This window comes from Peromyscus maniculatus, chromosome 11 (genome assembly GCF_049852395.1).
Source record: "Peromyscus maniculatus bairdii isolate BWxNUB_F1_BW_parent chromosome 11, HU_Pman_BW_mat_3.1, whole genome shotgun sequence".
NCBI lineage: Eukaryota > Metazoa > Chordata > Mammalia > Rodentia > Cricetidae > Peromyscus > Peromyscus maniculatus.
Window position 1 is genome coordinate 46,640,619 of NC_134862.1, and position 144,179 is coordinate 46,784,797.

A 144,179-nucleotide genomic window follows, 5' to 3' on the forward strand; every position below is an offset into this window, starting at 1 on the left:
ATGCTGAGACTCCCATCTCAAAAAAACAAACCAAGACACACGCCCCCCAAAAAAAGCCCTGAACAAAGTCAAGAAACTATACTGGAAAAGTATTCACTGTCTAGTAGGTTAGTAGGTGTCTGTTATATTTTCAGTTCTTCCACTGTGCCCTGCCTAAATGTCCCTGGTGCCAAGGCTTCAGTATTTAAGAACCTTACATTAGAGCCGGGCATAGTGGTTACACACTTTTAGTTTCCAGTGCTTGGGAGGCAGAGGCAGGTGGATCTCTGAGTTCGAGGCCAGGCCGGTCTACATTTTCAGAACAGCCCAGGCTATGTAGAGACCCCATCTTGCGAACAAACTAACAAACAAAAACAGAGCCATATGTTAGTGACCCTGTTCAATCTGCCCAGCTTTCTCTTGCTTGTTTTCTTACAGGCCACCTTCTAGGATAGAGACTAAGCCAGACGCCCCAAAGGCACAGCCAAGGCACCCATGGTTTCCTGCCAGCTGTTTACCTCTATGCCTCTGCCTTCTCATCTGGCTCTGGACTCCTACTCTGCTCTCCAGATCCTCTCCTTGGCCACTTTTGTCCCTCTTGGGCTGCCTTAGGTGCCCTCCAAAGGGCTTGTACTACATCCTGGACAAGCTGCTGTCTCTCCGTTTTAATTTTTGTTGGACGAATGCAGTATTGCTCAGGAGCTGGCTTGCCATCTATGGGAATTAACATGGTCTGGTGCCAATGTCGTGAACCTCGCTGTGAGCACAGGATTGTTCGAGAGCCACACTACCAAGCAAGCCTAAGCACAGGACTTCAGAGTCTGAGCTTGGTGCCATGCTCAGATGCTGCGTCTCTACGGGATGCTGAGAGGATGTTGATGTTGAGAAATAAATGGACCCCGGGGGACTTAGCAGGTGTTCAGTCAAGACTGCTCTTGCCGCTGTCTCCACACACTTAGCACAGGGATTACCGCACGGTAATTCTATCTGTGTGATGAATGAGTGAATCAGCGAATTAATACACGGATCAAGCCTAGTCACACCTACTCAACTGGAATGATTTGAGTGTGAACTAACTCTAAAAAAGTGCTCCCTCCTAGTGAGATGAAGGAATACTATGTGGCTCTAATTTTTATCTTCTATATTGTTTTACAATTGTGTGTTTGTGTGTGTGAAAGTTTTATCTTAGCATCCATTTGAATGACACTCGCTTGTCTAAGCTGAAACAAAAATAGAGTGAAGAATTTTTTTTGTTTTATTTCTAGTCATCTCTCAGCTACAACTAAGTATGAATGTTTTGAAAGGCATGTCATCTCAAATGGGAACTAAGGCAATTGTTTTCATTGCAGATAGGTGATGCGATTTGAATCTAGTGTAAACAGCAATATTATTGTACCCAGGCATCTTCCCACCCTTAATTTCCGTGCCCAACAGATGCAGACTTTTTTCCCTCGGAGCTGAGTAAGAATCAATTAAAGTACATAATAATGTGTTAACTAGCTAATACAGCAGTTAACATTAAGGGGCATTTCAAACCTCGGCGTTTTGAGCAACAGAGCTGTTCTTTCATTTGCTCCGTAAGATCTATAATTGAAAGAATACCGAGAGAGACGCCTTTCATCAGCTCCGTGAGTTACATTTCCTGCTTTGATAACTGTACAAGGAGAATCTAAGGCACTTCAAGCTACCCAATTACATTTGATTAGCGAGTCAAAATAATGTAAGAGCTTTTCATCACCCAAAGGAAAACTTTTGAAGAATTCTGTTACCAACGCTTCTGCACAAACACTAATCTATATCATTATTTTTTTACAAGGGAAATGTAATATTTAGTAAGTTTTTTTTAATTAGGCCTCTTATTCATCACAACTTTAGATCAAACAAGCAAGCCTGTGAAAAGATGCGTGTGGCAATGAAGCTTGGGTAGATTTCAGAGTCGACAGGATACGGTGGTCAAAATAAAACATGCCTTACATACTCAACTGCAGAGAGGCAGCCTGAGAACAGGATCTGCACTCAAAAACCCTGGAGCAGAATCAGCCGCTACCCCTAAACCTGTGTGAGCATGTACGTCATCATCCACTAGCAAATAAAGGTGAAGATATCTAAATTTAAATAAAAGAAAATCAGCAGTGCTTGTTAAAAAATCCTTAAAAAGCTGGGCCATGGTGGTGCATGCCTTTAATCTCAGCACTCAGAAGGCAGAGGCAGTCAGATCTCTCTGAGTTTGAGGCCAGCCTGGTCTACAGAGCTGGTTCTAGGACAGCCAAGGTTATACACACACACACACACACACACACACACACACACACACACACACACACACAAAAAGTGTCTCAAAAAACCAAAAAAGACATCATTAAAAACATTGTTCCGAAGATAGTTTTTCCCACTAAGGACAGGATACTTGCCTAATAAAAACAAGGGGTGTGGCTCAATAACACCACACCTGCGTTCATGGGACCTTGGGAGGGAGAGAAGGAGAGACAGACAGACAGACAGACAGACAGACAGACAGTGGTGGGAGAGCGAGGAGGGAAGGAGGGGAGAAAGAGCCGGCAGGAACTTTCCATGTACATACAGCAGGCTGGCTTGAACCTAATCCGAGCTCCTGCCGTTGACTTCCTAGTGTTGGGATTACAGGCTGCATCACCGACCCCAGGGTCTCCTTCCCATTGTGTGCATGCTTAGCCAACATGTATCTGCTATCTAAGACATTTCATTTCCATAAAATATGTTCAATTTAGCCTTTAATCCCAGCACTCAGGAGGAAGACAGAACTCTGGAGTTCAAGGCCAGCCTGGTCTACACAGTTCCAGGTTAGCCAGGTGTATAGTAAAATCTCTGTCTCAAAAAAAAAAAAAAAAAAAAAAAGTTTTCAACATCATCTGTTCTATTGCTCTGGGGTAAGAAATGCAATTCCTGGCAGGTGGTCCTGCTGTGGCCTTAGAAGCCAACACAAGGCCTGTTTCTTTTATGCAGTTACACCGGACTGTCCTCTGTCTCTACCACGTCCTCCTGCACAGTGAGGGGCAGGCTTTGGACAGCAGGTGAATTACTCCTGTAAAGGCAAAGCCTTGAGCACACTCAGAAGCTGGATCAAGTTTGGGGCAAGGTTAATCCTCAGTGAAGTGCAGTCCAGGGGCATCCCCGAATCTCCATGGCAATGCGCTCTGAGATAAACAGCGCCACAAGGCCCTGTGGACTTCAGACTTCTGATGTTTCTCCACAAGGTTTTGGCTCTTCCTTTAGACTACACCACACATGAAAAAATGGGGCCTGGGAAGTAGCATAGTGTCAGAGTGCTTACCTAGCCCCTAGGAGGCCCTGAGTTCAAACCCCCACACCATTGTCATTAAAAAAAAAAAAATCACAGAATTGGTCATGTAGGTAAATCACATGGCATCTGAAAACATTCCCTAGGAAGGTAAAAATAAGGAAACAGGTGGCTAATCTGTTGGCCTGGATGGAAACATGGCTCAGAGACCAGCATCGAAATACATGTCATGTACAGAAACCGGAAGGCTTTTTGAAAACAAAACGAAACAAATATTTGTAAGGAAATACTTTCTTTTCCTTTTATAGTTAGCATACAAAGTAATGGGTTTTCATGCACACATGTATACTGTCTTCTTCTACATCCATGCTCTGGAGAGGGGAATTCCAAGTCACTTTCCTATGAGTGTCACAGACCCCATCTATAGCCACCATGCTAGGTCTGAGGCCTGGTTCTCTCTCTCTCTCTGGCCCATCAGTGGAAACGCATGCGAACAGTGGATCCAGTGGAAGAATTGGAAGAAAGTTCTATCTACTGCAAAGAGATACTGCAAATTTGAGGTCTACTCAACTGTCTCTCTTGTCTCACCCATCAGCCTCCTGAGAGTGCCTTCCTCCACACTCCACCTGAAAGGTGACAGGCCACAGAGCCAAGGGCAGGGGTAAGAAATCATTAGGTCCACCACCCTGCATTGCAAGTCCCTGGGGCCCTAAGGCAGGAAAGACAAAGAATAATGGAAGCTGAGGAGGAAGAGAGAAGAATCTGAACGGCTAAGAAGAGTGGAGAAGATAAGGCGAATGACAGGCTAGGCTAGACTCCCAAGCAGCCAGCAGGGCTCCCAAGCCCCCGGCTGCCCAGGCTCCATCTGGTAGGAGATGGCCTAGAATTAGGTTTTAATATCCGACACTGGAGAAGCAGCCAAATGTTGGAGGAGGGTGATGGACTGTCTGCCCTTGTGTTTGGCTGTGGGTGGTATTCTCGGGTTAGAGATGGATGTCCCTCCCACAAAGAAGAGTAGTTTAAACGCCCAATTCCCATGCAGCCATTCTGCAAATAGATGTTGAGCTCCTGTGTGATCGACTTCCCAAGCTGCAGAAGCACAAGTCGGAGCAAAGCCATTCTTTAGTCACCCCGGGAAATAAAAGGATCTATTTCTCTTCATGGGTTCAGGGGGCAAAGTCCTTCAACAGTGCGTGAAGAGGTGTCAGGCATGAGGCATGTGTGCTGCATTTGCTCGCCTGCTACCCATAGATGCTGGGTGCACACAGGATTCCAACACAGGGAATCTCACCTCCCTAGCCTGAGGAACTCATCCTAACAGGCAGGCAATCCACGGATCTGCCAGTGAAGTATGTGCCCTTCTGGGCGAGTGCAAGCCTTAGAGCAAGCAAGGACGCTAATTGTCATCAGCCAGCAGGCCTGGAACCCCTTCTAAGCAGACAAGCTGACAAAACCACCCCTGACTATTCTGTTAGGAAACGGTACCGGCCCTGGGAGGCTGGAGAGGGCAGGGAAAGCCCACCCAGGTATTCGTGAGTGGGAAGGAAGGACCACCACCCTGCTGGCACACATCTGGTACCCTCTCTGTGTCTCCAGGTGTGGGCCAGTTTACAAGCAAAGCTGTTTCCAGAACAGGCCTCTGCTCCCCATGCAGACACTTGTCTGTTCTGGACCAAGCTTAGTGTATGGGTCTATGTTCAATTTCCTACAAGCTCCTTTAATTGAAAGAAAAAAAAAATCTTTAAGAAGCAATGAATTTCCATATGCCTGCGTCAAGTTAGGAAAAGGTACCCTATGCAGTGAAGAGTCCCAAGTCTGAGGCCTATGGGCACAGGTGTGGGTGGTGACAGCGACCAAGCCCTCTATGGTTTATGAACGACTCCCATTCTTCCAGTACCTCCAAAATGACTCAGCTGGCCATGTTAACTTTAAAGACCAATTATGTGATGAAAAGGACTGACTTATTTTTAAAAAACAAACAAGAGAACATCTTTGGCCCGAGAGGACATTCATTGGTTAAGACAGGGTTGTCCCTATGAGCCCCAGTTTTCCTATGAACTCCTGATCCTCCTGCCTCAGGCTCCCAGGTGCTGGCTATACAAGTACGGGCCACCATGTTCAGCTTGTAATTTTTTTTTACTAAACAATTAACTCTACACAATTATCACTACAGACTAGTAATCTCAGAAGTGCGATGAGGAACAGAGAGATGTCTCCTCGAGAATAAAGACTTTTTAAGTGTGAACTGGGACCCCAGACTTTTCTATTTCTCTTGGAACAAAAAGATGGCGCCAGGACTGGCAGGAGACTGGAACCGCAGGCCAGGCTGAGATCCCAGCACTCGGGAGGTAGAGACAAGAGGACTAGGGGTTTTATGGCTAGCCTAAGTTATACAATGTTCAAGTCTGAGGCCAACCTGAGCTACACGAGTCCTTGTCTCAAGAAACTATAACAAGGTGGGCGCTGGTGGCGCACGCCTTTAATCCCAGCAGTTGGGAGGCAGAGGCAGATGGATCTCAGTGAGTTCGAGGCCAGCCTGATCTAAATTGAGTTCCAGGACAGCAAGGACTACACAGAGAAATTGTTTTAATCTTGAAAAATTAAAACAAACAAACAAACAAAAAACCCAAAAAACTGAAAGATGGTTTTGTGTGCTGAACTCATGTCACGGAAGAAGCTCTGTCAGCTCTGCACTCAGCCTACAGTGAGGATGGACCCGATCAAAACCACTGCTCTCCATCACCCGACTCCAGGACCCGATCAAAACCATTGCTCTCCATCACCCGACTCCAGGACCCAATCAAAACCATCACTCTCCACCGCCTGACCTCAGGACCCAATCAAAGCCATTGCTCTCCACCACCCGACTCCAGGACCCGATCAAAACCATTGCTCTCCATCACCCGACTCCAGGACCCAATCAAAACCACCGCTCTCCACCACCTGACCTCGGGCAAACCTTACTGTTCCCATCACCCTCGGACACACACCTGCCCTGGCTTGTTAACACTTAGATTTCTCAGCTGTGCACCACCCTACGGCTCTCTCCCCAGACTCAAGTAGATTACATGCAGACTGAGAGGAACAGAGTTTGTTGGCAGTGTAAACAAAGCCAGTGTAAGGTAGGATATGTTGGCTTCAGAACAAGGAGTTTTTTCTTTTTCTATTATCTTTTTTTTTTTAATGTACATTGGTGTTTTACTTGCATGTACCTCTGGGACTGCGGTTATAGACAGATGTGAGCAACCGTTTTCAGAAAATGGAAGGATCTCCCATGCTCATGGATAGGCAGGATTAACATAGTAAAAATGGCAATCTTACCAAAAGCAGTCTACAGATTCAATGCAATCAATCCCCATCAGAATCCCAACACAATTGTTCACAGACTTGGAAAGAAAAATACTCAACTTCATATGAGAAAACAAAAGACCCAGGATAGCTAAAAGAATCCTGTATAATAAAGCAACCTCTGGAGGCATCGCTATCCCTGACCTCAAGCTCTACTATATAGAGCTATAGTAATACAAACAGCTTGTTACTGGTATAAAAACCGACATACGGGCCAATGGGATCGAATTGAAGACCCTGACATTAATCCATGCACATATGAACACCTGATTTTTGACAAAGGAGCCAAAACTATACAAATGGAAAAAAGAAAGTGTCTTCAACAAATAACTGGATGTCAATATGTAAAAGATTACAAATAGGCTGGGCGTTGGTGGCGCACGCCTTTAATCCCAGCACTTGGGAGGCAGAGCCAGGCGGATCTCTGTGAGTTCGAGGCCAGCCTGGGCTACCAAGTGAGCTCCAGGAAAGGCGCAAAGCTACTCAGAGAAACCCTGTCTCGAAAAACAAAAACAAAAAAAAAAAAAAAAAAAAAGATTACAAATAGATCCATATCTGTCACCATGCACAAAACTCAAGTCCAAGTGGATCAAAGACCTCAACATAAATCTAGTTACACTAAACTTAATAGAAGAGAAAGTAGGAAGTACTCTTGAATGCATTGGCACTGGAGACCACTTCCTAAATATAACACCAGCAGCACAGACACTAAGCACAACAATTAATAAGTGGGACCTCTTGAAACTGAGAAGCTTTTGCAGGGCAAAAGACATGGTCAATAAGACAAAAAGAGCCTACAGAATGGGAAAAGATTTTCACCAACCCCACATCTGACAGAGGACTGATCTCCAAAGTATATAAAGAACTCAAGAAACTAGACATCAAAATACTGAACAATCCAATTAAAAAATGCGCTGAAGAGCTAAACAGAGAATTCTCAAAAGAAGAATCACAAATGGCTGAAAGACATTTAAAGAAATGCTCAACATCCTTAATCAAAAGGACTCTGAGATACCACCTTACACCTGTCAGAATGGCTATGATAAAAAACACTAATAGCAGTCAATGTTGGAGAGGATGCGGAGCAAAGGGAACACTCCTCCACTGTTGGTGGGAGTGCAAACTTGTACAACCACTGTGGAAATCAGTATGGTGGTTACTTAGAAAATTGGCAATCAATCTACCTCAAGACCCAGCCATACCACTCTTGGGTATATACCCAAGGAATCTCAATCATACCACAAGGACACATGCTCAACTATGTTCATAGCAGCATTATTTGTAATAGCCAGAACCTGGAAACAACCTAAATGCCTGTCAGCTGAAGAATGGATTAAGAAAATGTGGTACATATACACAATGGAGTACTACTCAGCAGAAAAAAAACAATGACAGCATGAAATTTGCAGGCAAATGGTTGGAACTAGAAAAAAATCATACTGAGTGAAGTAACCCAAACCCAGAAGGACAAACATGGTATGTACTCACTCATAAGTGGATTCTAGATATAAAGCAAAGAACAATCAGACTGCAACCCACAGAACCAGGAAGGCTACATAGCAGGAGGGTCCCTAGGATGACTGTGGCTTATAATAAGTTTTGGTTTTACTAAATTACTGGGCAAGCCTCAATGAAACATTTCAATTAGGATAAGAATTTATCCTGTATCAAGCTGATAATAGAAAAATAAATTTAAAAAGTGAAAAAAAAGAATGAAAGAGTAACCCCCCCCCAAATGTACATTGGTGTTTTGCTTGTATCTCTGTGTGAGGGTGTCAGATCCTATGGGACAGGAGTTACAGATAGTTGTGAGCCACCATGTGGGTGCTGGGAATTGAACCCGGGTCCTCTGAAAGAGCAGCCAGTGCTCCTAACCGCTGAGCCATCCCTCCAGCTCCCAGGACTTTTTTCTTCAATGAGAAATGGGCTGTGTTGCCATGGTTATGGCTAGTTTGCTGTGCTGTGCAGACACCAAGTTCAACAAGCTAGGGAGGTTAAATGGAGCTTTGCAGCTTACAGATGTATACCTACTAAACAATTTCATATTTCTGTTTTGGTGGGGGGGTTGTTTTGTTTTGTTTGAGACAGGGTTTCTCTGTGTAGCCCTGGCTGTCCTGGAATTCACACTGTAGACCAGGCTGGCCTTGAACTCACAGATACACCTGCACCACCACACATTGGCCTTAACTCTATTTTTAAAGTCTTGAAGAACCATGAAGGGAAAAAGATGAGAGTGGGGTGGAGAGGGGAGTTTACTAATGGGGGGGGGGGTAGAGGAATTCTTTGCGGTGATAGAACTGTTCACGTGCCTGCACCCCAAGAATAATACATCCTAGGGAAGGAGTGGGAAATTATATTTTAATGGAAACGAGTTACTAGTGTATGGAAGCTTCAAGGTGCCTTTTGTTTTTGTGAGACAAGGTTTAGCCATGTAAGCAAGCTGGCCTAGAACTCACTGTCCTCCTGCCTCTGTCTCCTTAGCACTGGGGTTACACATGTGAACCCTGACAGTCTGTGATGCTTTCTTGGCATCCCTGAAGAAGACAGGTGTAGGGCTGGAGATGGCTCAACATCTTTCATCAAAACAGACTACCAGTGTAGTCTGGGGACCCACATGGTGGAAGAAGAACCGCCTCGAAGCTGTTGACATGCGCGTGTGTGTGTGCGCCCCCCCCCCCCCACATACACACACAAACAAAATAACTTTAAAATGGAAAAAACACATCAGTCAAGAATATTCCTCCCAGGTGGGCGGTGGTGATGCACACCTTTTTTTATTTTTCGAGACAGGGTTTCTCTGTGTAGCTTTGCACCTTTCCTGGAACTCACTTGGTAGCCCAGGCTGGCCTCGAACTCACAGAGATCCACCTGCCTCTGCCTCCCAAGTGCTGGGATTAAAGGTGTGCGCCACCACCGCCTGGCGATGCACACCTTTAATGCCAGCACTTGGGAAGCAGAGCCAGGCGGATCTCTGTGAGTTCCAGGATAGGCTCCAAAAGCTACCCAGAGAAACCCTGTCTGGGGTGGGGGGATTCCTCCCCACTGTTAAGATGGGGAATGCTCAGATGCCCACCAATGAACTAACCGAAGCACAGACTACCCATGGCCAAGAAGCAGATGCAGATAACAGGGTCCTCATATCACAAGACTTACTTGTAACTGACTATATTTACCCCCGCCCCCATCATCAGCAAGAGCACAGGATTGTTTCAGATCCTGGAAGCTGAATACCAAAGGGGACCCCAAAAGCAGGGTGCCAGACTGACTGGCTTACCCACTCTCCAGATTTACAAAGACGGAACTGTCCACCTCTAGTGAAGGAAATCAGTCTCCCGATTGCCTTGTAAATCTACATATGATCTAATTATCTTATTGTGGCTTTTTGTTGTTGTTGTTTATGAGCAACTAACAGTAGAGGGTTTAACTTAATTTGCTTTGAGAAATCTGGTTGGAGAAGAAGATTACAAGTTCCTTTCTTTCTAAGAAATCTCTTTCTAAGATGAACTGCGTTGTACCCAGAGAAGTGAAGCAAAGGTAGGCGAAGAGGCCAAGAGTGCCCAGGTTCGGGAAACTGCCTGAGGGAGCCTCAGGAGTGGGACTAGACCAGATACTCCTGATCTCAGTTACTAACTGCCAGGCAAAGGCAGGAGTCGGTGGGAGGGGGAATGTGGGAAGATGCTCATATTCATTCATGTCTCTGTGTGTGTGTGTGTGTGTGTGTGTGTGTGTGTGTGTGTGTGTGTGTGTGTGTGTGTGAGAGAGAGAGAGAGAGACAGAGAGAGAGACAGAGAGAGACAGAGAGAGAGACAGAGAGAGAGACAGAGAGAGACAGAGAGAGACAGAGAACAAGAACTAACTTTAATAAAGAATTAGGGCCGGGTGGTGGTGGCACACGCCTTTAATCCCAGCACTCGGGAGGCAGAGCCAGGAGGATCTCTGTGAGTTCAAGGCCAGCCTGGTCAACAGAATGAGATCCAGGACAGGCACCAAAGCTACACAGAGAAACCCTGTCTCGAAAAACAAACAAACAAAAAGAATTAGGGATTCTCAATCCATGATTAAGAGTGCTGCCTGCTCTTTGCAGAGGACCCAAGTTCCATTCCCAGAATCCACCTCAGGTGGTTCACAACCATCTATTTCTTTACCTCTAGACCCATTCTGACCTGACCTAAGTGCCACTGTACACAAATGCTCACATCCTCACATATACACACACATTAACTAAAAATAAAATGAATCTTTAAAGTTTTAAAATTGGGGCAGATCCAGTACAAGTGTATTGGTTAGTAAAGATGCACTGTGGTCTAGTATGGTGGCATAGAGCCTTAACCTCAGCATTTGGGAGGCAGAGGCAGGTGAATCTTTGAGGCTGAAGCCAGCCTGGTCTACAGGGTTACATAGTGAAACATCCATCTCAAAAAAAAAAAAAAGGCAAAAAAATTAATGTTAAAAATAAATGTGACTCTGCTTAGATATTCTGTAACGGATCAGAGAAAGAGAAATCTTGCCCCCGCCTTGGCTGTTTTGATTTAGAGAAAAACCACACTTAAGAGCTGGCTTCGACATGACTGAATTCCTTTGACACAAACTCCCCAAGTCTCTGAGACCTATTTTCCACAGAAATGCTAGTTACGAGTTTCAGTCAGGATTAATTTAGACTTTTTTCTTATTCCTACATGTATCAGAATCATTCATGGAGGGGAAGTTCTTCTATATCCATTCCCAGAATCCTCTGAGGACATCTGGTCTCATTAAAAGATCAAATAGATACTCCAGATTCGTTAGTTGTTTAACAAAGTGGGAATTATTTTCTCACTGTACTCACATTTGTGAGATAGATATTCAAGTCACAGGCGATGTACAACAGAGGCAAACGGGGCCTCTTTCTCCTTCCTTCACCAGGACACCTCTTTTCGGGAGGTTAAGTTCATCCTGAACATAGGCCGGTTTGAAACAAGTTCAGAGGGGTATGTCTCCTGTCTGTGGCTGACATGTGACCTGGGTGTCCATCCTGCTTTCTCCTTCTACCCATCTTCTCTGGCAGGAGGAACACACACCGCACATGCCTCGTCCCAAGCTGAGAGCACAGAGCAGAACCGGGACCGGCCTTCTGGCCTGCGCAGTTGCGTCCGCGGGGCCTGAGTGCCTGGGGTGAGTGCTTAGTGAGGTTGCACAAGGGCCCAGAAGCACTAGCTGGTGGATCTACCCGAAATGGCTCCCCAGTGGCTGAAAAGAATTATTGAGGCTTTCTAAAGTGACTCATTCTCTCTCCGGGGTCATCCGGGCCCAGGGAAAACCTGTCTTGCCGATTATTAGTGATGTAATGGTGGTGGTGATGGACTTCTGATAACCCAGAGATCCATCCGCTTTAGCTTTACGGGCAAAGGTCTGTGGTCTGGGAGTCAGAGGTCACCGAGCTTGTGTGCATGTGTCTGACTTGTCTGTCTGCTCGTCTGTCTGTGTGTGTGTGTGTGTGTGTGTGTGTGTGTGTGTGTGTGTGTGTACACTAGGGAAGGACACACAGTCTACTTCTCTGACCCTGAGTCTCGGTTCTGCCTTCACTAGGGGTAAACACTCTCTGGGAAGACAGTCCAGCTGATAAAGCATTTGCTTCTGGCTCCCCAGAACCCACGTACAAAGCTGAGTGGACGCGAGGGAGACAGCCAGACTGCCATGCCTGTGCAGAGGGAGAGAGGGAAGAAACAGAAAGTCTGGTCAGCCAGACTCACTGCTTTTGCACTGGATTCCAGAAGCTGGAGAGTGGAGAACGATGGAAGACACCAGACCACAAACCCTGGCCACCACACATGCAGGCACATGTGGACAAGCACACATGCGAACACAAATACCCACATGCACAGCCGTGCACAGCCATGCACACACACCAACAGAGACAGACAGTGGGTACCAACCGCCTGATTCTCACCAGCTTTGGCTCTGAAAACCTAGGCTACATCTCTAGGCAGTGGGGACTGTGCTTTTTTGGCACACGTGCTTTTTCAAAAGTGACAAGTGGCCGACTATTAATTTTTCCACTCAGATGCCATTGTTCAGGATGGAGACCAAAGTTGTTCTTTGTATGAGAATGAAAAACCCAACCAGCTGAGGTGTTCGTGTGTCCCCTCGATCCTTTCCCTTCCCAGTTGTGCTCTCTGGGACTCACTTTTATCATCTTTCTGTGTGTTGATTTCCACACCGCTGCTCTGAAAACTAATTCCCTTCTAACATGTACCTCATAGATATGAAGCAAAGTCAAAACTACCCACTGGCCCTTCTCTCCCCTGAACAAAATCTGCCTTCTCTCCTTCTGACATGGGAGGAAGTATAACTTGTCCTGTGCATGTGATCAAGGGGTCGTTTACAAAATTGCCTTATTATCCTATTATTTTCCAGGAGCTTTCTGTCCTGGAGTGGTAGGGGTGTAAGCAATCTGTCCCCTAAGTGTCTCACTTGATGGGCAATTTGCTGTGACATTAACAAGAAAACAACACATGTTTAAAGGTGACCATTCATCTTCCCAAATGAGACTTAAAAGTCACAACTTGAACAAAAAGAGAGAAGAAGTAGACTACGGGCTTTAGGCACGCCTTCTAGCCCAAGCCAGGAAGAAGCCATTTTGAGATGGTGGTGACAGGTAGGTGACAGCCAGTGGACAGACCACAAAACCTTCCCTGGAGCAATACTTCTCGAACTGCGGGTCATGAGTGATTAGTGGGTCATCAAATCAATTTAGTGGGTCATGACCAGAATAAAATGTAAAACAAAACATGAAATAATGAGGCTGAAGCAGAATAGAAAGTCCTAGAGTGAGTGTGGGAAATGTAGGTCACAGAATATCATATGAAACCTCGCTTTAGGGATGAATGTGTGTATGGGGTGTATGTGTGTGTGGGTGTGGGGTGATGTGTTGGGGGGGTGATATGTCCCAATGTATAATGTATTTCCTACTCTGTGTGTGTGTGTATGTGTGTGTGTGTGTGTGTGTGTGTGTGTGTGTGTGTGTGTGTAATGTGTTTAGTATACCATGTCCCAGTGTATAATGTATTTCCTACTCTGTGTGTGTGTGTGTGTGTGTGTGTGTGTGTGTGTGTGTGTGTGTGTGTGTGTGTGTGTGATGTGTGTTTGGTATACCATGTCCCAGTGTATAATGTATTTCCTACTGTGGGTCATTCTTTACAACTTTTGAAACGACATCCCTTGGAGGTGTCTCAGTGCCTGTTTCTATGGACTTGCTCTGGTTTTTTGACAAAGTAAATTTATGTTTAAGCAGAAAGGAAATTCTCTTCTCGCAGCTCTGCTTAAGCCATCCTGAAGTTACTGAAGCTCTACTTTCTGTTCCCTGAAAAACACTTAAGCTGACTGGGTCCAGGTTTTCTGCCCCCTGGGGGATCGCTCCATCCCTTCATAGGTACCCCGGTGTCTGTGCATTTTTACTTTCTCTTTTCAATGTTTCCTATGATGATGGCCTGCCAGGCACATTAAACAATAGCGTAAAGATGTCGACACCCGTCCCAAACCAAGACATTGCCATTTCAGGCACAGTTAAGCCCGTGCCATTGGAAGGAATCACACTCCAGAATTTAGCTGCAAGGGAAAGGCATTTGAAAAATGACTACTTTCCCAGCATTCTTGAAGTCTAACCTGTGGCGAAACCCCATTCACTCACTAACATTTTCTTTTGCGGATACACGTAATCATTATTCCGTTGTTGATTTTTAAAACATACATCTCGCTGGCTGTCTTCGTAAAAGAAATTTGTTGTTCTTATTGTTTTGTGTTGAGACATGGTCTCATTCTGTAACCAGGCTGGCCTAGAACTCACTGCAAGCCTGTCTTAACCTTCTGAGTGTTGGGATAACAAGCATGCTTCGACACCAGGTTGGTTTTGTTTTATTTTTTAAGATTTATTTATTTATTATGCATATAGTGTTCTGCCTGCATATTTGCCTGTCCTGAGGGCCAGAGGAGGGCACCAGATCTCATTACACGTGGTTGTGAGCCACCATGTGGTTGCTGGGAATTGAACTCAGGACCTCTGGAAGAACAGCCAGTTATCTTAATCCCTGAGCTCCTGTTTTGGTTTTTTTTTTTTAAGGAATTACATACAAGAATTATATGCAAAAATATTAGAAACTTTAGGAAGGATTATCTTTATATCTCATTCAACTTTATAGTCATCTCATACAACTAACTTGCTACGTGGTTATGGGTGTTGCTCTGACTATTCATTACAATGCAATCGTACCATCCTGTAATACTTGATTGACACTGTTTCCCAGTGACATATTAAGAATGTAAGACTGAGCCAGGTGGTCGTGGTGCACGCCTTTAATCCCAGCACTAGGGAGTCGGATCTCTGTGAGTTCAAGGCCAGCCTGGTCTCCAAAGCAGTTCTAGGAAAGGCGCAAAGCTACACAGAGTATCCCTGTCTCAAAAAGCCAAAAAAAAAAAAAAAAAAGAATGTTAAGACTGAACATAGGATTGTTATATAAAGACTGAGCCTCCCATCAAACAGCTATAAAATTGTACAGAACAGACCCCCATACTGTGCCTTCAGTGTCAGACCTGCAACGATCAGCGCCTTTCACATACATTTCTTTCCTTACAGAACCACCTCAACACAAGCACCATCATATCTCCAGCCCTGGCCCATCGCGCATGCACGGTTTTACAGGTGAGAGCAGCAAAGCCTGGAAACGCCGATCCCTGCCTGCGACAGACACAGCTCTAAACCCAGAAGACGTCATTCAGCCCAGGTCCACCGCACCGCTCCCTGGGTGATGTACATCACTTCACCTCCCAGTTGCAGCCAAAACCACTTTGATTTTTAAGTAGCTCATCTGTCCTCTTAGGGACATGGCTATGAATATAAAAGCACCCAGGAAAGTAGGCTGCTTGGGTTTTGCTTTTTAAATAAAGGATGCTCTATCATAAAGTGGTTCTCTACACTACTTACTCTGAAAGCACCTGGTCTTATCACGTAGCCCGATGCTTTCTGTTTGCTCTCTGCAGCCTGGTCACCACCTTCAGCCACCTTCTCTGTGCAGCAATAAAGGGCAGGATGCAGCGTCACTGCACGCTGGTGGCATTTTATTAACCTCTTTATAGATCTAGTCAGGTAATTTTCTCCCCACACACATACCTGCTGGTGCTTTAAGAAGACGTCCATGAAAAACAGTATTTTCCCTGAGCACGTGGCTTTTTGATTCCCCATCCCTCTGTCGGGCACAGCGCATTTGAATGATAAGCCTTGCCTAAAAGTCTGCTTCACGCTAGGTTATCAGATGCCTAGTCACCTCTCCCACCATGACAGCAAAAGCCCAATGTTGATTTTTATAAAGAAACGGCCTTAGAAATCAAAGTTAGGATTTGCTTAAATCGGGAATGGAACGATCAGTTAGAAAATGTGGCTTGGTCAGCACTCAGATTCCGAACTCCTGAATAACTTTCCTGCATTAATTCAGTTTTAAGTTCCAGGAAATAAGATAATTATGTAGTTAAACATAGATCCTTATGCAAACAAGTGCTGTGTTTACAACTTACCAATCCATTTACTAAAACCACAGACATATGAGAGGAACCCCATAGACAGGCGCGCGCCATTGGCTGACTCCCCATGCAATAGCAGTCCGTATCCTACTGGAATCCGCTCTGAAAACAATGGTTTTACTACCCCCGTGTCAGGGCAAACAAATAGTAAATGCCTACTCGACTACTAACCAGTGGCATCATTTGCACTTTGCAGGACCTGAACAGTTAAATATTGGCATTTGTTCCCCTTTGAAAAGAAACCTTCAAGATGATAGCATTATTATATTATTTGTGACTTGGTCACTTTAAAAAAAAAACACAGTCGCTGTTTGATGTTGCATTCTTGGGGAAACAAACCATCTGAGTTAAGAGCAATGGATACATTCTGCTACATGGAAACAAAACAGTACTTAGGGTCATGTTAGACACCATCTCCCAGTTAGGAACTACACAGAGCGAAAGCCCTATTAAGTCAAGCTATACCCACCCTGCAGGTCGCAAACCTCTTTCTTCTCTAAGTCATATAAACAAAAGGAAAACCTACTCTAAGCGCCAAGAACATAAGTAACAAGTCAGGAACCTAGTCAGATCTCTGTTGAGAGGAGGCTAGGTCACGAGATGGCATACCTTCAGGTCTCTGAAGAAGACGCTACTCCTGGCCCACTCAACAATGGAGAAGAGGGTCTGGTCCGCCATTTTGCACATGAGCCCAAATGTGTTCAGCTTGTCATGCTTGCCTCGGCTTGCCTGCTCCTGCTGTAAGTAAGCTGAGATTTTCACTTGAATTTGAGTCTCATCTGGCTCACACTTCAAAAGTTCCAGTATCAGGTGCGGGATGCTGGCTGGGGAGCTTATCTGGTAACCATCCATGTAGGAGTAGCCCATCATTGACTCAGGCGAGCTGGTGTAGGGATCTGGATACTCAGACTTGATGGCCCGGCTAGGAAAGTGACCATATGGTTGGTAACCTTGCAGGCTGCCATGAGGTGGCATTGTCATGCTAATGGGGGAGGTGACAAAGGGACTCCTGTCATAGTCTGTGGGAGGCAAGGCAGCATGGTTCAGAGGTAGGCCTTTGGAGGCGGAATGGATGTTCTGAATAGCAGAGGAGATGGTCAGGTCCGAGGGCATCACTTGCATCACCTGAGTCATGGCTTCCAGCTTAAGTCCATTGGCTCGAATGAGGGCTTTCTTCTGCTGCTTTAGGGCCCTGTCTCTCTTGTACATGGGCCCAAACTTATTTCTGCCTCCTCGCATGCGGTCCGCTCTCACGGCTGTTGATAGAGGAGGAAGGAAGGGTGTACAAGAGGGGAGTTCGTTAGTAGCACTCTGCAAGATCTCTAGGCATCCCAAAATATTGATAGTCACAGGAGGAAGTGTGTGTGTGTGTGTGTGTGTGTGTGTGTATGTGTGTGTGACTTCATTGTGAGAGCCCACAGATATTCCATGCAAAAGAAATGTCTTCCTTATGAATTCTTTCCTTCAAGTGGGCTTTGTTATCAAAAACATATTTGGAGTACCCAAGAAAGTATCAGCCCTTCGCCGACTAAAAAGTTTCACAACAGATATTTCAGATTCGTGGGGGGAGGGTTCCTTTCTGGCTGAGTCAGTTTCTGGTACACCAGCTATGTCACGGTTTCTCAGGGAAATGAAAATTGTATGCCTGCTGCCTCTAGGCATTCCAAAATATTGATAGTCACAGGAGGAAGTGAAGTGTGTGTGTATGTATGTGTGTGTGTGTGTGTGTGTGTGTCTGTCTACAATTTTTCTGTCTGTCTGCAATTTTTCTTTTCTTCCTTCCTTCCTTTCTTTAAAGAAAAAGAGAATCAACTCATTTCTGGATTAAGTACTTTTTCTCCCAACGTCTTCCTCATTCCGGATGAGTTTTGGATACTTTTGTTACAAAGGTTATTTAGGCTCTTCTTGGAAAACCCACTCCCCTGGACTTGAGCACACATGAGAAAACCACCAGCCATGCTTTGAATTGAAGTGGGATTGGATATAATTAAAACAAAGTCCAAAGACTCTGCTGTGCCATAGCGGTGTGGAGGTGGAGCCATGCCTCATCCATTAGTTAGCAGAGCTCTCCAAGTCCACCAACTGTGGTAATTAGACAGAACCCAGCAACCTCTGACAGCTTGGGACATGTTGAGATTGCTGGAGGTCAAGTTGTTGAGCTTTTTAATCTTAGGATTAGTATTCACATTAAAAATTTATTGTGAGTTCTAAGTATCCATAGTTCTATACTGGATCATAACAGTTTTCCATTTAGATAAACTTATCAAATATTCTATTGTTCTATTGACTACTGTTGAAGTATAAGTGTGGTGATGGGCAACTCACACACAATTAGCACAGTGAAATGTTGAGGTTAAAAACACACAATCTCTTTTCTTTCATTAAGAATCAAGTGACATTGTGTAGAGTCACATCACTTAAGTTTCAGCATTTCATCATCTGCTCTTGCCTTGTCCTTAGCATTTGCCACTATTTGGCAACTAAAGGGACCAATGATAGATTTAATAAGCATCAATTATTTCCTTTCTCAATCTCCTCCTAAAAGTAGTCCCTATGCTAACCAAAGTGGCTGCTTCTAGTTGAACAAATTTGTTAGCAATTTGACAGATTTACCCCCAAACACAACTCATTAAATTTTTTTCGGCACATCTACCCAAGAATGAGTTCTACATCACAGAAAACCTCCAAATAAAAGTAGCGTGTGTCTCCTTGACCGAATGGAGTACATTCTAGCACATTGCTGGGTCCCCCACCATGCTGTGTTATTTGCAGTCTGTTTAATCTGTGGAAGGCCAGCAGGTCAAAGGCTGGAAAATAGCAGCGCGCCATAACAGTCATGAAGTACAAATTATTTACAGCAGTCACATATTAACTTCACCGGCTGCCAAGCGGAATGCCGCAGCTCTCTTTCAACAGTTTGGTGGGACTTTTTAAGGACCATTCTCCCAGGCTCATCAACCCAGTGCTCCTGATTTGAGTTCATTGCTGTGCATGTGCTTTGCTTTCTGGTTGTTGAATTTTATAGATTCAGTCATTACCTTTTTCTTTAAAAAAAAAAAAAAAAAAAAGATGTCTACTTTGATGCTTTTAAAAACTGAAAGTCTGTGCAAGAAATTCCTTTTCACAATGAAAAACTAACTTTTCTCAAGAACCGTGAAACGAATAACAACTATAGCAAGCACACTAATTTTCTTTAAAAAAAAAAATTACTAGCGCGTCTTGATTTAAAAAATTAAGGGTTATTTCATTTTGTTTTTCACATTCTATACAGATTAATTGCATTTGTTCTCAGTAGAGTTGCTACAGTCTTGCTGACCATTTCCATATCAAATGTATCATATTCCAAACTAAAAAGGAGAGCAGGACAATTTTCATATCCCCTTATTTCCCCTAGTAGATGGTACCGTGTTTAAATGACAGGTTATTCTACAGACAAAACATGAAAGTATTGTCCATCATCGTCAACAGTGTTAAAGGGCTAAAAAAAGACCGTCCCATGCTACACGCAGTGCTTTAAAGTCCATGTCCCAGGAGACTTCATTGGCAGCCTTACCTTCTAGCTTCATTCCAACACTTAGACATTTTTGGAACCGACAGTAAGGACAACGTTTTCTCTGTGTTTTGTCAATTTGGCAGTTCTGGTTTTCTATACATGTGTACCTTTTATTGTTTTGGACTGTTCGCTTAAAAAAACCCTACAAGACAGAGAAAACAGTGAGGCATGTTACAGTCTAACCTGTTTCCTCTATTGTTTCTCTCTGAGGAAATCACACAGTAAATGCTTTCATCGTGCCACTGAACCCTTCCTTATGTGGTCCTGTGGTTTATTCACATTTCAGTAAGACCAGCCTCCGCAACACTGCCAGGCCTCAGGGAAGACTTTTCTGGCCTCGGAGTTATACTCCTGAAGAATTACATCAATTTCATACCATTTCGTTCCGAGAGTCAGAAAAAAAACAAAAAACACTCTATATTGACCAATGATTTTTTTTTTAAAATCTGGTTTCCTATGAACATTAATGTTCCAAACAGAGGTAAGCCATAGAGCCCTACATTGTTTTTGGGGAGTCTCGTGCAATTTCAGTCACAAACCATTGTAAAATGCCTGTGTTAGAAGTGAATAGCAAAATACCTCAGATCTTTCACAAATGTCAACACTCGACAGTTAAAAGGAAAAGAACTTCAAGAGCAAAATGGGGAAATGCTCCTAATGCCACTGGAACCCATTCAAGGGTGGGAACTGTGTTTTAAAAATTCAGCTAACAGGAAAGATACGCGTTCACACGCAGGGACACGTGCACAACCCACAACACTCACGCCTGCCTTCCACTCAAGGAGCCTAGTGGGAAGTAAAGTGTGTGGCTTTCATAGTCACCTCTGCTAAGATGGCACCCTATTCTGAGGGACCGCACACAGAAGCAATCTTATTTTGCTGTGGAAAATGGAGGCGGGTTTCCTGGCAATGGTTTAAATAAATGCAGGGAAGTTTTCTACTTTACAGAATGTGGGGGGGGGGGATAAAGAAAATTGAATTTATGGGGACCATAAAAAAAATGACACAAACCCTTAAGGTCTTGAAAAGATTAGTAATAAAGAATATTGACCATACTCAAATTCCCTGCATTTAAATAAGTCACATGATACACTTAACAAAATTGTTCAATTAGAAAACTACAATCTGGTTTCTTGGTACCTTGATATAAATTCCAAAAGAAAAAAAATGTTTAAATTATTTTTGGAATCTATCAGGATAAAATCATGCAGCTGGGAATTCAGATCTTCATGTACTCTGTATTAAAGAAAATGTTCCAACATGCAACCCAGATGACCCTCAAGTTAAAATGTTCTTGGGATATACTTTGTCACGTTTCCTTTCAAGAAGGATGATATATATATATATATATATATATATATATATATATATATATATATATATTCAAGCAAAATCAATATTTAGGACTGTTAGAAATGAAGCCCTCCTACAGATACATCCCTGCACCAACAATAAACTCTTTTCAAGCCATGAGACTGGCTGAGTTTTCTAAAGAGCATAGGTATCTTTGCCTTTTGAACTGCATCAGACATATTTTAAGTTACTAGTCTCCCAATGACACTTTCCCTCTCATTTTTTAGTGGAAAAAAGAAAGCAGCTTAAGTTTAGCTTTGAAGGGTAATTCAACGGTTCGTTTTTTGGTCTGACCATTCTATTTTTTAGGGAGCACTGAGAGAGCAAACCTTGCAGCTTTCACAGGTAAGGAGACCATAATGGTACCCGGATACTTTATCGCCACACACAGGACATAGCTCTTCGAGATCTTCATCATAGGAGTAATTCACCATTTTAAATTGAGACACTGAAACAAAAAGAGAAATGTGCACACGTGCCCCATTAATTTCCAATGTAGGTTTTGAAGCTGAATAAAAGGCATTTTGGTGGTTGGTGCCCAAATATCACCAGGTAAAATACAAAATAATAATTACCCAACTGGTATCGGAGAAAACTAGTTTTACGTAATGAAAGGAAAACATCTTTGGGCATCAGTGAACATGTACTTCATATTTTTAAATTTAAAAGTAATTCCAACTTTTTTGGTTAACATTTTAAACTGACCACTGCTCAACAAAAGCCAACGGATCAGAATAGAAACATGAACCATATAAAGTAACAACCTAAAATTTCTTTTAAACCTCTAACTTTCCAAAATGTCACCTTTGCCTAAGGGGAGCAAGATCAGGCTGTAAAGTGACTGGCACACTATTGAAGTGGCTCGCTTTCAGTCCACCACACTGTGAGGCTAGCAACACTAATTTACACACGCTACTTGGAGAGCAATGAGGCTTCCTTCAGAAACCTGCTTCTCAGAAGCAACCCCCCCACCCCACCCCTTAACAACAGCCTGTGGCTCCCAGACTGGGTTCAAGTCTGTTAGATTAATCAAAACATTCAGTTCCGTATTGACTGTAGTTCTGTTCTGGCCACTTTCATCTCCTCACGTTTGAAAATGTCCTGTGAAAATAAAAACAAGGAAGAGGAGAGGACACCCGGAAGGGGGACCGAAACAGACGGGAGAAAAGACACACACAGAGGGCTGAGCAGAATTCTAGAGCTTTGGAATGGGCTTCACAAGCTTCCCATAAGCATTGCAAAGTATAAACACGTCCGGAGACTGCCCGGTTGAACAGAAATCAGAGACTGGCATCCTGGCTCACTGTGGGGAACACTATGGCTCGGGACTAACCCGCAAACGCCTTAGTCTTAACTGTGCACGTGAACGTCAGTGGCCAGCAGACCCCCAAGGAACTATCAGACGAGACTGTAAACTCACTTCGGTCAAGCCCCCACCCCTACTCCCAAGTGGCTGGCAAGCGGAGCAGGGGTGGCCCGACCTCCAGGCAAGGGGGCAGGTCTGTACAACCAGCCACCGCCCCTGCTCCCCACACCCTCTTTAAACCCTACGTGCACCCGGCCGGCTCTGGGGCCCCTTGCTCAACTCTCCTCTCCCCAAAGGCGCACAAACTCCAAAGAGAGTTTGCTTTAAGTTAATCAGTGGCATTGCAAGGGGCGGGGCGGGGGAGGGGTACCCACAGCCTGGCAGAGGTGTCCTCAGATTTGTTTACTAAAAAGGCAATGGAGAAATACCTCCTACCCCATAGCCAAATCACTATGCCTCTTTATCACCAGGTAATAGCCTTATTCTTTTAAAATAAAGTTAGGGTTTTTTTTCCCCCTGAGTCAAGATGGAGTATCTCTTCCCCCACCGCAGAGAGGTAGGCTGTAGCTTCTACTGACCCGGGAGTAAGCAACAGTTTGCAAAGATCTCGGGAAGGGGCACCAACAAAGGCGGTCCCTAGACTCAAGAACTTAGAAGTAAGGGATGCTGAGTGCGCCTCTCTCCAGCCGAGCCATCCTGAATTCCAGCTCTCCATGCGAGGCAGCGCCACTCTAGGGAACCAGGAGCTGAGGGCAAGCTGTGGGTTGGGGATGTTTGTTTATGAGGCTCTGAAAACTCATGACTTCTCTTTGCAGGTACAATTCTGAGCTGAGGGGGACCTGTGCTTTATTAAATGTATGTTCTCCTCTGTCTCCCAACAAAGTAAACTGTAACTTCACATTTAAGAGTATCGGGTTGACAACCACTTATACCCTCTGTGCCCATCTGGGAGACGCCACATGGAAAAGACCGAGGCCCTTCTTCTGCGAAATACAGGGTCTGAGTAGGAAGAGGTGCATCTGGGAGTACAGGGAGTCGTTTTGTTTTTGTTTGTTACCCACAGGGACACCCCCCGGGGGGGGGACCTGAATTAAGAGTTGAACCAAATCCACCCTGGCGAAGAAATGCCCGGGAGCCTGAAAAAAGGAGAGGGAACAATCGGGTCTTGTGAAGCTAGGTCCTCAGAGAAATCCGCTGAAGTTGGATGCCCCACGCTGCCTGAGAATCCAGTAACGGATTCTTTCTGGGTTCCCGCACTGTCAAAGTATGGGTGAGCTACCGGGTGAGTGAACCTACCCGCGCCGCCGGTGTGCTCAGCTCAGGCTGCAAACCACCGCTGAAGCCGCACCAGGCTTTTCCCACGCTGCTTTCGAACCCAGGGCCAAGCAACCTATGACCAGATCTGCTAGCCTCCCAGCACAAAGGAAAGCTAATGTCTTGGCTTGGCGGCTGGAGGCACGAAGGGCCCTCTCAACTTAAAAAATAAAAAAAAAGCTACCAAGGCATCTCTCTCCAGTCTTCCGTACACCCCGTATTTCGCTCCATTGCGCTGCTTTTCCCGCGTCTGGGACCGACCGGCTACCCCAAATGTCTGCTTCAGGGCAGGAAGTAGCAAAAACTGGGTCCTCCTGCCGGGAGGAAATTTAGCAGGGCTGGAGGCCAGAGCGCAGGAAACAGGCCTGGGGCACTTCTCAGAAATCCCAGGTGCACCTCTTTGGGGCAGCGAGGCTCTCTTAGCAGCCGACACATAAACTTAGTCTGAGGACTTCGGCCAAAGAACTTCTACAGCCCTACCCAGGGGCTTGGAGAGACCCCAAGATCGCCCAGGGTAACTGGGCCACCCACGTGCCTGCCACCCCTTTTCTCTGTGCGGCAAGACAGCCTTAGATTTCCCAGGCAGAGCGCGAGCGCGGGGCACGCAGCCTACCCGGCACTGCAGAGTGCAGCAGCCCTGGGCACGGCTCTCAACGCCTCTCTCTCTCTGACCGTTTCAAGTTCGCTCAAAAGGGCGGCAGGAAGCTTTGGGGATCACAAGCCCGCTGACCTGAACATCCTGAACTCTGGTAGGGGCGAAGATGGAAGAACTTTTCCTAGCATTGTTCCCACCCTGGCCCGTAGCGAAGAATAAAGTTCTGAAGAGTTTGGAGTGAAGAAAATACAGCAAATGAGATTTGATCTTTTTTTCTGGTATCAATCAAAAGCAGGGTCACCAATGGGAGATCTATAATCACAGCTCGGGGACAGACAGGGCAGTGAGCTAACCCTGAGCACCCCAACCCCGCATTCAGCACTATCCTGACCCGGAATGGAGTTGAGGTGCTTTTTAAATTATGCCAGCGGTTTTGGAGTTGCCCAAATCCTAGCCGACTGCTGGGTCGGGCTAGGCTTCTGGGGTCCTCATATGATTCTAACACCAACTAACTGCCTTCCTGTGATCTTCTCCTGTATATACTTGGCTTTCCTAGTAGTCTTTTCCCTCTACACGGGAGCACTAAATTGCGCGACAGTTCGAACAACCTAGAGCCGGGATGACCATTCCTCAGGAAGATTATTCCATGGTACCCTTAGCCTTAAGATGCCCCAGCTCCAGTGGGCTCTGAGCTCGAAGTCTCTCTACTTAATTAGAAGTGGCCAATTAGACATTGATGAGAAAGCACCGTCCGCCTAGTTCAAGTGCCATTAACTTTTATGCTCGCTCCTAAGGAGGCCGAGGCCCGTGCACTGCCCGGCAGCTTGTAGCAGGCTGAGAATTGCCAGCCAGGCTGCTCTGGTGTCCATGCCGCAGAGGCTGAAGCCCGCAGGGTTAGCCCGAGGCTGGAAAAGCCAGGAGCGGGAGCGCTGCACCGCAATCCCTTACCTTGCATGTTTTCCGGCATCTGCCCCTGTTCCCCATGCGATCGGGCCAGTCCTGGGGCTTCCGTCTCCACTTTGGGCAGCATGACAAGGCGGCTGCGGGCGGGAATGGGGAGTCGGTGTCGGTCCGGAAGCCCAGCACCTGGACACGGGCAGCACAGATTCAACTCCGGCGGAAAGAGAGAAGGGGTGACCAGCGTGCCCGCTCACCCACCCACTCGCCGGAGCTGCCGGGCAGGACTTCGGAGCCCTGTCCGCTCCCGCAGCTTCAGAGCTGTCCCTGAGCCGCGCGCGGGAGATCCCCGCTACCAAGCCACACTAAGAAGACCGCGTCCTGCCTGCTGGGGTTCCGCTCCGCAGAGGCGGAGGCAGCGACCGCCGGGGCGCTGCTGCCCGGGACAGCGATCTGTGCGCGCCGCGCTCCGGAGGGCAGCAGAGGCGGCCGCCAGCTGCTACTACTGCAGCGGCTGAACGGCTCCAGGACTCCTTCCCCTCCCTGCACCCGCCCTCTGGCTCAGGATCGGCAGGGGTCTCTCTCTCTCTTTCTCTCGCCTCACTTCTCTTCCCTCCTCTAACTGTCCTCTCCTCTCCCCTCCGCCCCTTCCCCCCTATCTCCTTCAGCTCCCTCTCTCGTGCTATCACAAGTGTGGACTTCAGAAGTTCCAACCTCCCACTACTCTCGGGTGAGAGCAACCCTTCCTGGCCCCGAGGGTGACAGTGCCGGGAGGAAAGGGGAAGACCAGCTGGAGAAGGGAGGTAAGGGGAATGCGGGGGTGGGTGTTGAGGGGGGGGGCGGGTGAGAGGTGAAGACAGTGAATGGGGACCCAGGTTCCGGACTCAGGTTGGACACTAGCCGCTAGCCAATAAGGAAGCGCTGGCCTGGGTGCCTGCCCCAACCTCTTCACCCCGCCTTAATCTACTCCCACTCCACCCTGGCCTGGGGCGGGAGAAGTGGGTGGGGGATGTAAATGCAACTCCGTTTCTCAGCTATGGAGAAGCGACCTGTGTCTGAGCTGAGCGGCCAAGGATCTGAAGGCTGAGAGGCCATTTCCAAGGGCCGAGGGAAGGCAAGGAGAAGGGCTGGGATGTTTAAGTGTAGGTGGTCCTTGCGTTGAGTGTGGGGAAGAGGAGACCCGAGAGGAGTGATGTGACCACTTAAAACACCTAGAAGAATCAAAGGATGTTCGATTCATAAGTGGAGGGTAGCCGGCCCCGCTATTAAGGAAGGACCCTGCACGCAGAAATCTGAGAGGCACACCATGGGTGGCTGGGCCCTAAAGAACCCAAGGGCTGAGGCTCACTTTAGGGACAACTGAAGTCACTGCGATTTCTCTCACTTGCATGGAATTTAAGTAAATGACAGACACTCCTGGTTCCCCACGCTGCTCTCGGGCCCAGCTCCCGCTTAGGAAAAACACTTCTCTTGGGTCCCAAGATTATCTTGGTGACTTTCTGGCTGCAGTGAGAGCTGTGTTTCCACGCAGGATGGAGAGATCAACCCCTGCTTTAGAGTCCCTTTGGTGGGGCGGATCCACAGACGCCCCGAGGCTCAGCATTTTACAAAGAAGTTTTAAAGAACCATCTGTTACACAAGCTCTTAGGCCACCAGTCCAGCCACATCTTCAAAGTTTTCAGATCTCATCCCAACAAGATGAAAAACATTCTCCCCAGCCTCCTACATGCATGCAAAAAGCTCCATACCCAGGGTCTGCCGTGCAACTGGGTAATTATCAGAGTCCACCCACAAGGGGGTGAATTTGAATCTCAAAAGATCTGGATTTCTATTTAAATGGCATAGAGATCACATAAACTGCCCAGTCTAGTATTTAATGAATATAAAATTATTCCAATCATTGCTCACACTTCTCTATGAAGTGGGCTATCCACTGATGGCTAGCAATTCAATTATGTTCACTCTCCAAACTGATCTATCTTTTTGCTTTAAAACATTATATATATATATATATATATATATATTCAGAATCCAAATGATTTAATTTTCAGTTTCCATAGCATCTTTAGGGGTCTTAGAAAACCAATGTGGCCTAAGCAAGTCCCTTCTAGCCACAACAATTGAAGGGGCCTCCAATTAGCTTGTATGGGGGAGTGGGCTGAATTTGCCTATATTAGTGATCATTAAGCTCAAGTTTTCCCGTTAGTATCAAGTCACAATGTCAATACATTTTCAGTATTGCCCGTTATTTAAGACATCACTTTGAATTACAAACACATATTCTTACATAGTTCAGAAAGGGAGCAAATCTCCATGTTCAAGTCATTACTCACAGCCTGCTTTACTTTGGAGTTCAGGCAAACTTAAGAAATCAGTTTTATTTCCAAGCTTTAAAAACAGCCTCCACTCACTGCAATTCTAAGAGTTCATAGTGGCCTTCATTCTTGATCTTCCTACCCACCAGCCAAGAAAGGATGCTGGACTCCAGCTTCTTAGTCTGCACCTTGGTGGCACCAGAGGAGGCTCCCAGAGGTGAAGGAAACCGAAATAATCTCTGGCAGGCCCTTGTGATTTTATTGTGGGGAAAAAAAGACCTAGCCAGAACCAGAACCAGAGGCTGCCCCACGAGGTGAACTTTGTGAGTAAGCTGGTAGCACCAGCTTCTGCCCAGTTAGTGGTTTCCCTATCCAGCTCCATTTGTCCTCCCAACACTCCTTCGAAGACAGAGTGATGGGTTCTAAAGGTCAAATGGGACTTTCATATCTTCCCACAGATAGACAGATAGTCCAAGAAAAAGCCTCACAAATGAGGGAGGTGGTCAAGATGGGGAGTAGGTGTGCAAGACAACGTTGAAAAGAATCGGCCTCTGACAGTTCAGCAGGGCCTGTCTCTGGCTTTCCCTTAGGTTGGAGAATCTAGTCTCGCTGATCCTCTGTCTAGCAGTCAGCTGAAGGGGTTCCAAAGGGAAACTGCCTTCTTGCCAGAGGTAGTAAGCACCTCCACACCTTTAATCCCAGCGCTAGGCAGAGGCAGGAGGATCTCTGTGAGTTCAGAGCCCAGCCTGGTCTATGGTCTCCTATAGTTAGTACAGGTCAGCCAGAGCTACATAATGAGACCTTGTCACAAACACAGGCACTCACACAGGACACTTTTCCTACTAACAAAAGGAACTCCGACGTCCACCACCACCTAGGTATAAGGAGTTACCTAGGATCAGCCTTATTTCAGATTTCCAGGGTCTTAAAACACCTCCGGGGAGGGGGTATTCAGGGTGAGAAATCTACAGGAGCTGGGTTGTGTTGGAAATTCAAGGGCACACTCACGTTTTTCCCTGGAGTTGCTCCTCAAGTTTGGGGGAGTGGCCGAGTCTCACGCTGAAGGAGGGGTGAGGGAATCAGGCTCTCCTGCTCATTCCAAGTGCACCCTCCCAATGCCCTCTACACTAGCCAGCACACACGCTGGGTCCTTCACTCTGCAATTCCGTTGGGTCGAGACCCCACTGAAGCAGGGGACCAGCGTGTTCCGTGACCTTGGCCGCGTTGAGGTGTCTCCAAGAATGTTCTCTCTACCCTAGAGCTGTACGAGGAGGCGGAGCTCAGGCGGTCTACCTTCCGCTACCTGGGATAGTTCTAGATTCTTATGGCCTCAGAATGCTTATGAGACTCATGGGCGAGCCAGGCAGTAGTGGCGCTCACCTTTAATCCCATCACTCGGGAGGCGGATCTGAGTTCGAGCCTGGTCTACAGAGTGAGTTCTAGGATTGGCTCTAAAGCTACACAGAGAAACCCTGTCTCGAAAAGCCAGAGAGGGGAGGGTGGGGGTGGGAATGAATGGCTGGGGAAGAGTAGTAGTTGGGATGAAGGGTGATACATCAAGACCTATGTGATCTAAATGCCGATGCCAAAAACGATCATCACGGTCCCCAGAATGCATCCAGCATGACCTAGGACGCACATCCCAGCCTCCGCGGGAGCTATCTTTTATCAAAAGCCACTCAGCCTCTTTATAGAAGCTCATGTAGGAAGGAATTCAACTCGGCCTTTCTTCTGGCGGAGACTTAAAGACAAGTTCCCCGTAGCTACTACCATGAACATGCCGAATTTCTCTGACACTCCCGGGTCAACTTCTAGCAAACTTCTCCTTCCTCACCCCTCCCCCGCTCCTCCTCCTTTCCAGCAAGGGTAGTCTCCCGGGCTCGCCCTTCCCGGCTTTGACTTTGTCTTCAAGTGTTGATTGACGGTTGCAATTACAAAGGATGATAGCTCGGGGAGGCTCCCGCAGCCTTGATGAGCCCGAGAAGCGCAGGCCTGGCATATTTTATCCAGCCTCGGCGTTCCGGGGCCGTGCGCGCCCCATTCACCCAGCTGGCTGGAGCTGAGGAGGTCTCGCACTCCCCACCCACGAGGATGCAAGCGCGGCTTCTCCTCCGGTCTTCTCCCTTCCCGAGGTCGCGCGCCGCTCGGTGGAGCGCGCACGAACAGCCTGCCCTTGACCTGACCTAAGTGCCCGTCCGCCCGGCGCGCCTAACCCACTCCCGCTGAAAAAAAAAAAACCAAACAAACTCAACATTTTCAGGACCAATTCAAATTTCCTGAGCCTTACAATCAGAGCAGCAGACACCGCTTTCCCGCGCACCTGGGCAGATGAATCTTGGAACGACCCGCCCAACTTAGCAACAAACTTGCAAAACTTTATCCTGGTAAACAAAAGTCGAAAGCTTCCTCCTCTGTTCCCACTTTCCTCTCTCTCATTTTTTTTTTTTTTTTTTTTGGTGTTTTAAAAAGAAACCAGCAAAGTTACCTTTCTTGTCCTATGTATCTAGGTGTCATCTACTTCTCAGGCAGGGGAAGAATCCTAGGGTTTTTTTTGTGTGTGTATGTTTTTAAAGTCTTCTCCACCTGGCTGCGACAGTCCAAGGAAAAAGAGAAACGAATTTATCAGCTCCTGAGGCTCGAGCTTCCTTATTTTCTTCACTCCTCCCACTTGAAAAGCCCACCCGAAGCTGCAAAAGTCAGTTGAGCAAATACTGCATTTTGCCTGGGGGCTCTGGGGAGTGAGCTCCCAGACCCGACGCCCTTACCCGGAGCGCTTTGTTTTAAAAAGAACTGCGCTGCTGCGGTTCGGCACAGCTGAAGGCTATGGAGCACCTTACCGTGTGTCGAAGCTTTGCAAAGCACCAACTCGACGTGAGTCGCCTTTTCCTCCTTTAAAAAACATTTTTAAAACTCCCTTTCGGTTGCGTGTGTCCAATAAGCGCTACAGGCCCGCTGCGGGGGTGGACATTTCCCCCGCCCAGGGGCAGGCAGATAGTCCCCCACACCCCACCCCACACACATACCCCGACTTTGTGCAAATCCGCTGATTCACAATCCCTTGCGAGAGTGTCCTAATAAATACCCCCTCCCGGGGCTTTACAGCTTGGAAAATAACAAACCCAAACAAATTTTAGAATAATCCCCACTCCCGACCTCCACCCTTGACACCCTCCCATGCCCGCCCTGAAAGAAAGGAGGGGCTTTTGGAGATTTTTGACCTCCGTTTTGGGAATTTAAGGCTCTTTATATTTAAAATGACGTCACTGGGAACTTTCTTCAACGGGAGGGTCAAGCGCGCCCCTCCTTGGGAGAGCTGGTCTCCAAAGCTTTGGGTTGGGAAAATGATCTGGGCTAGGAGGACCAGACCAAACAACACTTGGCGTGGACAGGACAAGGACAGTCCGCAAGCCAGCCGGCCAAGAGGTAAACTAGGCAACACCTGACATCTCTTTCCTCATAAACCCTCCCTTCCTCGACCTGGATATAGAATTTGTCTTTTAGGGTATGGTGGCTCAGCTGCCATTCAGCTGTGTCCGACTTCAGTGGGAGGTTCTTGAGCCAAGCAGGAACTTCTTAGTTGGAGTCCTCCTGGTAAATGACAAGTCCTTTCTCAAATGAGACCCTACCTTGAGACTACCTGACTCCAGACACAACAGCGGTTGATTGACGTATGGGAGATACAGAGAAGCACAATTTATAAAAAGGCAGAGTGAAAAACCAAGGCTTATGGCTTACACGTTGTGTGGTCACCCTTGAGCATGGGGCACCCAAGGAAGGAGGGATAGTTTTAGAGGTGAAATGTTTACCGAGGCTTCCCTGTTGAGGGGGCTTGGGGTGAGGGTGAGGGGGTTGGTAGAGGGATGGCCCAGTATTTAAGAATGTTATAGCTTTGCTGGGCGGTGGTGGTGCACGCCTTTAATCCCTGCACTCCAGAGGCAGAGACAGGCGGATCTCTGTCTCAGTAAGTTCGAGGCCAGCCTGGGCTACAGAGTGAGCTCCAGGAAAGGCACAAAGCTACACAGAGAAACTCTGTCTCAAAAGAAAAAAAAAAAAAAAAAAAAAAGAACACTAGCTGCTTTCCCAGCACACCCAGGTTTGATTCCCAGCACCCACAAGGGCAGCTCACAGCCATTTGTAACTCTAGTCCCAGGGCATCAGAGGCCCTCCTTTGGCACCAGGCACACAGGCAAAGCACTCATATAAACAAAAAAATTTTAAAGCCTGCACAATTCAAAGGGTGTCAATACGCCTCTACCCAGGAGACGATTTGTGTGTGTGTGTGTGTGTGTGTGTGTGTGTGTGTGTGACCAGATGATGATGGGATGGACCTGTGCATCTTAGTTGATACATCACCTTCCTAACAATGTGCAGTCCTCAGAATCGCAAAAGAAAGACTAGGAGTATAAGGGCCAGGTGTGGCTAGCCAGTAGTCCTGAATTTAGGAGTCCGAAGAACAAGAATTGCCTGGAGTTTGAGGCTAGCATTCACTACAAACTGAGAACCTGTCTCAAAATCCACAGAAATAGAGGTGGAAAGAGTGGACAAGACTTGAGACAAAATCAGTAATGTCTTTTCCAAAGTTTCTTAGCTGGGTGTGGTGCACGAGACTTTGATCCCAGACAGCACTTGGGAGGCAGAGGCAGGCAGATCTCTGTGAGTTCGAGGCCAGCCCGGTCCACAGCCTGAGTTCCACTGGGGACAGCCTAGGCTATTACACAGAAAACCCCTGTCTTGAAAAGAAAAGAAGAAGAACTAGCTAGCAGGGGGTGGTTCTATTTGACCCTATGGAGGTCCTCTGAGGGGATGATCTTGAGCTGTCAGGGAAAAGACACTGTTCAGATCCTGAGCAAGGAATCCGGCATTTCTGCCCACAGGAGTGCCAAGTGGGTTTGTCAATGGTGTTTAAAAACTCAAACTGTTTAACTGTTACTATGCCTCTCCCCACCCTCCAGAGGTAAACAATACAGATCTTTTTCTAAACACAGTTACTCAAGTGGCACCCCATCTTCCTCATACTGACTCTGTAACTAGCATAGACAACTGTGAATTTCCTTAGCTTATTAGGCATGCAGTGACAGGGTCCACTGCCACAATGAGCCATACAGTAACCCAAGGCCAGGACCACCAATAGTTCCTTCTCCTCTCCCTTACATCACCTTTACCCCCTCCCCCCCTAGAGGTTATTGCCAATTTCTTCCTCATTCCACCCCCTTTGAATTCTACAAGGATCCAAATCTGATTTCCATTACAGAATTGAAAGGAATATAAAGAGCCATTTACCAGTGTCTTTTGGAAAAGTCTGGCCAACTTCAAGTCATAGTCCCTGAATCGCAGAGGGAGCAGATTTGAGACACGTTGCAGGGGTTCTATTTACAACCCACTCTGCTGACATCCAATGAGCTTTTGTTAAGCAAGCAAACTTTCTGCGTCTATAATTTAATTAGAATTAAATGGGCTTTACAAAGTAAACTTTACAAATGAATGGAGAGCAGCATGCCGTGGACTTATAACTGTCTCTTTCCCCTAACTTCTCCCAAGCTTGTCTTTCCATAAGGAGTTGGAATCAAAAGGGAGTCACCTTCTAGGACAACTAAAAATAGATCCTCTGCGGGAGCAGTACCTGCTAAATTGTCCATCCTGTAGGGCTTGACACCATCCTCATTGATCATAGCATTATTCCCAGACAACATCGCTTACCAGACAGCTGAAGTTATTTGTAGTTTAAAACTTAGATATCTTTGCTTATCAATCAAAACATAACCAAAAGAATACTTAAAAAAAAAAAAGACATAACATTGATCAGTTTGTCTGCTGAATTTCAGATTATCTGGATTTCCTGGGCACAGTCTCTGAAGCTAATGTTGCTCATACTCACCCCCCCCCACCACACACACACACACACACACACACACACACACACACACACACACACACCATGCAAGAAAAGGACCCTGTCTCCCAGCTCCTGAATTCCCTTAAGGCCAAAAGAATCTCAGAGAAGCTTCCCTTTCCACAGGGTGAAGATCAGTGGAGTGTCAGACAGAGAAATAGGTCCCTGTGGGGTGGGGGTGGCAGGTATGAAGCAAAGGTGTCAGTTCCTGTGGCTGTCTCTAGCTCAGCTCAAGTTCAAGACTGAATTCAAGATAACTTCAGCCCGTGGGCCAGGTAAAGGGTCAAATAAAGGAATAAAGCATGACCAAGCCTCAGCTGGTTTCTCCATGAGTCTTTTTTTTTTTTTTTTTTCTTCCTGGGCTTGTGTTTCAAGCCTCCAAGGCTTACACCAACTAAATTGAGGTTGGGGTTGGAAACCCCAACGAGTCTCTGCCTGAAGCTTGCCATCTCAAAACTACCCAGGCACCCGACTCTGTAGCTGCCCGAGGGTGGGGTGGGCGTTCATCTCAGTAGGCCTGCCCTGGGCAGTGAAAAAGATTCATGAAAGGGTCACCCCTCCTTCAGGAATGGGCTCAACCTCTTCAAGTTCCTGGTCTGAAGACGCCTCACCGGCCCTTTGGACAGCTCCATCCTGCCAGGACTCCTAGAGTAATCCTTGGTAATTAGATGCGAATCTGGGTGCCTGTAGCTGCTGAGATGTGGCCCATGGGAACACCCTCCAAGCCACCCAGGGGGCTGTGATACCAGAAGTATGCCTAGATGGCTGCAATGATGGTGCAGACAAAGTCTCTCCCCGACCCCCACCTCTCTCTCCTCCCTCCCTCCTTTCCTCCTTCCTTCTCCCCCCATCCCCCACGCCGCCCAACTCCTCTGGGAAAACTTAATGACATTTGTCATGTTTGTTGTATCTGGCGACCTGAAGGGCCGAGGCAAGCCTGGGGTTTGGGTGTAAGCTGGTCCAGGACGGACGAGGCTTCTCCGGTACTGTTCTGGGGGGCTAAGACCCAGCAGCCCCTCGGAGGTCTGACCACCACCAACCAGTTCTGCTTCCATCGCGCCACAGTCCCAGCACAGCCTTTGAGACGTTACTGCTGGTGCGGTGGGTGAAAACAGCTCCTGTTCGACTGCGGTCTGCACTCTGCCGGCTGCCTTGCCCTTTTTAATCAGCCCTATGGGCTAGGGACCCTGCGGGGGTACCGCGTGTGTGGTCCCACAGCCCGCCTTCCCTGTCCTGGGCAGCAGCCCTGTGCGGTCAAAGCCCCGGTAGCCTTAAGCGGGTGCGAGCCTCGGGCGCGCGCCGTCTGGCCCCCGAGTCCGCACACCCGCTGCGGTTCCCCGTGCGCGCGAGTGCACAGTTTGCGGTGGCCTCAAAGCTTGCAAAGCTCTGGTGCCCAGCTTCCCTGCCCTCTGAAGAGCCACATGCTCTCTCTGGCACTCACTTGCCAGTGTTTTCTTTTTCGTTAAGTACAGAACGTTTCTTGGTGAACATTTCCTCAATAGATACTTCGGGGCGTAGCTGGACCATAAAAAAAAAAAAAAAAAAAAAGCAATCACTGCCGTAGGTGGATTAAACCGGAACCCCAGTGATCCAGTCCCAACCTACTCCTGGGACGCGTTCTCCAGCAGTCATGGTCACTAAAGATTGCTTCCCTTGTCTTTAGTTTAGGATTAACTGAACATAATCTCTGCAGCAAAATTACCAACTTTGGGACTCTACATTGGTGAGAGAGAGAGAGAGAGAGAGAGAGAGAGAGAGAGAGAGAGAGAGAGAGAGAGAGAGAGAGAGAGAGAGAGAGAGAGAGAGAGAGAGTGTGTGTGTGTGTGTGTTCCAGCACTGTGGTCAGAGACAGGAGGATCACCACAGGGCAGGTTCCTGGACAACAGCCAAGGCTACTTAACATAACCTTGTGTCCAACAACAACAACAACAAAAACAAAACAAAACATCAATCATCCTCCAAACAACAAAACCCAAGATGCTTCACTTAATTAGGTGTGTAGCTCAGTGATAGAGTACTTGTCTAGAAAGTACCCAAACTCCAGATTCCACTTGTGGGGAGGATATGTGCTTATTTCTGTGATAAAAGGAAGTTACATTCATGATGCCTCCCCACCTGGAATCTTTTAATGATAGTCTGGCTTTGTTTCTCTTGAATGATGGATTTGGTAGGGGGATTTTTTTCTCTCTCTATAGTTTCACAGTGAATGAGATATCTCACTGTCCAGTACCTTAAAATGTCATAATACTGGGAAGCTTCCTGTTAGGCCATTTGGTTGATGGTCAATCAATGCAATTTGCTTGTTTCAAACTGTTCAAAATTTCATTCAGTGGGGTTGATTCAAAATGATCAGAAATTGTTAAGACTGAAGTAGAAGATTAAGAACTGTATTTTCTGCTGGCAGTGGTGGCAGGCGCATGCCTTTAATCCCAGCACTTGGGAGGCAGAAGCAGAAGGATCTCTTTGGGTTCAAGGCCAGCCTGGTCTACAATAGGAGTTTCAGGATAGCCAGAGCTATACAGAGTAACCCTGTCCAGAAAAATAAAAACAAACAAAATAAACCCTGTATTATCTGGCAGAGTTGACCTAATACAATGACATCCCCAAACACCGGACACAATAAATGATATTCATGTGTTGAAATACTCATTTGTTTTTTTGAACTTCAAGAAAGATAGATGTATGGTATAGGTGTGGGCTTATTGTGTGCTTTTAATAATTACCACAGGAAAAGAAGTGTGTTACAGCACAATCCACTAGGAGTAGCAGAAACAGGCAGATGATAGAGAGAGGCTTCCTACTTACCAATAGCTGTCAGTCCGTGCTTAAGAAAATCTTGAAAATCCCCAGTATCCGAACTAGCAGACATTCTTAGCGAAATTATTGGCAGTCCTTTGGCTTACAGCAGAAATCAGTGAGCATGAGAAAGATTGCAGCTTGTCACATTTTGTCATCCTGGGAAGGAAACCTCAGACTACAGTAACCCTCATTCCCTTAGTGAAAGTTAAGAAAAAGGGGGGAAAAATCCAGAATTCAGAAAGGTGCAAGCCTGTGTTCCCCTGGACTCTGTACTTTTTCCAGCATTAGTGACCCGCTGTAAACCATGTCTCCAGTTTCATGATGGGTTCTAATCAGAAGAAAGGAAGCCTTCAATAGGCTTTGACTGGTCACATGACCCTGTGCAGGTTGATAAGAGGACCCTGTTATAAAGTGACAGCAAGAGAGATAAGAACTCTTGGCAGATAATGGCAAAGAAATGATTAACTCAGAAAAGGAGGGGTTCTCTGCAGCCCAGAGAGTGGAAAGTTGTAAATCCGAGGGGTCAGGAGATCGTACTTAGTGGCTAAAACTCCCAAACTACCTTAAATCCACTAACTCAACCAGATTGTGACATGCTCCTTTGATGTCACTGCTTCTCGGCACAGAGGACAACAGACAGCTCTTCTGACCTCTGCAAATACATTTGAGATGATAACATTGGCTGACATCAGTTCCTTCCATGATGACTGCAGATATGATTGACACTTTGAAACTCCACAGGTAGCACTTCCAAGCTCATGGCCATTTACTTAGGATCTGATCAATTGCCTTAAAAAAAAATCCTGTCTCTTCATCAGATGAGGGATTAACTAGCTTGTTTGTATACTGGTGGTTGGGCTGAAAGGGTACTTTCCTTACCCCTGTAAAGTAAAACTTACACTGGAGATAAAATTTGGGCAAATTGATAAATACATAATGCATTTTCAGAAATAGTTCTGTAGTTATGAATATGTATGTGTTTTGGGGAGGCCAGCTTTGTGGGGGGGGGGACCCTATGTGCATATGTATAAGAAGCCCAGGAAACAACCTTGGGTATTGTTGCGTAGGTAACGTCCACTTATTTTGTTTTGTTTTAAGACAAGGTCTCCCTGATTGGCCTGCAACTTACTATGAAGACAGGCTGGCCTCAAACCCACAGAGGGGCACCTATGCATGCCTCCAGAACGCTGACATCAAAGGAGTGGACCACCATGCCTGGCTGTAAGCTTCCTTTGTGAAAGAGAAGTAGACATGTTAAAAAATAAAAATGGTTCTGGTTTTTCCATTGCATCCAGTCAAATTTCAGTCATAAAAAATATGAGAGTTCCAGGACAACAAGAGCTGCAGAGTTGCACAGTGAGACTCTGTTTCAAACAAAACAAAACACCAAACAAGAAAGAAAAAAAAAAAAAAAAAAAAGTTTGGAGGGATGGTTCTCAACCTGTGGGTCTTGACCCCCTTGTGGTAGGATGTCAGACATCTTGTATATCAGATATTTACATTGTGGTTTATAATGGTAGCAAACTTACAATTATGAAGTAACAATGAAAATAATGTTATAACCTGGGGCAGTGGTGGCACATGCCTTTAATGTACTTGAGAGGCAGAGGCAGGAGGATCTTCGTGAGTTGGAGGTCTGCAAAGCCAGTGCCAGGACAGCCAGGACTGTTACACAGAGAAACTGTCTTGAAAAACAAAGACAAAAACAAAACAAAACAAACAAACAAACAAAAAACACCCCCCACCACCACCACCAAAAAAAAAAAAAAAAAAAGAAAGAAAAGAGTATTATGGCTGGGGGTCACCACGACATGAGGAACTTTATTAAAGGGTCGCAGCTTTAGGAAGATTGGGAACCACTGGGTTAGAGGTAAAGCAGTCTAGGGATGAGGCCCGTCCACATTACGATTTTCTCTTTCCCTCCTGTTACAAAATAGTCATTATGAGTTTCACCATCACTACTAGGGAGCCAAATGGAGGGAAAAGAGAGAGGGATGGGCCTTTGCAAGGACACTCCCTCAAAGTGACGTACAAACGTGGACTTGTGTCTGAAAAGGCAGAGCATAGACACACACCAGACATTTAGTTACAATACAGCCAGCCAGGCAGAGGAGCCCGTACTTCAATTTTTTTATAATAGAGCATTTTTAAAGTTATTTAGTTTTATGTGTAGAAATGTTTTGCCTGAAAAAAAAAATGTATGTGTCTGGTGCCCAAGGAAGTTAGAAGAGGGCTTTGGATCCCCTGCAACAAGAGTTACAGATGGTGATGGTTGTGAGGCACCATGTGGGTGCTAGGAATCGAACCTGGGCCCTCCAGAAGAACAGCCAGTGCTTTTAACTGCTGAGCCATCTCTCCAGCCCCGAGAGCACACATTTAAAAAAAAAAATCTCGTGATGTCGATTCTTGTCAGTTGTTTGCTGTTATTCCTTTGAACAATCAAATATGGCACACTAGAGATCTCCGGGGCATAGAGACACACGGCTCTGCAAAGCAGCTGTTTTCCTCAGAAGTATTTAGGAGAGTTGGTGGTGGCGCACGCCTTTAATCCCAGCACTCAGGAGGCAGAGGCAGGTGGATCTCTGGAGTTTGGAGTTTGAGGCCTGCCTGGTCTGAAAACCCTGTTTTGAAAAGACAATAAACAAACAAACAAACAAACAATTAAATAAATAAATACTGTCCATAAAAACAGCGGTTAAGATTTCTCACAGCTAGAGCATACATGCCAGTGTTTTTCTTAGTGTTAACCATCATACTTTAATTTACTTTATCATTAAATGATACTTGAAGAATCTTGAAGAACTATGGGTATTACAATCAGGGGAAATTGAATTCTTATAGTTTGGCTTGATTAGAGGTAGGTTTTACATCATTAAGTAGCTGTACTGAATGCTGGTATTCTTGTCAGAATACATTTATTTATCTGGGTGAACTCTGGAAGGCAGAATTAGAAGAGGCCATGGCCGTGACTGTGATGCACACGGACGCTGAAGATGTCTTGGTTAGGAATCCATGTGATCCTATGAAGGTGAGTTTTGGTTGTTACCTATGCACGGATAGGAAGCAATTTGAAACAGTGTAGCTCACACCAGCTAAACGAACAGAAAGCCCTGGCCAGGGAAGCATGCTGGCAAAGACTCTGAGCTTTAAATCTGGTGTCCCCCACAATCAATGTAGCCCGTGCTGCTGGCATTAACACTGCATCAGGCCTCATTTAGTTAATTTTCTTTTAAATATATGGTTCCTATCACTTTTTCTCCAGTGCTGGGGGTCAAGCTCATGACCATGGACATGCTAGGCAAATGCTCCACCACTGAGCTACCCTGCAGCCCATAAATAAATGGTGATTTCAAAATACTTGTTTGCGCGCGCGCGCGCATGTGTGTGTGTGTGTGTGTGTGTGTGCGCGCGCGCGCGCGCGCGCGCGCGCGCGCGCCCTGGAGACTGAGCCAGGGCCCCATGGATGCCAGGCAAGCACTGTACTATTCAGCTACAGCCCCAATCTGATTTTCTTTTTTTAAAGACATGTAGCCCAGGTTGTCTTCCAACTGGATATGTAGCCAAGGCGAGCTTTGAACTTCTGTTCTTCCGGCCTCCACTCCTCCCTCCAACTACAGAATCACTGGCTTGTATCACCATGCCTGAGTTTAATTTTTATTTTGGAGTAGGGTCTTACTAAGTTGTCTAGGATGGGTTTGAACTCACTATGTAGCCTTGAACTTCCCATCTTAGCCTTCAGAGTTGGTGGGATTCAAGTGTAATGGCTACAAAATTAGATTATTTTTGAGACCAAATACTTATTCTCTGATCTGAGATGGAAATTCAGAAGGGCCATATATTTCTCCAGGCATGTGTGACCCTTGGGAACGTGGTGGACTTCTCCCTTACCTGCCCTAGTTTTGGAGACACATCTTTTAAGCTGTGGTGTACTCTCCAGTCAGTGAACAGCATTGTCTATCAGATCCTGTCAACATGCTGACGGCAGCTTCCATGCCTTTTTAGGCCATGTGGTCTGGGTAGACACATGCAACCCCTCTGGGTGTTACATGGGGTGAGAACCTGCTGGCAGATAGCTGGTCGTGTAGCAGGGTGGTCCACAGCTTGGTATTTGGACCCAAAAGCTCGGAACCCCCTGCTCTGCTTCTTCCTGGGGCAAAGTAATGCTTGGCTTACTGGGCTTTGTTTGTTTGCTTTTTTAAGATTTATCTGTTTTTATTTACATGCATTGGTGTTTTGCCTGAGTGTATGTCTGCGTGAGGGTGCCAGATCCCTTGGAATGGCAATTAGAGACAGTTATGAGCTGCCATGTGGGTGCTGAGAATTGAACCCCAGGTCCTAGGGAAGAGCAGTCAGTACGCTTAACCTCTGAGCCTTCTCCAGCTCCAATGCTTGGCCTCATTAAGTTTGGAATTCCTTATAAAGAAAAATGACACATATGTGTGTCTGTATTTTGTGAGAAAGAGGAGATCAAAGCACATTTAGGAGACTGAGCATATGCAGCTGGTCCCTAGTCCTCCCTCACATATGTGAAAAAGAGCCTGAGAAACAAGTGTTTCTCCCAGGTACAGTGGCACACACCCGTGACCCCGGCACACTGCAGGCTGAGACAAGAGGACTAGCAAGGTTGAGGCGAGCCTATGCCTCACGGTGAGACCCTGTCTCCTGCGCAAAGCAAGAGCTGCATGACTTGGCATCTTAGGCAGAGACAGGTCTTAAGGGAATTGTGGAGACACACAGGCTGTGCTTTTGTTCCTGACCCCGATTCTAAGTAGTCACTACTATCACGTATTACTCTGGCCCCTGTCGAAGGTTCGTGGGGTCCAACAGCACCCCTGGCTGATTTCTTCTGCTTCTCTTTCTTGCTTACGGGGCCGATAGAACATATAGCGGCACGCACACCGGAATCCTGGCTGTGTCATCTGCCTCTGACTAAGCGGTCACTTTTGGAAGGGTTTGGAAAAGGCTGAGTAGTGACAGCATCACTGGAGGGTTGCCTAGCCACCCCCACCAGACCTTTCCCAAATGCCACTTGCTACTTGTCACTCTGCTCACTTTCCGATGAAACTTACTGGCATGCTGCGGAAACATGATATTAATGAGTTACCTTGGGCTTTTGAAGCTTATCTATCAGGCTAATTTTAATAGACATAGGTACCCGGTACCTTGTGAGAAAGGAACACATTTTTCTGAAAGAGAGACTGAAGTGTCGTTCACACATGGTTCAAGTAACAGGTGCTGAGCATTCAGCCTCCTCCACAGTCAACAAGGGACGTACCTGTGACGCTAGGGAGGCAAGCACGAAGTAATGCGTAGCCTCTGGATTTAGGAACTATTTGTCTCAGTCAAGGGGCAGTCTCACCCTTTCCTTTGGACAACCGTGGGCATCTTCTGTCACAGCATTCTGTTTTCAACACCCTTCCTCACCCGCACTGAACTCATCAATGTCGCCACTTACCGTGACTCACATTTACAAGAATATACGTTTATAATGGGAGCACTCTGTTTGCTAACTGATTTCAGAAAAGGATTTGTAAATGATTGACAGATAACTAATGACTCCAAGGCATCTCTGCCAAAATCCAAAAGGCACTCAGCGATGTCATCTGAACCCATATTGCATGGGGATGTTCCAAGACCAGTTAATCAGTTACAGTCACTGCAAACTTCCTTACTGCTGGCTTCCAGGACCGTGGAGGCATATCTACTACCAACTATTATCCTCGTCGTCGAGTCAGACTTACGGCGAACGACCTGTGAGACCATGCCAGCAAGTCCCTTTAAGTATGTGACTTATCTGGGGTCATGAAGAACAAGCATCCTATGTCACTCATTCGAATAGACTCCACCAGGCACCAGGAGCTTTGCAGACAGGTTAGTAGCAGTGGGTTACTCAGTTCCTGCCAACTCATTGCTTACCCGTGCATTTTCACCGGTACCCCTTGCTGGTTCCATAGATGACCCAGACTAAGGTTGGCATGATTTTTTTTTTTTTTAAATATCAGGTCCCCCCCCCCCGCCCCCCGCAATAACCACGGTTACATTATGTAAAATGGTGGGGTGGTGGGTTTGAGCAAGAAGTGACTGAGTAAAGATTTTTCCACCCATTCTTTTACTAACTGTGGGAAATGCAGCACCTGGCTGGAAAGATATTGGCTTTTCTTCGGTATTGTTCCGAAGAGGTAAATATTACTCATTTCTTACAGCACTAATCATTAAACAGAGCCCCGGTCAATCTTTTGGGAATCAAAACGTTTGAGATTTCCCCTGGACAGGCTGGGCTGTGTTGCGCTGTTTTCATGCCCATGGCCAGTGCCTCATTCAGAGTAACTGAAACAAACCTCCTACTGTTTCCTTTCCATTTTAGGTTCTCTTCAAACACTTAAGCAAAGCAAGGTGGTGGTGGTGGTGGGGGCACACACCTTCACTATCAGCACTTGGAAGGCAGAGGCAGGTGGATCTCTGAGTTTGAGGCCAGCCTGGTCTACAGAGTGAGTTCTAGGACAGCCAGGACATTTACACAGAGAAACCCTGTCCTGGAAAGCCAAAAACCAAAATCAAACCAAACCAAAACATTTAAGCCAATAGTCAGAGGATCTAAACATTTTGAAAAAGAAAACTGCTCAGAATCCAAAGTGATTTCTCTAGGTATAACATCATCACTACTAAAATACAGACCTCCCTGGGGCCTCCTAACCAATCAGCCTAGGCTATCTGGCAAGTTCTAGTTCAGAGAATGTGTCTCAAAAAAGAAAGAAAACAACACTCAAAGCCCAAGGAAGGACATCAGAGGTATCCTGTGGCCTCCACAAGCACACACATCTGCAACCACATAGAGAACTGGGGAATATGTGGAACAAACTGAACTTCCAAACATTGCTGATGGGAGTTAAAATCACTAAACTTTAAAATTAATTATAAACAAAATTCTTGGCAACATAACCAACCAAAATGTGCGTAACTGAACACAAGAATCATGAAAAAAAAAAAAGTACCAGTAAAATACAGACCGTTAAGGTGGGTCTCAGATACCCTGCTTCATGGGGTTGAGTGTTATAAGCTACCTAACATTATCTGGCAGATGGCATGAAAATGAACAACCATTCAATCGCCAGTTGCTTCTCCAGCCTGGACTACTGGATATGGTTAACTCTGTGTGAAGCCACGGCACTCAACTTCCAGTCTTTCCTCAGGACTTTAAGAGATGTGTTTTAGCTGGGCAGTGGTGGCTCACACCTTTAATCCCAGCACTTGGGAGGTAGAAGCAGGCGGATTTCTGTGAGTTTGAGGCCAGCCTGGGCTACAGAGTTCCAGGACAGCCAGGGTAACAGGGGGAAACCCTGTCCTGAAACAACCCCTCTCTGCCAAAAAAAATTAAAAAGACATGTTTTACCTTCTTAGTGCTAAAGGAGAGTCTTAAATATTGCTCCTTGAAATTATTTCTCTCTCTCCATCCCCACCCCTCTGTCTCTTATGGTTTGAGACCTGGTCTCACTATGTAGACCACTTGAACTCTCAGAGATCCACCTGCTTATGCCCCCCAAGTGATGGGATTAAAGGTGTGCACCACCACGCCCAGTGAAATAGTTTATTTTCCTCCCTCCCTCCCTCCCTCCCTCCCTCCCTCCCTCCCTCCCTCCCTCCCTCCCTCCCTCCCATTCCTTTCTTCCCTCCCTCCCTTTCCCCCTCCTCCACCTCTCTTTTCTTAGAGACAGGGTTTCTCCATGTAACAGCTCTGGCTGTCCTGAAACTGGCTTTGTAGGCCAGGCTGGCCTCGAACTCACAGATATCCCCCTGCCTCAGCCTCGCCTGGTGAAATTGTTGCTTTTTGTTTGTTCTTTTGTGAAATTGTTTCTTTTTTTTTTTTTGTTTTTTGTTTTTTGTTTTTTCGAGACAGGGTTTCTCTGCGTAGCTTTGCGCCTTTCCTGGAGCTCACTTGGTAGCCCAGGCTGGCCTCGAACTCACAGAGATCCGCCTGGCTCTGCCTCCCGAGTGCTGGGATTAAAGGCGTGCGCCACCACTGCCCGGCGTGAAATTGTTTCTTAATAAAGTCATTTATGATGAGTCAAATGCCTATTTACTGGCTATAATAGCAGAAGGAACGTTTTCCTTTATATTTTAGTTTGCAGCATATTGGAGAAAGAATAAAGTCAAAAAGGAAAAGATTGGGTCTGAGATGTAATAGAGCCCTTGGACAATGCTTTTGAGGCTCTGAGTTTAATTCTTGGCACTGCAATTAAGAAAAATTAGTTTTAAAATGCAGAATATTCTAGGGACTGAAGAGATTGCTCAGTGGTTAGCAGTACTGGCTCTTCTTCCAGAGGACCCAGGTTTATTCCCAGCATCTACAAGGCAGCTTGCAACCATCTGTAACTCCAGCTGCAGGGGATCTGACACCCTGTGTACACACAAAGCACACAGAAAACCAAAACCATGAAGAATATTTTGTATCTGAAATCACAAAACCAAAAAGAGTTTCAAACTTGGTCAAGAGGGAGGCTTCTGGGCCATGAAATTGAGAGAAAGAAAGATAGAAAGATTGATTGGCTGAGAAACAAAAAGAAGACATTTCCACTGGGTGGGCCAGAAGCACCAGAGTCCCCTGTGGGTTGGGGCTGGGGTCAGGGTCAAGGTTAAAAGTGAGAGAAGCAAATATGGGTTTAAATGGGACAGTCGAGTATAGTGGCTAAAACGGCAATCAGTGAGGAGGATGCTGAGGTCAGGTCGGGCCTCTGTCTTTCTGTGGAATCTTGGGCATATCATCTTCCTATCTCTGGAGCTCAGTATTTTCATAAGTAAAATGGTCTTAGAATCAAAGGAGTAGAAATATAGGTAGCTTGCTATTAAGGGCAATTTTAGTTGGGACTTGGAGTTAAATCTGCATTGTGATATTGAGCCTCCAAAGCATAGTTTGGGGTTTTGTTTGTTTGTTTTTGTTTTCCTAGATTAAAGTATTTATTGTGTTTGGGAAAGCAGATGTTTGTCATCTGTAGCATCTTGCAGACATCTGGAAATTAAAATATCTCCACAATTAAAAAAATAAACAAACCCAAAACAAAAAGAGTTTCAGAAAGTCAGGGATGGGGCACAGCCTGTAAACTCAGCTCTCAGGAGGCTGAGGCAGGAAGATTAGCAGTTGAATGAACTTGCGGATCAGGCGGGACCCTGCAACACATTCTCACTTTTCTTACAAAGTGGTAGGTTCATGTGTTGCTTGGTTGCCGTGATGGGGTTGGATCAAGTCCATAGCTTTGTGTATGCCAGGCAAGTGCTTTCCAGGGAGACACACCCTCAGCTCCACATGCTATACTACCTCAGCTCGATCTGCATTTCTGTGTTTAGCCATAAAGATTTCCGAGCCCTTTGCATGATTCAGGAAGCCATGGCCCATCAGATTTACCTGTATTTACACAATAATTATGAGGAGAGAATGTAATGATAGGTAAGTAACAAATCACAACTATGAGATTTCAGTGACTAGCTCTGATGGTTAATATGGACTGTCAACTTGACGTTTAGAACCGTCCATGAGACAAGTCTCTAGAGGGGCATGCCTGAGAGGAATCATTTATTTATTTATCCATTTTGGTGTGATTATTCAAAATGAGAAGACCCACCCTAAATGTGGGCTGAACCCTCTTCCAACCTCCAAAGAAAAGTGCCCGCTTTTTTTTTTTTTTTTTTTTTTTTTTTTTAGCCTGCTTGAGGTCATGTCTTGCTGGTGAGTGCATCCACTCTGTTGCTGTGGTTGCCACGATCTCTGTCATTCTTCACTGACACCCAGTTTCTTCAGCTGTGGGTGTAGACTACAGGCCAGGGGCTCACCAGGAATCCTCCAGGCCTTCAACTCAGGCAGCTACTCATTCACTGAACCATTGCCTTGTCGTGGCTGTCTCGTGGTCCATCTCTTGGGTTGGTGGGAAGGTGACATGGACCTGGTGTGGTGTGTCTAACTCAATGACTGACACACAAATCCCTTCATCACCTCTCAAATGATCACTTCTGTTTCCAAATGGCTCCCTGATTTTGCTCTGGCTTCTTCGAGGATGTCTGCCACGCTCCTACCAGAACAAAACAAAACAGACAAACAAACAAACCAAATAAAAAAAAGGGGGCGGGGCTAAAGCCCAACAGTGTGCTTAGCTTGTTCAAGGTCTTGGGTTTAACCTCTAGCATCTTAAAAGTAAAATAAAGTAAAATGAAACAAGATGGTCATGCGCACCTTTGATGCCCGCACCTGGGAGGCAGAGACAGGCAGATGTCTATGAGTCTGAGACTAACCTGGTCTACATAGTGAGTTCCAGGCCAGCCAAGGATATGTAATGAGAGCCTCCCTCAAAAACAACAGAAAAATCAAAACTGAAAAAAGGAGGAGAGTGATGCAATAAGGCACTGGTGCTGTTGACCTCTGCTGCTGCCCACACCCACACTGCCAGGTCCATACCACACACAGTCGGACACACCCATGAGAGACTGCTGCTTAAAATTCTCAATGGGTTTTTTTTAATAGTCTTTATTTGTTGAGACAATATCTGTACATAGCCCTGGCTGGTCATGATAGGAAGGATCCTCCTGCTTCAGCCTTCCGAGTGGGAGGATTATAAATGAGTTACAATGTTTAACTTTTGAGTCTCTGGCTGAGTTATGAGAAGGTTTCACTGAATCTCTAGGAGCACCCAGGTTAGGTAAATGATGGTGTGCCTTTCCCTTTCTTCAAGCCTCCCAACTATTAAAGGATGAGGAAACCGGAAGCCTGTGAAGTTATTTGCTGGAGGCCAACTGGGTCGTAAGGACTGGTTTGTGACCCCTGTCCAGTTGAGAGTTGGGGCACCTGTCCCACTGCTCATCACAGGCTTTTCATGGGGCTGGAGCCAGATCTGACTTCAAGTTTTCGTCAAGTAGGTCAAGTGTGGTGTGTCAGCCCCTGTGGTAAATTGCATGGCCAGCCTGGTTCCCCGTCTTTTTTTTTTCCTTTAATAGTTTGTCATATGATTACTGACATTCTTCTAGAGCTATCTAGTGATCTGTAAAGGACAAAGTCCTGTAGTAGGGCATGACATTCAGAAGGGCAGAGTGTCCTTGGAGAGATGATAGAGAGAGCCTGCCTTTGCGTACCCCGCTGAAGGTACACAGTGGCCATGCTTTTCTTCTTCCCACTGTGAGGCGTAGATGGTCTGTACAGTCACATCTGTCATCTGCCCTCTCACGGCTTCTGAATCATCAGTGAGCAGATTCTGAGGACAAAGAGGAGACTGGGGTGGAGGACGAGACGGGGACATTAACGAAAGTGACAAAACCCAAGTCAATTTTATCTCTCAACAAGATGCCTTCAGTCACTGAGAAGCGGAAACACCTGAAGACACAGTTCTTTGGGTGAGCTAGAGTTGAGAGCAGAGGAGTGAGGGGCAGGGATGAAGCCCAAGGGCTGAGCCCACACCGTACGTAGCATGTGTAAGGTCCTGGGTTCGATCTCAGGTCTGCAGCACCACCCTGGGGAAAATGGGCTTTGACCGAGGATGCCCACACTTTCCAATTGCAGTTAGGGAAATGACCGTGGGCAGTCCCTTTTAGTGGGGATGTCATGGACTGGTGACAGAATAAGTCCATAGTCTCTCAGACCCAGATTCTGTATGTCTTCATTCTGATACAATGGGACTTGAAATTCTTATATAGAGGCTGCCCAAACCTGGGCTGGAGGGGTGGGAACGTCTGGAGAACTTTCCTTTTTCTTTAATTTATTACAAGAAAAAAAAATGCTTTCATGTTTCTTCTTCTTCTTCTTCTTCTTCTTCTTCTTCTTCTTCTTCTTCTTCTTCTTCTTCTTCTTCTTCTTCTTCTTCTCCTTCTCCTTCTCCTCCTCCTCCTCCTCCTCCTCCTCCTCCTCCTCCTCCTCCTTCTCCTTCTCTTCCTCCTCCTCCCTCTTCCTCCTCTTCTTTTTATTATTATCTCTATGTAGTCCTTGCTGGCCTGAACTTGCTATGTAGACTAGCCTGGCCTCAAACTCATAGAGATCCTCCTGCTTCTGCCTCCTGAGTACTGGGATTAAAGACTTGCGCCGCCATGCCTGGTTTATGTTCTTTCTTTAGTCCAGCCTGGGGAGGGCTTCTCACTGTTGGCTAGACTTGTCTGCAGCTCATCACTGTAGGAGGCTTAGGCAGGGGCAGTTAGAGCTGAATGAATCCCTTTAGTCCTAACATTCCAGAGGGGAGGACATCCCTGTCAGTTCTATCTAGAAAGTTCCAGGTCAGCCAGGACTACACTGTGAAACTGTCTCAAGAATGATAACAACAGCACCAAACACAAATACAGACTGGTCATGGCACGGGACACCATCCTACGGAATTTACATTACTTGTTTAACAACCTGAAATACAAAGTCCTATCACCCTCCATCACATCCATTTAGAAAAATGAAGAACCGAGGCTCAGCTGGTCATGGTTGTGTATGGCTATAATCTCAGCACTTGGGCAGGTGGTGGGTATGGGTGGAAAGTTGAGACAGGAGGATTGTGGGTGTGAGACTAGCCTACTTAGTGATAGCCCATCTCAAAAACAAACAAACGCATAGGGAAAAGAAGATAGTCAGGTATCACGCCTGGTGCTTTTAATCTCAGTACCTCAGGCAGTTCCCTGTGAGTTCGGTGCCCTACGTAGGGTCAGCCTGGGCTGCATGGTGAGGCCCTGTCTCAAACACAAACAGATGAAACAAAAACTGAGGTGGAGAGATCAGGTGACTGTCACAAGGCGGAGGAGTGGTTGAAACAGTGAGGCCCGTATTGTCGGACGTGGCCTTTCACATTCTAACGACTCCATTGGAAAGCATGGGCTTGGGGAAGACTCTGCTATAGTAAGTTTTGCCTGGTCACGTGGTTCCCTCAACCGTAGTAGCAAAGAATGCTGGGTGGTGGTGGCACACGCCTTTAATCCCAGCACCCGGGAGGCAGAGGCAGGCAGATCTCTGTGAGTTTGAGGCCAGCCTGGTCTACAGGGTAAGATCCAGGACACCTAGGGCTGTTACACAGAGAAGCCCTGTCTTGAAAAACAAAAGAGAATGTTCTAGAACATGAACATGTTAGACAGTTCTTTGACCACCAACGTAAGGTTGCTTTTCAACACGACTCCACTCCCTAAGCCCCATCTAACAAAGTTTTCTCAATTTAAAACTGGAAATCCAAGCAATACGTAAGTCAGTGTCCCTGGCAAGAGTGGTGCTGGGAAACCAGCACCGATCATCTGTGTGGGGGCTGGGAATGCGCCTCTGACCATAAAGAACCTTAGGGACCGTGGTGGTTATATTTGATTGAACAAGTCATTGTTTTCCCAGAATACCCTGAAACACACAAGGCCTGATACTTTATTTATCTATTTGTTTTATTTATTATTTATTTTTGCATTCTAGGAAGGTTCAATCAGAAAAGGTCAACCTTAATTTTCAAATGAGCTGGCAATATAATAAAGCCATTCTGGGGTCCGTCCGTGGGAGCTGTTCAGAAGGTTTAACTGTGATGAAGCAGGCACAGACATCCTCTGCTCTCTCCGGCAGATTGACTTTGTAAAAACTAAGGCCTTCACTGACTTTAATAAACTAAAACCTTTGTGTCCTCTTGTCTCCTGTCTGTCGCCAACTCTTGTTCCCTTCCTAGGAGAGAAGTCTCTGCAGGTCGGCATCCACCTCCAAATGACCTGTCTAGATACTTGCAGCTCTGGATGTCCAGTGTGTAGAGTGGCCCTCTCTCCTCTCCTCCTCCTCCTCCTCCTCCTCCTCCTCCTCCTCCTCCTCCTCCTCCTCCTCCTTCTTTTGTTTGTTTGTGTTGTTTTGGGACAAGGTGTGTTACCCAGGCTGTCCCAGAACTCACTATGTAGACCTCAAACTCAGCTATCTTCTGAGTGTGAGGATTAAAGGTGTGTGCCACCAAACCTGGGCACCTCTGTCATTTTCTATCCATTTCCAACACCTTCCCCTCCCTCTCCCCCCAATCCCCCATCTCCTTTCCTCCCTCCTGGTCCTCCTCCCTCCTCCCATCCTTTGTTCTGCTTCTTCTTTTTTGAGATAAGGTCTCCCTATGTAGACCAGGCTGGCTTTGAAATCACAATCCTTTTGGCTCTGGGATTACATGATGGTGCACACTGCCGTGCCCAGTGTTGTGGAATATTAGTTGAAGATGTGTTACATTTGTTTATGCTGTGGAACATTTGTTTAATGATGCAAAGATGTGTTGCATTCTTTTATGCTGCATTTGTTTAACTCTGTGAAGCTGTCTAAAACACCTGATTGGGCTAATAAAGAGCTGAACAGCAGGAGAAAGGATAGGCAGGCCTGGCAGGCTGAAAGAATAAATAGGAGGAGAAGTCTGGGGAGAGGGAGAAGAGGATGCCAGGGGCCAGCCACCCAGCTACACAGCAAGTCACAGAGGAAGAAGTAAATATAAAAGAAAGGCATATAGAATAGAGAAAGATAAAAGCCCAGAGGCAAAAGGTAGATGGGATAATTTAAGTTAAGAAAAGCTGCCTAGACGTTAACAGCTTAGGTGCAAGATTGTAAAACGTCGGTAGCGAACTTCTGCCCTCCGGGGTTCTCCCATTGTGCTGTAAGCCTGTATTTAAGACCTCTTCCCTCCTTCAATAAACAGCATTCGGCATTAAAAAAAAAAAAGAAAAGAAAAAGAAAAGCTGCCTAGAAACAAGCCAAGCTAAGGCCGGGCATTTGTAAGAAAGAATAAGCCTCCATGTGTATGATTTATTTTGTAGCCGGGTGGTGAGCCCTCAAAGAGTAAAGAGAAAAAAAATTACATTTGAGGGGGGAGGGAACCCCAAACAAACTAACTATATAGCACAGTTTACCTAACCTTTTCTGTTCTTTGTTAGCTCAGCAAAGTAGATACCAAAATAATACCTAAGGTTGGATCCATAAATCTGATGGCATTGAGCCATATTTGAAATATTTTTTGGGGGTGTTGGTTTTTTGAGACAGGATTTCTCTGTATATCCCTAGCTGACTTGAAACTCGAGCTATAGACCAGGCTGGCTTTGAACTCAGTGATTGGCCTGCCTCTGCGTCCTGCGTGCTGTGATTAAAGGCAGGCACCACATCGCCCGCCATATTTGAAATGATTGTAAATCAGAACAGAACAGCAGGTAGTCATATCCTAAGTCCTTGTCTCCGGGGTCCCCTTTGATCCAGACTCTACCTGCGCTCTCTCCCTTCACAGAGTCTCTCCCTTCACAGAGTTGAAGTGGTTGAGCCGACTTGGTCAGCTAGTTCCATCATCCATCATTCAATGGCTATTTCCCGGCCTCATTCCAACCTTGTGCAGACCCTGAGTCTATTCTTATGTCATCCCACTAAATTGGGATTAAAAAATATCAAAATCAAATGAATAGACACACCATGGGACCCTACTGTGTCCTTCCAGAGCTGTCCTAGACTGTGGGACACAAAGATTCAGAACAAAGCGGTAGGCTAGATATGAAGGGGTCAGTATAGTTAGGGTCCGGTTAGAAAGGTATAGAGACTCACTGGTGAGTGGACACGCAGTGACAGGGACAGGGGTAAACGTGGGCCTGGGGACTCTGGGGCTGGGGTGTGTTAGATGAACGTCTGCTTTGTACCTGATACTGTCTCAGGCACTGGACATTTCAGGAGAATGGTCAGCACTTCTGGGGACCACAGGAGGCCAGTGGGACCAGTTTAGTGGGATGGCATAAAGATAGACTCTGTAAGTCTACCAAGGGCTCCATAAGCAAAGTGAAAATGAAGCAAGGGTGCTTCCTGGAGGGAGAGACACAAGATCTAAGTCTAGAGATAGGAAATAGCCAAGTGCTTCTCTAAAGGATCTACATATATGTGCACATATATAATATACACATCTATATAAAATAGAGAGTGAGGGGCTGGAGAGGACTCAGTAGGGAAGAGCTCTTCCTGCTCTTTGAGAGGGACCCAGTTTCAATCCTACAGTCATGTCAAGTGGTTCACAACCACACCTAACTCTAGCTCCAGGGGATCCAATCCCCCCTTTTCTGGCCTCCAAAGCTATCCACTACAAGTGGCAAATATACAGACATATGCATAGACATAAACATAAAAAATAATCAAGTGTAGAGTTTGATGTAGCTTCTGAAAGCTGACTATTATGTGCTGTGAAATATCTATGTAAAGTTGTGTTACATTTGTTATACTGCATTTGTCCAATGCTGTAAAGATGTGTTACATTTGTTTATGCTGCGTTTGTCCAATGCTGTAAAGATGTGTTACATTTGTTTATGCTGCGTTTGTTTAATGATGTAAAGATGTGTTGCTTTGCCTGCCTAAGGCCCCTGATTGGTTTAATAAAAAGCTGACGGCCAATAGCTAGGCAGAGAGAATAAGTAGGAGGAGGAATCTAGGCTTGAAGAAGAAGAAGAAGAGGGGAGAGAACGTTGGAGAAAGAAAGGGAGACATGCAGGGTCAGCCAGGCAGCTGCCAGCCAGCCAGAATAGGATATACAGAAAGAAAGAAAGGTAAAAAGCCCTGAGGTAAAATGTAGATGAAGAGAAACAGGCTAAATTAAGTTATAGGAGCTAGTGGGACAAGCGTAAGCTAAGGCCGAGCATTTATAACTAATAATAAGTCTCTGTGTCTTGATCTGGGAGCTGGTTGATGGTCCAAAAGAAAGCCTGCTACAATTATGTAAATGACTTCTGGAGGATTATTTAATTTCTCTGAGCCTCAACCTCTCCCCCTAACCCCCACCCTGTGTGTGTATATGTGTGTGTGTGTGTGTGTGTGTGTGTGTGTGTGTGTGTGTGTGGTGTGTTTTGAAACAGGGCCTCTCTACATATCCCTGGCTATCCTTGAACTCACTGTGTAAGACCAGACTGACATGGAACTCTGCTAACCAAGTGTTGGAATTAAAGGTGTGCTCTACCAGCCAGGCGATGGTGGCGCACGCCTTTAATCCCAACACTTGGGAGGCAGAGGCAGGTTGATCTCTGTGAGTTCTAGGCCAGCCTGGGCTACAGAGTGAGATCCAGGAAAGCTAGGACTGTTACACAGAGAAACCCTCTCTTGAAGAAAAAAAAAAAAGAAGGTGTTCTCTACCATGCCTGGATTTCTCTCTCTTTATCCTTTCTTTTTTGAAATGGAGTCTCCATATGTAGCCCTGAGTGAACTGGAAATTCATTATGCAGATCAGGCTGGACTCAAATTCATGGAGACTCCTCTGCATCTGCCTCCCCAGTGCTGAGATTAGAGGTGTGCACCACCTTGCCTGGCTGAACCTCAATTTCTTTATCCATAAAATAAGGGTAGTCATTGTAGCTATATCTTATCTTGTGTGAGGATTGTATGATTGAAAAAAATTAAAGCCTGGTATATAGTAAGAAGCAAGGGAAATCACCGGATGGTGGTGGTGCACACCTTTAATCCCAGCACTTGGGAAGCAGAGGCAGGTGGATCTCTGTGAATTTGAGGCCAGCCTGGTCTACAGAGTGAGATCCAGGACAGCCAGGGCCATTCCCGCCCTAAAAAAAGAAAGAAAAATCATTATGTCCCCCCTCTCCATTGCTACACACTGCTTAGTTCTCCCAAGGTGAAAGTTTTTTTTTTTTTACTAGAGCTAGAAAAACATTAAATATTGATTGCAGTTGATTCCATTGTCATTCTTCTCAGACCTGCACATATTTTTTATTATGAAACAAAACAAAACAAAAAAACACTTGCTGCTAGGTAAGGGCAGCAGAGGCTGCAGTTCTCATAAAGTGACAAAGTGAGGCTGTTTCAGAGAGAGGTGGATACCAAGTTAAGTACTATTTCAGTTCTAGTTTACTTAGGAATCTACAACTCTTGTACTTTATAAATTAAGCTTCAGTTGTTTCTAGAGGGGGCGGACACTTTTTTTTTTCTTTTTGAGACAGTGTTTCTCTGTGACAGCTCTGGCTGTCCTGGAACTGGATTTGTAGATCAGGCTGGCCTCAACATCTTCCTGCCTCCACCTCCAGAGTGCTGGGATTCAAGTCACGTGTCATGGTGCCCGGTTGGCAGATGATTTAAAGATTCTGCAACGACCCATCCAGTCCTCAATATTTCTGAGACACAGAGGCCAACTATCTTGGTCAAGGCTGGATGAACTCGCTAACATGTAAACTTATAAAAGGGACTTAGTTGATTGCCTGACACAGTTGAAGCCTGGGTAGTCCAAGCTGGGGAGGCCACATCAACAGTCACAGTGTGGGCCTGAGGGACTGGAGGCTCCCTGGGGAGAGATTGATGAGTCCATGATGGAAGGCTAGGTGGGGTCGGACTTCCACAGACAAGGGCCGCAGCAGTAGACACAGATGCTCAGGAAGCATGGGGGTCTCTTGTGTGCTGAGAGGCTTTCTTTGTCTACCTGGCTCCACCCAGGGCCAGCCTGTTAGCCGGAACACCACATCCCCAGCAGGTCTTTCTTCCTCAATTGCTGCCCTAGAGGCAGTTGCTCCTGGAAATGCTCTGGAAGACACACCAGAAAGTGCTTTACCTCTCTAGGTGCCTGCCTATCTATCCAGGCTGACAATCAGGGCGAACAATCACCTGCTGGGGTAACAGTGTTTAGCATCTTTATGAGACTGGCTAGCACGTTAGCAATTCCTATGCAATGTAATTGATAAGATAATACGAGAAACACGTTTCAAAAGGCGCTTCTTACTGGAAAACCTCCCAAACCATGGTTCTAACCGGCTTAAGACCTTTAACTGTGTTTATGATAAATTTGCAAATTTAAAACCAAATTCCATTTGTCTTAATCCAGGCTGAAGGATATGGTTTCAAGAGGCCAGCTGTTCCTTCATGGCCCAAGGCTGAAATCTCTGAACTTGGTAGAAGGAGGCAGGAGGATCGTAAGTGTGAGGCCAGCAACCTAGGCCACATGACAGGATCGGGTCCCTAGAAGAAGTCAAGAGCTCAGATTTGAAGTCTTTCTGTAATAATATTTGTTCCCTATATCCAACTTGAGTTCTTCTGTAGAAGCCTGTGGAACTTACTGCGAGATAAATCTGCTTTGCTAGAGTTCTGAAAAGGTCAGTGGGGGGAAAGGGATTCCCAAACCCACTGTGGAATGATTTACATCTAACATAAAACTTACACTTTGTAAATTTAGAAAAATTTTCTCTTCGCTCTTACCATTTATTTAAACACTTTACTTCTCTTTAAAGTATCTCTTGCGTGCACGTGTGCGTGTCTATTCGAAACACTTCTATTTTCTTGGAATTTAAAAGTTTAACCATTAAAATTAGCTGATGTCTAGTTTATGTCTTTTCTCTTCCCACCTCTTGATGGCTACGTCGTGCAGACTGGCCTAGAACTCGTGATCTCCCAGCCTCCGTTTCCCTAAGTGCTGGCACGACGGATGAGGGCCTTTCTTCTTTCTGCTTTTGGAATGCGGGCCTCACCCGAGGTAGCCATGGGTGGCTTACGGTGGAGCACCGGTATACTCTGCTCTGATGTGTGTCCAGGGCGTCAGTGAAGCTCTCTCCTTAGTGTCCCAAGACTTCAGCACCCCGTTTCATTTGCTGCCCCTCCCCATCTCGCCACAGGGCAGGACAAATGCCACTGTCAGTCTCGCTGAGTGCATGGAAACACCCAGCAGGATGAGTGTGAAAGCTGCGGGAAGAAACCGGGGCAGAAAGCCGGGATTGCTGCCTCCTGCCTGTGAGGGTCTTGCCAAAGGGTCTCCTTCTTTAGTGTAGGCTGGGCTTGAACCCCCAGCTGCTGCCTCAGCTCTCCTGGGGTTGGGATTACACGTGTGTGCCCAGAGACCTGGTTTGGGTATGAAATTTTAACTATGGTAGACTTATCAACTATGGTACTAGAGTATCTGTTTGGCCCTCTGTAGCATTCTGGTAGTTTCTGTGGGAAGGTGGCAGAAGCCTGAGACATCGTTCCTTTTGTTAGTTTGTACTGTTTTTGTTGTTGTTGTTGTTGTTTTCCCCAAGACAGGGTTCCTCTGTGTACCACTGGCTGTCCTGGAACTAGCTCTGTAGACCAGGCTAACTTGGAACTCACAGAGATTCGCCTGCCTCTGCCTTTTGAGTGCTGGAATCAAAGGCGTGCGTCACCGCCTTCCGGTTCCAGACATCATTCTCATTCTCAAGATGTTTACGGAAGGGCTTGTTTAGATTGAAGAGCGTTGGGCTAAGCCTCTGTCATCTTGTCAGGATTTTTATCTGTGTGGAAAATCCAATCTAAACGTATCCAAAGACATCATTTACTTGCTTTTAGGGTTCTGACTTACAAATCTTTCCATGTATAGTAAAGTAATCATTCATATGATTAAGGCATGCCTGGAAAACCCCTTCACACAAAATATATGTGAAAATATCCAGAAAGTCTTATATAACTCTCACATTTAATTTTCCATTCAGTGCTATGAGTTTCACATATCTCGCTGTGATTTGTGAATTGCCTCCATGGTCTTTCAGTTAACTCTTCCAGCATTCCCAATTACATTTTCTTTATGTGTTTGAATCCAGGACAGGGCATCTTCTTTTTCCTCTTTCTTTCTTTCTTTCTTTCTTTCTTTCTTTCTTTCTTTCTTTCTTTCTTTCTTTCTTTCTTTCTTTCTTTCTTTCTTTCCTCCCTCCCTCCCTCCCTCCCTCCCTCCCTCCCTCCCTCCCTCCCTCCCTCCCTCCCTCCCTCCTTCCTTCCTTCCTTCCTTCCTTCCAGAGCTGAGGACCGAACCCAGGGCCTTGCACTTGCTAGGCAAGTGCTCTATCACTGAGCTAAATCTCCAGCCCCCAGGGCATCTTCTTGCCTAGCATGTGTAAGGCCCCAACTTCATCCACAGCACCTCCAAGAAAAAGGAACCGATTCTTTTCTAGTTCAGTGCATGCCTGGTGTCTGTTCTCGAAGGTCTCTGGCTGCCTGTGCCAAAGCCTCTGCAGCCCGCAGGGAGGGCAGTCTGTGGCACACACGTGTGCTTAGCATCTCTTTTAAGCCCGGCACCCTGAGTGTGCAGCCTGGGGAGGAAAGTGGGAGTCACCAGCACACAACTATAACAAGGTGCAAGACCGGCTGAGCTCACTGGTCACCAGCGTACTTCGGAGAGTCCAAACAACTGGTACCGGGATAGGAGACTGTAGATGTGATAATGTTGGGAACAGGTAAAATGCACCTTGGCCTAAGTACTGCCATTTTGACTTCAGACTCCATTTTACCTGTAGGGTGAAACAAAGTTCAGATTTCCAGGTCCTAGGGGAGCTGGGAACATTCCAACAGCTGACCCACCTCGTCCCTATACCACAGAAATAGTCATTATGCATCTTTAGTTCTCTAGAAACGTTATGACTACTCCCAACAACAAAAAAGAATGGATGAATCTGATTGGTTGGACTGAAAAGCTTGTATTGTAGATCAATTGACAACGATGGAACATTTAAGAAAAGCTCCCAATCTTTGAGTTCTGGTGGGTGAAAAATTGTAACTGTAGCTTGTCACTGATGTTTGTGTTTGAATACTTGCTTCAACTGACATTCGGGGATGCAGTTCAGCTCCTGAGTATGTTCTGTGGCCCTGACTGATCCGTCACCCCGCCCCCCCCCCCCTTTTTTTGGCTTCCCTGTATTAAATTTTGCTTGGTGGAAACCTCTTGTGTCTGCTTGGGTTGACTCAAAGCCTTGGGCTGCAACAATACTATTTTGGGAAATAAAAATTACAGCTTGAGAAATTGTATCCCACCCCAAGCAAGTCTCTAAGACTTTTGCAATAACTAGATAACTTGCTGGGCGGTGGTGGCACACGCCTTTAATCCCAGCACTCAGGAAGCAGAGGCAGGAGGATCTCTGAGTTGGAAGACAGCCTGTTCTACAGAGTTCCAGGACAGCCAGGGGTATACAGAGAAACCCTGTCTCCAAAAACCAAAACAACAAAGCCCAAAACAAAACAATAACCAGATAGCCAGGAGAGAGACTGATAGACTTAAAAAAGATTTATCTGGGTGTGGTGGTGCATGCTTTTAATACCAGCAGATCTCTGAGTTTGAGGCCAGCCTGATCTACATAGGAAGTTCCAGGCCAGCCAGGGCTACCTAGTGAGACCCCCATCTCCAACAAAGAAGCAGACAACAACAGAATGAAAGATATGGGCTGGTCGTGTAGCTCAGTGGTAGAGCACTTGCCTAGCACATGCCAGGCCCTGGATTCCACCCCAGCACTGAAAAGACACAGTGGAAGAAGCAGCAGGTTGTGTGTTTTCCTCTCGCCACGCCTGCCCCTGCTTGGGGCCATTGTTTAACACAGACATTTCTGAGTCACCAACAGCTCAAGCAAGGAGCCTGGGGGTGGGGATGGGATTGAGTAAGAGAATTTTGCTCTCAGCGAGGCTGGTCCCTGGAGTTGAGTCAGGAAAGCTTTTGCTTGTCCATTTAGTCTGGAGTAAAGTTTGGAGGCTAATTAATGTCACATGACAGCCAGCAGCCACACTTTAAAAAAAAAAAATCAATCAGACACATTGTTTGCCCCTTTGGGTTTGATGGACATGTTGTAATAAGGTCCTGAACCATCCACTACCTCTTTATGTACCTTCTGTCTAAAGACTCGTTGCTGGTGTGACCTATATTCATGGAACCACAAACAAAGGAGTTAACCATTAACCTTCAAACCACCTTCAGATGAAGTCTTTTATAAGGGGAGAATTATATAGGCTTCCACTGGTTGCTAAGAGGAAATGAGAAAAGGATTCAGGTTGAAGGAGGTTTTTAAGGAACTGGAGTTGATGATGAGGATGCTGTGGGACCCAGCAGGGAGTGTGCCTCGAGCTGATCTGTCTGAGCAGGGGGTAGCTCACATTCCAGCATCCCACTACTGTCCTTCCTGGAACAGTACTGGCTGGGGATAGTGTCAAATTGTGGCCACATTGCATTCATTAGGTCACAGTCTCCAACCTAGCTCAAGATTAGTGTCTCCTAAGGCGCCATTTAATATTAGGTGTCTATTTTCTAGGCCTTGAGAAAGCTTCAAGCCACAGAGGACATATTATTTCTCTGATCAACTAAGAACACTTGAACTTTACCCCTCTCCCCACACACCTTATAATTCTTTCGGCCAGTTTCCTATTTTTAATTTTACAATTTTGATTTAAAAAAATCTCCCTTTCTTTTATTATTTTCAATTATGTGTATGTGGCAGGGGCGGTATGTGCAGCTGAATATATGCGCCCTAGGAAGCCAGAGCTGGATCCCCGCCCCCTCCCCAGCTGGAGTTACAGCTGGTTGTGAGTCACCTGACATGAGGGCTAGGAACGGAACTCAGGGCCTCTGCAAAAGCATCGAGTGGTCTTATAATAAAATATATAATATATATAATATAAATACATATAAAATATATAATAATATATCATATATTATATAGTAAAATATATAATATATAACATATACAATAAACATATAAATATATAATATATATAAAATATACAATAAATATATATAATATATATATATATTTTTTTTTTTTGAGGTAGAGTCTCAAGTAGTCCAGATTGGCCTCTAATTTACTATGTAGCTGAGGTTGCCCTTGAACTGCTGATCCTCCTGCTTCGACCTCTCCCGTGCTGTGATTACAGACATGGACCACAACACCTGGCTTCCTTTTGTATTTTTAACTGAGCGCCTGAGGGCGGCTAGGTTTCTGCGAAGCTGCACACTTCAGGTCAGGTTTGAGTGGCAGTTACTTTTATTGTTGTTTGGTGGTTGTAACAACAAAGGGCTTGTTGTCATTTACAGATGAAATAAATGCACTGTTCATCACCTGGAAGGCTTTAAATAACTCGTTTTTCAGACTGTCTCATAGCACCAGCCTGCCTGTTTTATACACCCGTTTGAGTGTTAATTAATATCAAAATATTTATGTGAACCAAATCCAGAACAAAGGAACATGACTAGTCCTGTTGGAATGGTGAAACATTGTCATTAAGTCTCCTGTGGACCCACCTCGGACCCTTGTAGTCTCTCTTGCGATTTTTAGTAGATTCTAATCTCCACACACTGCTTTGAGTCACTTGAACTCAAGGCATGGTGCGACTTTTTTTTTTTTCCTTTAATGTTAGGAAATGCTTTATTCCACCCTTCCTGTAGATTAATTATTTTTCAGAACCGATCTATTACTTGTTTCACCTACTGGCCCCAATTTTCAGGTCAGGAAATAGAAGCATGGCTGAGTTTGGACGATAGGCTTACCACCATCCAAGAGCCGGGAGTCAGCAAAAGCACACGGTCCGAGGTCCCATCCTGACTTCCGCTCACTCATGAGGCAGCTCCTGGGTAATTGCTTTTAGAGTAAAAAAGCACTGAGTCACAAAAATACAAACTGCTTTTGATTCAACTATTTAATTGGCTTTGTCTTTGTTGGGAGAAACTTGTGTGTCCCTCACTGAGCAGTTTATCATAGAACGTGCCAATCTGTTGTCACGTCTCATTATTCTTTGTTATTCTCTACTGAAAACTGAAGTCCTTAGCAAGATAATGCTTTTTGTGAATCTCCCAAGGGAAGGGTCTGTGACCAGTAGTTCTTTGCAGTTGCTGTACACATGGGCTTTGGCACATTCTATCACTGAAACTGAGCTACTTAGTTCACTCATAATTTGGAAACCTCAGCTTCGAAGTTTTGGAGTATTTCTCAGGAGTATTAGTGTATAAATCACTTAAGCAGTCTTTTCTCTGGTTAGGAATAGAGCAACAAAAACTAACTGAGGTAAGGAAGAGTCTGTTGGCTCCTCTGTATTTCCTCACCCATCCCTAATGCCTGTTTTAGGAGTTAATAATTCCCACTGGGGCCTAAAAGTCAAGGGCACAGAATACCAGCCCATGTGCTTTGAGTCTGTAGGTGATGCTACACTGGCAAATTTGTCTGGGCAGTCAGCTGGCAATGGTGTCGTGTGCTGACGTATTTAATACCGTTAATTTTGAAAATAGTGAGTATGGACATTTCTTGATTATTGTCATATCCCACATATGTTTCAAGAATGTTAACTTATTGATCTTTATGACTTCACAATATCCCTGTGAGGTGAGTACCACACACTGTGATAAAATTAAATGCCTTATAACTTGGTTCAGACAACACAGATGGTGAAGGATGAGTCTAGTCTAATAAGACACGTGATGCTAAGGCTAGTAAGCTGCACTCCTTCATGGCCTCTGCATCAGCTCCTGCTTCCTGGTTCTTGCCATGCTTGAGTCTCAACTTCTTTTGGTGATGAACTGTGATGTAAAGCTTAAGCCAAATAAACCCTTTCCTCCCCAAGTTGTAATATATAACGTGGTGGTCACGGTATTTCACCACAGTGACAGTAACCCTGACTAAGACAGTATCATAGAAAACACTGTGCTTGGGTCTGGCATTAAGAGCAGTGGATGTTCTTTTTTTTTTTTTTTTTTTTTTGGTTTTTCGAGACAGGGTCTCTGTGTAGCTTTCTTTGCGCCTTTCCTGGAACTCACTCTGTAGCCCAGGCTGGGCTCGAAATCACAGAGATCCGCCTGGCTCTGCCTCCCAAGTGCTGGGATTAAAGGCGTGTGCCACCACCACCTGGCCAGTGGATGTTCTTGTAGAGAACCTGGGTGTAGACAGAAGTTTTCCTGTGTCCTGCCCAGCCTCAAGGTCCCATGTTCCTCTGGTCCACCTGGCCCATGGTCCCTCAGATGCTTATAAAATAATCATTCAGAGGCTTAATATTATTTACAAACTGTATGGCCTATGGCAGGCTTCTTGCTAGCTAACTCCTATAGTTTAACTCAACCCATAACTATTCATCTATGTTTCGCCATGTGTTCCATGGCTTTATCTACATCCCATTACATGTTGCTCCTTGGATGGCAGTTTGGCATCTCTCCAGATTCTGCCTTTCTCTTTCCTGTCTCTCGCCTTGGATTTCCCGCCTGCCTCTAAGCTGCCTTGCCATAGGCCAAAGCAACTTATTTATTAACCAATGGGAACACCATATATTCACAACGTACAGAAAGACATCCCCCAGCACCTGAGTTCTACTCCAAGCACCCACATGGCAGCTAAAAACTGTCCATAACTTCAGTTCCAGAGGATCTGACATCCTCTGGATTCCAAAGACTCCTAAACATGCATGGTGTACATAAATTATGTAAACATACATACAAATATGTGCAAATCATAAATACATTTTAATACACTGTGAGACAAAAAAGGATGAAAGCCGAGATAAGAGATGCTCATGGTTCAGCTGGGTGGTGGTTGTGCACACTCTTAATCCCTGCACTTGGAGGCAGAGGCAGGCGCATCTCTGAGCTGGAGGTCAGCCTGGTCTACAGATCAAGTTCCAGGATAGCCAGGGCTACTCAGAGAAACCCTGTCTTTAAAAAACATGAGCCATGTAGTTAGTAAGAGAAAACAAGATTATTCCAGAAACACACACACGCACTTCTTTCTTTTTCTTTTTGGCATGGTCTCATGTATCCCAGGCTGGTCTTGAATTTGCTATGTAGCCAAGGATGATCCTTAACTCTATACTTCTGCCTCCACCACCCCAGTGCTTGGAATCAGACATCTGCCACTTGGAATTCCTTTGGCTAATAGAATATGAGGATTATGTTACATTTTGGGACAAAGCAGTCATCAGTGCCAGGGGCTCTGGAACACATTCTCCCTTCCACGTTAACCAAAGAGGCCAGTTAAGAAACATGGCAGCAACACCCAAGGCTTGGCCTTGCTGAATTGGCCACAGTGCTCTAGTTCCCTGCTCACTCAGAGATGTGGGGTCTGGGTGTTTTCTCAGGGACAGATGCTGTTAATGTAGCTGCCCAGCATCGACGCTGGGGTGAGCTCCTCTCCCTTGTATCATCTGTGGTATGAGAGTAGAATGTCCCCCAGAACCACGTGTGCTGGAGACTTGTCTGTTGCAGAATATTTGTTTACACTGTGAAGATGTGTCTTTGCCAAGGCACCTTCTGACTGGTTTAATAAAGAGCTGAATGACCAATAGCTAGACAGGAAGAGGTTAGGTGGGACTTCCGGGGACAGAGAGGACTCTGAGAAGAAGAAAGGAGAGATGTCATTGAGACTCGGAACAAGTTGGGCACACAAAATGGGAGAGAGATAAGAGCCACATGATAGAATATACATTAATAAAAATATTGGTTAATTTAAGTTATAAGAGCTAGTGGGACAAGCCTAAAATAAGGCCCAGCTTTCATAATTAATAAGTTTCCGTGTCATTTTTTGTGAGCTGGTGGCCCAAAGGAAAAAAAATCTGACAACACTTTGCCCCTAGTGTGATGCTAGAAGGTTTTTTTTTTTCAGAGAACTGTTGTAAAATATTATTTTTGTTTATGTTGCATTTGTCTAACTCTGTGAAGCTGTGTGACTGTGCCTGTCTAGAACACCTGATGGTCTAATAAAGAACTGAACGGCCAATAGAAAGGCAGGAGAAAAGATAGGCCCGGTTGGCAGGCAGAGAGAATAAATAGGAGAAATCTGGGAAAGAAAAAAGAAGTAGCCAGAGAAGAAGGAGGACTCCAAGGGTCAGCCACCCAGCTACACAGCAAGTCATGGATTTACAGAGTAAGAAATCGGAAAAGCCCAGAGGCAAAAGGTAGATGGGATAATTTAAGTTAAGGAAAACTGTTAAGAAACAAGCTAAGGCCAGGCATTTATAATTAAGAATAAATGTCCATGTGTAATTTATTTGGGAGCTGGGTGTCAGGCCCCCCAAAAGAGAAAAAACAAAATAAAAAACAAAACAAAACAAACAAACAAACAAAATAGAGAACAGAACTAGGTCAAGTTGGCCACACCCTTAAGAAAGGATTGATCTTAGCTCTGTTGAGTGGGCTTGGTTTTCTGACTGATTTTTGGTTTGGGTTTTTTTAGTCAAGATATTAGACTGTAGCCAAGGCTGGAAGGCTGTCCTGGAACTCACTGTATGGCCTTAGCCTGGAATCAAATTCATGGCAACACTCGGACCTCTGCCTCTGAGTGCTGGGATCACAGGCACAGGACATCATGGCTGGCACCACCTCTTTTTTAGCTTTAGTTCACCAGAAGGCTACATATTGGTGACATTGAGTGGTGTCTTCTCACTCTTCTGGTTAGATAGATTTGTGCCAAGGAGAGGAACCTTGGATAACCCTGTTGTTGTGGAAGTTTTTACAGTTCGCCTGCAACGTTTGGGGTATTGGTACCTGCAGGTCAAAGCAAGCTAGCTCTTACCAAACTTCTGTTATTTGGCCATAGAAGATCCTTCAGCGTGGCTTTGTTTCTTGGGTCTGTTAGAAATTCCCTTTGGTTCTGTGTTGTCCTGTGATAGCTACTTACACATTTGATTACCTCCTGATATACATTGTTAACTTACTGAAGGCTGGCCATACTTTATACATTGTATACCACTTGCATATGCTACTTATTTAATAAATCTGAATAATTGGGAAAAAAAGAGAGAAATAAAGAAAGAGAGAGAGAAAGGAAGGAAGGAAGGAAGGAAGGAAGAAAGAAAGGAAGAGAGAAAGAAAGAAAGAAATTCCCTTTGGTAAATGGCCCCATGGCTTCTCCTTGATGTTCTTCCAGATCGGCATTTGTGCTCATTATAGAGGTTTTCATTCTAATTAGGGCCATACTGGAGAGAAGGAGGGTAAAGACTGGAGATAAAAGGTTTGGGATACTTCCCATTCATCCATCCACCCATCCATCCATTCATTATTCAGTGAGTGCTTACTCTAAGTCAGTATTCAGAAGCTCTCGTAAGGAAGTTGTAAAATCAGATTTTCTAGGAATTTCTTCAGTTCAGCCTGAGACTCAGGCGAACGCAAAGGGGCAGGCAGTTAATCAGCAACAAGAGGTCACTCAAAGTGGCATGCTGATGCGTCACTGAGGTCCCCAGCTGGGAGCCAGCTCTCTGCCTTCTTCTTTGTCCTTGTTACATATCCCCTACAGAAGTTCTGTGTGTGTATGCCTTTATAGCCAAACAAAACCCTGGGTCTCTCCCAGGAACCACGCTCACCTTGAATTCACAGTAATCCCCCCACCTTTCCCACTCCGATCCCACTTGGGTCTCCCAGGTGTTGGGACTGCAGGCGTGAGTCAGCAGGCCCAATGGTACACATATTTCAATATTACGTCTTTGAAAGCAAGCACTTTCTGTCTTCTCTTTCAATGTTCTCCATTAAACCCAGTTCCAATACTTGGAAGAGATTGCCAAAATAGATGCTGTGAGGATGAAAGTGCCCCTGTGTTAAACATACATATTTTTTTCTTCTTAGTGCTTGGTTCATGCAACATTTATAGTATTAGTTATTAAAGTATCTAGAGGTGATGTAAAGCATATAGGAGAATATGCAACATAACACACACAAACAGCCATCTTTTATAGAGGACTAGATGGTCTTGATGCCTGGAGGGGCTTCTGGAACTAACCCTTCATGGAAATTGGGGAGCAACTAAATCGCACGAGTGATCCCTAGCTTCTGGAGAGAATAAAGTTGTATCACACAGACCTGCCACTAGAAGCCTCTCATGAATGAGTTGGTAGTCATGAGTGAATGAACACCATTTCAAAAAGTTTGTATATCTGTAGAATCTACCCATAGTCTCTCCATAGGCGAAACTTAGAACAGCAAACAAATATGTTTGGAAATTGCAGTTGTATCCAGCCTAGTTCCTCTTTTCTCCTACTCACCAAGGACCGGCCTTGACTGGCAAGAGCCATTGGATCCTCTGATCATGAAGGAGGAAGGCCGTCAGCATGGCTAGGTGGGAGCGAAGGATTCTGGAGGAAACAGCCACCAGGAGACAGGCAGCCGACCATTGGAGGCTTTTCCCTCTCTGGGTTTTGCCACAGGACTGAGTCCTCATGTTCCAGTTAGTCTCAGAATTTCCCCAGCCATGGAGATGGAAAGCAAGTGATGGCCTTTCTTGTCTTTAGGCTCAATGCTGCAGCTCCCTATCCTGCACCGGCCAGACGATCTTTGAGGAGGAAAAAACACAGTCTGCCCAATTGTATTAATGCACATTTCATTTGAGCACAGACATCTGGACCCTCATTTGAACATAGTTCTTCTGAAGATAATAATGCCATCTTGGATGAAGATTGTCCTAAAACACTCCTGAGAAGTGCAGCAATCATTCCTGAGTAAAACATAATGAGTATACTAGTTTGAACTGGGCTCAACTATGAATTGTGATCACTCAAAATAACAGTGGTTTCAACCCGTCAAGAATTTCTTCCCTTACACAGTACGGCTAATCTTGGTTGGCTGTGACGGCTCCACAGACACACGAAACACCTAGGGTTCTTGCCTCTCTTGGCATGTGCTTTGACTGCCGGGGCCAAGACACCACTTGGGTTTCCAGGAGTCATCATTGCCACATTTTTTTTTTTCAACAGAAGCTCAGGGTGTATCTCATGGCTCCATCCCGGGAGGTGTACACATGACTTCTGCTTGCATCCTGCTAGCCAAGTATTACTATAATGGTCACATGACAGTGAAGGGGACTAGGACGCGTAATTACTGTAATGAACCCTAACCTAGCTGAAGATGAGGATTTTATTCACAATGAGAGGATGAGGATGTCTGGAGATACTGCGGTGCTTGACATACTTCCTGGGCCAAGGCAGAGAGCCTTGCTGGTAAGGAAGATAAAATTGCAGCTCTGTGGAACACTGGATTTCTTCAAAGGACATTTAAATCTATGTCAGTCTCATGGAAACCAATGTCCTGACTGACGTATGTGGCCAGTATGTGGTTGGTGGCTTTTTTTTTAGCCACACAGAGATAAGCAAACTAGTAATATCTTATTAATTTTAATTTTATTTTTTTTATTTTTTTGAGACAGAGTTTCTCTGTGTAGTTTTGGTGGCTGTCCTGGATCTCACTCTGTAGACCAGGCTGGCCTTGAACTCACCGAGATCTCCTGCCTCTGCCTCCCAAGTGCTGGGATTAAAGGCATGTGCCACCACTGCCGCCGCCCCATATTAATTTTTAATGTTATTAACTTAATACTACAATTAGTTCCGGGGCTGCAGGGCTGGCTCAGAGGATAAGAGCACTGGCTGCTCTTTCAGAGGACATTGGTTTGATTCTCAGCACTCCCATTGTGAAACTCCAGTTCCAGAAGTTACAATGCCCTTTCTGACCCCTGAGGGCACTGCATTTAGGTGGTATAGAGGCATACATGTGGGCAAAACATCCATACACATAAAATAAAAATAAGGAAAAAACAAAATTAGTTTCATTTGTTATTATTAACTATTCAAAAGATTTTTGTTTGTGTTTTTTTTTTTTTTTTTTTTTTTTGGACAGGGTCTCATGGTGTAGCCCTGGCTAGCCATAGCTGCTAGCTGAGTTAATGAAGCACCTGAAGTGTCAGGAGGACTGATAACATAAATCTAAACTGAAATAACTTGTTTGCATGTCTAGAAGTGAACTATAGGGGTGGTTTAATCTTGTTACATAGACCAAATCTGGCTGCCTCTCACTCAAGCACCCAGCTCTCTCCAAGGATTTGTTTATTTGTGCTTTTTAGACAAGTCTCATGTAACCTAGGTTTGCTCTGAACTCCCTACATGGCTGAGGTTGGCTTTGAACTCTTGCCTCTGCCTCCCAAGTACTGGGAATATAGGTGTGTACGTCGACATCAGGCTCCAAAGCACTTTAAGATTTAAATTCCACACTCCCCTCTCTATTTGTAGTTTTCAACAAGACTAGGGCAAACAATATCACAAACATGACCAGTCCTGATTTGATCCTGAGATCTTAGATGAAGTAGTTGCCCTGGTGTCTTTGAAATGAGAGCTGAGGTGGTTTGAACATGTATCTGTTTAATTTTGGAGATGACTTTTCAGATTCTAGAGATGAGAATCTCAAAGCTGAAGAAAAGTAAATCATTGATTGAACAATGGTTTAGTATTCTCTACTTAGCTACACACACACACACACACACACACACACACACACACACACACACACACACACACACACACACACACCTTGCTTTGTAGCCCCCGTTGGCCTCAAACTTACAATCCCCCTGCCTAAACTTCTCTAGTGCTAGATTTATATCCTGTTTTTGTGTGTGTTGGGAGTTGAACCCAAGACCTTGCACACGCAAAGCAAAATCTCTCTATGAGGTCGGGTGGTGGTGGTGGCGGTGGCGGCGGCGGCGGCTGCTGCTGCTGTTGCTGCTGCTGCTGCTGCTGCTGCGCACGCCTTTAATCCCAGAACTCGGGAGGCAGAGGCAGGCGGATCTCTGTGAGTTCGAGGCCAGCCTGGTCTACAGAGCGAGATCTAGGACAGGCACCAAAACTACACAGAGAAACCCTGTCTCAAAAAACCACTATATTATATATATAAATATATAATTGGGGAGGGTCTCGATGAAAGTCAGAAAACCTTCTAGACAAATTCTGAAAGAGCTGTAATACTTTGAATATATTTATTTTTGGTGCTTTATCGATTTCATTTTCTCTTGGTATTTGCCTTTTGTTGTTTCTGGGTGATTCTATTATTATTATTATTTATTGTTTTCAGTGCTGGGAATCAAACCCCGAACCTCAGGCGTGCCTGACAAGCATCTGTCACCTGACTCTACCCCAGCCCCACCTGGTTTTTCATTTGTTTATTTTAGTTTCCTTTGGTCTTTTGAGATAGGCATGACTCGGAGCTCACAATGTAGATAAGCTTGGCCAGTCATGGGACTTGAACTTGTGAATCTCCTGCTTCTCCTTTCTGGATGCTGGCATGTCAATTCTGTGTTACCAGCCTGGCTTTATTCCTTCCTATTTATCAATTGCACAGAGCTTCTTGAGAAGGGTGGGGCTGTGTGTATCCTCCTCAGTGCTGGGATCCTGTCTGGCTCGAGGTTTTTATGTCTCTCTGGGTTCCTATGAGCCCCAGTCCTGTTGTGTCTGGAAGATTCTGTTTCCTTGGAGTCAGCCATCGCCTTTGGCTCTTACAATATTTCTTCCTCCTTTTCCACATAGGTTTATTTCTCCCCTCATGAAGTTTGGTGGAGAGGGAGGTGGGAGGTACTGGGGGAAAGAATATAATCAAAATATATTATATGAATAGAACCAATAATTACATTAAAAAAAAAAAACCCAAATAATCAAACCCACCATCAAAGAAAACTGTCCCAGTGCTTGCCACCAACTCAGATAACCTGAGTTCAATTCCCAGGCCCCATAAAGCGGACTGAGACAACCAAGTCCTGCAAGGTGTCCTCTGGCTTTCTCCACACACGTGCAAGTGCGCGCACACACACACAAGTGAGTGAAGTAAGAATAATTAAAAAACAAAAACGACTGTCTCAGCTGAGTATGGTGACTCACGCCTGAAGCCTCGGCTGAGGGATTGCCGCCAGCTAGAGATGAACCTGGAGGGGGAGAGGAAGGGCCTCAAAGGCAACAGAAGGAACCCTCCCCTTCCAAACTGTTGAGTGGTGATTTTCCACACACCACCTTTCCGACAGGCACTGTTCCTCCCACTCCTAGGCGTGATTTGGCCATTTCTTTAAGGCTGTTGGAACAAGGGTGTCCTGGAATTTTCATGGTTCCTGGAGAGCCCAGCGTTTATGAAGAGGCTTGGAAAGCTTATTCTGTGTTACAAGGTAATTGTGGGGAGTGCGTGAGTTTAGTCTTACTTGAAGCTATAAATCTTATCTTAGTAAATAGAATAAAGCTGACTAATGGTCACCAACCATATTTTCTTTCTTCTAAGGTATGAGCTTAAAAAATTAGGGTTTCTTTTGATGGCACTAAAACAGCTTTTAAGAAGAAAATGGCCTTCCAAGCCAGGTCACCCTCAATGTACAAACACGCCTTTCAGTGTTTCCTGTTACAGCTGTTTTCACATATATAGAACACCATGAGAGAACATATCCAGATGTATTTATTTCTACGGAGAAACTTTCAAAGTACTTTCTCTTTTCATGAGAACCAGGGGCTAGCTTCACGAAAGCATGCCAGTGCAGGATGAAATGGGATGGAATTCCCTTTGAAATAGGCCCTGGTGTTCAGATTTTGTCTGCCATACACAATTCCAACAATTTAAAATTTCTCTGCCATACACAATTCCAGCTATTTATCTGTGCAACATAGTGAATCAGTTGTGTGTGGAGCCTGGGGAAGGCTGGCACAGTTACCTAGTGAAGCTAGAACCTTGGCTGAGAAGCTGCCTTGGAAGTAAGCCTGGATCAGCTGTAAGGAACCAAGAGACCCAGGTGTATGATTCTGTCACAGCTGCACTGAAATATATTAAGAGAAGAATTTTTGGCTGGGTGGTGGTGGTGGTGGTGGTGGTGGCGGCGGCGGCGGCGGCGGCGGCGGCGGCGGCGGCGGCGGCGGCGGCGGCGGCGGCGGCAGCAGCAGCAGCAGCAGCGATGCATGCCTTTAATCCCAGCACTTGGGAGGCAGAGGCTGGTGGATCTCTGTGAGTTTGAGGCCAGCCTGGTCTACAGAGTGAGTTCCAGGACAGGCGCAAAGCTACACAGAGAAACAAAACAAGAGAGAGAGAGAGAGAGAGAGAGAGAGAGAGAGAGAGAGAGAGAGAGAGAGAGAGAGAGAGAGAGAGAGATGAACTTTTTTTTTTCTTTCTTCGAGATAAGGTTTCTCTGTAGCTTTGGAGCCTGTCCTGGAACTTGCTCTGTAGACCAGGCTGGCCTCGAACTCACGGAGATCAGCCTGTTGTGGGCCACCACCACCCAGCTAAGAGATGCACTTTTGAATCTTCTGAGCTTTGATTTTGGTGGAAATGCCGTAGATCCTGGTACGTGCAAAAGAGTTCAGAGATCCCTGTCCCTTGCTGTGAACCACACATTCCCTGGAGGGGACAACAGAGCCATTGTAGTTTAGGTGTTTACAACTCAGTGGAGGAGGCAAGACCTGGGCATATGAAAATTTAACTAGCAGTAAAACCCAGTATCTAACCAGGGCCAAATGATGGAGCTGTCACCCAGGGTTCAAAGGGCACGCTGGCAGTGTGCTCATGGGCGAAGGCAACATTGGGTGTTGGAGGATCCAGTAGCAGCTTGGGTGGAGGGGCCTGGATTTGAAGGATGGATGGGTGGAGAGGAGGAAAGAATGAGGAGTGCTCGGGTGAGAAGGAGCCCAAAGACAGATCAAGGGACTGGAAAGAACAGAAAGTACCGGGGAGAGTGATTAGATAAGGCGGGCTGGGGTGGAGGAGGTTGGAGGGAGAGCCCGTGAGTGTGGCTCGCCAGCCTAAGTGAGCAGCTGCTAAAACAACAAGAGGAAACCCGCGCCTTCTCTCATCCCTCTTACCCGGAGCTCTTGGAGTCTGAACAGCAGCCCTCCCGGGAGCGGTGTTGGAATCTGGCACTAACCTGTTCTCGAGTTGTTGGCGCTCGGAGAACCAGGGCAGCGGAAGCACAGAGGGCTGTGAGGACACGGAGTCTGCTCTGCAAGTCATTATTTGTTTGTTCAGACCGACAGAATGGACACGAATGGACTCAAGTCCCCGAGCTCTGGGTGATGATGTTGAGTCAGGGTGACCTCAGTACAACACCCTGCTAGGGAATTTGGTAACCGAGGGGGAAGAGTTCTGTATCCCCTACCCAGCTTTACTGTGCAACTAAAAAAAAAAAATCTTGGCCGGGTGGTGGTAACACACGCCTTTAATCCCAGCACTTGGGAGGCAGAGGCAGGCGGATCTCTGTGAGTTCGAGGCCAGCCTGGTCTACAAAGCGAGTTCCAGGAAAGGCGCAAAGCTACACAGAGAAACCCTGTCTCGGAAAAAAAAAAAAAAATCTTCTGATAAAGAAATGATAAAGTATAAGAAGATAAGAACTTTGAGATCTCAACTATGCTGGGGCGGTGGTGGCACACACCTTTAATCCCAGCACTTGGGAGGCAGAGGCAGAGGCAGGCGGATCTCTGGGCTACAGAGTGAGTTCTAGGAAAGGCACAAAACTACACAGAGAAACCCTGTCTCGAAGAACCAAAAAGAGATGATCTATATGTGAAATTAAAAAAAAAAAAAAAGCAAAACAATACAAAAACTTGGTCTCAGAAGAAGTTCAGAGTAGGCGGAACAGTGGGCTCCAGAGGCTGGGGAGAACGGGCTGTAGGGAGTACTCTTAACCACTGACTTCTCCCCCAGCCCCCGTGCCCCACTGCTTGGGTGGCTCAGGGGTTAAGGGCACCCGTTGCTTTTCTAGAGGACCCAGATTTGCCTCCCAGCTCCGACATGGTAGCTTATAACTCTAACTCCAGTTCCAGGGAACCCAGTGGCCTCTTCTGACCCAAGGTAATAAACATAGGCAAGTAAGTGGTACATACACATACATGTGGGTAAAACATCCATGTACAGAAAATAATCAAAACCAAAATAAACTAATGCACACTTATGCAGTAATTTGAAATGCCAAAATTGTTGAGTAAGGGCGAAGAAAAATCCACTGCCCACTCTCAGTAGTGCTAAAAATGAAAAACTTGAAATGCTTAAATTTACAAACATATTTAAATTATTTGAGGGGTCATGGTGGCACATGCCTTTAATCCCAGCACTCAGGAGGCGAAGGCAGAAGGATTGCTCTGAGTTTCTAGGATAGCCTGGTCTACACAGTGCCTTCCAGGCTAGTGGAAGGCTTTTGGGCTCTGTCTCAATAAACAAAGAAAGAAAGAAAGAAAATAATAGCTATTTGAGAAAAATGCAAAACAACAAACAAGACAATCAAATGATTAGCATATGGGTTTCCACCAGGGTTAGAACAGGTTTATGTACAGGGAATATAACTGAGGTAAAAATTGTAGCTGCCTAGGGCTGAGTATTCTTTAGCCTCTGAGCAACAGGAACTCAGTGATGAGTATACACCTCAGTGAACAGTTTCATTTAGCGTGAAGGACACCACATTGCTTTGTGCTGTTGATCCCAGTGCTGGAACACAACCCAACTCAATAGCTTCCTACAAATTCTACTTAACAGCGGGAAGAAACCCTTGTAGGCAGATTTATACATCTAAAAATCAAGAACTGAAGAACTGGCTTGGCGGTGGTGGCGCATGCCTTTAATCCCAGCACTCAGGAGGCAGAGGCAGGCGGATCTCTGTGAGTTCGAGGCCAGCCTGGGCTACAGAGTGAGTTCCTGTCTCGAAAAATGAAAAAAAAAAAAAAAACAAAAAACAACTGAAGAACTTAAAAGATGTTAAAAGATGAAAGTTCTTTTGAAATAGGTATTTAAAGTGACTTTTTTGCATCTGAATTCTCTGGGCAATCATCATCATACTTGCTTTTGACTTTATTATGGGGAAATGGTCTTCAGGCATGAGGTACTGTAGACCAACCACCTCTTTAGTGATTCAAACGTTTGCTCATTTCATTTGCTGATAAAGATTTATTGGTCACCCACTTTTTTTTTTTTTCTTTTGAGACAACATCCTGATACATAGTACTGGCTGTCCTGGAACTCAATTATAGACCAGGCTGGCCTCCACCTCACATAGACCTATCTGCCTCTGCCTTTTGAGTGCTGGGTGTTTTGGAAACAAACAAACAAAACAAAACAAAATAAAACAAACAAACAAACAAAAAAACATGGGTCACCAAGCCCTGTTTATTGGGTACCAATTTTAAATGTTATTGGACACCGACTTCAGGCTAGGCCCCTTATGGATGCTGGTCCTACAATGGAGGTCCAGGCAGACTGGTTGCTTCCTTTCAAGACTCTGTGTTCAAGTGGGAAAGAGTAAGGCTGAGTATCGGAGATGACTTCAGAGTCCTAGGTGCAGACACGCCACTTTAGAAGTGGTCAGGGTGGGTGAGGGTGAATCACGAGCTCAGACGCTGTTGTGGTGTAACCAACTGGGGAAAGTGGGTTTGGCAGAGAGCACCAAATGCTGTCAGTCTAAGGTCAAGAGGGGCTCCCTTGTAATCTCTGGTTCATTGACATTTTCTGTTAGTGCATGCGTGCATGCGTGCGTGCGTGCGTGTGCGTGCGTGTGCGTGTGCGTGTGTGTGTGTGTGTGTGTGTGTGTGTGTGTGTGTGTGTGGTGGTCAGGGAGGAGAGTTGATGGATAATTTCAGCCTTAGTCCTACAGGATGAGAGCATCCTTCACCTTCCTCTCCATTCCCTGCCTGCATGTCATCCTCTCCTCAGAGATGGTGGGAGGGGAAGCTTTTAAGAGGCCTGTCAGCCTTAAAGAGCCCATTTTGATTTTCCTTCAGTGAAGCTAATGTTAGCACAGATACTGGTTGTGCTGCCAGGGTGTTTCCACACGTGTGGCCTCAGGGATAAAGGATGGAGTGAGTGAAATCGGAACTGTGGGTGAAATCAGCAAGTCAGGAGTAGACGAACAGGCACTGCCCTCTTGGGTGTCTAATTTCATTGGCATTCTCAATCTTATTGTTTTTTTTTTTTTTTTTTTTTTTTTAGTTTTTTTAAAGATTTATTTTAATGTATGTAAATGCCTCACCTACATGTATGTCTGTGCACCACATGCCTGTGATGCCCCTGGAGACCAGACAGCATCGCCTTAGAACTGGAATTATGGATAGTTGCTAGGCACCATGTGGGTGCTAGGAACCTAACCTAGGTCCTCTGCAAGAGTAGCAAGTGCTCTTAACTGCCCCTTAGCATGACTTTATTTTTTTATTTTTATTTTTTTTTACTGATTGCTTCTTTATTTTAAGGTGCAACTTTTCTTGAGACTTTCATACAAGGCAACGGATGGATAATGTGAACCTGCCAAAGAAAACATACTGACCACAGAAAAAGGCGGTTCTAATACCTATCATGGTTATTTATGTCTGAAATAGCCTATCAAACTCTCTGGGCTTGCCTGGTTTAGTTTTCTTCTGGAAATAACTCAGATTAAGTCCTGCCTCTGTTGGACACTAGGATATCTGAGGACTGTTCTCACTTTCGGGTGATGTTGCCGGGAGCCAGTGTTGCTTAAGGTGACTGGTGAGGAGGGGTGTTGTGTGAAATTACGTGTGCTTGCTTCTCTTTCCAAGGGGTGCGTGTGGGCTGCCAGAGGCTACCACCCGACAGAGGAGTCACTTAGCATGACTTTAAAAGACCACAAATAACCTTTGTTAGTTGGGTGTGGGTGTCACATGCCTTTTATCCCAGCACTCGGGAGTCAGAAGCAAGTGGATCTTTGTGAGTTCTAGGACAGCTAGGGATACACAGTGAGACTCTGTCTCACACAGACAGACAGACAAATAAATAAGTAAAATAAAGGAGAAAGGGAGAAAGGGAGAAAGTAACCAGTAAAGCTCATTAAATGACACCGGGAAGAGCACCAGAGGCGGCCTGCAGTGTTGGTTTCTCCTCATTCCCTGCCCTTTTCACTTGCTGTCTCCCCTAAGTTACCTACACCGCCCCCCCACCCCACCCCCACTTCTGCCCCTTCCCTGAGCGGACTCTTAGGCTTTGACCTCCTCAGCACCTGGAGGGAGCCCTTTCAGACCCCCAGACCCCCTCTCACTAAGCAGGGATCTCGCTAACTGCTTGTCAAGACGCTAAAGGCTTACCGACCGATGCCATAGAGTCACACTGTGTGTGTGTGTGTGTGTGTGTGTAAGTTCCATATGAAATGACATTCTCCTTCAAAATGCCTACTCAGCTTTTGTAGTTTTATTTTCCTTCTCTTTAATTGCTTTTCATGTGTTCCATTTTTTTTTCCCCCCCGTGGGAATGGGTGAAACTCTGCCGTCCTATAGAACGGACAGAGTGCACAGCCACTTTCCAGTCAGAGGCTGGCATTCCAAAGCCCGTCTGACACATAGAAATAGCACTCACAGCAAACGGGTCCCTAAAGATGTGCCAAGAAAATGCGCGGAAAGGAAAAAAGAGGCCCTCCCCCCCCCCTTTTTTTTTTTTGCAGGAAAGGGCAAAAGTCAACACAGAAGGAGGCCGAATCCATCACAGAGGTTGTGGTGGTTAGGGAATCCCCATGAGAATACACAGACAATCCTCAATGGAAGCTCCCTAGATTTTCTCCGTGTTTCTCTCATTTCTACAGGCAACATATGCTCTTCAACTCCACCCATCTCACGTGATTTCTTGGTATGGCCCAGAGAAAATTAAGGAGAGCCAGCCCGGGGAGCTTGTCGGTTATCTCCACCCTTGCCTTCCTCCTCTTCCTTAGCTCTAGGCCTACTCCCATTCCTCCCAAGGTGTGCCCTTGTGACTGACTCAATGTCTTTGACCTGCTCCATCCGCCCCAGCCCTGATACCCTGTACGTGGCGCCGGGGAGCTGCCGATCCAGCATAGACGGCTGCACACAGTGCTTCTTGAATGCCCAACAGAAGTCTCTACTACAACATGGTCAGATTTGAACTTGGGAGCCCTAGCTTTCATCTCTGTTCATGCGCACTACTCCCCGCTTGGGTTGAGGTCAACCTCATCCTTTCAGCAGGAGGAACTGGAAGTCCTCTTGGAGACACCCTTGAGTGGCTTTTATGACTCCCATTCATCTTGAGGGCAATACCCTCAAACGTGTGTACCAGCCGACAAAATAATCTGCTGCGCTCCAAGCTGCCAATGCTTTTAGCCTTTCCATTGTGATGGGTGCCAGGCTGGTCCTCTTTCTTCATCTAATTTATTAAAACAAAAACAAAACAGGAAAGCTACCCCAAGTTGGCGTGTAACTGAGAGTGGCCTCTGACTGGAACTTTTGTCTTTACTTCCTCAATACCCGGATTACAGACACTAGTCACCAGGACTTGTTCTAACTAGATGGGTTTTTTTTTTTTTTCTTTTGGTTTTGCTAGACAGGTTTTTTCTGTGTTGCCCTGGCTGTCCTGGAACTTGCTCTGTAGACCAGGCTGGCCATGAACTCATAGAGATCCCCCTGCCTCTGCTTCTTGAGTGCTGGGATTAAAGGTGTGAGCTACCACGCCTGGCTTCTAGATGGATTCTTAAACACCCCTCCCTCTCTCCCTCTTTCTCTCCATCTATCATCTATCTATCCATTTGTCTATTTCTGACAGATCTTATCTTTTTATTTTTTCCAATTCACCAAGAACATCACTTTCACTTAATTAAAAGCAAAACATTGGTTGGACAGTGGTGGCACACACCTTTAATCCCAGCACTTGGGAGGCAGAGGCAGGCAGATCTCTGTGAATTCGAGGCCAGCTTGGGCTACAGAGTGAATTTCAGAACAGCTATACAGAGAAACCCCGTTTTGGAAAGAGAGAGAGAGAGAGAGAGAGAGAGAGAGAGAGAGAGAGAGAGAGAGAGAGCGAGAGAGAGAGAGAGAGCAAAATATTTCTTAAAATTTTTTTTCCATGTTAATATCTGAGCTCAGAACCTCACAGGCAAGTGTGTTGCTACCAAGCTGTGTCCCCATCTGTCAAAAATCTCACAATAGTTTGTGTCTATAAGGCCCTACTGGGTTTGTGCCCTTCCCACCCCACACCAACTCTCTGAGATCACACCCTGCTCTTCCTCCTCTTCCTTCAGGCTCTGCTCCCTTCCTCTGACCCCTTCCCTGTGTCCTGGCAGGACACATACCCGCCACCAGCCTTTGCACTGGCTCTGCCTACCTTGGTAATTGCATGGCTTCCTCCTTTGCCCTCCTCTGAGTCTTTGTTCAAATGACTTCACCGCCTTGTTCAAGCTTGGGACCCTCTCTCCTGTTCCCTCTTACCCTGGGCTAACTAGTCCTTTACCATTGCCACTAAAACATTTTAGTATGCATGTGTGTGTGTGTGTGTGTGTGTGTGTGTGTGTGTGTGTGTGTGTGTATGAGAGAGAGAGAGAGAGAGAGAGAGAGAGAGAGAGAGAGAGAGAGAGAGAGAGAGAGTCTTTATTACCTCTAGTTTTCTCTGTAGCCAACTCTAGCCTTAAACTCTGGATCCCTGTCTCTAACTCCCAAATATTTCGATTACAGGTGTGTATCACTGTGCCCAGCAGAATTGTTTTATTTTTTGAAGGTTAGAAGAAAATTTATGTATTTGTATCTGTATGTATGTCTGAGTACCACGTGTATGTCTGATGACAGAAGAGAGTATCAGAGCCCCCTGGAGCTAGAGTCTGAGGCAATTCTGAGCTACCATGTAGGTGCTGGAAACCCAGTCCTCTGTAAGACCCGTACTCTCTTAACTGCCGAGCCATACATATCTCCAGCCCAGGACTAGATTCTCTGATTTGTCTTTCCTTCATGATAATTTCTCTTTCTTTAATCCCAAGCATTAGGTCCTGAGCATTGGGTCCACACAGCAGGTACTCAGAGTTTGGTTGAATGAATTAAAGAATTCAGTGGTGTGGGACTGGAGAAATGTCTCAGTGGTTAAGACTGTTCTTCCAGAGGGCCTGAGTTCAATTCCCAGCACCCACATGGCAGCTCACAACTATCTGTAACTCCAGTTCCAGGTGATCTGACACCCTCGTCTGGCCTCTGTAGGTATTTCGGTATACAGACATACAAGCAGGCAAAATACCGACACGTAAAATAAATATACATAAATCTCAAAACAGAGGAGCAAAAAAAAAATCAGATGATCAATATCTATTCTATATTCTAGTGTGTGACCAAAATAGACAAACTTGTTTCATTAAGCTCCCATGCAAGGAACACACTGGTAACCAAAGGTGGGACGTCTAAAATCAGCTGGTATTTACAGGACATCTCTATACAGCAATTGCTTCCCAGCAAACCTAAGAGATGGGTGCTATTACCACTCGTCTGAAGTGCAGAGAGGCTGAGCAGCTAGTCTAAGATCAAACAGTAAGTTACAGAGCCAGGATTTGAACTCACGCAGTTTGACTTCTCAGGTCGGTAAGTCAGTCAGTCACCTGGGTCACTTGGCTCAAGGGAGTGCAGTGCAAGACTTCTAATCAATAATCATCACAGGAAGGCATTAATTGCACGTGAGCTTTGTGCTGTGGACCAAAGGCGAATGCCTTAAGAATGGAAACGCCCCCCTCCCAGAGCCTGATACTCAGTGGGCTGTCAATAAATAGTGATTGAAAAAACACCATTCTCATGGGACGCAGACCTGGGCTGCAGGAAGCTAACAGCAGTGGTAGAATAGGAGTCCAGAAGGAGGCTTAGGGCTTCCACGCCCAAGGCTACTACAAGTGTGAACCTCTCAGGCCAGCTGCCTCTTGATAACCAGGGCTGATAGCAGTCTAACGACAGGGCATTGTTTTTGTTTGTGTGTTTGATGTTGAAAGAGAGGGGGTGGAGATGACATCCTCCCCCAAGTACACCTTTCAGGCAGCTGTTTCTTAGTGTTTTGTTTTTACTTTTATTTTAAAAGACACACTTTGAAAGCTAAGATCCAGAGGTGGCGGTGGTGGTTTCCACCACAGGTGTTCTTCACTTCTGTTTCTTTATTATTACGTTTCTTTCTTTCATTTATTTGTTTATTTATTTATTTATGTTTTGTTTTCATTGCTTGAGGTTGAACCCAGGACGTTGTGCAAGCCGGGCATGGGCTCTACCACAGAACTCTAGTCTAGGCCCATCTATGCATATATGTGTCTTTTTCTCCTTCAGAGACTTGGAAGCTACTTCTTAGAAGCCAGAGTCTCAATGTTATATATCTTGGTAGCTAACACTGCCAAGTTCTGCATCATGCATGGTTTAATAAAACATTCTTTTCCTGAACCAATTTCTTTCTGACTGCATGCTGGTAACCCACAGGCTCTCTCCCTAGGTGGTAGGAAGCGGCACTTCTAGAGACATATCCTTTTACATATAGCACATAAAGAAGCCATGTATTTTAAGCTAAAAAAGTGACTGAACTAATTTTGAAGAGGGTTTAGGAAGGGTACAAAATATCTAGGACTGAGAACTCACACAATTTAGGGAACCTTCTTCTGGAATATGGATACACTGTTTCCACACGGAGCTTTTAAAAAGGGATTTTCTAGTTAAGCCTCATGAAGTGATAAATATATTCTATGAGTCAATTAAATATTGAAAAGTCACCTCTGTGGTTATTTCTGCTACCAACAGTACTTTAAAATTTAGTCAAACTTATTTTTAGATTCTTTTCAATTTGTTTTTCCTTTTAAAGTTAGCAAGTCAAATATATAGACGAAAAGCTGGGAAGCAGGATTTGGGCCCCGTACCCACCCACCCTGGAGCACACACCCCATAGCACCCCCTTCTACACACACAGTGTTGGGGTGGTAGTGCAAAGAACTCAGGGCGCCGAGCACTCTAGGCAAGTAATGTATCCCTGAAGTACATCCCCGGCACTGAGCTATTTTGTTCTCCTTACACCAAATGGGATTTGTTTATCATAATATTAAGAATTGGGATGAGGGCCAGGCGGTGGTGGCACACGCCTTTAATCCCAGCCCTCAGGAGGTAGAGGCAGGTGGGATCTCTGTGAGTTCGAGGCCAGCCTGGTCTACAGAGTGAGATCCAAGACAGGCACCAAAAACTACACAGAAAAACCCTTTCTTAAACAAACAAACAAACAAACAAAGAATTGAGACGATTGCGATGAGGCTAAGTAAAAAGATTGGGTAGATGCTATGAAGATAAAATTAAACAGATTTGGAGAGAGAGGAGGGGAGGAGCAGTGAAATAATATGGCCTAGACAGGTTGTTCGTTAGTTCAGCCGAGAGAAGGCAGTGTCTAGGACAGGAAGCTGTGAGGAAACAGGAAGGAATGAGGCAGGCAGTCTACCAGTAGGTGTCTTTATGAGGCATGAGTAGCCAACTCTTAACCGTCTGTGTGAGTCTACGGTACAGTAACAGGATTGGCCAAAACACTTAATGTAACTTAAAAAAATACATCTTAAAAAAAATGAGTTTGAGTTCATCACTGAAAAAGTCAGTTTGAGCCAGTCAAACTGAGGGGCCCTGCTTTCCCGGTCTCAGTTCCCACAGGGAGGCTTCTCTTCAGGAAATGTCTTTTTCTTGTAGAGTGTGGAGGTGTGCCCTACCACAGAGGGAAGCCTGTCGGCCGGCCGCAGGGCATGGGCTGAGTGCGGAGTCATTCAGTGTAAAGGCCCCAGGCACCTGCTTCACAATAGGTGTTGGGGGTGGGGCACCCAAAGGCTGTCACCAATGGAATCTCATGATGATTTCATGGCTGACTAGGTTGTGCATCTGCCTGGTTTGGGCCTTCTGGTCCATGAGGCCAATTTGTATAAGTTATTAGTTCTCAACCTGTGGGTCTCCATCCCTTTGGGGGTTGAATGGCCCTTTCACAGGGGCCACCTAAGACCATGGGAAAACACTGATATTTATATTATGATTCATAACAGTAGCAGAACGGCAGTCACTGAGCAGCAATGAGATAATTTTGTGGTTGGAGATCAACCACCTGAGGAACTGTATTAAAGGAGGCTTGGGAACCACTGGATCGAGTGATCCTGGGGAGAGGCTCTTCCCATTCCAGCTCTAGAGCCCACACTGTGGGATCCGCTTTGGTGTTATTATCCTGGGGAGGCGATTACGCCCTCAGAGGGAGAGCTAACTGAAACTCTGACAAGTGCATGTAACTGAAACTCTGACAAGTGTGAGTGAGTCACTCCCCAGCCTCTGAAGCTTCTGGCCTGAGGTAGGATTCTCCAAGTGAACTAAAGCATGGTGAAGTCTGCTCAGGGCTTTTCAGGTTATCTCAGTGCTAACTTCTGATGGCCACAGGGAGAAAACATCATCCATTGACAGAGGAGGAGGGATTCCATTCCCCAACTGTGGATGTGCACAGTGGTTTGGACAGGACCTTGGAAAATTCTACAGATCCCCGTAGAAGCATTTCTTTTCAGATGACATGTTATTACAGCCCATGGACCAAATGTTAATCGGAAAACCACGAGTGGGTTCAAGTCAAGGGTGCAATTACATGCTGGAAATACCAGGAGGAAATACAACCGCTGCTAAATACAATTAAGTATTTTCTTCTTACCATCTTCATTTTTTACTGGATTAATTCACCAAAATGTCCCCCCACACTCACACCCACCTCCACACCCCCGACAATGTCTCTCACTTTTTAGCCCAGTCTGGCCTAGGACTCACTGTGTAGCCCAGGCTGGCCTCAGACTCATGTCTAATCTCTTGCCACAGGCACTCAAGTGCTGGGATTCCAGGTATGAGTCACCTCAGCAGGCTTGTAGATTATTCATTCTTCAGCACAAGTCTGCCTTAGGTCGTTCATGTTGATCTCCAATACTTGGGCAAGAAAGACCCTCCCCCGCTTCTCTGAACCCGAGACTAAAGCTCACACTGCCGGGCCTTGCTGACGATAGACTTATAAGACATTGCTGCACATTTCCTTATGTGGGGTGACTCTGGAGAACCTAACGCTGGTTCCTCAAAGACCTCTGCAGCCGATGTGGGAATGAATGGCTGAGGTTCTAACGGGACACGAACAGGAATGGATCCCCGAGTAGATGATATTACGGAGCAGGACCGAAACACAAACTGTCAAAAGGAAGGTGAAGCAGCAGAGAGTAGAAATCCCCTGCCTCAAACCCAGGTGTGTGTGCGTGTGCATGTGTGTGCGTGTGTGTGTGTGTGTGTGTGTGTGTGTGTGTGTGTGTGTGTGCCCTGCAAAGCCTCTGTGGTTTCTGTGGAGTGGCAAGGAAGGAGAAGCTCTGTGTTGCTTTCTAAGCCACAGTCCTGCAGTGACTCATGAAGTCTCTGGGAGTCCTGGAGAAATGTGCCCACTCTCGCCGGTGAGCAGGTCAAACCTCTGCTGTGCTGCCGGGACTTCCAAGCTCTGTATTATCTTGCATAATAACCACTTGTGTTGAAATATTTACAGCCTCCCAAATGCCCAGGACAGTGCCTTGAACATTACGGCTCCGTGAGAAATGATTATTCGTAGATGACTTAATTCAGGTGGACCCTCAAGACTGGGGATGCTCAGAGTAGAAAGGTGCCACACAGCGAACCATCAAGGTAAGAATTGATGTGAAGGGCTCTGCTCAGGCCCTGGCACATTCGGTCAAATGTTTGTTGAATTGAAACAATAAATGAGAATTTATTTAATTATTGTTTTTGAAAGTTTAAAAATTACATTTATTTACATGTGTGTGCTTGCAAGCACACATGTGTGTACGTGGTGTGGAGGTTAGAGGGTGGCTTTCCTTCCACCACATGGGTCCTGGGGCTCCAACTCAGTTCATAAGGCTTGACCGCAAGCGTCTTTTCCCACTGAGCCATAGTGTCTGCTCTGGATTTTTTGTTTGTTTGTTTTTAAGAGAGAGCATGATGTGTAACTGAGGATATACACTGAATTCTTTGTTTGTTTGTTTTAGTTTTTCAAGGCAGCGTCCCTCTGTAATCCTGGCCGTCCTGGAACTCAATCTGCAGACCAGCCTGGCCTGGAACTCACAGAGATCCTCCTGCCTCTGCCTCCTGAGTGCTGGGATTAAAGACGTGCGCCACCACCGCCTGGCCACCTCGAGTTCTTGTCCTCCTGTGTCTACCTCCCGAGTGATGAGATTATAGGTGTGTCCTGCTGCTTTTATGAGGTGCAGGTGATCAAACCCCCACTGATGTGCATGGTAGGCAAGCACTCCGCCAACTGAGGTACAGACACATCCTCTAAAGACGAATTTAAGTACCCCCCCCCCCCCCATGATTGTTATTGTGGTTTCTCACAAGAACTTTGGTGGCTGGGTTTGTAGCTCAGTGGTAGCATACTTGCTTAGAATGTCTAAGGCTCTGGGTTCCATTCCTGCCATGGAGGGCGGGGCAGCCAACTTACTCTGAGCTGGGCGTAGTGCCCCTGACCTGTAACTGGAGCACTTGCTTGTAATTGAAGTAGGGCAGGATGGCGAGTTCCAGGCTTGCCTGGGTTACATAGTAAGACTCTGTCTTACAATGAATCAAAACAGAAACGAAAAACATAAGACAAACACAAAAAAACAGCAAAACAAAATAAAAAATAATTTTGGAATAAATTTTGGTCGGCTGTGTGTGTGTGTGTGTGTGTGTGTGTGTTGTACAGGGGACTGAGGAATATATTTCTTCCTTCTCTCCTTCCTTATTTCCCCTCTACTTCTCCCTACTTCTGTGTGAGGTACAGTCTTGCTCTGTCACCCAGACTGGTCACGAAATCCTAGCCTCAGATGATCCTCCACCTTAGCTTCTCAGACGGCTGGCATCAGAGGTAGGCGCTCCTCCACCTTACTCTCCAATGGCTGCCATCAGAGGTGGGTGCTCCTCCACCAGCTGTTGGCTTTTGTTTGCAACAGGATTTTGCTGTGTAGCTCAGGAACTCACTAGGTATCCTAGGCTAACCCCCAATTTGTAGCAACCCTCCTGCCTCGGTCTTTTGGATGCAGGGAATTACAGGTGTGAGCCACCAATCCCAGCCAATAAAATGTTTTTTTTTTAATGTCCAGATTGAGTTGTGTTTCATGAAATTCATTGTTCTCTGATGGTTGATATTGAACTAATGACCGAAGATGATTTGATTTGAAATGAAACCTTAAGGTTAAATATTTAGAATCCACAGAGGCCATATTTGGTTCATGAAACAATGAAGAATGAAAATAAACACAGCCAACTTGCGTTTATCATTAAGAATTTTTACAGAAAGAGCCTTGAGAACCTGAAGAGGCTCTTTCAAAGAAACCGTATTTTTCTGTAGAAATGAGGTAATGAGGTTTTTACAGGATCCAGTTGCCCAATCTGCTCCTGTGAAGCCTTCACTGACGGTGTGGGGAGGGTGAGAGGGGGGGGGTTCCTGGAGCCCCATCACCCTCCCTCTCCCCTTCTCGGACTCAGTTCCAGCAGCACACACCTGTCCAGTGACTTTTCAATGCCTTACCCCCACCCCTCATGCTGAGTGGGGAGAGGGTGAATTCAGGGGGTGGATGGGTCTAACTTAGGGCCTTATATATAGACTGGGCAAGGGCTTTGCCTCTGCTGAATCCTGCTCCCTCCCAATTTTTCAAGAATCCCCATGAATACAGCAGGAGATGAACTTTGTAACAACTTGCTGTCATGGTTAATGTGGCCTATATGATTAGTTCCACTGACTACCTCAGTGCTCCCTTAGAGCCTTAGATCTCTGTTAATGTGCTCTCCTCCACCACAGCTGGGTTAAGCCTGATAACGGCAAGCGCTATGCTTACCTTTCTCTGCATCTCTGAGTATATTATCGATGATTACCAGTTACAAGGCCAGGTTGTTCAAGATATTCAGTCTAGTTTGATTCAATAACAATACAAAGCCCAGGGAAATATTAGGCAATCATTTTATGAAGATTAGCCACCAGTTTGTGTGTGTGTGTGTGTGTGTGTGTGTGTGTGTGTGTGTGTGTGAGAGAGAGAGAGAGAGAGAGAGAGAGAGAGAGAGAGAGAGAGAGAGAGAGATTACTTCAATTATTTGTGTGTCAGCTTTTAAATATATAGGGATTTATTTATTTACTATGGTTTTTTTTTTGTTGTTGTTTTTGTAACTCACTCTATAGACCAGGCTGGCCTCGAACTCACAGAGATCCGCCTGGTTCTGCCTCCCAAGTGCTGGGATTAAAGGCGTGCACGACTGACCAGATTTACTTTTGAAAACTTATACTATAGGTTTATATCATAAAGTGAGTGAACAAGAAGGAATAAACTGGGAAAATACATTTGTAACACATAAATAACTCATGACTAGTCCATGTATATAGGTAATATTAACAAATGAATAGCAAAAAGACTCATAATGTACTGGCATATTCCTGCAATCCCAGCTCTTAGGGAGAGGAGACTGGAAGATTCTAAGTTTGAGGCCAGCCTGGGCTAAATAGTGAGATCCTTCCCAAATCAAACAACCAAAACACAACTAAAATCAGAGAGAGAGAGAGACAGAGAGACTAACAGCAACTGTCATAATGTTAGGAAATGCAAATTAAAAATTATAAGAGAACACTCATTACCAACATCAGATTAAAACATTTAAAATAACCTAACATAAAGCCTATAACCTCAAAAAGTATAGTCCATAATTAAAAAAATTGTTTAATTTTTTATTTTTTAATCTATTTATTCTTATTTTGTGTTCCTTGGTGTTTTACCTGCTGTATGTCTGTGTGAGGATGTCAGAAGCCCTAGAACTGGAGTTATAGACAGTTCTGTGTTGCATGAATCCTAATCAGTCTTTTTTTTTCTTTTATATGATTTATTTATCTTTATTGTATGTGCACTGGTGTTTTCCCTGCATGTATGTCTGTGTGAGGGTGTCAGATCTTAGAGTTACAGACAGTTGTGAGCTGCCATGAGGATGTTGGGAATTGAAACCGGGTCCTCTGGAAGAGCAGTCAGTGATCTTAACCTCTGAGCCATCCCTCCAGTGCCCTAATCGGTTTTAATAAAAACCCAGAGCCAGATATCAGGGTGAAAGCTGAAAGATCAGAGGAGCAGAGCAAGCCACAGCCACCACCTCTTACCTCACCCACTCCTCAGCCTGTAAGAGCGTCTGCCAGAGAGGGAGTTCCTGTCTCCTCCTGCCTTATATTCCTTTCTCTGCCCAGCCATATCACTTCCTGTCTCAACCTTCCTAGTGCTGGGATTAAAGGTGTGTGCCACCACTGCCTGGCTGTTCCTCTTTTAGATTGAATTAATCTCGTGTAGCCCAGTGTGGCCTTGAACTCACAGAAATCTAGACAGATCTCTGCCTCTGCCTCGAAAGTGTTAGGATTAAAGGTGTGTGCCTGACCTCCCTGGCTAACTCTGTGGCTGACTCGGTCCTCTGATCTTCAGGCAAGCTTTATTTCTTAGATTACAAATATATCACCACAGTTATGAACTACCATGTGGGTGCTGGGAATAGAACCCAGGTCCTCTGGAAGAACAGTCAGTGTTCTTAACCACCGAACCATCTCTCCAGCCCCTGTCCATAATTATTTCTACTTACCTAATTTTGTTTCATTTATTTATATTTTGTTTGAACATGTTTCATTTCTTTATGTATTTAGTACGTGTGTGCGTGCACATGTGTGTGCCATGGCTGGCACATGCGGAGGTCAGAAGAAAATCTGTTATGTGGTCAGGTCTCTTCTTTAACTCCCTGGTGTCCAGTACCTTTACTCTCTGAGCCATCTTGTGCCCTTCTATTAATTTATTTTTATTTTTACTTTTTTATGTTTTGAGACAGGGTCTCACTCTGTAGCCTTGATGGGTGGGAACCTTGCAATGCACACAAAGCTTGCTTTGAGCTCACAGCTATCCTGCCTCCTACCTGCTACCAGGCACAGAGTGGGATAGCAAAGCAGAGAAGCTGCAGAGGTAGGAATTTGCAGGCAGACTGGTTCTAGCATCTGAGCCCCCCGACTTCTGGCCTGTCTGCCCGTATGATGCGGTAGAACTTGCTGTGGAATGCCATTTACAACAGTGTAGAATGCTATCTCGACTTTCCTGTTTCCATTTGTGGCATGAGGCCAGTGATGGGAGAGGAGCCTGTCTAGGTGGGAACTCCACTCTGAAGGGAACGGTGTTGGCTGGCCGAGAGGCAGGGCAGAAGATGAGGCCACCTGGCAGACTGTGCAGGCAAGTGGGACATCGTTCGAAGTTAAATGCACGTCTTCTTATCTGGAGCAGATTGCTCATCACGTGAGTCCACGTGCATCTGTCTTGCTGGGAAGTCAGAGGAGCTCTTTGCGCTGCTGTTTGGAGCATCCTCCAAAGAAGAAAGGCTCCTCTGAGATGCTGCCAACAAGCAGTTGCTCATCAGTTGCTTGAACTGGCAATGTGGCTCACACCAGCTCCATCCTTCCCTCTTGGAACCAGGGCAGCGTGGAAAGAACCCACGAAGCCCGTGTTTCGTCCACACTGTGACGACGATCCCGGGCTATCGCGTGGCAGGACTGTATTTTGAGCAGTGTTGGCGATTTGTGTTTTGAGAGTACAAAGCAAGCAATAAATCTGTCACCCTGAAAAATCAGGTTGTGACCTAAAGAAGGAGCAAATTGTGACTTTGGGTAAAAAAGAGTGACCTACCAGGGAGGGTAATTTATCACGATAACAAAAAATGCCGACGCTCTCCCGGCTGCCACGGGAGAATGGCTACAGTAAGCTCATTCAGGAGATGCAAGTGTCCGAATATTTCTAACTGATCAATATTGCCAGGGCTCAAAAGCAGCCCAAACCCTGTCATTGCTCAGAGTAAGTACATTGCTCACCTGGTTTTTAAAAGGGGAAAAACTGAGCCCTTTAATTATCCTCTTTAAAAAAAAAAAATGTCACCACTCAACCGCAGCATTCTCTATAGGATGAAAATAAATAGCTCAGGGGCATTTAAGTGCAATTAACAATTTGGGGTGCTTGTGTGTTGGGGGAACAAAGAGCTTATGCTTCCTGCTGGCATTAACATACTTCCCCATTTTTACATCAGAACCGCTGGATGGGGAACTGAAGCGTGTGGCTTTATCTAGGGGATCATTGGTGAAATGCTGAGAGGTGAGCCGGGTTCCGACTTCCACTACTCTTGGATTCTTTCCATTTGCCCCGCAGATTCACCCTTCATCCTGCTACTCATCCACCCCACTCCAGGGCCCAGGATGTTGTTTCCAGGCACTCTCTGCCACCTGGTTCATGGCTGGGTTTGGTCAGGGGGCGGCACCTGCTGGAGAATGGAGGAAAGAGAGAGTTGATCCCCACGTTGGGTGGCCTCGGGCTGGCTGGCCTGACCTCCCAAAGTTGTAGCTCAGGTTGGCTGATCTTTTTTCCACAGCACTTGGTGTCTCTACATTGCACTGCTCCGTCCTTTTCCTTGACCCAGAGGACAAACACGCCCGTCTTCTTGATGCTCTGTCAGGTACTGTACTGGTGAGCACTTTCCTTTTCGGTCCTTATCCGGCAGGAAATTTGAGTAGACCTCGATGTGACCAGGACATTCAGGAAATCTGGGTAACTAAGGCTCTTTGATGGACTTCCATCTCCCGAAATGGTCCTGACAATCGTCACTAGATAAAGAAATGTGGAGTTTGTGAGTTCCTCTGTATTGGGAATGCCTTGGTCCATCCGGGCTGTGGGTGTTATGGGACAGTGATTCTGTCTTTGGATTTTGCTGACCGGCTCTGAGAGGATGAACGCCGCTTTATGTCATCCTGGCGTCCCAGTAAAGTTGAAGGCTAGAGAAAGCGCCCATTATCTCTCTCCATCACCACAGCCGTATGGCCAGTGCTTACCCTCACTCCACCAGCCTGCAGATTTAGTTGTCCACTCAACACACTTGGCAAGCTCACCCCATTTCTCAGAAGAGGTTTAATAGCCACAAGCTGCGTACCTTACTTTTACCATCTCTCTCTACCGCATGCTCACTGGCGCGTGGTGAGATGAGACTGGATACTCTCTACCTGTTAGAAATGTAAGCGTGCCCTAATGCACCACAACTTTAATAATTCTACTCATTTTAATTTAAAAAAATTCCACATATTTGGTTTGTGTGTGTGTGTGTGTGTGTGTGTGTGTGTGTGTGTTTGTGTGTGTGTGCAGGTCAGAGGACAACTTGCAGGAATCCATTGTTCTGGGGCTGGAACTCAGGGCATCAGTCTAATCAGAGAGTGACTTTATCTGAGGAACCATCTGCCACCCCCCACCCCACTCCCATGCCCCAGGCCCCACCCCCATGGGAGTACCCCTCCCTGCCTGGCTCCTTTTATCTTACAGTGGGCTAGTCCAGGCTGCAGCTACTGTGGTTCGCAGAGAACAAGAGAAGGAACACTCAGGCAAGCACTTTGTAATGAGCTTCTCTAACATCTCACAGACAAAAATGTTTACAGAAACCGGGTGAGAGGAGCCAGGAACACCCCTACGCCTCATGGAGCTCTTTCACATTGAAAAAGGGTGGATGTGAGGAGGAATCTAGAATCGGAACTGTTGTGCGACAGACGCACTCCATGTTGGCTCTCATTAATCTCCCTGCTAATGGAAGGAGCTGTCACCACCCATATTTCACAGGTAGGGAAATGAAGGTTCAGGAGATTAAACAACCTTTTATCAGCCAGCAAGTAAGTTAGAGATTGCACCTCAAACTCCAAGTTCCACTTCAGGGTTCACATGTTCTCGGTAGCTGCTTCCTCTGATGATGCTGCGGATCCACCAAGCGGCCTGGAAAACTGCAACGTGAGATGTGACCCAGCGATTTATTTATTGCACACAAGTCACAGTCAACCACAACAGAGAGCAGTGCGGGTCCAGGTAAAGTGGGTCCTTCAGAGGTGGGCTTGGTGGTCCAGTGATGGTGGGTGGACTTGGTGGTCCAGTGATGATGGGTGTGGGCTTGGCAATCCAGGGATGATGGGTGGGCTTGGTGATCCAGTGATGATGGGTGGGCTTGGTGATCCAGTGATGATGGGTGGGCTTGGTAATCCAGTGATGATGAATGGGCTTGGTGGTCCAGGGATGATGGGTGGGCTTGGTGATCCAGGGATGATGAGACTTTCAACTCCATCAGAAGTCAGATTCTCGTCAGCAGCATCCTGTTCCTGAGCCCCTGACTGTGTCTGCTTAGTTCTGCTCTTTGGTCTCCTTGTCACAACCAGCTGACTTGCGTTTCACCTGTCTGTCTCCTTTCGATTTTCAGGCTGCAGTTACTTCTTCCTGTCCCAGCCCAGAGCTTTCTAAGATGTTGTCTAGGCTGAGAAATGACCAAATGATTTTGAAGTCCCTTAAATATCCGTGTTTCTGTACGTGAAGTTCAGTTTTTGATCTGTGGCGACTCTTCTGTCCCCTTCTCTCTCATGTCTTCTGTGGCTTAGATCCGATGACATAATGTAATGTACGTGACTGAGAAGAAGTTAATCATGAGCGAACTGTAGCTGACATTTATTGTGGAGGCACTAACTTTTATAGCTCTATTGTGTTTTAATCCTCTCAATTTTCTGGCAATTTAGAAGAACAACTATTTATAAGGGGATTAGCTATGTCTTCAGGCTGCCAATGTTTCCTGGAGCGATACTGTGATAGGGTCAGGGGCTGTCTTATTTCCCTTCATTCTCTGACAAACTGCCCAATCGGTAAATTTTCTCCGAGGGACAATCAGTTAGAAAGTGAAACATTTTGATTAAAGTCCAAGTGGTGGTTGCTAGAAACTCTGGAAGCAAGCAGTAGTAATGGAATTACTTGAAGCTATATTTACTTATTTTTTAAAATTTATTTATTTTTGAGACAGTCTCATCTTGTAACTCTTCCCTGACTTCAGCTTCCCAAGGGCTGTGATTCTAGACCTGCAACACTGTGCCTGGTTTGTGGATTCGAAACAGCTGAACCTTGCTGCTTGTGAAAACGTAGGCGCACAGTACGTTAGGTCTCTTAACCCTTTAGCAGGGCCCATTAGCGTAAACCACAACTTGCAACCCCCATGGAATGGTTGGAGGTAGGAAGAGCCGTGTGTGTGTGTGTGTGTGTGTGTGTGTGTGTGTGTGTGTGTATCTGTCTGGAGGCCTGGCCTTAGAAAAGGATTTCAAACCGGGCAGTGGTGACGCATGTCTTTAATCCCAGTACTGGGGAGGCAGAGGCAGGTGGATCTCTGTGACTTCGATGCCAGCCTGGTCTACAGAGTGAGTTCCAGGACAGTCAAGGCTACACAGAGAAACCTAGTCTCAAAAAACATGAAAGAAAGAAAGGAAGGAAGGAAGGAAGGAAGAGAAAGAAAAGGATTTCAAGGTAATTAACAGCAGCTGGTGAAACTTGATCATAGTAATTTCACAAGAATTGTCAAGTCATTAAGGAGACCTTTATTTGTTTGACACAGTCTTGAACTTGGAGTCCTTTTGCCCTTGTCTCCCAAGGGCTGAGACTGCAGGCATTTGCCACCACGCACAAACCCAGGCCATATAAAAATGGATGGTTGTAATGAACCTAGCCGAAAAAATAGATTCTCATAGACAGAAAATGGGCTTGACTGCTCTTGGGAACCTTTTCCTCCAGCTGAGTCGCTCGTCCAGCCTTGATGTGAGCGTCTGTGCCTGGTCTTATTGTAACTGCTCTATAACGTCCCCCAAAAGACAAGACTCAAAATCAAAATGGAGCCAATCCTGCTCACGCTCCCTTTTATCATGCAATATGGTTAATCTGACTTTCTGAGAAATCAGGGTTCGAGAGAACAGCCAAGTTTTTTAGGCAGACCAACATCACTGGCAAGATAATAAAGACCCCCCCATCCTTACACAAACTAGCCTGAGAAGTCCCAATATTAACTAATCCCTTATATGTTCTTCCATGTCCTAGGTCCTGCCTTACAAAGTCACTTTGAACCCATCCACTCAAGCCCACTTTTTTCTTTTCTTTTTATTTATTCTTCTTTCATACAATACATCCCGACTGCAGTTTCCCCTCCCTTCTTTCCTCCCACCCTCCCTTCTTTCCTCCCACTCTCCCTACACCTCCCCTCTCCCCGAGATCCACTGAGCCTCCATTTCCCATCAGAAAAGAGCAGGCCTCCCCAGGGATATCAACCAAATATGGCATAACAAGTTACAATAAGACCAGGCACAGACCCTCACATCAAGGCTGGACGAGGCAACCCAGCTGGAGGAAAAGGTTTCCAAGAGCAATCAAACCCATTTTCTGTCTATGAGAAACAGTTTCTTCTGCTAGGTTCTGTGGTGGTATTGTGTTCCCCAAAATATTGTGTACTCTAATAAACTTATCTGGGGTCAGAGAACAGACAGCCACTAGATACAAAGGCTAGAAAATGGTGGCACTCACACCTTTAATCCTAGCATTCCAGAGGTAGAAATCCCTCTGGATCTCTGTGAGTTCAAGGCCACATTGGAAAAAGCCAAGCATGGTGACACACTCCTTTAATCCTAGAAAGCCAGCCTTTAATCCCAGGGAGTGGTGGTAGAAAGCAGAAAGATATATAAGGCGTGAGGACCAGAAACTAGAAGCGTTTGGCTGGTTCAGCATGTGGCTGGTTAAGCATGTGGCTGGTTAAGCTTCAGGCTTTCGAGCAGCAGTTCAGCTGAGACCCATTCCGGATGAGGACTCAGAGGCCTCCAGTCTGAGGAGACAAGACCAGCTGAGGATCCGGCGAGGTGAGATAGCTGTGGCTTGTTCTGTCTCTCTGATCTACCAGCATGGACCCCAATAACTCGCCTCGGGTTTGATTTTATTAATAAGAACTTTTAAGATTCATGCAACAAGGTTCATTATAACCATCCATTTCCTATAGTGAAAACCAAAGCTAACTAAGATCTAAATTGTCGGGGCTGGAGAGATGGCTCAGAGGTTGAGAGCACTGGCTGCTCTCCCAGAGGACCCGGGTTCAGTTCCCAGCACCCACATAGTTGTTCATAACCATCTGTAACTAGAGTCCCAGGGGACCTGATGCCCTCTTCTGGCCTTTGTGGGTGCCAGGCGTGCATATGTGTGTAGACATTCGTGCATGTATCATCTGACAGACTGAGGTTCTCCTTGCTCAGCATGGAGTTTGCCATGTTGCTTTGCTGTGTTGCCGGCCTGAGGAGGGTGTGGTTCAAGCTGCAAAGATCCCAAGGGACATCCTGCGAACAGTAGGAAGGATTTTCTGCAGCAATACTTGGGCTCTTAATGATGTCCACCAAGGCTGTACTGGATGATAATATAAAATAATATATAAAATATACAAGTATACTAATATAATATAATATAATATATATAATATATATAATATATATAATATAATATATAATATATAATATATATAGTATAGTATAATATAGTATATAATATAATATAATATAATATAATATAATATAATATAATATAATATAATATAATATAATATACTAAGCATCTAGAGACAGGAGCTTGTCATAAGTTCTCTACTATGATGGTTTGAATGTGAGTGGCTTCAGTAGTCTCATCTATTTGAATACTTGGCCCCCAACTGGTGTAACTGTCTGGGAAGGATTAGGAAGTATGGCCTTGTTGGAGAAATGTACCACTGAGGTTTTAAAGGACCCAGGCCTTTCTTAGTGTTCTCTTTTTGCTTCCTGTTTTGTGGATCAGGATGTAAGCTCTCAGCTTCTACTCCAGAGTCATGCTTGCCTGGCTGCTGCTGTGCCCCCCCACCATGGTCTTGGACCCTGACCCTCTGGAACTGTGAGCCCCAAATAAAACATTTTCTTTAATAAGTTGCCTTGGTCGTAGTCTTTCGTCACAGCAATGAAAAAGTAACTAAGACACCTACCTCCAGCGATAGTTTAAGGGTAGCTCTATGGGACAGGGACTGTATACGTTGTGTCTGTCCACAGTAGAACATTTTTTTTGGAGTTATTTTATGTTGTGTGTATGGGGGTTTTGCCTGCATGTACTGTGTGCATGCCTGCTGTCTACAGATGTGGGCTGCCATGCAGTTACTGGGGACTGAATGCAGGTCCTCTGCAAGAGCAATAATTGCTCTTAACTGCTGAGCCAGCTCTCCAGCCCCACAGTAGGAATTTATGCATGATCTATGGTTACTGTAACAGAGGGTAAACAGAATGGTGGTTCCTAAGCCTAACTGATCCTCATAAGGTCTTGAGTATTTTGAAATTTGAATTTCCAGGTTCCAGCACTGGGGGTTTTTAGTTCTACCTGCGTTTACCCCATCCCCTAAAAGTTTTCCACCTGCATCTGACAGCAAGATGGGTTTAAAACTACTACATTTCTAAATTCCCTTTCAGTGGTAAATCTTATCCTGAATTTGGAGTTCTTCCCCCCACCCCCCCCACAGGGTTTCTCTGTGTAGCCCAGGCTGTCCTGGAACTTGCTCTGTAGACCAGGCTGGCCTCGAACTCAGAGGTCCTCCTTTCTCTGCCTCCCAGTTGCTGGGATTAAAGGCGTGCGCCGCCGCCGCCGCCGCCGCCGCCGCCGCCGCCGCCGCCGCCGCCGCCGCCGCCGCCGCCGCCGCCGCCGCCGCCGCCGCCCACCACCACTATATACATGCAGCGCTGTTCTGATTTGTGGTCCAAAGTAGTATTGACTGCCATGCTGCACACCTGTCTTCAGACGCTGTGCTTAGCCTTTTGTTTTCTTCTTTAATGATATATATTATATATTGCAATTAGCTGGAAGCTGATGACTTTTAGACTTTGACAGTACCTTACTGGGCGAATTTTTCTCCTTCTTCTGCTTCTGCTCCTCCTCCTCCCTCTTCTCCTTTTTTTTTTTTTTTTTTTTTCCATTTCATTTTCTCCCCGGAGAGTAAGAGCCCTGTGTTTACCATGGGGTTAAAAAGAAGTCAAGCCTTGTCCGTCATCCCGCTCCATTGGGTGCTGTGTGCCAAGGGAGCTTGCATGTCACAGCCCCCAGCACACCATTTTGCTCTGAGCTGCTTCTGGTTCCCTGGGAATACTGAGGTAAGATGGAGGCAGCAGAAAGCCAATGAGTGAGTGAGGACAAACCGCAAAACTGACCCGGCTTGAGCTTTGCCATCCTCCCCGAAATGAACCTCTTCGATCCCTTATTCCCATTAGTGGGATTGTTTTCAAACATATTTCCAAGGAGATGAATTTGACTCTTCATTTCTCCGGGCTCCTTTGGCCCTCTATTACTTTAACTGCAGACTTACATTTGCTGAAGCATGTCTGCAGTGAAGCCGGGCAGAGCACATTAACAGACCCGGCACAGCACGGCTAAGTGATCCGGGAAAAGTACCCTTGTTGTGCAGTGCGCGCATCCCCGGGACCATTTCAGTTACTGCTGTAATTAGTTCTGATTCAAGTATTTCGCCGGGAATGAGCTTTCTAGAAAGAAAGTGGTCTGACGGAGCTTGGCAGTGGGGCTGGAGGATTCAGATGGCAGACAGAGCCTGAAGGAGAGACAAGAGCGGCTTCCTCCTATATGCCTCAATTTGTAGCATTTCTGATGTTTATATGGACATTAAACTTGGTCAAGCTGAGTGCCATTTGCTCTAAGAGATGATAATGTACACTCATCCCTGTGCTTTCTAAAAAAAAAAAAGACTAAGACTGGAGGTGGCATTGGCGTGGGGCTGTGTGGAGTGATGTCCACATTACTGAGTGCCTGTTATGTGAGCTTGCGGACAGGGAAGGAATAAACGCACTTTGCCTGATAGTTCTAGGTGAAATGATGTTGACCCTCGATGGAAGATGCATGATCGTAGATGTTAGTTCTAGAAGATGCACAAGAGATCATATTTTCTTAAGTTGCAAAAATAACAGTTTTTGTCAGTGAGTCAGCAGAATTATTTACTATGGGGCCAGGGCCTTTGCAAGGCTTTAAGAGTGTTGTATAGGCTACTGTTCACATTCGATGATGAAATACCCAACAAGACAACTTAAAAGAAGGAAGGATTGATTTTGGTTCCTGGGAAGGGCTCAGTCTATCAGGGTAGGCGAAGTATGGCAGCATAGAGCAGATCAACTTAGGCCTGGGTGCAGAGGAAGTGGAAATCTTGTCCTGTATGGGCTCCCTCCCTTCTGCTCCTAAATTCCATCTGGGCTCCCAGTCTGTGGGGTGGTCTTCACCCCTTTTAGTCAGTCCTCTCTGGAAATCCATCACAGATACTGGAGGTATGCCCCCTCTTTCTTTCCTTCCTTCCTTCCTTCCTTCCTTCCTTCCTTCCTTCCTTCCTTCCTTCCTTCCTTCCTTCCTTCCTTCCTTCCTCCCTCCCTCCCTCCCTCCCTCCCTCCCTCCCTCCCTTCTTCCTTCCTTCCTTCCTTCCTTCCTTCCTTCCTTCCTTCCTTCCTTCCTTCCTTCCTTCCTTTCTTTCTTTCTTTCTTCTTTCATATCTTCTTCTCAGGGAATCCAACATTCCCCTCCACTCCTGCGTTCATACTGTTTTTTAGGATTGTGGTTACCCCCGTCCCCGAACCCTCTCTTATTCCTCTCACACCCATGTCAAGCCCCTACTACTCCCTTTCCCACATTCATGTCCTTCTGTTTTGTTTTATCACCCGCCTGTGGGACCATAGGTTTGGAACTGCCATTGGACCTCAGTCCCTCAAGGGGATACAATGGAAAATAACGACTCCCTTTCCCCAGAATCCATAGGTAGCCAATTATTGGGTAGGAGGTGAGGTAGGACCCCACGGAGTCCTCCCCAGTCCATGGTTGACTGCTGACAGACCCAGGGTAGGCTCAGTGCAGGCAGCTGTAGCTTCTGTGAGGTCATGACGATTAGGGCTGTGTGATGTCTAGGAGAACCTTGTGCCACCCTCTCCTACTGTCCAGCTCTTAGATACTTTCTGTCCTTTTTTCCACGATGTTTCTCAAGCCTTAGAGGGCTAGGGTAAATGTCTTCTTTAGGGCTCAGCACTCATTTTTGTTTATACCAACATGGGATTTTTTTATTTTTATTTTTTCCCCCGGACAGGGTCTCTATGGTGATATTTTATTTGTACTGAAATGCGATTTTAATTTTATGTTAATAAATAAAGTTGCCCTGGGGTCAGAGCTATTAGAGCCATAGTAAGAGCGTGGTGGTTAGAAGAGCTAGGTAGATTTCTGTGTGTTCAGGGATACAGCCAGTATTGGAGACATACGCCTTTAAGACCTGGAGGGCGGTACTTACAGGCAGTGATGAGGCAGTCATGTGGTTGGGTTTACAACCAATGAGAAGGCAGAACAGAAAGATTATTTAAACAGAGACACAGGAAGTAGCTCCCTCTCTCGGGGAAGCTAGGAGCACTGCAGGAGGTAAGATTTTATCTCTGAGCTCTGACCTCTCGGCTTTCTCTTTTACATTGGCTCTGTGTTTCTTATTTTAAAAAGACGATTGGTTACATCTACAGGTCTCTCAGTGTTTTAAATAAAACTTTGTATCAATATGGGTTTGGGGTTCAAAATTTATTATTATTATTGTTGCAGTGGAGATCAAACCCAGGACCTCATGCATGTTAGGTAATTATATACCTTTGAGCCGTATCTCCAGCTTCTAAAAAAATCTGTTTTTGTTGTTGTTTATTGTTTCCACTCCCCTTTTTTAAGACTTATTTTTATTTATGTATGTGTGTTGTCTTGGTTAGGGGTTCTATTGCTTCGATGAAACACCATGACCCAAGCAAGCTGGGGAGGAAAGGTTTATTCAGATTACACTTCCACGTCATAGTTCATCATCAAAGGAAGTCAGGAACTCAAGCAGGGTAGGAACCTGGAGGCAGGAGCTGATGCAGAGGCCATACAGAGGTGCTGCTTACTGGTTTGCTCCTCACTGATTGCTCATCTTGCTTTCTTGTAGAACCCAGGACCACCAGCCCAAGGATGGTGCCACCCACAATGGGCTGTTCCCTATCACATCAATAACTAATTAAGAAAATGCCCTACAGCCAGATAATTTTTTTTTCTTTCTTTTGAGACAGGGTGTAGATGTAACCAATCGTCTTATTAAAATAAGAAACACAGAGCCAATGTAAAAGAGAAAGCCGAGAGGTCAGAGCTCAGAGATAAAATCTTACCTCCTGCAGTGCTCCTAGCTTCCCCGAGAGAGAGAGCTACTTCCTGTTTGTCTGTGTTTAAATAGTCTTTCTGTTCTGCCTTCTCATTGGTTGTAAACCCAACCACATGACTGCCTCATCACTGCCTGTAAGTACCGCCCTCCAGGTCTTAAAGGCGTATGTCTCCAATACTGGCTGTATCCCTGAACACACAGAAATCTACCTAGCTCTTCTAACCACCACGCTCTTGCTATGGCTCTAATAGCTCTGACCCCAGGGCAACTTTATTTATTAACATAAAATTAAAATAACATTTCAGTACAAATAAAATATCACCATAACAGGGTTTCTCTGTGTAGCCCTGCCTGTTCTAGAACTCATTCTGTAGACCAGGCTGGCCTCAAACTCGGAGATCTGCCTGCCACTGCCTCCCGAGTGCTGGGACTATAGGTGAGCACCACCGCATCCGGCTATGGCCTGATCTTATGGAGACATTTTCTCAATTGAGGCTCCCTGCTTGCTGATGACTCTAGCCTGTGTCAAGTTGACATAAAACTAGCCAGTACAGTGTGTATGTCTGGATATGTGGGCATATGTTCCTGGCGCCCACGGAGGCTGGAAGAGGGCACTGGATCCCCTGGAGCTGGAGTTAGAGGCAGTTGTGAACTGCCCAATACGATGTTGGGAAGCAAACTTAAAACCTCTGAAAGAGAGCAGTGAATGCTCTTAACTGATGAGCCATCTCTTCAGATCCCTGGTTTGCTCTTTTGAGATGGAGTCTTGCTGTATAGCCAGGCTGGCCTTGAACCTATGGCAATCCCCCTGCCTCAGCTTCCTGAGTACTAAGTTTATAGGTATGAATTCCTGGCTTTCTCAGTTTTATTTATTTACTTATTTTTAGACTAATAGATTATATATCACTGTATACCCCTGACTAGCTGGAACTCACTATGTAGACTAGGTTGGCCCTGAATTCACAAGACTTTGTACCTCTGCTTCCTAAGTGCTGGCATTAAAAACGTGTGCCAGTAAGTCCAACCCTTAAAATCTTTTTTTTTTTTTTTTTAATTTTTCGAGACAGGGTTTCTCTGTGTAGCTCTGGCTGTCATAAAACTCACTTTGTAGATCAGGCTGGCCTTGAACTCAGAGATCTGCCTGTCTCTGCCTCCCAAGTGCTAGGACTGATTGATGGTGTGCACCACCATGCCTGGCCCCTTACAATCTTTTTTTTTTTGTTTGTTTGTTTTTTGTTTTTTCGAGACAGGGTTTCTCTGTGTAGCTTTGCGCCTTTCCTGGATGGAACTCACTTGGTAGCCCAGGCTGGCCTCGAACTCACAGAGATTCGCCTGGCTCTGCCTTCCGAGTGCTGGGATTAAAGGCGTGTGCCGCCGCCGCCGCTGCTGCCGCCGCCGCCGCCAACCCCTGCATTGTTTTTTTTAAGTATTGTCCTATCCACACCTTTTTCTTCTCCATGGCTGATCTGTCCTTTAAACTGACCACCAAATTTTTTATTCCACTGACTATATTTTTCTTTCCTGAAAATGACTTTCTTTTAATCTATCTGTTTTTTTCTCAGAATTTCTCTTTAAATGCATTTACTTACTTACTTCTTTGATTAACTTCATGTGTATGTGAGTGTACCTGAGTAAGTGTATATGCCCAATATGTGGGAAAGGCTCTGGGTTCAATGCCCAGCAACACACACACACACACACACACACACACACACACACACACACACACACACACACACCTTAGAAACAGGAAAACGGACATTCGAATAAGGTGTCATTAATTCCTACAAGTTTGGCAGAAACACTTTTACACATTAACTCAGGGATCCGAGAGCTTTCCAATTCCTTGAATACCTGCTCTTAGAATGTCATCCAGACTTCCAGGGGCCCAGGAGGACTGGTTTGTGAGGTCACAACTCTCCACAGCAGCACTGGGAATGCAGCTGACGTCCATCCTCTTTTTCTCCCAGGTACAGTGGGTTTTCCAGAGATTTCAGTGTGGAATGTGACTCAAGGCTGTGATGGTCAATGCGTTGCATTCTGGAGATTTTTATTTGTAAATATTTCTGTTTATTATCGAGTGCGTGTTCTTTGCTGTCCCGAGGTAATTTTGGTGTTGTTGGCTTGTTTACAGTGCTGGGCATACCACCTAGGGCCTTGAAGATGAGGGGTGTGCTCCACCACTGACCTGCACCCCCAGCCTCGGCCTTAGTGATGTTTTTTCCCCCCCGAGACAGGTTTTCTCTGTGTAGTCCTGGCTGTCCTGGAACTCAGTCTGTAGACCAGGCTAGCCTCGGACTCACAGAGATCCACTCACCTTTGCCTCCCAAGTGCTGGAATTAAAGGTGTATGCAACCACTGCCTGGTGGTCCTTAGTGTTTTTAAAAAGTATAAAACTGTCAAAAATACACACTGGTGAAAGACATCCCCTTCAATGGTGCACAAACGGTGGTGGAAAACCTACATGTATTTGCTTAGAGGAGTGAAACTAGAGTCCCTTTCTCACACTCTGTATAAGAATGAACTGAACACGGATCAAAGATCTTGAAATAACACCTAAAACCCTGAAACAGAAGACTCTGAAGGCAAAACACTGCAAGCCACAGGCTCGGGGCTGATACGATGGCTCAGTGGGTAGATGTGTTTGTCACTGTGTCTTATGACCTGAGTTCTCCCTCTCTCCCAGGACCCACGTAGTGGAAGAAGAGAGCTAACTCCCACATGCTGTCCCCTGACCTCCGCATGCACGCCATGGCATGTGTGCACACACATTACATTGAAGAAAAGGTATATGTGCCGGGCAGCAGTGGCACATACCTTTAATCCCAGCACTTGGGAGGCAGAGCCAGGCAGATCTCTGTGAGTTCGAGGCCAGCCTGGTCTATAGAGCGAGATCCAGGACAGGCTCCAAAACTACATGGAGAAACCCTGTCTGGAAAAACCCAAATATATATAATATATATGCATAGACCAGGACTTTCTGAAAACACCAATAACCTAGGAAATAGTAGCAAGAATTGGCAAATGATATTGAATAAATTGAAAAGATTCTGCACAGCAAAGGAGACAAAAGAGTGAAGAGATGGCATTCCGATTGGGAAAAAAAAAATCCTTCCCATCTCTACACCTGACAGGAAACTAATATGTGCAATATATAAAGAACTCCAGAACCCAAACCCCAAATACAAAAACAAACACAAACATCTGATCAGCAAATGGGACAATGAATTGAATTAACAGTTCTTGAAAGACACATAAATGGCCAATAAATACACAAAAAAATGTTCAGCATTCTTTGGGGAAATGCAAATAGATGTACAGACAGGTTCCATTCCTTCTAGTCAGATGGAAATCAAGGAAACAACCAAGCTGATGGGGATGGATGGGTGGATGGAGATACTCCCACTTTCTGATGGGAAGGTAAATCAGCACAGCTGCTGTGGAAACCTGTTTGAAGGTTCCTTAAAAAAATCATCATCATGTGAGCTAGCTATACCACCCTTCGGGGGATACTTGAAGGAATCTGAGTCTGCACATCACAGAGAAATTATACATAAATGTGTACTGTGGCACTATTCAAAACAGCTAAGTTAGCCGGGCCGGCAGTGGCGCATGCCTTTAATCCCAGCACTTGGGGGCAGAGCCAGGAGGATCTCTGTGAGTTTGAGGCCAGCCTGGTCTACAGAGTGAGATCCAGGACAGGCACCAAAACTACACAGAGAAACCCTGTCTCAAAAAAAAAAAAAAAAAAACCAAACCAACCAAACAAACAAAAATAGCTAAAATAGCTAAGTTATGGAATCAGCTTATATGTCTATCAGCAGAGGAATGCATAAAGAAAACTTGGAATAGACACACAACAGAGTTTTGGTCTTCCATAAAAAGAGCAAAATTATGTTATTTGCAGGAAAATGGGTAGAAATGAAGATTATCGTCTTAAGAGAAATGGGTTAGACTCAGAAAGACGAATCTCAAATGTTTCCTCTCGTATGCAGAATGCAGATTTGAAAAAAATATGTAATATGATATGAAAATTGAAGGGACACTATTTGGAAAAGGAAGGGACCAGCGGGCATGGGGAGGGGGAACGAGAGAGGGTGATGGGGAGTAGGTGACATACCTGTACAAAAATGTCATAAGGAAACATTGTTCAGCATGCTCATTTAAAAACCAGAGTGTAATGCCGGGAGGTGTTGGCGCACGCCTTTAATCCCAGCACTCGGGAGGCAGAGCCAGGCGGATCTCTATGAGTTCCAGGTCAGCCTGGACTACCAAGTGAGTTCCAGGAAAGGAGCAAAGCTACACAGAGAAACCCTGTCTCGAACCCCCCCCCCCAAAAAAAAACCAAAAACAAAAAAAACCCCAGAGTGTAGCGGGGTGGGGGGGTGGTGGTGGGGGGTGGGTGGGTGGGTGGGGGTGTTGGCGCACACCTTTAATCTCAGCATTCGGGAGGCAGAGAGGCAGGCAATCTCTGAGTTCAAGGTCAGCCTTGTCTGTAGAGCAAGTTCCAGGATGGCCAGGGCTACACAGAGAAACCTTGTCTCCTAAAACAAGCAAGCAAGCAAGCAAACAAACAACACTCCTGCCCAAAACAAAACAAAAAAGCAAAAAACAAAACCAAAAACCTAGAGTGTAAAGCTGTCCTGAGCTCAAGCAGTTTGAAGAGAAACTCTCCTCTGCGCGCGCGCACACACACAGAGGAAGCAGAATGCCCACCGCAGCATCTCTGTGGCTACAAAATACCTGGGATAGCTTAAAAGTCTGTCAGAAAGAGAAATGAAGCAATTGTTTTAGATCTCTCAAGAATAAAGCCGGAAGTGGCTGGAGAGACAGTCCGGTGGTTAAGAGCACTTACTGCTCTCACAGAGAGGACCCAGCTTCAGTTCCCAGCAACCAGGTGGCTCTCAGAATCACCTGTAACTCCATTTCCGGGAAATCTTGTGGCCTCTTCTGGCCTCCATGGACACAAGGCACCCTTGTGGTACACATGTATACATGCACATGTGTACATGCCGGCAAAAGACTCAAACGTAAGGAAAAAATAAATCTTAGAACAATGCTGGAAATTTGACCAAAAAGAATGTTATTGAATGATACATACAACTTATAACATGAAGTTTTTAACCCTGAAAAATCATTGTATGAGTATATAGTTTTATATTACATGTAGCATGCATGAAAATTGCATATGCATTATGAAAATATGCACTAGCATTATGAACACTAGAATCAAGACCATACTTATCCCTGGGAAGAGACTTGAGAATGGGATTTCTGAATTTCACCCAAGGGGATTCTGTGTTTATCATTCATTTTTAAAAAGAGGATCTGACAAAGCATGTGATTCACAATTTGTTCTCATTTTCATTTTGTTTTCATATTTTACTTTGAACATTTTTATGCTCTTAAAATAGCTCATAGCAGAATCAATTTAAGATTCTGAGAAGCTAGTGAAAGAACATAGCCTTGAAGGGTTGGTGGAAGAGTCAAATAAGGATTTTAGAAAGAGAGAGGAAAACAAGGGACAGAAATGGGGACAGAGATCCCAGCCTGAAGCACTGACAGCTGGGACAGCATCCCGAAGGGACCATACTGAGGGCAAGGTGCTCTGAGGTCTGGGCAGGACAGGAAGGGAAGGGCAAAGGGTTACAATGGATAACCAGTGGGACTCCCAGGGAGCATGGGATGATGGAGGATGTATGTGGCTGGGTGCCTTGTTTCAAATCCTGGTTAGTAGGCTGCTAAGTGGTCTGGAAAGAGAAGTTAAGGGCATCTCAGTATAACAGACAGAAGGACCAGAGGACGCTCTAGAGTGGAGGTCATGAAGGAGAGCTCAGAACAGGACCAGGTGAAAGTTGGGGGTGTGTGTGGGGGGGGGTTGAAGATCAGGATTTCAAATGTGAGCAGCTCTCAGTGTCCCAGGCTGTTGGATGTGGCTGAAGAAGCTGTTATGGCAGGAAGGCTCATTCTGGGAGGTTGATGTAGAGACAGCGTAAGGGATGGTGTAAAGTGTGGCTCCGTGGTCGGGTAGCCTGGATTGCCCTGTCATCTGCCAATCTGAGTTTCCAAACGTCCACTTTCTCACCTGTAACTCAGGATTGAAGGTGGCACATGTCTTATGGGCTTGGTGGGAGGAGCAGAGAAGTTCATGGGTAGACGCATCATCATGGTCCTTGGCACACAGAAGGGGTCCAAACTCCAACTAGTATTAACTATTTTAAACTGCTCCCATAGAACTGTGAGAGTTGTCTGTAATGATGTGAGACATAAGAACATGTGAACTAGACGCCAGTATCAACAGGTACTCAGAAGTGATGGAAAAGGAGAGGCTGGCCTTCCAAGGCAGCTTGGATTTTGGAAGGGAGGATGTCATGGATAATTTAGAACATTCATATGAAGTTAGCAACTAGTGGCTAAAAGGACTGACTTGCTCTACCCTCCAGATGTAGAGGAAAGGAGGGCAAGAAGAAGGAGAGGGTGTGCCGGGCGGTGGTGGCGCACGCCTTTAATCCCAGCACTCGGGAGGCAGAGCCAGGCGGATCTCTGTGAGTTCGAGGCCAGCCTGGGCTACCAAGTGAGTCCCAGGAAAGGCGCAAAGCTACACAGAGAAACCCTGTCTCGAAAAATCAAAAAAAAAAAAAAAAAAAAAAAAAAGAAGGAGAGGGTGAGAGAGAGGGGGTGGGGTGGGGAGAGGGTGGAGATAGAGGGTGGGAGGGAGCAGTTGAGTTTGGGTTTTATCTGAGAATACAGGGTTGGAGAAAATGACATTAAGGAACTGCTTTAGTTCTTTTGGGAAAGATGGAGGATGAGAAGCCACTGCTGTGTGTTGTGGTGAATTTGAAGAGTCAGGAAGATAGAACAGACTATCCCAGAAAGAGAAAGTGGCAGAATATCAGAAAGTCAGAGAATGACGGGACGGTTGAAAAGCACAGAGAAACAGGATGATAACCCAGTGCAGGACCCACCTGGGGGCAAGAAGAACCAGATGCTTCGTACAAAAGACTCTGGATTCAGAGGACCAGAAAGAAGCCACTTCAATACTGTGGTTTTTCCCTTCAATTTTTCACTTTACTTTCAGTAGTATATTCTTACATATTCCATCCCCCCTTTATTTTATTTTATTTTTTGTTTTTTCAAGACAGGGTTTCTCCGTGTAGCCTTGGCTGTCCTGGAACTCACTCTGTAAACCAGGCTGGCCTCAAACTCAGAGATCCGCCTGCCTCTGCCTCTTGAGTGCTGGGATTAAAGGTGTGCGCCGCCACTGCCTGGCTCTATTCTCTTTTACTGAAGAGGCCTAACTTGTGAGCCATTAGTGCAGCCATGACAGGCTGCAGACTAACAGTACCCGGACTAGGCCTCAACCCTTACAATAACCAGGAAAAGCCACAAACTGTACCCAGTGGGAGACCAATCAGAACTGAGACAAACAAGTACTAGATGCTCCAGAACATTAAGGATCGCTTACATCACTTGTATGTAAGTTGCCAATTTCCTGGCAGCAACGCCAGCCCCAACCCCTGTTTGACAAGACATCTGTGCCCCACTCCTGCCCAGTCAGGAGTTCAGTCCCATCTAAATCCAGAATTCCCCTCCCCTCCCCCTCTTCACTCCTTAAAAACCTCACCATAACTGAGCTCAGGGCTCTCCCTGTCCCAACCGCTGTGTTGGAATAGACAGAGAACCCAAGCTTGAGCTTGCAATAAAGGCTCTTTGCTTTTGCATATGAACTTAGACTCCTGGTGATACCTGGGGGGCTCATGATGTGAGCATCACATTTACATTTATCTAATGAGCAATCTTTCTTTTCTTAAATCTCTTATTCTTCTCCTCTTCTCCTTTATAACATTCTTCTTTTTAAAAAAAAATATTTAATTTTATGTGTATGTGTGTGTTTCTGAGTGTATGTGTGTACACCTATACCATGTGCCTGCAGAAGCTCATGGAGGTCAGAAGAAGCATTAGATTCCCTGGAACTGAAGTTACAAACAATTTTTAGCTGCTATGTGGGTGCTGGAAATTGAACCTGGGTCCTTCTGGAAGAGTAGTAGTCAGTGCTCTTAACCTCTGAGCCATCTCTTCAGCCCCAAAGACTTATTTATTTATGAACTTTATGTAAATGGGTATTTTGTCTGTATGTACATTTGCACATCAGAAGAGGGCAGCAGATCCCATGGGACTACACTTATAGATAGTTGTGAGAGCCATGATGTGGATGCTGGGACTTGAACTCAGGACTTCTGTAAGAGCAGCTAGTGCTCTTAACCACTGAGCCATCTCTCCAGTCCCCTCCTTTTACTTTCTTTTATTCAACTTTGCCAAATGTATTAGAGTTCTCTCTCTGTGTGTGTCTGTATATGTATGTATGTATGTATGGGAATTTATTGGAATGAATTACAGGTTGCAGTCCCACAATGGCTAGTTGTGAATGGAAAGTCCAAGAATCTAGTAGCTGCTCAGTCCCATGAGATGAGGCTGGGTGTCCCAGTTGATCTTCTGTGTGTGCTGGAATCCTGAAGACGTAGACTCCAATGCCGGTGAAGGAATGGATGTGCTGGCCAGTCAAGGGCAAGCAGCCGAAGAAGAACCAACCCTTTCTCCTTCCATTGTCCTTATACAGGCTTCCAGCAGAAGGCGTGACCCAGATGAAAGGTGTGTCTTCCAGCCTCAAGATCCGGATCACAAGTGGCCCTCCATTTCTGGATTAGAGTTCATTCCAGATACAGTCAAGTTGACAACCAAGAATAGCCATCACACTATTTCTCTTGGTTACCCTCCAGATACCACACCATTTGATCATAAGATATGGAGAAATCAGGCTGTTATGACTGGAGAGCTTCTTCCATGCAGGCTAGCTTCCAAAGCATGGGAAGATGCAGAAGCATTTTTTTCTTCCATTTTCAGATAAGGTCTCACTATATAGTACTGACTGGGCTGGAGCTTACTATGTAGGTTGGTCATGAACTCACAGAGAACTGCTTTCCTCTGCCTTCTAAGAGCTGAAATTAAAGGAATGCCCCATCATATTTCTGTCTTTCTTTTTCTTTTTCTTTCTTTCTTTTTCTTTTTCTCTTTCTTTCTTTCTTTCTTTCTTTCTTTCTTTCTTTCTTTCTTTCTTTCTTTCTTTCTTTCTTTCTTTCTTTCTTTCTTCTTTCTTCTTCCTTCCTTCCTTCCTTCCTTCCTCTCTTTTGCGTGTGTGTAGATTTTTTTATCCAAAGGTTTTGTTTTTGTCTTGTACTCTTCTAAATAGTTCATAATTAAGCCTTTGCAAACACAGCACATGGCATTGACACTATCTTAGTAGTCTACAAGCTGACTTTGAAATTTGTCAATTTTGGGAGCGTGCACAGAAACAGAGGTGGATTTCTATGAGTTTGAAGCCAGCCTGGTATACATAGTGAGTTCCAGGCCAGCCAGGGCAACAGAGTAAGGCCTTGTCTCAAAAACAACAACAAAAACAAACAACAATAAACAACAAAAAAAAAACCAAACTAAAACAAATGAAAACAAAACCTCAAACAAGCAAATGAAAAACGAGTCAACTGGATTAAATCACTTGTCTTCTTTGTGAGTGGAGCTGTACCGTTGTGTTTCTGACTCTCATGAGCTTTGGTAATGGAGTTGAAGTTTTGTTATCGTGGACTTTTGCATTAGCAAATATGATGTAGCGTAAAGTATTTCACTAAAGCACAATACTACATAGTATTAAATGTAATATTTAACACAGCTAATATAGAATCACCCTAGATGCCCATCAAGAGGCGAATGGACAGAGACATTGTGGTACATTTACACAAAGGCGTTTTGTTCCCCTGTAAAGGATGGAATTTTGATGTTTTCAGGAAAATGCATAGAATCGGAGATCATCACATTAAAGACAATAAGCTGGCTTGAGGAAGACAAACCCCGTGTGGGGAGTCTAGACTTACTCTGAGAAAATGAGAATAGAAGGGGCTGTGACAGGGGAGGAAGAGGTCTAAAGTGGGGCTGGAGGAGACACAGAGGGTAACAGGAGAGAAGAAAAACAAATTGTCACCTATTTTGATCTGTGATATAATTTTGGGGACTAACATAGATTCATATATATATATAATGTAGATGACATAATGATAGAACACACACTATTTGTAGGGAGAGAGAAGGCTGGTGAAGGATGAGTGGGAACATATATGAGCTATTTGTGATTTACATACCTGAATATGTCCTAAGGGAACCCATTATTTTGTATACTAAGAATTATTTTTAAGAGAAGCAAGAGAAAAACAACCTCCCCCCCCCATTTGTGTACCACAGAATCTATTGTGAATTCCTTAGAGAAATTCAAGGGTCAGGCTACGGAAATGCTCTGGCTTTCTGCTAATAATATAAAACTCTGCATGTCCACAACTTAATTTTTAAAGAGAAAACTCTTAAAACTTGCGATTGCTAGCTGGGTGGTGGTGCATGATTTTAATCCCAGCACTTGGGAGGCAGATGCAGGCAGATCTCTATGAGTGTGAGGCCAGTCTGGTCTACAGAGTGAGTTCCAGGACAGCCAAGGCTGTACAGAGAAACTCTGTCTTGAAAAACCCAAACAAACAAATAAATATTGCTATTGTTGTTTAATTAAGTGTTAGTATATGGGTGGGTATGTATATGTGAATGCAGCTGCCCACAGAGCCAGAGACATCAGATCCCCTGGAGCTGGAGTTCCGAGTGCTCATGAGCCACCTGACCTGGGTGTGGGGAACTAAACTCAGGTCTTCTGGAAGAGCAGGAAATGCTCTTAACCACTGAGGCATCGCTCTGGCCCAAAGCAAAAACTTATTTTGTCTTCTTGTGGGCACATTTATGCCATGGCATCTGGGTGGAGACCAGAGGAGAACCTGGGGCAATGGTTTTTGACTTCCATTTTCTTTGGGACAGGGTCCCCGGTTTTCCACTGAGTACACCAGGCTGGCGGGTCCATGAGCTTCCCAGGCATACTTCTGTTTCTGCCTCCCGTCTGGATGTAGGTGCACCGAAATTCCCGAAATACCATACCGTTTCCAGCTCTTGTATGGATTCTGGGATCCAGACTCAGGTTCTCACACTTGTGTTCCAAGTACTACCCACTGAGCCATCTTATTAGCTATGTTTCATTTCAGGTTGCCTTAAAAAAAAAAAACCAGGAAAATAATGTGCTTAAGATGCCATATTTGTTATTATAGTGACATCTGTGTTCTAGAGCCTCCCATTGATTGAGATCGTAACTTCAGGAGCAATGCTCTATTCAACAGATGCAAAAGGGTCTGGTGAGAGGCGGAGATGAGTTAAATGTGGGTTTAATTTACTAATTTGAGTTAGGGAAGGCTTCACGGGGGGTGGGGTGGGGTGGGGTGGGGGGATTGCTTTTAGTCAGTGTACAAAGGTATAGCTTTCCTTACGACATCCTCACAGGAGTGTACCATGTCACCAACTACTCTTTCTTGTTCCCACACCTGCTCCTTCCTCCCCTGCTCTCTTACTGTGTATAAATATATAAAGATCTAGATCCTGAATATGAGAAAAAACATGCAATTTTTGTCTTTTGGGGCCATATATATATATATATATATATATATATATATATATATATATATTTGGTTTTTCGAGACAGGATTTCTCTGTGTAGCTTTGCGCCTCTCCTGGAACTCACTTGGTAGCCCAGGCTGGCCTCAAACTCACAGAGATCCGCCTGGCTCTGCCTCCCGAGTGCTGGGATTAAAGGCGTGCGCCACCAATGCCCGGGCCCCGGGGCCTTATTTCTTTTAACCTCGATTTCCAGCTTAATCCACTTTCCTGAGATGTCATCATTTCATTGTCTCTCTCTCTTTTTTAATAGCAGATTAAAGTTCCACTGAGTATCGCCTGGTTACTTTTCTACTACTATGTCAAAGCACTTCTGCCAAGGCAGCTCAGAAAACATTAATTCGGGGCTTGCTTATAGTTTCAGAGGGTGAGTTCGTTATCATCATGGATCGGAGCACGGCAACAAGCAGGTGCTGGAGCAGTAGCTGAGAGCTCCAGTGTTGAGACAACAACCATGATGTGTGTGTGTGTGTGTGTGTGTGTGTGTGTGTGTGTGTGTATGTATGTGTATATATAAGTGGGAGAATGGTGTGGGCTTTTGAAACCTCAAAGCCTTCCCTAGTGACACACCTCCTCCAACAAGGCCACACCTTCTAATTCTTCCCAAATAGTTCCACCAACTAGGTACAGAGCATTCAAATATATGAACCTAGCCGGGCGGTGGTGCAGCATGCCTTAATCTCAGCACTGGAGGCAGAGCCAGGCAGATAGATCTCTGTGAGTTCGAAGCCAGCCTGGTCTACAGCGAGAGATCCAGGACAAGCACCAAAACTACACAGACCTCTGGGGGGGGAATATAAATATAAATATATATATGTATGTATATATATGCCTATGGGAGCCATCTCATTCAAACCACCACTTGTATATTTACTTTGTCTATTCATCTGTTGATTGACGTCCAGACCGATTCCTTATCATGGCAACTGTGACTAGTTCAGCAATAAACACGGATGTGCAAGTAACTTTGTGATAAGCTGATTTAGATTCCTTCGTGTGTCTACCAAGGAGCAGTTGAACTGGGGCATGGGGCAGTTCTAGCTTTTTTTTTTTTGGAGCAATTTCTACATTGAATATTGGTGAAGTGGGGAAATGGTGAGGGCTTTTTGTTGTTTGTTGTTTTCCTTTCTGTTTTTGAAGATGGGGTTTCTCTTCTTTGTGTCGTCCTGGCTGTCCTGGAACTCACTCTGTAGACCAGGTTCACCTCAGAGTCACAGAAGTCCTCCTGTCTCTGTCCTGTAAGTACTAGGATTAAGGGCATGTGCCGCCGCCACTGCCACTAAAGCCGCTGTGGGGTTTTTGAGAGATGAGGCGTTTTCCAGAGTTAGCTGCACTGGAAAAGGCATCAGCTGCAGGACAGTGGACAAGGATGTAAGGAAGGTAGAACAGTGAGTCAGAGCATTGAGAAGTAGCATATAATTGATGACTTTTTTTTTTTTTGGTTTTGTTTTTGTTTTGAGACAGAATTTCTCTATGTAGCTCTGGAACTCACCTATGTAGACCAGGCTGGCCTTGAATTTGGAGATCTGCCTGGCTCTGCGTCCTCAGTGCTGGGATTAAAGGTTGCACCACCACTGTCTGGGCAACATTGTTTTTAAAGTACTGACAAAAGGATTGATTTGAAAAAATGATAATGAGACAAGGTAAATTTGAGCCTAGAATCCGTTATAGGTCACCTATCTGACTTTCTCTGAATGTAAACTGGTTAACACTGCTTTTAAAGTTGTACTCCAGAAACTTCTAAGAATCAGCAGGGTATAGCACTCACTAGTGATTCTAGCATTTGGGAGGTGGTAGTAGGAGAATCAATAACTCAAAGTCATCTTTGGCAGTCTTGTGAGTTCAAGGCTAGCCTGGGCTCTAAGAGGCACTCTCACAAAACAAATGATCCAAAACATGAATGCAACTGTGTTGACAATCTCCAGTGTTCCTTTGGCTATTATGTTCCAGATCTTGAGTATGTTTAAGATGAGGAATTAAAAATCTTCAACCACTAATGCATTGGTTTTTAGTCCCCCAACCCTGATTTTTAGATCAAGTCTGCTTTCAGTATACACTCTGATTGGCATTTAGATGAGTTTGAGGTAAGTAGATGATCAATCACAGCAGATAACAGACATCAGTGATATTGCTTTGTAGGTATGCATCTTGATTTATGTTAAGCAACTGTTGTTTATGATACCATTAAAATATTTGTTATGGAATAAGGCTTTTATAGCCAAGCCCCTAATACAAAGCATTTGTTTGTTTACTTATTTAGGCAATGCATTTAGCCTTACAGTGATTAAATTGGGATGTTTGGAGTAGTCTGTAGTATGTAACTAATAAAAATGAATATTTCTCAAGTCATGAAAATATTAGCCAAGGGGCACAAAAATGTTAGTTAATGGTTTCAAAATTCTTTCTTAGTTTCAAAATTCATTTCCAAGTTTGTTATTTAAGGTCTTTAGGGAAAAAAAGATTTATTTTTTATTCGTGTGCATTCCTATGTCTCTCAGGTACATGCCATGTGCATGTGTAGGACTGTGTACACGAGTGCAGGTGCCTGTGGAGGCCAGAAGAGGGCACCAGACACCCAGAAGCTGCGTTGTAAACCACATGATGTAGGTGCTGGGAATCAATCTCACTCCTCTGCAAGAGCAACATGTGCTTTTAACTCCCTCTGAGCCCTATCTCCAGCCCTAATTTTGTGGTTTAAACTTGCATTTACCCAGACCCCTGAAAGTTGTCTAAACCTGGGTGGTTGAACTTATTATTTTGCTTTCAACTTATTTAACCCACTTTTAATAGCAAGAAAAAACATTTTAAAGTAGTTCCTGGTATGTTTGCCTCTTTCAGTACAACTGCTTTGACTGGTATGGCAAGTCAATGCTCAAATAAACAATTGTACTTACTAATTTACCATGGAGGTATTTGTAGCACATTCCCCTGTCTTCCATTCTGTTTGCTTCCTCCTCTTACCTCTCATCTATCATGTTGCTAATCCCCATCACAAAATAGAATCCTCCAAAATGGAAAATCCACTGTCTGTGAATAAGCTCTTCTCTTTGATACCAAACACACTCTTTTCATCTGCAGCTGTCCTCTGTCCTCTGTTCTCTTTGAAGGACTTGCCAACCCATGCTCTAGGTGGAACTGCCTCTCAAGTCTTCACACCTTTGATGATTTTTGCCGTCTCAAGCACACTAACCTTTGCTCTCAGCTAGGTTCCTCCCCTGGTGTTCAAATAATCTCCAGGTACGCACCATTAAAAACCAAACTGACCTTCACGAGAGCCTTCAGTTCTCCAAGTCCCGGCCATGGCTGTCATCTTTCCCTCATAGTTTTAAAGAGTTGGAACAATTCGTCTTTTCTGGAAGCTCCTCAATTCCTTATCTTCTGGAGCTTGTCAGCTCAGCTCAGCACAGTTTCCAGACCCACCGCTCTGTGGAAATCCAGTCCTTCCACCTCTCTCTTCCTTGCCCGCTTTCTCCCTCTTGGCATGGTCTTGCTGTGGCAGCCCAGGCCGCCTTCACACTCGATACCCTTGTGCAATGGCTTGCAAGCGCTGTGATTACAGATGCTGGTGTCTGTACTCTTACTCCATTTGAGCAATACTGGGACATGACGGTCAGAGAAGAGAGATCCCCCAAAAGAAAGACTGGCGGGGGCGGGGGGGGGGGGGAGGACAAGAACAAGGGAAAGGAATCCTGGGAGCAGAAACTTGGCAAGGAAAAATAAACAAAAGAAACCCTAAGTCCACCAAAATGGTGGGACTACCTATTATTTGCAGTTTTTTTTTTGTTTGTTTTTTTGGTTTTTTGGTTTTTCGAGACAGGGTTTCTCTGTGTAGCTTTGTGCCTTTCCTGGAGCTCACTTGGTAGCCCAGGCTGGCCTCGAACTCACAGAGATCCGCCTGGCTCTGCCTCCCGAGTGCTGGGATTAAAGGCGTGCGCCACCAACGCCCGGCTTATTTGCAGTTTTTACTCAAACTTATTCATTACATTCCCCCTCAGCTACCCTACATCTACTGGTGTTGTGGCCAAGCTCGGTTTATTATGTCTGTGGTTAAGAAGGGTCTGGCTGGCTTTGAAAGAATACACATTGAGGATTTGAGGTTCTTTTCTCCAAGTCTACCTGTTGCACTTAGCCAATTGTGTGCCGTGAGGAAGGAGAGAGACAACACTTATGGATTCCAAAGATTTTTTTTTTAAAGATTTATTTATTTATTATGTATACAACATGTATGACTGCAGGCCAGAAGAGGGCACCAGATCTCATTACAGACGGTTGTGAGCCACCATGTGGTTGCTGGGAATTGAACTCAGGACCTCTGGAAGAACAGTCAGTGCTCTTAACCTCTGAGCCATCTCTCCAGGCCTGGATTCCAAAGATTTTAATAATTCACCACATAAGCAGGTCACTGATCGATCAGGGCTGCAGGACAAGGACTCAGGAGCTTTGTTTCTCCTGACAGCCCCCAGCAGGGGCAGAAGCTGGGTTTATAAGCACAAAAATCACAAACATTTGCTGACAAGTTACAATTACAATTTTCACCAGTCAGGATTTAGAGATCAGGGGCTTCCTTGAGGGTCCGTCATTGTCAGCCGACATACAATGCAAGCCTTCCTGTCCAACCAATCAGATTTACTTGTTCTTTCTGTTGTTAGGAACAGCCCAAAGAACTAAAGATGCACAATGACTATTTGTATGGCTTAAGGTCAGCTATTGGAAGGCTCCCAGCTCCCCTAGGGCTTGGGAACCTGAACTTGGTTTCACCCTACAGGTAAAATGGAGTCTGAAGTCAAAATGGCAGTACTTAGGCCAAGGTGCTTTTGCCTGCTTCCTTCACTGCCAAGTGAAATCCTATGTATTTAAGACTTTTAAGTTTCTACTCATGGTCTGGAGAGATGGCTCAGCGGTTAAGAGCACTGACTGTCCTTCTAGAGGACCTGAGATCAATTCCCAGGTCCCACATGACAGCTCACGACTGTCTATAATTCCAGTTCCAGGGGCTCTGACACCCATGGCAAAACACCAATGCACATAAAATAAATAAATAATGAAAAAAGAGAGAGAAAAGTTTCTCCCTCCAGGAAAACCTATTAAAATAGGTTCTTCTTCCTATTAGCTGTTCTTAATTAGCTGTTCTTCTTCCCCCTGCTACCACTGCCTCCTTCTTAAAGTTTTATTGTGGCTGGAGCCTTTTCTCTGTCCCTGCTTGGTCCTGCAGCAGCTTATAAAACAATCACTCGGAGGCTTAATATTAATTATAAACTGTTTGGCCTATGGCTCAGGTTTATTATTAGCTAGCTCTTACATCTTTTTTTTTTTTTTTCTTTCGAGACAGGGTTTCTCTGTGTAGCTTTCCACCTTTCCTGGAACTCTCTCTGTAGATCAGGCTGACCTTGAACTCACAGAGATCCACCTGCCTCTGCCTCTTGAGTGCTGGGATTAAAGGCGTGTGCCACCACCGCCTGGCTATCTTAAATTAACCCATTTCTATTAATCTATGTGTTGCCATGTGGCCGATGATTTACCAGTACTTTCTTTCTTTCTTTTTCTTTTTTTGGTTTTTTCAAGACAGAGTTTCTCTGCGTAGCTTTGTGTCTTTCCTGGAGCTCACTTGGTAGCCCAGGGTGGCCTTGAACTCACAGAGGTCTGCCTGGCTCTGCCTCCCAAGTGCTGGGATTAAAGGCGTGCGCCACCACCGCCGCCACCCGGCTCAGTACTTTCACATTTTGCTTTTTGGGTGCTCGCTGGCATCTCCCAGAACACCCTCTTCTCCCTGTATTTCTGCTTGGATTTCCCACCTGGCTATATCCTGCCTTGCTATAGGCCAAAGCAGCTTCTTTATTAACCAATGATGATAAAACATATTCACAGCATAGAGAAAGATATCCCACAGCACTTCACACTTATTTATTTGCACTTATTTATTTAGAGAACACCTTGTAGGAGTTGGCTTTCTTTTCTTCTGTGTGGGGTTTCGGGGACCAAGCTCAGGCTGCCAGGATTGGAGGCTAGTGCCTGTATTCACTGAGGCTTCTCACTGCCCACGGCTGCTCCTTTTTGGGCTCTTGTAACCCCTTGCCTCTCCAGTGGGCATGTGCCGTGTTCTCACTTCTGGTGTAGGTCCGTCTGTTCCACACTGCAGCTCTCTGCCGGAACGTAAGCCCCATAAACGTACAGGTTCGACCCTGCTGGTGTCTCTTACCCATCACAGGATCCAATATCCATCCAAGTTCATGGCAAGTGCCATGCATATTCTTTTGGTTTGGTCATCATTGTTTCTAGAAATTGGAACTTCAAATTGTTAAACAACAGAGCCCACTGATGAAAGAAAAGATGAGGTTTTCAGTTTTGTTTGTTTGTTTTTGAGACACAGGGTTTCTCTGTGTAGTTTTGGTGCCTGTCCTGGATCTCGCTCTGTAGACCAGGCTGGTCTCAAACTCACAGAGATCCTCCTGGATCTGCCTTCTGGGTGCTGGGATTAAAGGCATGTGCCACCACTGCCTGGTGAGGTTTTCAGTTTTATATTCAGTCAAATAATGAAGTTGGGATGGCTATTCTTGGTTGTCAACTTGACTATATCTAGAATGAACTACAATCTGGAAATGGAGGGCACTATTGTGAGCCAGAGCTTGAGGCAAGAAGACAATATGCCTTTGATCCAGACCTTGAGGCTGGAAGGCACACCTTTAATTTGGGCCACACCTTCTCCTGGAAGCGTATATGAGGACAGTGGAAGAAGGAAGGGTTCATTTCTTCTTCACCTGCTTGCCCTTTCCTTGTCAGCACATCTGTTCCTACTTCTTCAGGATCCCAGAATATACAGAAAAGCAGCTGTGACACTTGGCCTCATGGGACTGAGCAACTACTAGATTCTTGGACTTTTTATTCACAGCCAGCCATTGTTGGATTAGTTGGACTGCAGCCTAGAAGTCTTTGGAATAAATTCCATCTATATAAAAAATTCCACCTATCTATCTATCTATCTGTCTATCTATCTATCTATCTATCTATCTATCCATCCATCTATATTCATTCCGTAAGTTCTGTGACTCTAGAGAACCCTGAATAATACGGAAGTCAATCAGAAATAGGCACAATTTTCAGAGTCCCAAGTGCTAGGACGTAACCAGGCGCTCTTGTTTCCCATTGTTACGTGGAGATGATATCCTAATCCTAAATATTGTGAGTTCTCCCCAGCCTGGTGTTATCTTTAACGAATGACCTGCCCTTTGGTCGCTCCATGTTCTAAACAGAAGCAGGCAATTGTGGAATAGTCTCTCTAACAAGTACACTTTGGGGAGAACGCAATCACCACTGTGATAATTGGGAGGGAATACTGATGACCTTCAGCTGCAGCCTTCTGCTTGTATTATTTATGGCAATGCCTGTCCTCTAAGTCAAAGGGGAGAGGATGGCCATGTTTACATTCTGGTGGCAGCTGTGCTTTCCCAAGGATGGGCTGGGGGGGCATCATTGCTCCTCTCTTTTCCTAAACACTGGAGAGGGATGAGGTGAATGTGACCTCAGTCTTCCTCTGCAACTTAGTTCAGCTTACCATTTGGGGCTAACAGTTTCAGCAATGGCAGCTCCCTCCCCCCACCTCCAATGTAAGAAACCCCTCGCCTCCACCGCTGCCATCCACTTTGACCTTACTCAGCATTATCAGTTAGGTTCCCCCCTCAGCTACCCTGCCAACTAATGGTGCTGTGACCAGTTATGGTTTTCTGGCAACAGCAGTAGAGAAGGAATTGGTGGAGATAAATGTCAGAGACACTTTGAGGATTGAGTAAAATGTCCCTCAACCCACTGCCCTGAGCAGTTCTGCAATTTTCTTCACAGCCTGTTCAGCCATCTTTCCTGATATACAATAGCATGAATCTCTGTGTGTCTGTCTGTCTCTCTAACCCACTCACTCATTTTTTTTTTTTTTTGAGATTAGAGTACTTGCCACATAGTTCAAGCTGGCCTTGAACTCACGGCAATCTCTTTGCTGTGCTTTTCAAGTCCTGGGATTACAGGCATAGACCCAGCTCAGCATCACTGTCTCCACATTCCCTGGCTTCAACAGTCTCTGAAGCTTGCCTGATGGAAATGTTATCCCCTCTGCCAAGAGCAGAGCAAGGTCTCCATAGATCATATTCACAGGGGGAAATCAAGTGGAGTCAATCACATTCTGGCTGATTGAGATGATGTCTAGGAAGGGCAGCACTTCCTCCTCATTTGCTTTAGCATCTTCCCTCTGTGTTTATGGTCACTGAAGTCCATCATCCCTTCCTGGGCTGCCTGAGTCCTTTAATGAGTACGTTCCTATGTTGTCTGTCTGTCTCAGACTCAGGAACGATTCTGCCTTCCTGTTGTAAAATTATAATTTTAATGGCTTAGAATGCTTTTGTAAATATGAAGCAAAAATAAAAAGATGCCAAAAATGATACTTTAGGTTATACTATTTTAATTTTTTTCTCATGTGTGCGTATATGTGTCATGTGTATACATGTTCATGTATGTGGGAATGTCTGCATGCATGTGGAACTTTTATTTTTGAGAGAGAGAGAGAAAGCTATTATGTAGCTCCGACTGGTCTGGAACTCTCTATGTAGACCGGACTGGCCTTGAACTCACAGAGACACATCTGCTTCTGCCTTGTAAGTGCTGAGGATTAAAGGCATGTATTACCATCGCAGGCTTCCAAATTGTTTTTAGAATGAATATACACTTCTGTGGTGGTCTGAAAGAGAATGGCTCCCATAGGCTCACATGTTTGAATACTTGGTCCCTGGTTGGTGGAACTATTTATTAGGGCATACAATATTTTGGGGAACACAATGCTACCCCATTTCCCCTTTTTTGTCTAAAATTTAAAAAAGCTTATAACTAATACAAGAAAAACTATCCAATAAGTATATACAATATATACAGTCAAGAGTTACATTAACGATGTTAATGTGGCTTGTTCTGGTTTCTCTGACCTTCCAGCATTCACCCCAATAACTGGCTCAGGTTTGATTTTATTAATAAGAACTTCTAAGATTCCTGCTACATCTGGCACCCAATGTTCGTGGTACAATTCTCAAAAAATCTACTTGCCTGTGGGCCTTGTGGGCCCCAGCTCAGGCCCGAGCTACATTTGGCCAGTTGTGGTGGTACACGCCGGTAGCATTTGCTGAAGGAGGCAGAGGCAGGAGGATCCTGAGTTTGAGGCCGGCCTAGGAGGCTTGCTAAGGAGAAGCTTCAGCCGGGACCCAGCCACAAACAGTGGTGGGACCATGGAGGCAGCGGCTGCTGCTCCAAGTTGCTGGCTCGGAGCTACTATTGAGAGGTGTCCATTTGTATTTGACAAATTCAGAGAAAATAATTCCATTATCTATCCTATTTTGGTAAGTCCAAAATGTATCTAATTCACTTTCTATCTTAATTAATCTTCAACTATAACTAACTAATCTTCAACTCCCTCAGAGATCCAAGAAGGAAAATAATATTACCTAATAAAAAATAAAAACAGGAAGTACATGGAAGCAACTTCCAAAAAAATTGTGAGTTGACAGAAACAGCCAGCTGCCTGGACAGTCACTGAGGTTTCTCCACAGTTTTGGGGCATCATCTTCAGCCTATAGGCTTAGTGTTTCTGACAGACTCATTTGTGAAGTAGGATGTACACAAGGTCAATAGTTCAACCTCACATTGGGTGAGAGCAGTCCATGTACTAGAAACACCTGAATTCCACTAGTGTCATGTCATGATTCAGGGTTTTAAATTCTGGAAATTGTTGATGTTTTTTTGAATTCAGTTGTCCATTCTTCTTGGCTATGTGTGTATGTAGCTTCATCTCAGCATCATGTTCTTCTCCACATCCCTCTATTAAATGCCAGTCTACTATTGAGAGGCGTGAGCTTAGTTACTCTTCAAGAATAACTGTTTCAGCTGCTGTTCCATTGCACATCAGAAGCCATCGGCCCTCTGCCTGTTCAGTTGCCTTCGAAGAAAAGGGCACTGTACCTTTTCCAGATTGCGAAGGCCACTTCAGGGATGGTGCCATATGGCCCTGGCCTCAGAAGGTGTTGGTGTAGGCCCGGGGTTCTGTTTATGTCTTTCCTCAGGACAATGAGGTTCCTCTTTGGATTCCTGTACGCTGTGTGTGCCCTGTGACTGCTGCTGAAACCCAACATAACAGAGACCTTTTGGGCCTTAATGAAAAACTCTCCACTTCCAATGCCAATGGGGATTGAGAGCCAAATATGGCCAGCTTTGGCAAGCATTAACATAAGCCTAGGAACTGTAGCCATGCTTTTGGATTCTCCAGAAGAGCTGCCAGCCTAAGTTGTGCTGGGATCAAGAAAAATGGGCCTTGGCGGTTTGTGTTCCTGGAGTTGTATCCATGCCAGTGGATGTCCACATGCTCCAGAAGAGAATTTGACATTGCTGCTGCTGTTGTTGCTGTTATAGCAGTGGTGGCCACTGCTGCTACTGTTTCTGGGATTATCACTTCATAATTGCTTACTACAGCTAGCACAGTGGAGACGCTGGCAGCAAAAGTAGCTACAACAGTTAATTAATCTTTCATTCTATTGGGCATGATAAATTTAATTCAATAGTTATATAAATTTCGATTGGCTTTGAAAATTATAAATTTATAAACCCAAGTTCCATTTGCTTTTGGGATACCATCTTACAAGGACTCCAATTTGCAGTAAGGCTCGTTAAGGAAGGGAATGGCTCAATTGCCTTTAGCCTACTGGCTATGGGTGGGATAGGATCTCTGTTGGTCTTTTCTGTGTCAAACACACAGATTGCAAGCCCAGTGCCACTTTGAGATCTTTGGCAGCAGTTAACTCTGCAGCTTACACACAATTGAGCCCGTATGATAATGAGTATTCAGAGACAAGTAATGCCTGGGGGGGCGCTCACCAACCTAAGACAGAGCGCCTGTGTGGCCTGGGCAGGCGTCTCCATGATGGGTAAGGTGACTTGCTGACGTCCCACACAACCTAAGTCAGTAGCTCATTTTTTAGTAAAAGGGGGACCTGTAGGGCCCTGGCCCCTGTTTTGGGTAACTGTTGCCTTGCTTGCTGACCTTGGCCTTGATATCCTCCCTGTGCTAATTCCCTGCCGGGTTCCACTCTCCTGAATGCTTAAGGGAAGTTCCTTGTCTGTGTATCCTGCATAACGGGCATTAACAGCTTAGATGCAAGATTGTAAAACATCTTAGTGAACTTCTGCTCCCTGGGGTTCTCCCATTGTGCTGTAATCCTGTATTTAAGACCTCTTCTGTAGCTAGAGTTTTCCTGCCTTGCCCATAGTCAGGACAAATCTCTCTCACTCGCCAGTCCCACAGCCACTCAGACCCAACCAAGTAAACACAGAGACTTATATTGCTTATAAACTGTATGGCCATGGCAGGCTTCTTGCTAACTGTTCTTATAGCTTAAATTAACCCATTTCTATAAATCTATACCTTGCCACATGGCTCGTGGCTTACCGGCATCTTCACATTCTCCTTGTCCTGGCAGCGGCTGGCAGTGACTCCTTCTGCCTTCCTGTTCTTTCTTTTCTCCACTCTGTTAGTCCCGCCTATACTTCGTGCCTAGCCACTGGCCAATCAGTATTTTATTTATTGACCAATCAGAGCAACACATTTGCCATACAGAACATCCCACAGCACTCTTCCCTCCTTCAATAAACAGCATTCGGCATAAAAAAAAAAAAAAAAAAAGAAAGATTGGGAGGTGTGGCTTGCTGGAGGAGGTAAGTCACTGGGGGTGTGTTGTGGAACCTTACTTTCACTATGAAAAAATGTGTTACATTTGTTTATGTTGCAGAATATTACTTTAACAATGTAATTAACATTTGTTTATGCTGCATTTGTTTAATGATGTAAGGATGTGTTGCTTTGCCTGCCTAAGGCACTTGAGTTGGTCTGATAAAAAGCTGAATAGAGCCTTTAATCCCAACACTCGGGAGGCAGAGGCAGGCGGATCTCTGTGAGTTCAAGGCCAGCCTGGTTTACAAAGTGAGGTCCAGGAAAGGCACAAAGCTACATAGAGAAACCTTGTTTAAAAAAAAAAAAAGCAAAAGCTGAATGGCCTATAGCTAGGCAGTAGAGGGATAGGCAGGGCTGGTGGGCAGAGAATAAGTAGGAGGAGGAATCTAGGTTTCAGAGAGAGAAGGAGGGAGAAGAGAAGAGAGAATGAGAGAGGAAGAGAGGGAGATGTCTGGGGCCAGCCAGCCAGTCACCAGCCAGCCAGCCATGGAAGAAACAGGAAAAGTATGACAGACAGAATGAAAGAAAGGTAAAAAGCCCTGAGGCAAAATGTAGATGAAGAGAAACAGGTTAAATTAGGTTGTAAGAGTTAGTGGGACAAGCATACGATAAAGCTGAGCATTCATCGCTAGTAAGTCTCCAGGTCATGATTTGGGAGCTGGGTGGCAGCCCAGAGAAAGCCTGTCACAGGTTTCAGTAGGTCCACACTGGTCCAGTTAGCACTCTTTTGGCCTCATGCTTGTGGATCAGATGTAGGCTCTCAGCTACTGCTCCAGCGCCATTGCCTTCCTGCCTGCTGCCATGCTCCCTGCCATGACGGTCATGGACTCACCCTTTGAAACCAAAAGCTCCAAGTAAACTCTTTTTTGAAGATTTATTTTTAAATTGTGTGTGTGTGTGTGTGTGTGTGTGTGTGTGTGTAGGGGTATGTGCACAGGTGTGTGGGTTCCTATAGAGATTAGAAGCAGTCATTGGAGACACCCAATGTGAGTGTTGGGAACCGTACTCTGGTCCCCTTCAAGAGTAGTATGGGACTTAACTGTTGAGACATCTCAACATTTTCCATTCCCCCATGTAAACTCTTTCTTCTATCACTTTCCTTGGTCATGGTATCTTATATCACAGCAATAGAAAGTTAAGGAAGACAGCTTCCTTAAATTGTAGGCAGACTTTTGTTAAAATGTGAGAGCCTTGCCGGGCAGTGGTGGCGCACGCCTTTAATCCCAGCACTCGGGAGGCAGAGCCAGGCGGATCTCTGTGAGTTTGAGGCCAGCCTGGGCTACCAAGTGAGTTCCAGGAAAGGCGCAAAGCTACACAGAGAAACCCTGTCTCGAAAAACCAAAAAAAAAAAAAAAAAAAGTGAGAGCCTTCCCAGCATTCTCTATTGGCATTTACTTCTTGGATACAAGACAAATATAAGGTGACTTAAGGTATTAGTTTCTACCGTGTTATTGTGACAAAATACCTCACATAGACAACTTGGAAGTGAGGGTTGACTTTCCACACAGTTTAGAGCTATCTGGATGACGGCATGACTTTGGGTATGAGGTGAGCCTGAGAATCCTGGTGACAGTGAAATGTGAAGGAGGAGACTGTTCACCTCCTGCTGGACAGAAGCAGTATAGAATAGTAACAGGAAGGGGCCAAGGCAAGGTATGGTCCCCAAGGACGCACTTATGGTTGACATATTGTGCACCCCAATGAACTTATCTGGGGGTCAGAGAACAGAACAGCCACTACATTAAATATAGGTTTAGGCAATGGTAGCACACACCTTTAATCCTAGCATTCAGGAGGCAGAGATCTGTCTGGATCTCTGTGAATTCAAAGCCACACTGGAAACTGCCAGGCATGGTGACACACACCTTTAATCCCAGGAAACAGAAAGGTATATAAGGTATGAGGACCAGGAGCTAGAGTCTTTGTTAAGCTTTTAGGCTTTTAGCAGCAGTTCAGCTGAGATCCATTCCGATGAGGACACAGAGGCTTCCAGTTTGAGGAAACAAGATCAACTGAGGAATTGGCGAGGTGAGGTTCGATGTGGCTTGTGTTCTGTTTCTCTGATCATTCCACATTCACCCTAATATCTGGATCCATGTTTTTTTTTTTTTTTTTTTTTTTATCAATAAGACCTTTTAGAAATTTGTGCTACCCACACCCTCTGTGGTCTATTTCCTCCAACTAGCCCAGCTTTCCACAGTTCCAGTACCCCTGAGTAATTAATGGATTGTGCCATTCATTAGGTCAAAGCCCTCATCATCAAATTGACTCTGGAAGCTCCTTTACTGACCCAGAAGTGTGCTGTACTAACCCATAGGCGTTTCCAGATCTAATCAAGTTGATAGTGACATTAGTCATCATAGTTAATCTCTGTTAGCTGGACTGCCAGGTGAAAGAGAATGCCCAGTTAAATTGATAGTTTCATTTTTAAGTATATACACATGCATGCCTCAAACAGTACATGGACATTTTATGCTGAACATGTGGTTTATTATTTTTCTGAAACTAAAAGTTAACTAGGTATCTGGCATTTTTTACTTCTTAAATCTAGCAACCCTGCCAGGGTGGAAGAAAGCTTTAAAAGCATTTATTGAACATTTATTTTCTTATTTACTATATGTATGATGCATGTGCATGTATGTATGCATACATATATATGTACATACACACACCATATATATGTATGCATACATACATACACATGCATCATACACATATATGTATATATATGGTGTGTGTATGTGTACCACCTCAGGTGCCAGTCCTCCCCTGCTGGGTGTGAGACAGGGTCTCATTGTTTATTGTTACATAGGTCAGACTATCTGGCCTGTTGGCTCCTGGTGGTTCTCCTGTCTCAGCCCCTACCTCACTCTAGGGGATTATAGACTGTGGAGACATTTTCTAGTCCCTTGTGAAACACTTCAATGCAGAGTTTCAATTTTTTGGTTTTTTTTGTTTGAGACAGGGTCTCACTATGTAGCCCTGGCTATGCTGGAACTCACTACTATGTAGACCAGGCTGGTCTTGAACTCATGGAGATCTGCCTGCCTCTGCTTCCCAAGCTCTGGGGTTGAAGATGTGTCCCACCACAACTGCCTTAAAGCTTCAGCTTGTAAGAAACATGCTTTTGGGTAAAATTTCCTTTCTTTTGCACCAAGTGAGGTGACTTGTATCAAGCAAAAGCTCTTTGTGAGCCAGGTGTGGGGACTCCTTTAATCAGAACACTCAGGAGGCTGACACCTGAGTCAGGAGGATCAGAGTTTGAAGACAGCAGGAGACCCTGCCTGGACATGCCGAAGTATATATATGTATACAAGTTCTTTCTGGACCCAGAAATATGGGCACAGCAATTTTGTCATGTGAGTTAGGAAGAAAGCAGCATTCAAAAACATAAAACTCAAGATTGTGTCCATCTAAAACACAGCCTCACTTCAGAGAGAATAAGGGGCAGTTTGTTCTGAGCCAAATATGAGTGACCTTGGCCAAGGAACATGGATTCAGGCTACCCTGAAAAACACATTTCACGATGGAAGAGTTTCATGAACTTTCCATCATTACAAAAGAAAGTAGTAAGTCAAGACTTCTACCAAATCTCTCAGGAAAGCACGTTTCAGCCCAGCAGGGGTAATGCTGCAGCTTCCAGATGTTATCTGCCGACAGGACTAGCTTTAGGCTGTGGAAGCTAGTGGTCGGCTAAGAATTCATTCTACAGGTTTTTATCTGATAGTCAAAGGGACATTAGGCCAGACACAGAGGTGGACGGCAGATGACTACTGTCTGAGTGACTTTTCTCTTGAGGAGACAGTGTGAACAAGGCGACTTAAAAAGGAAGCACTCTGCTGAGGGCTTGCTCACAGTTTCAGAAGGCGAGTTCGTGACTGCCGTGGTAGGGATTACAGCAGCCGGCAGGCAGGCATGGAGATGGACTAGTAGCGGAGAGCTTGTGTGTGATCCACAAGCAGAGATAGGGGCATGGCTTGTGTGGGCTTTTGAAACCTCAAAGCACACTCCGTCTGATACACATCTTCCAAAAAGGCTACACCCCCAACCCTTCCCACAGTTTCACCAATCAGGGACCAGGTATTCCAATGTATGAGCCTATGGGGACCATGCTTATTCAAGCCAGCACAGCTTCTATGATGGCTAGTCTTGGTTGCCAACGTGACTACATCTGGAATGAACTAAAACCCAAATGGCTGGGCACACTTTTGAGGGATTCTTCTTAGTTAAGTCATTTGAAGTGGGAAGACCACTTCTTATTCAGAAGTGGGAATATCTTCAGATCTTTGAGGTAGGAAGATCTCCCTTTAATCTGGGCCACACCTTCTGACGGCAGCCTACATAAAGGACATGGAAGAAGGGAGCTTGCTGCTGTGGGATGGTCTGTATGTTAAATTGCTTTGATTGGTCGGTAAATAAAACACTGATTGGCCAGTGGCCAGGCAGGAAGTATAGGCAGGACTAACAGAGAGGAGAATTGGAACAGGAAGGCAGAGAGAGTCACTGCCAACCGCCGCCATGACAAGCAGCATGTTAAGATGCCGGTAAGCCACGAGCCACGTGACAAGGTATAGATTTATGGAAATGGATTAATTTAAGCTGTAAGAACAGTTAGCAAGAAGCCTGCCACGGCCATACAGTTTGTAAGCAATATAAGTCTCCGTGTTTACTTGGTTGGGTCTGAGCGGCTGTGGGACTGGTGGGTGAGAGAGATTTGTCCTGACTGTGGGCAAGGCAGGAAAACTCTAGTTACACATGATATATTGGAAACACATTATCACCACAATTCTGTATATAATTTTTTTTTTCTAAGACGAGGTTTCTTTGTGTAGCTCTGGCTGTCCTAGAACTCACTCTGCATATCAGGCTGGCCTCAAACTCAGAGAGATTCGTCTGCCTCTACCTCCCAAGTGCTGAGATTAAAGGTGTGCACCACCACCACCTGGCTTATATGTAAAACTGTTGACAATTTGTGGAAAAATAAGGAAAACGATGATGCTGGTTGGTTGCTCGTGGCATCTCTGAATAAACTGACAAAGGAAAGAGTGAGCTCTGTGATAAAATGAACCAATCCCTAGCATCTCAGAATATGGTGAAAGACAACAATGAACTCAGTGATAAAATTGACCGGCTCCAGATGTTCACCAGCAGTCTAAAGGTTTCTAAGTGTGTCTTGGAAAAGAATCTCCTTTCCAACAGCCACAGAGCTCAAGTTGTACAAAATCAAACTGAAAGCCCTCATTATAAGGTTGGCTGAATTACAGTAAAAGTTTAGCTCCCAGCCTCAGAGGGTGTTGGTGGTTAATGTAAGGGAATGAATTGGTAAAGAATGGAATCCTATAACTTGGGATGGGGATGTGTGGGAGGACCCTACTGAAGCTGAGAACTTTGAACTGTCAGATTCTCAAAGGCTTATCTCACCCAAGGAAGTAGTCTCTCCATTCCCAGCCAAAGACGCATTTCCACCTTGATCTCCTGTAATGTTATTGCCTTTCTGCCTTTGAAGAAATTAATCCTTCATTATCTGCTAAACCAGCAGTGTCTCTCTCTAAAGGAGATGTCAGACAAGACAATACTGATGTGGCTTAGGGACCACCAACAGTTGCCTCCAGACCTTTAACTAGATGTAAGGGTAAGTAGGCTCCTAGAGGAGAATTAGAAAGTGAAGTTCATGGGAAGGAGAGCTATACTACTTAAGGGCTTAATGAGTTTGCTAATTCATTCAAGCAGAAATCTGGGGAACATGTGAAGAAATGGATTTTAAGGGTGTGGGATAATGGTGGAAGGAACATAAAACTGTATCAGGGTAAGTTTATTAAAATGGGTCCACTGAGTGGAGATTCTAGGTTTAATATGGAAGCTCATATAGTTAAGAAAGGTGTCAAACGTTTGTTTGAATGGTTGACTGAAGCCTTTGTCAAAAGATGGCCTGCTGAAAGGGAGTTGGAGATGTCTGATACCCCTTGGTTTAATGTTAAAGGGATTTTAAGGCTCGGAGAAATTGCTAGAGTGTAAAATCTAATCCTCCACGATGGGAAGGCCCAGAAGACATGCCCTTCACCAGTCCTGTAAGACACAAAATGGTGGAGGGGCACCAGCACATTTGAGGAGCTTTGTTGTGGCCCTTTTCCTGATGCCAGACTTGAGGGTCGGAGATGCTGCTGCTCAGTTGAATGGATGACGTGTAATGCATTTAATGGGCCCCACGGTAGCAGGGGCAAAGCGGCAGCACTTAATTGCCAAAGGCAAGGTTTCATAGTTATCATAATGGGCAACAGAGACAAAACAGTGTCCATAACAACTGACCCATAATGGCCAGCACAGGCAAAGTGAATCTTTTTTTAAAATATTTTTTATTTATTTTTGTTTAATGTCCATTGGTGTTTACCTACATGTATGTCTGTGAAGGGGTGTTGGGTCCCCTGGAGCTGGAGTTACAGACAGTTGTGAGCTGCCATGTGGGTGCTGGGAATTGAACCTGGGTCCTCTGGAAGAGCAGCCAGTGCTCTTAACCACTGAGCCATCTCTCCAGGCCCGCAGAGTGAATCTTAAGGGGGCATCACTCACAGAACCTTGGTACTGGCTAATCCATCATGGTGTTTCCCGGCATGAAAGATAAGAAGCCTACTTCAGTGTTTGGGCTATAGAAGTGGAAAAGTTTTCAAACAAGTGAAAGAAAGGCTCCATTGGACTGTGGCAAAAGGGGATCAGCCCATGAACCAGTTTCCAGATGAGCAGTTTGCTGACCCAGATCCCCTTGAATGAAGGGATGGCCAGGTTTCCTTGAAGAAGGACCTTGATAAAACACCTGAAAGTTTTACTGTTAGTCTTTCTCCAGTCCTTCCAGGTGGGACCCACAACCCTTTACTCTATGTGTACACTGCAGGAAAGGTAATAATCAGAATTTCTGGGGTTTATTGGATACTGATTTTGAATTAATGCTGATTCTGGGAGATCTCAAGAAATACTGTTGCCCTCCAGTTAAAGTAGGACTTAGGGAGGTCAGGTGATAAATGGAGTGAAGGTCCAGTGGGTCCTCAGACTTATCATGTGGTCATTTCTCTAGTCCCAGACTGTATGACTGGGATAGGTATACTTAGAAGTCGACAGAATTCTCACATATTAGTAGGTGTCCTAGAGACTGTTATGATATTTTGGCAAAGAATGTTGCTGCTTTTTGCCCTTGTCCAAAGAATCTGCCTGAGGTCAAATCAAACAGTTCTGGATTAATGGTGTTGGCCGAGGAGAAAAGCAGCTGCAGAAAGGATAATGGAGCTAAGTCCAGTGCTCAAGGAGACAAAAAGTTTAAAGAAAGGCCTGATGCTAAGTGGAATAAAGGGAGTGGTGACCCCAGGGCAAGACCCCACCTAGCTAGACTTCTCATTTGTGAAAAAGAATTGAAGGAAAGTATTAGCAGCGAAGAGAACTATCAACCACAGGAAGCCGATGCAAATGTAAGTGAACAAAAGGGCCAAGTTCCAGCTCCATCAAGCCGAGGAACTTGGCAGCTTCGGCCACGTGGTTTTGGCTTTAGAGTCACGGATACAAGAAAGGGGTTGTGGAATCTCCCTCCATGGCGGAGGAAAGCTGCTGAGGTCAAAGCTGCTGAGGAAAGCCTGGAGGCCCAGAGAGGACACTGAAGCTGGGAAGGTAAAGCCTAGATTGCCTTGGTGATCCCGAGATGTTGGAGATGCCAGAGTTGTGGGATACCTGGTCAAGATGAGCTGCAGACCGGGTGTGGAACCAACCCAAGAGAGAGAAGGGTGTTGCAGTCAATAAAGTAAAGAGTGCAGAATTTGCTCCCTTTTAGAATGGTGATGTATATTCTGTGCCTTTGTATATTGGAAGTATGTGATCTTTTTTAATTTTGATTTTACAGGGGGTTACAGTTAAAATGTTACCATGAGTCTCAGAAGGACTTTGAACTTTTTTTTTTGAGACAGGGTTTCTCTGTGAAGCCCTGGCTGTCCTGGATCTCACTCTATAGGCCAGGCTGGCCTCGAACTCAGGGATCCACCTGCCTCTGCCCCCTGAGTGCTGGAAATAAAGGTGTGCACCACCACCACCTGGCACACTTTGAACTTTTAAACAGTGTTGAAACTGTGATAGACTATGAGGACTTTTGAAGCTAGACTGAATGCATTTGAATGAATACACGCCTAAGGGGCGCAGGGAGTAGAATGTGGTGGTTTGAATAAGAATGGCTCCCAATAGGCTCATATATTCCTCCATATATATATAACCAGCGAAACTCTGATAGGATTAGAGGGATTAGGAGGCATGTCCTCTTTGAAGAAGTGTGTCACTGGGGGTAGTTGTTAAGGTTTGAAAAGCTCATGTCTCTTTTTCTCTCTGGGCTTGTAGATCAGTAGCTCTCAGCTACTGCTCTAGCGCCATGCATGCCACCACATTCCCCACCATAATAAGCATGAACTAAACCTCTGAAACTGTAAGCCCCCAAATAAATGCTTTCTTTCATAAGAGTTGCCTTGGTAATGGTGTCTCTTCACAAAAATAGAACTAAGACAGCTACCAAGGGAACTAATAATAATCCAAGACAATTTGGCTACAGATCTACTCACTTTGATTACAATTTTTTTTGAAAGATTTATTTATTTATTATGTACCCAGAAGAGGGCGCCAGATCTCATTACAGATGGTTGTGAGCCACCATGTGGGTACTGGGAATTGAACCCAGGACCTCTGGAAGAGCAGTCAGTGCTCTTAACCTCTGAGCCATCTCTCCAGTCCCTGATTACAAAATTCTCAGTCAACCAATCATTCAATTAGGTAATTGATCAGTCTACAAGAGGTTTCCACATATGTGTAGCCTTTTTTCTGGTAACTTCAATTCACAGGTACGATAAGGGGCTTTAGAGGAAGCCTCTTTTCTACACCACTGTTCCAAGCCGCCAAGTACACAATCTTTATTTGTGTTTTAGATTTGCGAGTTTATTATGGAACATTACTGCAAATCTGCTTGCCATTGTATTTATGATAAAAATCTGAATTCTCTTACACTTATCATTTTGTGAATATGTGTGTGGATGTGGAGGTTAGGAGACAACTTTTGGGAGTCTGTTTTCTCCTTTCTCCATCTGGGCTCTGGGAATCAAACTCAGGCTGCCAGACTTGGTGGCAAGCGCCCCCACTCACTGTGAGCCGTCACACTGGCCCCAAATCCAAATGCTGTATCATGGATCACAAGAACTTATCCTACCTCTCCGTTATGTGGAAACTTATACAAGAACTTACGTGTGAAGTGAACAGTGGTAGAACTGAGTAGTGGCTGATAACAAGGAGAAAATAAGGGCCTTGTCCCCCTCAAGAATGATCAGAGTCTGAATTCTAGCTGCCTTGGGCGATAACCATCACTGACGTTAATGCTGTTGAGAAACAGCCATTCCAAGCGCTGGGGTTCCACCACACCAGGTCTTCACTGTATGTCAGCCATTGGATTTTCACTTCGTATATGAAAAACAGCAGCAAAGACCAGAAATCAGGACTGAAGAGATCAGGGAAGGACAGCAGAGGGAACAGAGTTAGGACCGGTTCTTTTTTTTTTTTTTTTTTTTTTTTCTCGAGACAGGGTTTCTCTGTGTAGCTTTGCGCCTTTCCTGGAACTCACTTGGTAGCCCAGGCTGGCCTCGAACTCACAGAGATCCTCCTGGCTCTGCCTCCCGAGTGCTGGGATTAAAGGCGTGCGCCACCACCGCCCGGCAGGAGCGGGTTCTTAACTGTATGAAACGGAGATGAACAAGCCTCCCCTGCTCCCAACAAGCAAGCATTTCACTTCCAACTTCTCCCCAGATCTTGCTCTGATGAACTCAAGAAGCAAATTTGCTACTGACCTAAAAGTTATGAGAATTTGCTTAATGAGATACAGTGAAATTGCTAAAGAAGTTATCTGACTCCACCTTTCCATATGAGAAGTAAAAAAATCAGTATTTAGAAATGTTGATATGTAATATTGCTTTTTCTAAATGATAGATTTTTCCCACTTTTTTGTAGTATTATATTTTTATTTATTTTATTTTATTTTTATTTATTTATTTTATTTTATTTTACAATACCATTCAGTTCTACATATAAGCCACGGTTTCCCCTATTCTCCCCCCTCCCACCCCCTCCCCTTACCCCCAGCCCACCCCCCATTCCCACCTCCTCCAGGGCAAATCCTCCCTCGAGGACTGCGATCAACCTGGTAGACTCAGTCCAGGCAGGTCCAGTCCCTTCCTCCCAGCCTGAGCCAAGTGTCCCTGCATAAGCTCCAGGTTTCAAACAGCCAACTCATGCAATGAGCACAGGACTTGATCCCACTGTCTAGTTGCCTCCCAAACAGATCAAGCCAATCAACTGTCTCACCTATTCAGATGACCTGATCCAGCTGGAGGCCCCTCAGCCTTTGGTTCATAGTTCATGTGTTCCATTCATTTGGCTATTTTTTTCAATAATTGAGTAAAACCAAAATTTATTATAAGCCACAGTCGTCCTAGGGACCTCCATGCTATATATATAGCCTCCATGGTTCTATGGGTTGTGGTCTGATTGTTCTTTATTTTGTATCTAGAATCCACTTATGAGTGAGTACATACCATGACTGTCTTTCTGGGTTTGGGTTACCTCACTCAGGATGATTTTTTCTAGTTCCATCCATTTGCCTGCAAATTTTATGCTTTCATTGTTTTTCTCTGCTGAGTAGTACTCCATTGTGTATATGTACCACATTTTTTTCATCCATTCTTCCGTTGATGGGCATCTAGGTTGTTTCCAGGTTCTGGCTATTACAAATAGTGCTGCTATGAACATAGCTGAGCATGTATCTTTATGGTATGAATCAGCATTCCTTGGGTATATGCCCAAGAGTGGGATGGCTGGGTCTTGAGGTAGTTCGAGTCCTAATTTTCTGAGAAACCGCCATACTGATTTCCACAGTGGTTGTATAAGTTTACATTCCCACCAACAGTGAAGGAGTGTTCCCTTTGCTCCACATCCTCTCCAACATTGACTGTCATTGGTGTTTTTGATCGTAGCCATTCTGACAGGTGTAAGGTGGTATCTCAGAGTTGTTTTGATTTGCATTTCTCTGATGATTAAGTATGTTGAGCATTTCTTTAAATGTCTTTCAGTCATTTGTGATTCTTGTTTTGTGAATTCTCTGTTTAGCTCTTTAGCCCATTTTTTAATTGGACTGCTCAGTATTTTGATGTCTAGTTTCTTGAGTTCTTTATATACTGTGGAAATCAATCCTCTGTCAGATGTGGGGTTGGTGAAGATCTTTTCCCATTCTGTTGGCTGTCTTTTTGTCTTATTGACTGTGTCTTTTGCCCTGCAAAAGCTTCTCAATTTTGAGAGGTTCCCCCCCCCCTTTTTTTTTAGCAGATTCTGTCCACTATCTTTTAAGCCTTGGGTCTAAAATTCTTTGGGGGTGGGGTGGGAAGGATGATGACATATAAACAACTTCTAACTCTCCTCCTAAGGTCCTGGCACAAACTCACAAACTGGGGTACCCTTCCACCAAAGTTCACTCTGGGGAAACAATGAGTCTATTGGGTTTCCTCACAGCATAGCTGGTGGTTATTCACAGCGATGTGGACCTCTTCCCCCAACAGGATGTACCTGGAAATCCTTTTCCCAGCCAAGGTGGGGCTTCCCAGGCCTAGATACCCTAGCTCCTCCCTCAGTTCACGTGCAAGTAAGGCTTAGTTGCTCACAGCAGGTGGAAGGGAGGGACTGGAAACACTGGTGAGGGTCTCATGACCCTCCCCACCCTTCCATGAGGGGATGTAAACAGCTAACAAGCCAATCAGGGCTAACCCTTTTGCAAGGGGGAGCCACTGAACTCCCCAAGATAGTGGTTGCAGTGTGGATCAGGAGGATAATGATTCATGACTGCCTTTTAATAGTTGCTTCCTTTGTACAGCATCTAGTTAATCATTAAGAAATCATTAACACCAAGAAATCTCTGTTCCTAACAAATGACTAACAAATACACTGTGATCCTAAGATATGAGAAATTGTTACCACGCTGCTAAGAGGAAAAAAAATATCAAGGATATGATTGTCTTTAGAGGTAACACCTCCCACAAACAAACAAACAAACAAACAAAAACTTCAAACCAAACTAAACAAAGACAAACAAACCAACAGAAACCAAAACAAACAACAAACAAACAAACAAACAAAACCAAACAGCCGGGCAGTGGTGACGCATACCTTTAATCCCAGCACTTGGGAGGCAGAGGCCGGTGGATCTCTGTGAGTTCGAGGCCAGCCTGGAAAGGCACAAAGCTACACAGAGAAACCCTGACTCGAAAAACCAAAAAAAAAAAAAAAAAAAAAAAAAAAAGACAAAAAACCAACCAAACAAAAATAATAAAAAGTACCTACCACCACCACCACCACCAAAATCAACTAGTAGAACAAAATGGACTAGCGCCAAGTGTGGTGGCTTACACTGTAATCCCAGCATTCCAGAGGCGAGGGCAGATGGCATGACTCAGTTCCAAAGAACGAAGCACAACAATTAAAACCCAAACAAAGCAAAACAACACAAAACTCTTGAATTATGTATCCTTGATACACAAATCCTTTAAAGATTTATTATTATTATTATTATTATTATTATTATTATTATTATTATTTTTAAGAGAGAGTCTCACTATGTAGCCCTGGCTGTCCTGGAACTCACTCTGTAGACCAGACTGGCCTGGAACTCATAGAGATCCACCTGCTTCTGCCTCCCGAATGCTGGGATTAAAGGTGAGCACTATTATGATGAGAGATTGATTTTATTTTAAAATTATGTGGTGTGTGTGTGTATTCATATGTGCATATGAGTTTAGGGGTCCTTGGAGGCCAGATGATCCCCTGGAGCTGGAGCTGCAGGTGAATGTGAGCTAGCCTATGTGGGTGTTGGGAACCAAACTTGGGCCCTTCCAAGAGCAATATTTGATCTTCATCAATGACCCATCATTTCATGGAATATTTTTAAAATTTATTTATTTATTTATTTATTTATTTATTTATTTATTTATTTATTTATTTATTTATTATTTTATATGCATTGGTGTATTGCCAACATGTGTGTCTGTATGAAGGTGTCAGATCCCCTGGAGCTGGAGTTACAGACAATTTGGTGAGCTGGGAATTGAACCCGGGTACTCTGTGAGAGCAGCCAGTGCTCTTAACCACTGAGCCATCTCTCCAGCCCCTTCATGGAATATTTTTATACAGCCTTATAAATTAAGATCCAATTGTGATTAGACAGTATTTTTTTTTTTGTCTTTGCTTTTGTTTTTGAGACAGAGTCTCAGTGTGTAGCTCTGGTCATCCTGGAACTCACTACGTAGACAGTATTTGATACAAACAAATGCCATGTTTGGTATCTTGTAGATTAGCAAGTGGTGGCATGTGAAGGTGCCTGGAGTCACAAATACATTGAGCATAGCTCATTTACACTTAAGAACTTTCTCTAAGTTGCAAGCACTATCCCAAATCCCCTAACGATCTTTAGAAACTGTAAAATCCCTGTACACACAGGTGGGGAGACTCTTTGCTCAGCCCCTCAGGTCATCAGCGTATAGCCTCAGGCATAGGTTTCATTACAGCCTATTATTATCATAGCTTGCTAAGCCACACATGCAAATGACTGTCATTAATCCATCTACATCTTCACTGTACGGGTTTCTGAGGAGCCTCCGCCCTGACACTGTGTTTCAGGGCCAAGTGTCTGCGGCACTACTGATTATGGCCTCTGACAGACTTAGCATCCCGGTCCATGCTCAGTGCCCATTCGAAACTGACGCAGATCAAGCACACAGCTAATGAATTTAACAGCCTCATTAGGTAACTCTGCCTATCCTCACTACTTCAGAGAAATGCTCTGGGCATTTGGAAACAGGCATTAATGGAGCATGCCTTCTTGCATTTGCCTCACTCCTGCCCGGGTGCCTTCCTGCGAACAGCTTGGCGCTCTGTGCCATCTCCTACCCATCCACCACTTGTCAGGTCGCATCTTCGTGCAGGGCACTCTACCCATCGGCTGAAGGAAGCAGTCATTTTAAATGGTCCCAAATAGTCCTTTATGGCCCATTATTTATTTACTTGATCTTGAAGTCACACAAAATTATATAGACTGAGATCTGAGGCTCCCTCCTGTCTCTCACTCTGGCCTGGGCTTTCCTCCCGTGAGTTTAGCTGGAGACTTCTCGGCTGTGAGCTGCATTTACAATCACTCGCTGGCAGCCAGTCTTCATTTGGTTTAGGTGTGTCCGGCCCAGATCTGCAGGGAAGAGCCGCTTCCAGCATTACCTCTTTCCGTGTCTCCTCCTCTGTTAGACTGTTGGCAGCATCCCGTGCGATGTCTGGTTCTTAATCCTCGGGGCTGGTTCGGTGTACAAGGAACTCTGTAAATTTCGGCAATTTAAAAAAAAAAATTTCCAAATCTCTGTGACAGGATATGCCTCCCCATAGAATGTTTTGATAAAGACATCATATCTACCAAAGGTTTCTCACTTGTGTGTTTTCTGCAAATATTATGTTTGAGTTGTATCAGCATGAATTATTGTCCAATTTTTTTTATTTCATAATCCTGTCCGGATTTTTTTTTTATTTCATAATCCACACACTGCTATAAACTGGAGAGAGTGTGAGGATATGTGTATGAATGAAAGCAGGAGGAAGCATGGTTTTTTTCTTTTTATTAAGTTGTTATGAGCAGAAAAGAAGACACTAAATCAACAAATTATTCTCATACTTTTTCTTTTCTTCCTTTCTTTCCTTCTTTCCTTCCTTCTTTCCTTCCTTCCTTCCTTCCTTCCCTCCCTCCCTCCCTCCCTCCCTCCCTCCCTCCCTCCCTCCCTCCCTCCCTCCCTCCTTCCTTCCTTCCTTCCTTTCTTTCTTTCTTTTTGGTTTTTCAAGACAGGGTTTCTCTGTGTAGCCTTGGCTGTCCTGGATCTCGCTCTGTAGACCAGGCTGGCCTCGAACTCACAGAGATCCGCCTGGCTCTGCCTCCTGAGTGCTGGGATTAAAGGTGTGCGCCACCACTGCCTTGCAGCTTTTCCTTTTTGAGACCAAAGCTGTTCCCCCCCTCCCCCCAGGCTAGCCTATCGCATTCTTTGATCTAGTCTCAAATTTGTGATCCTCCTGCTTCAACCTCCTGAGTGCTGAGATTATAGACTCGTGCCACCATGCCTGGCTTTAAATTTATTTTTCTTCTTGCAGTGCTGAGGTTTGAACCCAGGGCCTCATGCATACTATCCAAGTCCTTTACCACCATGCCATATCTCCAGTCCTACTTTCCTAAGTTTTAATGAGAACATTAAACACACTCTCATAGCTGGCTGTAAGATTTAATATCAGCTGTCACAGTTGAGTGTATTTTCTGATGAAGATATTTTAATAACAGTCTCTTACCTATTTTAATGATCAAATTATAATGATTTTTCTCACAATCTTTATAATTGTTTAAAAAGTGTATGACACTTGAATCATGCTGGAAATAACAACTTCTCCCTGTCTTCCACTTAGAAATGTAATTTTGGGATCTCTTAAGATGATGTGATTGCTATAAAAATTTTCAAGTCTTTCTATACAACAATAAATAAGCATTTTGCAGACATTTTTTGCATTCCCATCTGTTGGAACACGATCCAAGAATGGATTTGTGCGAGGAGAACTTTGAATGCTTGTGAGAAAATCCCAAGAAAACAACACAAGAATCTTGTGACCTCAGTTTCTTCAAAACACAGAATCATTGTTGGAATGTGTTTTTGTACTCCTTCCAGGATAGGAGTGAGTTTACTTCAGATTACTCATTATTGCTTGCTGGTGTTATTTAATTAAATGTTTAAACTATCCTTTATGTGTCTCTATAGAAAACATGTTTTTGCCATGTGTGGCTTGTCCTTGTGATTGTATACATCTTGAACTCATGAGAATCTCTCTTAATCCTAGGAGTATAAGTTGTCTGATGCTCTGAATAAATGTTGCTGTTGCATGAGATTTCAGTCCATCTTATTTATCACTCCATTCTCCCAGGTTCAATTGCTTTTAGAACAGTGACATCAACAGATGATTTATGTGAGGAGCCCCCCTTATCAATGTGAATAAACCCCAGCACTCTTGGTGGATGCCTAAAGCCATGGATATGCTAAACTCCATATCTGTTCCAGAATCTCTGTAACTTTCTCTGACTACCTCCTTTTTATTTTCTTCCCCCTAAGACAGGGTTTCCCTGTGTAATAGCTCTGGCTGTTCTGGAACTCGATTTGTGAACCAGTCTGGCCTTGAACCCATAGGGATCCACCTGCCTCTGACTCCTGAGTGCTGGGATCCAAGGCATGCACTACCACCACCTGGCACTTTCTCTGACTTTTAGTAAATGGTTTGCTGTCGCTCATTCCAGTAGGTCCCTTGCTGAAGTTCTAGTATAGGTTCTGTGCTTCCTGGTGTAAAAATCTTGCCATTATTGGGACATGTTTTCTTTTCTTTTCTTCCATCCACAAACATAATGACAAGTGAGAACTTGTAAGCACTTGCCATACATGGTAGCTGAGATTTTTTTCAGCTTTAGTTGGAACAGTAAAATTAGCTCAGTTTTCCCCTCCTTGTTTACAATGTCCTGGATGAAAGACTCACTGCTTCTGTGGATCTTAGTAACCTAAGTATACTTTTGTTTTTCCTTCCCTAGGTCAAGAACTTACCTTTCCATTTAAAGGAAGTACTTTCTAGTGTCTTTTAGCACATCTGAATTGCCAGTGTTGGTATTTATTTATTTATTGATTGATTGATTAATTGATTGATTGGTTGATTTTTGCAGTGCTGGGGAATGAACTCACAGCCTTAAATTAAACACGCTAGAAAAGTGCTCTACCACTGAACTACATCCCCAGTTCACTAGTGTCGTTGCACTCTGGGGCCATTATCAAGCATAATGTTCCTTGAACCTAAACACTTTGATATCATGATCAGTTGATTTGATTACCAAAGACCGCAAGTGACTAATGGCTGGGAAGCATATTCAGCAGGGACACTTTCTAAAGGATGACTCATGTTATGAGCAAGGTAAAGAGGTGTTGTAGAATAATCTTTCTGAACACTGTGGAGATGTGTTGCTCTCATTGGCTTAATAAAGAGCTAAATGGCCAATAGCTAGGCAGGTAGAGGTTAGGTGGGACTTGAGGAGAGGGAGAGAGCATGGGGATAAAGATGAATGGAGTTGCCAGGAGACATGGAGAGTAACAGATGAATATGCCATGCTGAGAAAAGGTACTGAGCCATGTGGTACAATGTAAATAAGGAATATTGGTCAATTTAAGTTGTAAGAGTTAGTTAGTAACAAGCCTAAGCTATCAGCCAAGCATTTATAATTAATAACCAGTCTCTGTATGGTTATTTAGGAGCTGCTGGTGGGACAGAAAACTACACCAACAGAGAGGGATGGGATTTCCTCACATGACTCAGAAGAGTGCATAATTTTAGAAATCTCTATGTAATATTTTCAGATGGTAGTTGGCCACGGATAACTGAACTACAAAAATAACCAACATGGCTGATGGAAGCAGTGGATGGGTATTATATCTAACTATGTGCTGACAGATGTATAAGCTGCTGTCTTTCAAGTGCTTGCCTGGGACCTCATTCAATCTCCCCCAATAGGATGTTCTTGGAGCTGCTGGAGTTACATAACACATCCTGAAGTCTCATTCCCATCATTGATGCTAGGATTAGAGGCTGGGCTCCTGGGCTCCTGGGTGTAGGTAAACACTGGGCAGCCTGGAGCTACAATCTTTGTTATTGCATGTATTAGATATATGGATATTCACTGGTACTGGCGTGTTCTATGTGTCCTCCCCACAAAAGACAAGCATATTCTTTCAAATGTAGATTTATTTTCAGATAATATAGAGAGCTGGCTCCCAAGGTAACTACCCAGGTAGCAGACCACTTTTGTTTTATTTTATGCTTTGGCTATTCTTAGTGGTTGTGGAGCAGCACCAAGTGCCAGCAAGGTATAGTTTGCTTGTACCTCTGAGACGCCTCACATTCTTCTCAAACTCAGTACTGCCTTGGTCCTCAGAGAGGCTGCATAGGGTGGGAGGCATTCAGCTTGGGGACGAGACTAGCTGCACCGCATGCCAAGGAGAGTCATTTGCTGTATGATTGACACCCTGGTTTGTAAGCTGTGCTATGGAGAGATCTCTGTTTTACGTTTTCTGTGCCATGTATATGACTGGTTAGCAAACTCTAAGAGCTAGTTGAGTTTAACCGTGATAACAAGAAGCTTTTGTACCTATTGGAAGGTTCTATAACAGAGAATCTCAGCCAGAGCCCACAGTGGGCTGAGAGTGTCTACACAGCACTTGACCAGGTGAATTGTGAATGCTGACTACCATTTTTCCGAGTGGAGACCAGGCCAGCCCCAGGGTAAAAGGGTCCAGTAGATGCTGCTCCTTGAGTGAAAGAAGAAAGAACAGATTGAAAATAGAAACATCAACTTCCTGGTCCTTGCTAGTAGAAATTGTTCTTCACTCGTAGATAAACATTTTTTTTTCTGTTCTGTCATTTGTCTTGTGTTCTCCTTTTTCTTTTGTTTTCCTCTCTCCCTTTCCCTCTCCCCCCTCCTTGCTCCTTCTTTCACATGTTTGCTATGCAGTTCAGACTGGCTGGCTCTGAGCTCACTATGTAGCCGAGGCTGGGCTTGAACGCACTGTCCTGTCTCTGCCTCCTGGGTGATGCCATTATATGCATGTGCCATCATGTTTGGCTCACTGCTTTTGTTTTTCCTCCTTTTGCCACTGTGGAGCTGGAGACCTTGAACCTTGAAGGGTTGTGCATATTCTACAGTGCCTTCTTCTTAGTCATATCCTCAGCTCTCCCATTGATCCTGCATATGGATTGTTGTGAATCGCTTCTTTCTTGTGTGGTATTTGTACACTGTGTGAAGATGTATTGCTGTGATTGGTGTAATAAAAATCTGAATGGCCAATAGCTAGGCAGGAGGTGTAGGTGGGACTTCCTGGAAGAGAGAGAGAGAGAGAGAGAGAGAGAGAGAGGGAAAGGGAGAGGGAGAGAGGGAGAGAGAGAGAAACTGGGAGGAGGAAATCTAGGCGAGTGTATTTCAGCAGCAGACTTGGAGCAAATTGGATGTGCTGTACTAAGAAGAGGTAACCAAGCCATGTGGCAGAATGTAGATTGAAAACTATGGGTTAATTAAGTTATAAGAGCTAGTTGGGAAAAAGCCTAAGCTACGGTCAAGCTTTCATAATCAATAATAAGTCTCCTTGTCATTATTTGCAGGCTAGCCGCCCAAAGATAGTCAGAAAAGAAAGCTTGTTACACATTTTCGTCCTGTTTTCAGGGCCTCTTTCTCATTCTTCTCTTCAATGTTTAGCTTTCTTTTTGTTTTTCCTAAAATAACTCTCGACCTGGCGTCTTCTCCCAACTGCACTTCCATTCCCCCTTCTCCTTAATATCTTTGAATTACAATAACTTCAAGCCATGGCTCAGGCAGTTTGACTCGACTCTGCCTTAACTGCTTCAATAAAGTCTCATTAGAGTCCTGTAGAGAGTCATGGACTCAATCCCAGCTCACGTCCCAGGGTTCTGCACACAGTCAGTCAGCCAGGTCTTCCTGGAGAGATCAAAGCAGGGTGTTTGTCCCACCAGGGCCATAGTCTCTGTCTCTTTCCCTTGACTTTGGGCAGCTCTGTGATTTCTTTCACAAGTGCAAGTTTCTGCTCTTGGGCACAGGAGACTGCCTTCTAGTACCAGTCACTTGGAAAACTCAGTCACAGGGCCTCTAGCCATCATGTAAGAAATCTGACTATTGTCTTGTGAAATCGTGTGGAGAGCCCCTAAGACCTCATGCAGAGAAGGAGGGGTTCTTGGCAAGCAACCAGGCACGAGAGTCCGGAGCCGTTCAGTGGCTTGAGCTCAATGGCACAGTGCCTTTCACCAACACTGTGTGGAGGAGTTGTGCATCCTAAACCTGCCTTAGTTCCTGTGGTAGAATCAAGAGACAAAAGACCTTTGCTGTTTCCGTATCCTTATCTCCATGGCTCGCTTCTCTGATATAAAGTTTCCCAGTTGTAAATTAAAGTTTCTGTTTTCAATATCTCAGTCCCCTGGCTTCAAAAGTTTCATAGTAGTTTATTATATGATTCTTTGTTTGGTACGTATCTACCTTTTTATTTTTGTTGGACTATAAATTTATTAAAAGTAGGCTCATGCCCAGCTGATCTTAGAATTTCCTGAGGATCCACTATGGTTCTGTTATTGCCTTGGAAGCTATTGGACTGTGTGTGTAGCACACTGTGTATGCCACTTACCGGGCTAAGGTCCGCTTGTTTACCTATATTACTTCTTCTTCTTCTTCTTCTTCTTCTTCTTCTTCTTCTTCTTCTTCTTCTTCTTCTTCTTCTTCTTCTTCTTCTTCTTCTTCTTCTTCGACAGGATTTCTCTGTGTAACTGCTCTGGCTGTCCTGGAATTTGCTCTGTAGACCAGGCTGGCCCCCAACTCACAGAGATCCACCTGCCTCTGCCTCCTGAGTGCTGGGATTAAAGACATGCACCACCACCACCTGGCATTATTATTTTCTTAAAGTCATTTATTTTAAAAAAGATTACTGTTGTTTTAAATTTCATGTGTATGGATGTCTGTGTATTATGTGTAATGTCCAAGAAGGACAGAAGAAAGTATCATCCTATTCCCTAGGACTGGAGTCACAGATGGTTGTGAACACCATGTGGTGCTGGGAATCAAACCTGTGTCCTCTGGAAGACCTATACTTATCTATGCTTTTGAGACCAGGTCTTACTGCATAGCCTTGAACTCTTGATTATCTTCCTCATGCTGGGATTACATGCATGAAGCACCATCTCCAGCATGGCTCATATTCTTGAGTTTCTATCTCTTACTCTGTGAGCATCAAAGGTTAGTTGTATACATTTTTGAGCTTGGAAACTGCACATGGAAAGCTTAGATGCATTCCATGCTTTGAAGAACACATTTAATCATTGTTAGCAACTGTAAGTCTTTAATTTAGATAATTTAGTGCCAATGGAGCTAAACACTATTGTGAGTTAGCAAACAGCCTAACCAAGGGGTTTCAGACAGTGGATGTGTCTGCTCCCTCTGCTGAACCTTAAGACACCCTGTGATGTCCCACCGTGGTCTGTCTGAGGAGGTGGAGTAGTTTTCCATCTATGCTCAAAGGCTGTTAACTTTTTTTTTTTTTTAAAGAAAGACAAGGTCTCACTATGTAGCCCTCACTGGCCTCAAACTTGTCATGCAGACCAGACTGGCCTTGAATTCACAAGAGATCTACATGTCTCTGCCTCCCAAGTATTGGGACTAAGGGTGTTCACCACCATGCCTCACATATCTATTTTTTTATTAGACAGAGAATTCTGAGATCATATTATGTAATCATGTATATTGTATGTATCGACTAGTATTTCAGGCCATGTCAGAAATATAGATGGTGGTTGAAAGGATTCTGGATGATCTGTGGCAAATATCACTATTAAGTGGCAATCATAAGCAATTGAAGATTATAGAGGCTGGGGAGTGGTGGCACACACCTTTAATCCTAGCACTTGGGAGGCAGAGGCAGGCAGATCTCTGTGAGTTTGAGGCCAGCCTGGTCTACAGAGTGAGTTTCAGGACAGGCTCCAAAGCTACACGGAGAAACTCTGTCTCAACAAAACAAAACAAAACAAAAACCCCAAAATAAATAAGTAAATAATAAATAAATAAAAATAAAGATAATAGAGAAATGTAGAAAATTGTATATATTTGCCATATTCTCAAAAACATGTTTTCATCTGTCCATGCTTCCTGTAGCTTGGTGACCTTTGTTAGAATTAGAATTTTTTTTTTTTTATGGATGGAAATGAATTTGTAACTCCTTGAAACTGTATCTTTTTATGTATTTTAGAAATATAACAAGAAAAAAGAGTTTGAGTCAAAATACATCCTTAAAGGTCTCCTTTTCTTAGAACATTTGACATTTAAAACTCATTATCTGCTGCTACTTGAGTCTCCGTGTTGACCTCAAGGTAAAAGGCAGGAAAATTAGAGGGCAGAGGAACACACGGGGAACAAAGAGAATGGAATGGAGAGTGGAGCTGAGTGATCTGGGCTCAGGGATGTCAAACGCAGCCGAAGAGCAGGGCAGACCCGCAGGCGGATCGACAGACAGGAAAAGGATGAGCAAGGTGAGTCCCTTTTTCTCCCACTGCGTGCAAGGACCCCACAGAAAGCTGCTCACGGGAGGAGGGATGCATTTCAGTCCATGTGATGGAGGGGGAAGTGCCTGTCATCCTGGGAAGGCATGGTGGGCTCCAGGACAGGAGTGTGTGGCAGGAACTCCTCACATCTTGATGGACAGGAAGCAAAGAAAAGGAAATGTTGATGTTCACCTGGCTTTTTCCTTTCCTCTTTC

The 144,179-nt window shown here is 45.0% G+C and overlaps 1 protein-coding gene, 2 long non-coding RNA genes and 1 other non-coding gene across 12 annotated transcripts in view; 2 read left to right on the forward strand and 2 right to left on the reverse strand.

Moving 5' to 3' along the window:
* Positions 1-36,509, reverse strand: part of Nr5a2 (nuclear receptor subfamily 5 group A member 2) — a 138,359-nt gene extending 101,850 nt beyond the window's left edge. Inside the window, exons 1-6 of one of the 6 annotated variants that reach the window (XM_076547508.1) lie at positions 36,182-36,508; positions 29,972-30,069; positions 25,223-25,360; positions 21,389-21,507; positions 19,707-19,848; positions 16,763-17,409 (exon numbers count right to left, since the gene is read on the reverse strand). In XM_076547508.1, coding sequence (XP_076403623.1) covers positions 16,763-17,409; positions 19,707-19,848; positions 21,389-21,507; positions 25,223-25,304 — 990 coding nt within the window. In that variant the 5' untranslated portion in view covers positions 25,305-25,360; positions 29,972-30,069; positions 36,182-36,508. Of the gene's footprint in view, positions 1-16,762; positions 17,410-19,706; positions 19,849-21,388; positions 21,508-25,222; positions 25,361-29,971; positions 30,074-32,766; positions 33,250-36,181 lie in introns of those variants that run through there. The other 5 variants (XM_042258242.2, XM_042258243.2, XM_042258244.2 and 2 more) reach the window with 5 other exon arrangements.
* Positions 36,510-36,579: 70 nt separating this feature from the next.
* On the forward strand, positions 36,580-37,465 carry LOC121821142 (uncharacterized). The gene is made up of 2 exons (XR_006061827.2): positions 36,580-36,916; positions 37,274-37,465. It is a non-coding gene; the product is annotated as an uncharacterized LOC121821142 (long non-coding RNA).
* Positions 37,466-41,740: 4,275 nt separating this feature from the next.
* On the forward strand, positions 41,741-107,942 carry LOC121821143 (uncharacterized). Of its 4 annotated transcripts, none has more exons than XR_013043295.1 (7): positions 41,741-42,046; positions 82,843-82,979; positions 83,339-88,471; positions 88,746-88,829; positions 89,781-89,974; positions 90,067-90,214; positions 107,011-107,942. It is a non-coding gene; the product is annotated as an uncharacterized LOC121821143 (long non-coding RNA). The 4 variants fall into 4 exon arrangements; XR_013043294.1 differs by lacking the exon at positions 107,011-107,942 and adding an exon at positions 90,600-93,146; XR_013043296.1 differs by lacking the exon at positions 107,011-107,942 and adding an exon at positions 90,600-93,146 and having other exon boundaries at positions 90,087-90,214.
* Positions 68,507-68,566, reverse strand: LOC121821496 (U7 small nuclear RNA). Its single transcript, XR_006062311.1, has one exon. It is a non-coding gene; the product is annotated as a U7 small nuclear RNA (small nuclear RNA).
* Positions 107,943-144,179: the final 36,237 nt, after the last annotated feature.